This window comes from Panthera uncia, chromosome B4 (assembly GCF_023721935.1).
Source record: "Panthera uncia isolate 11264 chromosome B4, Puncia_PCG_1.0, whole genome shotgun sequence".
Classification (NCBI taxonomy): Eukaryota; Metazoa; Chordata; class Mammalia; order Carnivora; family Felidae; genus Panthera; species Panthera uncia.
This window is the reverse complement of record NC_064809.1, coordinates 40,127,167-40,257,537: the sequence shown is the minus strand read 5'-3', so window position 1 is coordinate 40,257,537 and position 130,371 is coordinate 40,127,167. Positions and strand designations below refer to the sequence as shown.

Here is a 130,371-nt window from a genome sequence, read left to right as displayed (position 1 = left end):
TCAACACACACACACACACACACACACACACACACACCAAAAACCAAAGTTTTGGTATGTTGTGTTTTTTTTTTTTTGAAGTTTACTTGTCTACTGAGAGAGAGAGAGAGAGAGAGAGAGAGAGAGAATGAGCAGGGGAGGGTCAGAGAGAGGGAGAGGGAGAGAGGGAGAGAATCCCAAGCAGGCTCTGCACTGTCAGCACAAAGCCTGATGTGGAGTCGTGAACCATGGGATCATGACCTGAGCCAAAACTAAGAGTCAGACGCTTAACCAACTGAGCCACCCAGCCGCCCCTGTTGTGTTTTTATTTGCGTTTGTGTCTAAGTATTTTCTAATTGCACTCGTGATTTCTTTTTTGATCTATTTGTTGTTTAATGGTGTATTGCTTAATTTCCATAATTTTGTGAATTTTTCAGTTTTCCTTTTGTTATTAATTTCTAACTTCATCTCATTATAGTCAGAAAAGATAATTTGTATGATATCTACCTTTTAAAATCTATTGAGACTGGGGCACCTGGGTGACTCAGTTCGTTGAGCATCCGACTTCAGCTCAGGTCATGATCTCACAGTCTGTGAGTTTGAGCCCCACGTCAGGCTCTGTGCTGACAGCTCAGAGCCTGGAGCCTGCTTCGGATTCTGGGTATTCCTCTTTCTCTGCCCCTCCCCCACCTACACTCTGTCTCTGTCTCTGTCTCTGTCTCTCTCAAAAATAAATAAACATTAAAAAAATTTTTAAAAATCTATTGAGACTTAATGCGTAACCTAATATATGGTCTATCCTGGAGAATGCTCCATGTACACTTGAGAAGAATGTGTATGCTATTGTTATTGGGTAGGGTGTTCTATACATATCTGTTAGTTCTAGTTGGTTTATTGTGTTGTGTAAATCTCTGCTTCCTTACTCTCTGGTTGTTCTACCCATTACTGTCAGTGGGATTTTGAAGTCTCCAACTATCATTGTAGAACGGTCTATTTCTCCCTTCAGTTCTGTCAGTTTTTGCTTCTTATATTTTGATCGTCTGTCATTAGGTGTATAAATGTTTATAATTGTCATATCTTCTTGAAATATTGAACTTTTTATTAATATATATTAAACTTTGTCTTTTGTAACCTTTTTTTGGCTAAAAGTCTGTTTTGTCTGATGTTAGCATAGCCATTCTTGTTCTCTTTTGGTTACTTATTTGCATGAAATATCTTTTTCCATTCTTTCACTTTCAATCTGTTTGTGTGTTTGGATCTCAAGTGATTCTGTTATAGACAACATTGAGTAGGATCATGTATTTTCATCCATTCTGCCAATCTCTGTCTTTTCATTGGAGACTTTAATCCATTTACTTTTAAAGTAATTACTCATAAGGAGGGGTTTCTTTTGTCATTGCCCTATATGCTTTCTATATGCCTTATAGCTTTTTTGTACCTTATTTCCTGAATTTTTCTTTTTTTGTGCTTAGTTGATTAAAAAAAATTTTTTTTTAATGTTCATTTATTTCCAAGAGAGAGAGACAGACAGAGCACAGTGGGGAGAGGAGCAGAGAGAGAGGGAGACACAGAATCAGAAGCAGGCTCCGGGATCTGAGCTGTCAGCAAAGAGCCTGATGCAGGGCTTGAACCCACAAACCACAAGATCATGACCTGAGCCAAAGTCGGATGCTTAACCAACTGAGCCACCCGTGCGCCCATATGCTTAGTTGATTTTTATACAGTGAAATATTTAGTGAAATGATGAAATACTGTGGTGAAATGAAGCTTGTATTTAACATCCTAAAGTTATAACACTTTGGTTTGAACTTATACCATTTTAAATAGCACACAAAAACTCTACTCCTTTACAGCTCATCTCCGTCCCCTTTCAGTTGTTGTTGTCACTTTTTATACATTGTGTACCCCAAAACATAAACTAATCTTTATTTTAAGTTTATTTATTTATTTTGGGGCTCGGACTCATGAGCCATAGTCAGATGCTTAACCGACTAAGCCACCCAGGTGCCCCTAAACTAGTAATTTTTTTAACTGCATTAGTTTCTTATATTATGAAGAAAACAATATTTATTTATTTATTTATTTATTTATTTATTTATTTATTTATGTTTTCATTTATTTTTGAGACAGAGACAGAGCATGAGCAGGGGAGGGGCAGAGAGAGAGGGAGACACAGAATCTGAAGCAGGCTCCAGGCTCTGAGATGTCAGCACAGAGCCTGATGCGGGGCTCAAACTCATGGACTGTGAGATCATGACCTGAGCTGAAGTCAGATGCTTAACCGACTGAGCCACCCAGGTGCCCCTAGAAAACAATATTTAAAGTCACAAACCAGAAGTTAAAGTAATACTAGCCTTTCCACTAATAGTTGCTTTTTTCTTTAAATGTATTGATCTCTTAAATTAAAACAAAAAGTGAAGCTATGGACCACTCTTATAATACTAACTTTTATAATTGCCCATGTATTTACCCTTATTGAGATCTTCATTTCTCTACACAGCTTTGAGTTTCTGTCTAGTGTCCTTTCATTTCACCTTGCTGGACTCCCTGTCTTTCAGGGCAGGTCTAGTGGTCATGAAGCCCCTCAGCTTTTGTTTACCTAGGAATGTCTTAATTTCTCTCTTACTTTTGAAGGATAGTTTTGTTGGATATAGTATTCTTTGTTGATTTTTTTTTTCTTTTAGTACTTTGAAGGTATTGGCCCATTGCCTTCTGGCCTCCAAAGTTTCTGATGAGAAATCTGCTGATAATTTCATTGAGCACCCCCTTTATGGGATGATTTGCTTCTCTCTCACTGCTTTCAAGATTCTTTTTGTTTTTGCTTTTTAAAAGTTTGATTATATGTGTCCTGGTATGGGTCTCTTTGAATTTATCTTACTTGGAGTTCACTGAGCTTCTTGGATGCTGATATTTATGTCTTTCATCAAATTTGGGAAGTTTTCAGCCATTATTTCCTTAAATATTCTTTCTTCCCCTTTCTCTCTCCCCCTTGGCCTTCTGGACCGCTTTGATGCATATGTTGATCCTCTTGTTGTTGTCCTACAGGACATCATTTTTTCCCCCTATTCCTCAGACCTGATAATTTCTATTGCTTTATCTTCAAGTTCATGGATTCTTTTTTCTGCCTACTCAGATCTGCCTTTGAATCCCTCTAGTGACATTTTCATTTCAGTTATTGTACTTTTCAGCTCCAGAATTTCTTCATGGTTTCTTTTCAAGTTTTCTATCTCTTTGTTGAAATTTCCATTTTATTCAACACTATGTTTTCTTGACTTTCTCCACATCTTCCATTAGTTCTTTGAGCATTTTATCTTCCATTATGTCTTTTTCAGAGATATTTTCTGTTGATCAATTTTTTTGGAATGGGCTATACTTTGCTGTGTCTTTATATGTCTTGTGATTTTTTTTTGGTTGAACATTGGACATATGAATCTAATAATGTGGTTAACTCTGGAAATCAGATTCTCTCCTTTCCTCAGGGTCTTTTTTTTTTTATTGTTGTTAGCTTTCTCTGCACTGAGTATCAGCCTGAGATATAAACTTAAAGTTTTCTCAGATCTTTTCTGAGCCTTTCCCTGGGCATACATTGTCACTTTCCAGTTTTCCCCAAATATGCAGTTGTTTTTAAATGTGCTAGTTGTTAGTGTCTGGCTCCTGAAAGGGGAAAAAAGTGAAAAATTAAGGCAGGAAGGGCACTAGCCTTTTAAGTCCCCTTGACAAAATTTCATCCACAGAGGTAGCACCTTGCAACAACTGGGGGAGTTGCACAAACAGAGCCTCCTGCCTCTTTATCTGCACCTCTCTGACCAGAAGCAGCAGTTAGCTATCAGAGCATAGATTGCTGATATTTATAAGATGGTGTCTTTTTTGCCTGGCCCATCTCCCCCAAGCTGTGTGCAACCTGCTCCAAGAACATGTGCACAGCTGCCTGTCATGTGGCTGGGGACAGGGAATGGATAGTTGCTACTGTGATAGTAGCTGAAATTGACCAAAATTAACCATAATTTACCATCCAAGTCTTTCCCTGGAAGTTGAAGGCCTTCAACAGACTCCAAAACAGCTACATGAGACAGATTCTGCCAGTGCAGATGTTGTCTAGGAGAGGAGCCAGGTTTCTGGTGCTTCCTATGCTACCATCTCCCTAGAATCCCTCCAATAATCTTCACTTTTTTAACATTAACATTTGATTAACTTAAACTGAACAGTCTAAATTCCATGAACAATTTCACTTACAACTATAGCCCACTGAATGTTTTAAATATTTTAAATTACATATCTAAATCTCAAATATCTGGTTTTCTTTTTGAGTGCTTAGATGCATGACTGGATAAGCGTATTGACCCTACAAGAAAAAACTTCCTAAATACTTAAATGGTTTTTGTAAGTCTAATAAATGTTTAGGCATAGTGAATCATAAGTTCCCTCAAACATGGTAATTCTGTTTATAGTAACGCCTTTTACATGCTTGAACTTAGAATCACTAATCGAAAATCAGTACACGTTTTTTTTTATTTCAGATTTTTATTATCACTTACAAATTGTATTTTCTCCTCTGATTCTTTCCATTTATTTGTTTGTTTGTTTTTTATTTATTTATTTTGAAGTATAATTGACATACAACATTATTAGGTATTTCAGGTGTACAACATAGGATTCAACCTTTGTATATATTATGGAATGATCACTTCAATAAATCTCCTTACCATCTGTCGCCATATAAAATTAATACAATATTATTCATTATATTTCTTATGTTTTACATCATGTCCCAATGACTTAGTTTAAAACTGAAAGTTTGTACTTCTTGGCCCCCTTCACCCATTTTGTTCTCCCCCCCAACCCTCTCCCCACTGGCCACCACCCATCTGTTCTCTGTAACAATGAGTCTGGGTTTTGTTTTGTTCTGTTAGTTTTGTTTTTTAGATTCTACATATCAATTCCACGTTTTTAATAAAATAATGAGGCTAATCTTATAACACTACTATGTTAAATTCTTTTAAGCATTACCAAAGCTTTAAAAAATTTTTTTTAAATGTTTTTATTTATTTTTGAGACAGAGAGAGACAGAGCATGAGCAGGGGAGGGGCAGAGAAAGAGGGAGACATAGAATCGGAAGCAGGCTCCAGGCTCTGATCTGTCAGCACAGAGCCTGATGCGGGGCTCGAACTCACAGACTGTGAGATCATGACCTGAGCCGAGGTTGGACGTTCAACCGACTGAGCCACCCAGGTGCCCCAAGCATTACCAAAGCTTTAAATACAAAATATACATAGATTTTTCCCAATGATTCAAACTTATTTGAAACTTAGCATGAGTTTGATTTGCTGCATCACTTTTGATTTTTAAGAAAATTTTTTTTAATGTTTATTTTTGAGAGAGAGAGAGAGAGAGACAGAACATGAGTTAGGGAGGGGCAGAGAGAGAGGGAGACACAGAATCCAAAGCAGGCTCCAGGCTCTCAGCTGTCAGCACAGAGCCCGACGTGGGGTTCGAACTCTCGAGCTGTGAGATGGTGACCTGAGCCAAAGTCCACTGCCCAACCGACTGAGCCACCCAGGAGCCCCACTTTTGATTTGTATCAGTGAAGGTTTGTCCTGAGAAGAAAAACCACTATGGGTGACATGGAATAAGGAACTGGTGACGGATCTATGGATGTCTGTTACCTCTGCATCTGTGGTGGGCCTGAAATCGTCACAGGTCAGTGGGGAAGAAATACTGGATGTGAAGTTGGGGAGGGCAAGGGCCAAGTGGAATCTGTATCTGTCCCTCACCACCCCAACCCTGATGGTCTGGGATGTCTGCACAGGGACCTGGTGATGCATACATGGAGTTAGAACCTGAAAGAAGTTAAATGGAAGAGATCTGACAGGAGCTGGAGGCCCTGTGGGACTGGCTGCTACCCATGCCCACAAAGTGAACCAGAAGAGTAGCAACGAGATACATAAGCTGCAGCAGTCCTAGCACTCCAAGCTGACCTTTACAGCATCATGGCTGCTGCTTCAATTCTGCCTTTCTGCCTTTCCGACCTCATGCACGGTTGTCTTGTGGCCAATTCTAACCTTGAGTCATCCAAAAAATATGGCTTCATCATAGCTAAGCTGACATAGCACAAAGCCACCTTGTTAGTTCCAAACCTTCTTGGAGTTCAAAGGACATCTCTCCACTTAAGGCAGCAGTTTTCCTATCTCCCGTGGATGATGTATGACCATGATCTGTGATTACTATCTCAAGATGGCTAAAGTTGTCTATTTGCCAGAGACTTGAGGTTAGGATGCCAGACCTAGGGCTTGCAAACGATCTAGGTGAGTCTTCTCGACTTAAATGTTTTCAACTCCATTTATAAATGTAATATTTTTGATTTTGTCTAAGCTCATACTCTTCGGATGGGCTTAGATTTGCTTCCTGTCTTCTGTATCCAAACTGCACCCTCACTAGAGTACATGGCAGTGTGGGATCCCCACTCAAGCTGCAGCTACTCTTGGTAACTCTTCCCTTTGGCCTAAGTAAATATTGATCCTTTCCTTATTCTTGTCTGAGTGGGTCACTACTATAGAGATGTTTGAATGACATCCCATCTGCATAACCTACAGGGCTGGGTTCATAACCTGGAAATCATACTAAGGACTTCAAGCACTGGGTTCGGATCCTTCGGAGCCCCAGGAGTGACTCCAGGCAGGACATGGAGAGCAGAAGTGTGTGCACTATGTATATCCAGGACCAGGATCTTCATCGGGGTCACCTCTAGGGAAGGGACTGAAGTCAGCAAGAACCACACACAGACTTTGCATTAAAAAGAACAACAAGGTCCCCTGCAAGACATTGGGTGTGGGTAGAAGGGCTTTGTCGACCAACTGTATAACCAGGAGCTCAAGTTTTGGCTCAGTGCCTGGGGAACTGCTCTTGAGTCCTACTGAGCCAAGAAAAGATGCTTGTTGCCCCATCTGTCTGGGCTTTGAGTGCCACCTTGTGGTGGAATAGTGATTCTGATCTTCAGAGGGTCCCATGCCCTCACAGGAACCCAATCTTCTGGCCCCAAGGCCATTACTATTAAAACACAAGGGCGGAGGTGTCAGTCATTTGACATCTCCCCCAAAGCTTTTCTGTGTCTGCGGTGCAGGCTGGGTTTCAGTGAGTCCTAGGGATTTGGGGAAGCCCCTAAGTGAAGTCAACTGATAAGAGGGGAGGGACTTAGTTCCAAAGACTCCAGTCTGTAGTTGTTAAGGATTCTGTCTTTAATAAAATTCCAAAGAATGTGCCAGAGTATTATGTGATCTTAAAAGCCCCTGTACTTTCCAGCCTATTTTAGCCCAGGCTGCAGACCAGTGGCTCTTAGCTCTTTTGGGGTCAAGGGGGCTCCTCTGAGGATCTGAAGAAAGAGGTGGATCTTCCTTCAGAAAATGCACAAGCATACAATATTGTGAATAGAATTTCAGGGAGTTAGTGAACCCTTTGGGATCCAGGAATGCCTACGGTTTGTAAAACCTCTACTCTAGACGGCTGCCTCTGTTAGTATTTCAGAGGCTTTATGCCCTCAAATGATGTGCTGTCCTTCAGAGATTAACAATGTCCACGTAAGGATGAGACATCTGGAGACAGAGAAAGGACATGGTAAAATTTCTTCTCACAAGAGAAGTAACATCATTAGCTTCAAGATGTATAAGGAGCTGTCTTGTGTTGAGAAACAGATGTTCCTTTTGTGAAAATGTCTGAGAAAGACAAGTGACAGAAATAGATGATTTACATAATGAGGTAAAAGGCAAACCACTTTCTGGAAGGGTTTCCTAAGGCAATTCTTTTTTTTTTTTTTCCTTCTAATGTTTATTTAATTATTTTGAGAGGCTCCTGGGTGGCTCAGTCAGTTGTGTCCAACTTCGACTCAGGTCATTATCTCCCAGTTCAGGGTTCAAGTCCTGCGTCGGGCTCTGTGGTGACAGCCCAGGGCCAGGAGCCCGCTTCAGATTCTGTGTCTCCCTCTCTCCCTGCTCTTCCCCTACTCTCTTCCTCTCTCTCTCAAAAAGAAATAAACATTAAGAAATTAATTATTTTGAGAGAGAGACAGAGAGAGAGACAGAGAGAGAGAGAGAGAGAGGGGGACCACGTAGGGGAGGGGCAGAGAGAAAGGGAGAGAGAGAATCCTAAGCAGGCTCCACACTGTCAGCACGGAGCCCCACGTGGGACTTGAACTCACGAACCATGAGATCGTGACCTGAGCCAACATCAAGAGGGGGATGCTTAACCGACTGAGCCACACAGGTGCCCTGGAAAAGAGGATTTTAGAGTTGGCAGGAACTTCAGGCATCTGTTATTCTGATCCCTTTATTCTCAGACAAGCAACATGAGGACCAGAGATATAAAATGTCATTCATTCATTTATTCATTCATTCAAGCTTATTAATCACTTCCTGTGTGTCAGGAATTGGACTTTGCATGAGGAATAAAAGAGGAAAAACACTGAGGATAATCTACTGGGTTAGAGAGGTATATAGGTAAATGGCCATAATCCAATAAGATTAATCATTTTAATGGAGGCTATTCAAAAAGCAGAGGAAGCTTACCAAAACAACAACAACAACAACAACAACAACAAATCCAACACATCTGCTACAGTAAGATGACTTTACAGAGGAGGTAGCATTTGAATTTACAACTCGATGGATGAATGGAGGTTTGCTAGGTGGCCTAGCTGTGTTTGTTCCAAGCTTCAGCAATGGTATCCAGGTTGGTCAATGCAATATGGTGCCAGGCCAAGGGAGGAGGGAGGCCTAAAATCCAGCCTGCACTCCACTGAGAGGAAAAGACGTCTTTTTTTATTTTGCACAAAGGCACAGTATGGGCCTCCAGTTCTGCGATGCAGGCGAAGGCATAGAAATGTAGAAGAGCAGGCGTGTCTTGAGAACGATTAGTTCTGCGAAGCATTGGCTCAGCATTGCTAGTGTAAAAGTATAGAGTGAGAGGTGATGAGACCTGACAGGTAACGAGGGCTTTGTCCAGGACCATAGCTTGGAGTAGGACCGCTGGGAATGAGACCTGGGCGTCTTCCTTCCAGACCATTGACCTTTCTGCAGCACCAAATTGTCTCTGCTTAGACTGTGAGCTCTGGGCTGGGTGCTGGTGAACACACAGTGAGGAAGACACACAGGCCTTGACTGCGGGGTTTGCAATCCGGGAAGAGGGCAAGATCTTCGAAGAATAGGAACAGTGAAATGTGATAAGGAGCAAACAGGAGAAGAAGGAGCACAGGACACAGACTCAGGACCCAGAAGCGCTTTGCCTCAGGCCACAGACCAGGCCCTGAGGAGGATTCAAGGTCAGGGCTGTCTGACTTCAAAGCCTTAAAAATGCCCACGCTCTTTAACTCAGCAACTCCAGTGCTAGGAATCTATCCTAAGGAGACAAATGAAGATGTGTTCAACATATAAGGATGTTCTGTGAAAATTTTTTTATAACAACAAAACATTAACAAAAGGACAAAATCTAAATGTCCAACAATAAGAGATTGGGTAAGTGTATTGTATTAAAAACGATAGACTATCAGGGCCTCTGGGTGGCTCAGTCGGTTGAGTGTCCAACTCTTGATTTCAGCTCAGGTCATGATCCCAGGGTCATGGGATCAAGTGTCGCATTGGGCTCACACTGAGCATGGAGACTGCTTAGGATTCTCTCTTTCTCCCTTTCTACCCTTCTCCCCTCCTCATGTGCGCTCTTTCTCTGTAATTAAAATATTAATAATAATAAGTAATAGAATATAAAATAGCTATTAAAATTATGTTTTAAAAACTATATTAATAAGGAAAACGGCTCAGTACTTTATTGAATGAAATGAGCAGATTTAGCTACATACTGCATGATATTGTTTTTATAAAAGAGACTGAGGAATTTATACCTGGTAGGGCAGAGTAGTGATTAACTTAAAGAGATGTGATGATGGGTGACTTTTATTTTATATATATTTTGCTAACCTGAATCTTCCGAGTTTTTCCTAAAATGAATATGTCTCACTTATGCAACAACAACACATAAAGTTATAACAGAGTATTTTACAAAGAGTTTCGATCTCCTCCCTGGTAAGATGGGGGTATCTGTTAGGATTAGATACGATAAAGCATTTAACATTCAGCACAGGGCTTGGCATACAGTTATGCGTCATTAAATGTTAACCACTACAGCATTAACTACCACTGCTACTCAAATTACTAGTCCTGTTATGGCAATAGAACTACCCCCACACCAAGACTATCACTACAACTACTGCTGCTGGTTCTGATTCAGGGCCAGGACTTGAAAGGACTGGCTGGAGCTGTGATTTTGGTTTTCAGGACACAGTCCAAGTAAGAGGCTTTGCTTCAGTAGCAAATTTGGGATGCGAGGCAGAGTCAGAGACTAGAAAATGAAGTAGAGACTCAGTTCTCAGTCCAGCTCCCGGCCTTGGTGATGTCAAGTTCAGTGCCAGAGTGCTGGGTTGGAGCTGCAGGTGTGCTAGGTGAAGGCCTGGGCGTGGGAGGAGGGGCTGCAGAGGCTGGGGGCTCCTTGGAGAGCCTCACTGAGCCTATGATTGTCATGAAGGCCCAGTCATGCTTGCCTTTGTCCGTACTGCTCGAACACACAGCAACTGAGAATCCTGCTCTCTCGTGAGCCCACCCGGTAGAGCTCTTGCCTACCAAAACAGATCCCCTTTGATACTTTGTACCACTTCCCCCCAAGCTGTTACCCAGCTAGGGGTTCTCTTTCCAAAGCCAGGCCTTATCCAATCTTAGCACTGCTTCCCAAGTCTGCAACGGTTGGTGGTGGTCTCTGGACCATGTTCCTCTTCCAAAATTGTCTCCCACTATGAAGTATCAGACTGCCCCACAGCATCTTAGCCTATGCCAGCTAAATCCAACCACTTCTGGCTATTTAATTGATTTGTTAGCAGTAGGATCCCTACAACTTAATGCCCCAATGATGATGATTATGCATTCTTTGTCTTTGATAGCATTTTCTTTCTTTTTTTCAATGTTTATTTATTTTTGAGATATATATATAGAGAGAAAAAGTATGAGTGGGAGAGGGGCAGAGAGAGAGAGAGAGAGAGGGATACACAGAATCGGAAGCAGGATCCAGGCTCTGAGCTATCAGCACAGAGCCCCACGTGGGGCTCGAACCCACGAATCGTGAGATCATGATCTGAGCCGAAGTCGAATGCTTATCCAACTGAGCCACCCTGATGCCACTTTGATAGCATTTTCTGAGAACACATGCAGTGTGGCAGGATGCAGAGGCATCTGAAAAGAGCTTGATTTTTTGTTTGTTTTAAAGAAGTTGACGCTTATTTTGAGGTGTAATGCATGTGCAATAAAACACATAACTATTAAGTGTGCAGTTTGATGAATCTTGACAGTTACATACACACATATTATACCATTCTAATCAAGTTATGGAATATTTCCATTGCCCTGGGAAGTTTTTGTGTGCCCGTTTCCAGCGTGCCTCCCCCACCCCATGAAATACAACCATTGTTCTAATTTTTATCACCATAGATTAGTTTCGCTGTTTCTAGAATTTCATGTAAACGGAATTGTTATTTTTGTTTAACTTCTTTTTTTAAATATATATTTTTTAATTTTTTAATTTACTTTGAGACAGAGAGAGAGACAGCAAGTGAGCAGGGGAGGGGCAGAGAGAGAGAGGGAGAACGAGAATCCCAAGCAGGCTCCTCGCTCTCAGCACAGAGCCTGATGTGGGGCTCCAACTCACGAATAGTGAGTTCATGACCTGAGCTGAAACCACCAGTCGGACGCTTAATCGACTGAGCCACCCAGGCGCCCCTTGTCTTAACTTCTTTTGCCCAACATGACGTTTCTGAGATTCGTCCCGTGTTGCTGCCTATACCCATTTCTTTTTGTTAAGTGTATTCTACCATGTGAGTATATGACAATTTGTTTATCCGTTCACTTGTTGGTGGAAATGTGGGTGGTTTTCAGTTTTTGGCTAATCGTGTCGAAGCTCCTGCGAACATTCCTGTCAAAGTGTTTGGGACACATGTTATTATTTTTCTTAAATAAATACTTAGGAGTGGAATTGCTTGGCCATAGGGTAGGTGTATAGTTAGCCTTCTAAGAGACTCCCAGAGAGTTTGCCAAAGTAGTTGTAACATTTCAGACTTGCACCAGTGATTTATGAGCTTTCCAGTTCTTCTATGCTAGGGTTTGTGGTTGTCAGCCTTTACGATTTTAGCCAGGCTGTTTTATTAACCATGTGTTTTTATTTATTTTTAGCCATGTGTTTTTCATTTTTTTATTTTTTAACATTGATTGAGAGAGAAAGAGAGTGGGGGAGGGACAGACACAAACATACACACACACACACACACACACACACGCACAGAATCCGAAGCAGGCTCGTCTTTGAACTGTCAGCACAAAGCCTGATGTGGGCTTGAACCCACGAACTGTGAGACCATGACCTGAGCTGAAGTGGGATGCTTAATGGACTGAGCCACCCATGGCTCCCCTAGCCATGTGTTTCATTAATGCAGCACTGCCCTTAGACAGAAGCAAGGCTGTCCAGGGTCCCCATCTCAGGGGGCCCTGTGCTTTGGATTGCCTTTCTCATGAATTTTAAGTCCCCCTCCTGTGCCTTGGACCAGTGAGCCTGGCAGTGCCATCTTGGGGGGGGGGCGGGGATGCCTCCAGACTAGACCTGGTCCTGTATGGATCCCTGCCACCAGAACAGTGCTGATACACTGGTTTAGAGTGACTGTCGAATTGGATATGTTCAGGCCTCTGGGACATTAATATGGCTCACTGCCAACCTTTGGGGCTTGAGTGTTTTGTGTGGGCCTGTGGGTAGTCTCTCCTCTGTTCACATTGCTACCATGGTGCTGCTTCCATTCTATAATGCTCAAAAGGGCAGAGGCATGGGCAGGCATCCTACCCTAGGTCACCCCCCACCCCCCGTACTCCAAGGAAAGTCAACCCAACCCCTCTGTAGGCTCTGAACTATGGGGTCCTCTCTTGCCTGCGGCCAATATGGACATGTGTGCTTTTGGCTCAGTCTTTTTTTTTTTTTTTTAACAGTTTTGAGATATAATTCACTATCATACAGTTCACCTATTTGAACTGTGCGAGTCAATGGTGTTTAGCATATTCCCAGAGTTGTGCAACCATCACTATAATTTTAGAGCATTTTTGTCACCCCCCCCTCAGAGAGACTGGGTGGCCATTAGCAGTCACTCCCTATTTTCCCCATCTCCCCAGCCCTAGGCAACCATTAATCTACTTTCTGTCTCTATGGCTTTGCCTATTGTGGGTATTTCATACAAATGGAGTCATATGATATGTGGTCCTTTGTGACTGGCTTCTCTGATTCAGTGTAATGCTTCTGAGGTTTATCCATGTTGTACCATACCATATATTAGTACTCCATTCCTTTTCATTGCCAAACAATGTCCCATTGTATGACTATACCACATAAAATTAAAAAAAAAAGTTTTTTGAGATATATTAATATACCATACAATTCACTTATTTGGCATGTATAATTCAGTAGGTTTTACTACATTCACAGTGTATGCAACCATCACGGCAGTCAGTTTTAGAACATTTTCATTATTGCGCCCCCAAAAATGCCCACACTCCTTAACCATCTCCCCTCATTTTCCCTCAAACCCTCCCAGCCCTAAGCCATAGCCAGTCTACTTCCTGTTTCTATGGATTTGCTTACTCTCAATATTTCATATGCATGGAATCTTACAATATGTAGTCCTGTAACTGTAGTCCTCTTTGACTCAGCATCATGTTTTCTTGGTTTATTCATATTGTACTTCATTCTTTCGTATTGCTAAGTAATATTCCATTGCCTGGCTAAACCACATTTTATTTACTTATGTATCAGTTGATGGACATTTAGATTGCTTCATCTTTTGGGCTGTTATGAGTAATGCTGTTATCAACATTCGTGTCCAGTTGTACAACTTTTTTGTGCATGGACATATGTTTTTATTTCTCTTGGGTGTAGACCTAGAAGCAGGATTATTGGGTCATGTGGTAATTTTATGTTTAACCTTTTTAAGAGCTGTTAGACTGTTTTCCAGAGTAACTGCATTTTACATTCTCACTAGCAGTACACATGAACACTAGTTAGTATCTGCCTTTTTATTTAAAAAAAAAAATTTTTTTTAACGTTTATTTTTCAGACAGAGACACAGCATGAACGGGGGAGGGGCAGAGAGAGAGGGAAACACAGAATCTGAAGCCATCAGCCCAGAGCCTGACGCGGGGCTCGAACCCGCGGACCGCGAGATCATGACCTGAGCAAAGTCGGACGCTTAACCGACTGAGCCACCCAGGCGCCCCAGTATCTGCCTTTTTAAAAAACGTTTCATTTAAGTAATCTCTACAGCCCACATGGGGCTTGAACTCACAACCCTGAGATTAAAAGTCACAGGTTCTTCTGACAGAGCCAGCCAGGTACCCCTATTACCTGTCTTTTTAAAATTATAGCCATTCTAGCCGGTGGTATCTCACTGTGTTTTTTTTTTTTTTTAATGTTTATGTATTTTTGAGAAACAGAGAGACTGAGCAGGCGAGGGGCAGAGAGAGGAAGACACAGAATCCGAAGCAGGCTCCAGGCTCTGAGCTGTCAGCACAGAGCCCGACATGGGGCTTAGACTCACAGACCACGAGATCATCACCTGAGCTGAAGTCGGATGCCCAACTGACTGAGCCACCCAGGTGCCCCTCCTTTACCCATTTTTGAACTGGGTTGTTTACTTTTTTTTTTTTTTAATTGTGTCATAGGAATCCTTCATGTATTCTAAATACATAAAGATGTATGATAAAGATGTATCAGATGTATGATTTTCAAATGTACGCTCCCATTCTGTGCGTCGTCTTTTCACTTTCTTGATGGTGTCTTTTGAAGCACAAAGTTTTTAATCTGTTTTTATTTTTTTAAAGTTTTTAATTTTGATGAAGTCCAGTTTATGCTTTTTTCTTTTGTTACTTGTGGTTTTATTGTCATGTCTAAAAAAACCATTGCCTAATCAAAAGGGTTAAAATAGATTATACCCATATTCCTTCTCAGAGTTTTATAGTTTTATCTCTTGCATTTAGGTATTTTATCCAGTTTGAGTTAATTTAAAAAATATTTTTTAGCATTTATTTATTTTTGAGAGACAGAGAGAGACAGAGCACGAGCAGGGGAGGGGCAGAGAGGGAGACACAGAATCTGAAGCAGGCTCCGGCTCTGAGTGGTCAGAGCCTGCCCAATGCGGGGCTGAGGTCACATACCGTGAGATCATGACCTGAGCTGAAGTTGGAGGCTCAGCTGACTGAGCCACCCAGACACCCCACCCACTTTGAGTTAATTTTTATACACAGAGTGAGATGGGGTCAAACTCCATTCTTTTGCATGTAGATATCCAGGTGTCCCAGCACCATTTGTTGAAAAGACTATTTTTTTCCCATTTGAATTATTTTGGGACCCATGTCTGTCCTGTTAGTCTTAGACTATGCTTGATGAGGGATGGACAGTTCTCATGTGATTGGTTCCTTGGAGCATCACGCCGTAGTTTAGGAGTGAGCTAAGGATTTAAAAACATTTTTTAAATGTTTATTTATTTATTTTGAGAAAGAGAGGCAGAGAGAGAGGGAGAGAGAGAATCCCAAGCAGGCCCTGCATTGTCAGCGCAGAGCCCGATGTGGGTCTTGAACCCACAAACCATGAGATCATGACGTGAGCCGAAACCAAGAGTTGGATGGTTAACTGACTGAGCCACCCAGGCTCTTCAGTCAGCTAAGGATTTGAAGGAGCTTGCTGATTTGGGGGCTCTCTTCTTGTTCCTTCTTTTCTGAGATTGCCTTCAATTTCCAGCTCAACTGACGGTGCCAAAGTCAGACTCATTAACAAGAGTGCCAATTTCTCTTGAGCTCTATCCACCCACCTCCCCCATGCACATCATAAAAACCTCCAAAGTCAGATAAATATGGAACTCAGTATGTTTTCCTTTTTAAAAAATTTTTTTAAATGTTTATCTTTTTTTTGAGACAGAGACAGACAGAGCGTGAGCGGGAGAGGAGCAGAGAGAGAGAGGGAGACACAGAATCTGAAACAGTCTCCAGGCTCTGAGCTGTCAGCACAGAGCCTGACGTGGGGCTCGAACTCAGACTGCAAGATCATGACCTGAGCCGAAGTCGGACGCTCAACCGACGGAGCCACCCAGGTGCCCCTGTTTTCCTTTTTTTTTAAGCGCTAAATCTCTTTCAGTTTCTATCCTTTTGGTCACTCTCTGACGTCTTCAAACAACTGTTTTTTATATTTTGTTATAAACACATATACAGTAGTCCTCCCTTATCTGTTGGGGATGTCTGAGAACACAGTGCTGAACCTATATATATACTACGTTTTTCTCTATACATACATACCTATAATAAAGTTTAGTTTATAAATTAAGCACAGTAAGAGATTAATAGCAATCACTAATAGTAAAATAGAACAATTATAACAATCTACTGTAATAAAAGATGTGAACATGGTCTCTTTATTTCTTTCTCGCTCTCTCCCATCCCCGCTCACAACACAAAATGTGTTGTGATGATGTGAGATGATGAAATGCCTCCAGGATGTGATGAAGTGACATGAATGGCATAAGCACTGCAATGTAGCGTTAGGCTACCTTCTGAGCATACATCAAAAAAGGATCATCTATTTTCGGACTGTGGTTGACCACAGGTAATGAAACCACAGAGACTGAAACTGTGGATAAGGGAGGGACTACTGTATATATATATTCCAATACAAGCTTCTCTGACATTATCAGAACAGTTTGATCTTTAATCTCGTTGTCAGATTTCAGCTAGTCTGTGTAGAAGAGTATTGAAGGACCTGTGGTTTTCTGGGCTAGGAAGTTCAAGATTTTGGCAGAGCCTAAATCTTAAAGGGAAATCAGCTCATTCACTCATCCTTCTAACACTCAGTAGGTTCACTAAAGCATGTGTTAGATATTAGGCGTTATGCTAGTAGGAGGAAATGTCTGACACCTGATTCCTATCTTTAAGTTTACGGCCTAGTGAACAGACATTGGTGTAGTGTTTAACAGTTTACACAGCACACATTCTGTCACATTTAATATCACTACAACTCTGTTATTCCCCCCCTCCCCGCCCCCACAGATATGGAAACTCTTTGACCACAACCTCCAGTTCTTACTAAATCACTCCCACTATGCCTGGTCTGCACTCAGGACCCCCAGTGTACTGTCTCTCCACTTGATTTTCAGCCATTAGCTCCTTCCACTTTGACTTCCCTGTCCATCTGAGATCCTACAGGCTACCACTATTTCTGTTGCTCTTTTGTTGATATTATAAAATCCTCTGTCTCTCTGACCTTTAATCACATCTGTGTGGGATACACCCCAATCCTGGATGGACTTCTGTATGCATATAACCGGGTCTCTCTGAGTACCCCTGGGCAGTCTCACATGTCAGCATAGATTGGTACTTCAAGTTTATGGTCACCAACTGTACCCTCAACACTGCCTGGTGATACTGCTCCGTCCTTGTAACTAACATGCCCTTCCCCTCCAGGCAATGGCTACTCACGCTCCCTCCATTCAACCTTCCAAGCCCTATCTCATCCTCCTGTTGTCAACAGCTGACCATCTTTACCAAAAAACTAAACACCACCAAATTTACAGACACACACACATTTACACATATCCTCATTCCCTGTCCTCCTCTACATTGGACGAAGTTCCCTCCTCCTATCAATTCCTCCACATGCACTCTGAACCCCACTTCTTGCAGCCTGGTCAGAAATCTTATGATATTGATTATTCCCTCCCTCTTGATATTTCAACATCTTCTCCACACTAACTCCTTCTCCAAACCTTGTAAGTATGCCCAAATTTTTCCCCATCCTAAAAAAATACCTTCCACTCAATGTTGTTAATATATCAGTACTCCCCAGCTTGATCTGTAGACTCAACACAATCTCAACTGGAATCCCAGCAAGTTATTTTGTGTATATTGACAAACCAATCTAAAGTTTAGAAAGACCCAGAAGAGCCAACTCTGGATTGGAGAAGGATAAAGTCAAAAGACTGACACTACCAGTTTCAAGACTTACCACAAAGCTTCAGTACTCAAGACAGTATGAGATGGTGAAAGAATAAACAGAAAGATAAATGGAACAGAATAGAAAGCCAAAAGTAGACCCACACAAATAGAATCAACTGATCTTTGGCAAAGGAACAAAGGCAATCAATGGAGAAAAGATAGTCTTTTCAACAAATGTAACAATAGACATGCAAAAAAAAAAAAAAAAAGTCTACAACAGACCTTCTACTTTTCACAAAAATTAACTTAAAATGGATCATAGACCTAGATGTAAAATGCAAAACTATAAAACTTCTAGAAGATAATATAACAGAAAATCTAGGAGACCTTGAGCTTGGCAAAGACTTTTTCATTTATTTATTTTTTAAAGTTTATTTATTTTATTTTATTTTATTTTATTTTATTTTATTTTATTTATTTTTAACCTTTTATTTATTTTTGAGACAGGGAGAGACAGAGCATGAACAGGGGAGGGTCAGAGAGAGGGAGACACAGAATCTGAAACAGGCTCCAGGCTCTGAGCTGTCAGCACAGAGCCCGACGCGGGGCTCGAACCCACGGACCGCGAGATCATGACCTGAGCTGAAGTCGGCCGCTTAACCGACTGAGCCACCCAGGCGCCCCTAAAGTTTATTTATTTTTGAAAGAGAGAGAGAGAGGACAGAGAGAGAAAGAGCTCAAGCAAGTGGGGGAGGGGCAGAGAGAAGGAGAGAGAGAATCCCAAGCAGGCTTTGCGTTATCAGTTCGGAGCCCCACATCGGGGGCTCATGAACTCATGAGATCATGACCTGAGCCGAGATCGAGAATCAGACACTAAACTGACTGAGCCACCCAGGTGCCCCTTGGCAATGACTTTTTAAATACAATAGCAAAAGTAGTATCTGTGAAAGAAAAAAATTGATAAATAAGACTCCATTAAAATGAAAAACTTCTGTTCTGTGAAAGACATTATTAAGAGAATGAGAAGACAAGCCACAGACTGGGGAAATATTGGCAAGATGCAAGACTAATAAAGAACTCATGTTAAAAATATACAAAGAGCTCTTCAAACTCAACAATATGAAAATAAGCAACTCAACTTATTTTTTTTTTTAAAGTAATCTCTACACCCCACATGGGGCTCGAACTCATGACCTCAAGATCAAGAGTCGCATGTTCCACCAACTGAGCCAGACCGGTGCCCCAGCAATACAATTTAAAATGGACCCCCCAAATGGGCAAAAAGCTCTGAACAGATACCTCACCAAAGAAGATATACAGACGGCAAATAAGCATAGGAAAGATGCTCCATATTATATGTCATTAGGGAATTGCAAATTAAAACAAGATACTACTTCACATCAATTAAAATGGCTAAAATCCCAAACACCAATAGCTGGTAAGTGTACGGAACAACTGGAGCTCTCGTTCACTGCTGATGGAAAGACAAAATGGCATAACCAATTTGGAAGACAGTTTGGTAATTTCTTGCAAAGCTAAACATAGTCTTATCATATGACCTGGCGATTGCATACTTTGGTATTTATCCAAATGAGTTGAAATCTTACGTCTGCACAAAAACCTGCACATGTATGTTTTAGCAGTTGTATTCATAATTGCCCAAACTTAGAAGTAACCAAGACATTCTTCTAGAGTGTCTTCTAGACACTCATTCTAAATAACTGTGGCACATCTAGATCATGGAATAGTATTCTGCAATAAAAAAATGAACTATTGAGCTCACCCTTGCAAAAACATGAAATAACCTTAATGCATATTGCTAAGTGAAGGAGGCCAGTTTGAGAAGGCTACATATTGTGTGTTTCCAGCTATGACATTCTAGAAAATGCAAAACTATAGAGACAGTGAAAAGGTTGGGGGTTGCCAGGGGCTTGGAGAGAGGGAGGGATGAATAGATGAATCATAGGGGATTTTTAGGGCAGTGAAACTACTTTGTATGATACTATAATGAGGGATATACAACATTACACATTTGCCAAAACCCATAGAACCACACAACACCGAGTGAACTCTAATGTAAACTATGAACTTTGGTTAGTAATGATGTATCAATTTGGCTCGTTAGTTGTAATAAATGTACTATAAGATGTTACTGCAAGATGTTGATAGTAGGGGAAGCTGTGTGTGGAGGAATAGAAAGAATATATGGACCCTCTTTGTACTTTCTGTGCAGTTTTTCTGTGAACGTAAGCTTTAAGAAATAAAGTTAATTAAATGAAGTGAAAGCAAAACAAAACAAATACTACCTTCCTTCAATTCCATGTCCCCCTCCAGCTATGGTCATTTCCGTCCTCCCATCATGGCCACTCTTCTTAAAAGAGTTTGTCTATGGGGTGCCTGGGTGGCTCAGTCGGTTGGGCGGCCAACTTCGGCTCAGGTCATGATCTCGTGGTCCGTGAGTTCAAGCCCCGCGTCGGGCTCTGTGCTGACAGCTCAGAGCCTGGAGCCTGTTTCGGATTCTGTGTCTCCCTCTCTCTGACCCTCTCCCGAGTTCATGCTCTGTCTCTCCCTGTCTCAAAAATAAATAAACGTTAAAAAAAAATTAAAAAAAAGAGTTTGTCTGAGGACTACAGAAGATAATAATTACATGAACTGAATGCTTATTATGTGTTAAACATTTTACGAAGATGGCTGCATTCACTTCTCGCAACAGTCCTCTGTTATAGATTTGGACCCTGAGGTGTAAAATGTTTGAGTAACTTGACCAACTTCACATCGTTAGTAAAGGGTGGAATCAGTGCTTGAGGACAGGCTGCTGGGCCTTAGAGATTAGAGGTACTGCTCTTTTTTTTTTTTTTTAACGTTTTATTTATTTTTGAGAGAGAGAGAGTGCTTGTGTACGCATGAGTGGGGGAGGGGCAGAGAGAGAGAGAGGGGGGGATAGAAGATCCAAAGTGGGCTCTGCACTGAACAGTAGTGAGACTGATGCAGGGCTCGAACTCCTGAATCACGAGAACCTGAGCCGAAGTTGGATGCTCAACTGACTGAGCCACCCAGATGCTCCTAAATTAATGCATCTATGTGCCCCTCTCCAATCATAATCAAACTTTCTTTTTCCTAGAGCAATGGCTGCGTGGTCTTTGGCGATGATCATATTAGTTTCACCACTTATGTATGCATCCCTGAACAATGTAGTTTAGTTTTTTAAACTTTACGAATGAAATCACACTGTATGTTTTCTTTTCTGTCTTGCTTCTTACTGTCAACAAAATATGACATTCATATTTATTGTCATGTTTCACAAAGTGCATCCATTTTCAGTACAACATTGCACTGTGTGACTAAACCATTATTTATGACGATGAACATTGGGTTTATTTCCAGTTTTTGGAACTGGAATTATAAGCACTGATTCTGTTGACCCTATCATGCAGGAATCCTTGAAATAATATGCATACATCTCTCTTTGTATATACCTAAGAGTGGACTTGCTGGGCCATGCCAAACTCACTTCCAAAACGATTGAACCAATTTCCACTTCTTGGGCATTATATGGGAGTTCTGGTTGCTCCACACACTTATCAATATTTAACACTATGTACTTTCAGAGTTCTGAATTTTTGCCAATCTGGAGGGTGTGGTTTTATTTGTACTTCTCTGGTGTCTAATGAAGCTGAGCATCTTTTTATGGGTTTATTAGCCATTTGGATTTCCTTTTTGGTGAAGTGAGGGTTTAAGTTTTTGCCATCTCTATGTCTGGATTCTTACTGTCTCTTCTAGTAATTCATTATGATTGCCATCTCCCTGGTGTTTTTTCCATGATTTATGAAAAGTATCCATTATTTTTAGTTGCTTTCAGCCAGAGGTTTAGACTGAAAGAGCTAGTCCGTTATTACTGGAAACTGGAAGTTTTCTATTGGTTTCCTTTAAAAAATTATTATTATTATTTTAAAAAAAATTTAATGTTTATTTTTGAGAGAGAGAGAGAGAGAGACAGAGCATGAGCAGGGAAGGGACAGAGAGAGAGGGAGACACAGAATCTGAAGTAGGCTCCAGGCTCTGAGCTGTTGGCACAGAGCCCAATGTGGGCTCCAAAAATTATTATTTTTTAAAATGTATATTTATTTTTGAGAGACAGAAGGAGGGAGGGGCAGAGAGAAAGGGAGAGAAAGAACCCAAGCAGGCTCCGTGCTGTTAGGAACCGTGAGATCATGACCTGAGCCCAAATCAAAAGTCAGATGCTTAACCAACTGAGCCACCCAGGTGTCCCTAAAAGTTTATTTTTAATGAAATATTTCTGGCATATAAAAAAGTATAGGTAATAATATAAATAGTCACACATGTAACCATGGGTCTGCTTAAAAAGTAAAACGTTGGATGTAAAATTAAGGCCCTTTGTATATCCCTTTCCCCCTTTTCCCTAGAAGAAGTTAATAACCTGAATTTGATTTCATCATTTCCTTGCATATTTTAATAATTTTTCTAGAAATATGTTCGTAATCTTCTTTGGTATTTTGCTTTTTTCTTAATTTCATGTAAATGGTATTTAACTGTATGTATCTTTTTAGCAGCTGATTTTATTTTGACACCTCTCTACACACACACACACACACACACACACACACACATATCATGTGCCATGTATCAACATGGGTAAATTTCCAATATATATGTATATGTGTATATATATATATACACAATAGTAAGAACGAAAGAACTAAAGCTATATGTATCAAAATGAGTAATTTACTATTTTTACTATGGTATTATATTTATATTACATTATATAAATAAACCCCAATGTACATATCCATTCTATTGATGGATGTGGTTTTCACTTTTTCAACTATTAGAAAACAATACCCGAGTCAACTTTGTTGTTTATGTTCCCTTGTGCATGTGAACAAGAGTTTCTCTAGACTAGATATCTAGTTACCTAGATATGAAATGTGCATCATCTGTAAGAATATGTATCTTCTGTTTAGCAAGATATGACCAAATTTTGCTTCAAAATGATTTAAATTTATTTTGCCATTAGTTATGCATGAAAGCGCTGGTTGCTCCAAATTGTCACCAATTCTTGCTTTCATCAGATTTCTTAATTGTTGCTAAGTCTGTATGTTTGTATTTCATGACCTAGTAAGGTTGAGCATCTTTTTTTTAAAGTTTTGATTTAAATTCCACTTAGTTAACATACAGTGTAATATTAGTTTTGGGTGTACAATGTAGTGATTCAACGCTTCCATACAACACTTGGTGCTCACCATGACAAGTGCACTCCTTACTCCCCATCACCTATTTCACCCAAGCCCCACCCACCTCCCCACCAATAACTATTAGTTTGTTCTCTATAGTTAAGAGTCTGTGGTTGAATGTCTTTTTAAATTATTTTTTTGGCATTGGTTTTCTTCATTAATGAGTTGCCTGTTCATATTCTTTGCCTATTTTTCTGTCAGATCATTTGTCTTTTTCTTACTAATTTTTTTTTAACATTCTGGATGGTAATTCTTAGTCAGTTATATGAATTGTACATATCTTCGCCCAGTCTGTCCTGTGTTTATATGGTCTTTCAGTGCACAGAATTTTTATATTTTCATGTAATCAAGTTTATTACTCCTTCATAATTTTCTAGTTTGATAAATGATATTGCCACCCATTCAGTTGCTAAAGCCTGAAACCTGGGAGTCATCCTTGTCTCTTTTTTTTTTCTGTCTTACTTCCCACATCCAATCAGTTAGCAAGTCTAATTATTCTACTTTCCAAATATCTCTAGAATCCATCTTTTATTCCCACTGCCACCAGCTTGCCCAGGTGACCATCATCTTGTGGGCTCCTCCTGATCTCTCCACACACCTCCTCTCTTGGTACCCCTGAATCCATTCTCCCTACTGTAGTCAGAGTAGTATTTTATTTTTTTATTATTTTTTTAAATGTGTATTTATTTTTGAGAGACAGAGACAGAGTGTGAGCAACGGAGGGGCAGAGAGAGAGAGGGAGACAGAATCTGAAGCAGGCTCCAGGCTGCTTCAGGAACAGCTTTATTGCCATAAATTTGATAACTTAGATAAAATGAACTGATTCCTTGAAAGACACAAACTTCTAAAATTCACTCATGGGAAAATAGATAACCCAAAAGAAATTGAATTTGTAGCTAAAAACTTTCTAATTAATAGAACTCCAGGCTGAGATTAACTCATTGATAAATTATACCAAACAGTTAAGGAAGAAATCTGTTCCAGAAAATAGAAGAGGGAACACTTCCTACCCAATAAAACTACCATTGCCATAATACCCAAACCAGACAAAGGTGTTATGGGAAAAGAAAACTACCACTACCAATTCCTCATGAACATAAGTGTATAATTCCTCAACAATATCAGCAAATCAAATCCAGTAATATATAAAAAAGATACTACAGCATGACCAAATAAAATTTACAAGAATGCAAGTTTGATTAAATGTTAAAAAATCAATGAAACACATCATATTAACAGATAAGGTAGGAAAAACCACATGACCACCTCAATAGATGCTGAAAAAGCATTTGACAAAATTCAACATTCATTCATGATAAAAGCTTTCAGCAAAGAATAGAGGGGCTGATTCAAAGAATAAGCTATTCCTTAGCCTAATGAAGAATATCTGTGAATAACATAGAGATAACACTAAACCTAATGGTGACAGATTGAGTGAAGATTGGGAACAAGACAGGATGTCATCTCTCACCATTCCTGTGACATCATAAGAAATATATGCTTGGTTTCTGCCCTTAGTTCCTGACACAGAACTCCCCAAAACCCTTGTAATTTCCTGATAGGAGAGGTTTTAAATTTTATTTCTATTTATAGATTCATGCAAAAATTCAGGTTTTATTTTTACTTATTTTTACATTGGTGGAAGCTGATGTCAGGAACTTATAAGAAAACAATAACTTTTGTTTTCTACCCCTTGGCTGAACAAATATACACACAGGGTGGCATTATCATTAAGCAAGACTTGCTTTTTTTTACATTTCATACATGAATGCAATGTTATCCTTTCTTGAACAAAACTCATCAAAATGCCCAGATTACTACGGAAGCCATCTTTGGAGGAAGTGTTTAATAAACCTATTTTCTTTAAATAAATCCTCCAGTAGGAAATGGGAGAATTCATTACCTTTTCCTAGAAGGAAGGCTTTGAAAGTTATTATTTGTTAAATTTATGCGTTCAGCTCACCAACATTTCCTTATTGGAAACATCAATATTTCCACATCACCGTTTCCCAATGATTTTAAAATCTCAAAATTCTGTCTTCTTTGGCTTGCTTCTCTCTTGATTCCACGCGGGCTTCATTAATGGTTCGCTTCATATCATTACCTTCATTTTCATAAATTTTCTTTAGAACATTCATCAATCCCTTGCTAGGATCTGTTTCAGTGTCCCGGGAGGGCTTTTCTTTCTCTTCTCATTCTTTTTCAACCTGAATCAGGTAGTGCAACCGCGTGTTTTCTGCTTTCTTTCTACATAGGAACTGTATCTGTCTTGACTTTTTTGAACTGCCTTCCGCAGAGATGGATTTCAAGAGATTGTTCACCATCCTAGAGTACCTCTTCCCATTTAGATTCCTTACCAAAAGATCAAATAATCTCTCTGGGAAATGCACCTGCACATTCTCAGTGGGGACTTGGACTCCAGTTAAGGTAATGAAGATTTTCACAAACTCATCTGACTGATCCCATCTACAATTACTGATTTTCACTGTATATCCCGTTGTAATGGGAGGAACCACAGCAGCTGGTTTTTCATCGTCAAGAAATTCTGCTTTTCCCTGTGATTTCTGCTGCATCTTATTCTTGATTTCTGCCTCAAGCATGGATTTTTCAGCTACAAGGTCATCATGTACCCTTTTACTGGTGGCCTTTTCCAGCAGCACCTTCACCTCTTCTAGATCTTTCTGTAGCTCTTCCAAAGCTGAAGTCATGGTGCAGCTGTGTCAGACGAGGCGAGAGCTGCAGCCACACGGGGGAGAGAACAGGAAACGCCACCAGGCGCGCACTCACCCAGAGGCAGACCCGCCGGCAGGAGTCGCAGCGCCCTTAGCCTGTGCGCACACCCGACCTACCGGCCTCCTGCACTTGCTGCCTCTCAAGTATGTTTCGTGTTAAAGTTGTGACTCTTGGTGTGTTCCTTCATAGCTTCAGGGTAGGAACTGGTTACTAGAAAGATTAAGCCACGATTAGAAGCTTGGAACTTTCAGCCTTACCCACCCTTACTCTAGGGCGGGGCGGGGGAGGGTAGAGATAGAGTTAATAACCCATTCTGCTTACATGATGAAGCCTCCATAAAAATCTCTAAACTATGGGGTTCAGAGAGCTTCCAGGTTGGTGAATGCATCCATGGGCACCCCAAGCTCCCAAGGTCTGGACTCTTCCAGACCTTGCCCTAGGTACCTCTTTATCTGGTTGCTCACTTGTATCCTTTATAATATCCTTTGTAATAAACCTGTTACTAGTTAGTAAGGTATTTCCTTGAGTTCCATTAAGGTGTTATAGCAAATTATTGTAGTTGAAGGGGGGGGGTGTCTTGGGAGCCCCTGATTTGTGGACAAGTTGGACAGAAGTGTATGTAACCTACTAGCTCTGTGTAGTTAGTGTCAAAATTGAGTTAAATTGTAGGACATTAAGTCAGTATCTGCAGAGAATTGGAGAATTTCTTGGTGTGGAAAACCCATACATTTCACCAGTGTTGTGAGTAGAAACAGATCCTACTAACTGGTGTCAGACAAGTGGGATTTGCTAAAACAGCCACGGTTCACAGAAACTTATGGTTTGGGAAGAGAAAGTAAGAAAAGGCAGGGAATAAGGAAGCTTTGATCCCTGGACGGCCACTTAGTCCCTCATGGTCTGAAACTACAGCTGTGCTGAGATCAGTTATGATCCAGAAATGGTGCTGGATTTGATTCTCAAGGAGTTGGCTTATTAGATATGTAAAGAAATGCAAAATAATGAGAAGCATGCTAAATGTACAGTCCCCTGGTTATTATCTGTAAGAGCCAAAGTGAAAGTAAAAGAAAGCGGTGGGTCAGACCTTGATGGTGGATCACGAGCTTTAGCCACTAGTCCCAAAGTCTGAGCTTTAGCCTCTAGCCTCAAAGCAGCCTACAAGGGGAAAATTATGCTCTAAGGCCTCTGCTTACCATGAAGGTTGTCAAGATGGGGGGAAGACAAAATCAAGACACTACTGAAGCCAGAAGCATAGTGTGAAGGAGTTGTCTTATTTTGTAGATTGCTATCATTGGTTCCCTGAAGAACTTTTACTGAAATGGATTGTGAAAGTAATTAATTTGGGGGCTGTGTCCTTGGTTTTGAATGCTGCAGAGTGGAAGAGCATGTTTGGATTGATACAGGACTTACAGCTCATCCTTGAAAAATAGAAGGTGGAGATACATGATCCAGGAATCCACAAGAGATTATTCAAGAGGCAACAGCCAGCATGGTGGACTGGACAGAAACCACTGGAAGGCGTGTTTATCCTGAGAAGATGGACTACCCAAAGTCCCCTATAAATGCCAAGTGGAACACCCCAGATGAAGCAGCTATGTTTCATACACAAGCCATGTGGGATTGGCTTTGTGATGGCCAGGATGTTCACCTGCTGAATATGACATTACCTTTGATATATGGAGGTATGTCCTTGACACAGGAGCCAAGTGCACTGGGAATTCACAACCTGTTGGTGAAGTTTAACAGTAGCTAAGATTGGAGTAGGCGGATATGCAGGTGCGGTAATTGATGGAATTGAAAGTCAGGATGGAAATTGATGGTGGTTCCAAAATGCATGGCCAGTATCCTGTTTGAAAAGCTGCTGTGTTAAGACTGTCAGATGGAAAGACTGGTAGAAGGTCGTCTCTCAATGGGTTGAACTGCGTGCTGTTGTCTAGCTGTGATGAAGTATTGAACATTGGTTAAAAACCCCTGTGTTTGGGTTTTTATGGACTCATGGGCAGTAGCCAACAGCCTGGCCATGTGGTCAAGGTAGCTGGGCAAGCAAAAACTGGACTATTAAGGGGCTGCCTGAATAGGGTGAAGCCATGTGGAAATCACTCTGGGGATTTAAGGAACACATTAAAGCAGGGCATGTTGATGCCCATTGGACAAACTTCCTTCCAGATTTACAAGGTGATGGAAACCACCAGGTAGACCTTTTGGTGCACTCCCTTGAGGTGGCCACCTAGTTTTATGAAATGGGTGGACACGTGGGTGCTGAAGCAATACAGAGGTGGGCTGAATCTAGACATACTCCTCTCGCACTTTTTGAGGCACAAAATGCTAACAAGAGAGAGAAAGACTGCAGATGGCGCTGGGAAAGATGCCCCCGGGAGGATGGCCCTGCACACAGCTGACATGCGGACTACATTGGACCAGTGCTGGTAGGTCCGGGGGACGATAAGTGGGTTCTAAGAGGAATAGACAGGCTGGACTGGGCTTTGCATTCTTGGTAGTAGACCCAAACACTTAAAATGCTATTAAAGGACTGGTACAGAAGACATTGTACCAATTTGGGCCACTGAGTAACATTTCTTCAGACCAAGGGATGCACATTATAGCCCATAGTGTCCAACAGTAGGCAAAGAGATATCACATCAAATGAACAAATCATTGCATATCATCCTGAGAGTAACTCAGGCAGATGGTTGTGTAACTAAATCTTGATCAAATTCTTAGAAAGTTTCCCTGGTTATAACTGACAATATAATGGCGGAATGCACAAATACATATCACCCTTGTTTTTGTGGATAGAAAGCTAAATATGGATAGTTTTGTGGATAGATAAATATGTGGATAGAAAGCTAAGCAAAATAGGGAAAAATAACGAGCCTTGAAGGGATTAAAGTAACGGGCATCACCTGGTGGGTTCGAGTTCCCCTGGAGAATGGCCACACCCTGAGACAAGGAAGGCTGTGGGAGGTCTTGTGGCATAGTCAGACTAAGTTACATCTAGATGTGACTGCCTCTCATTTAACCCCAGTATAGGGAGACCCAACATTTTTGGGTAGAAAGTTTTGTTGTTGTTGTTTTTTAATGTTTGTTTATTTATTTATTTTTGAGAGAGTCAGAGAAAGAGTGCGTGCATGCTGGGGAGGGGAAGAGAGAGAGGGAGACGGAGAATCCCAAGCTGTTAGCGCAAAGCCCAACGCAGGGATCAAACACACCAACTGAGAGATCATGACCTGAGCTGAAACCGAGAGTTGGTCGCTCAACTGAATGAGCCATCCTGGCGCCCCAAGAAAATAAATGTTTTACAGATTGGAAAGGAAGAAATAAAACTATCTTTGTTTGACAATGACATAGTTGTCTGTATAAAAATCCCAAAGGAGCTACAAGAATATTCCTAGAATAAGTAAGTTTAGCAAGTTTGTAGGATACAAGGCCAGTATACAGAAGTCAATCATATTTCCATATATCAGCAATAGACAATTAGACTTTGAAATTAAAAAAATATGATTTATAATAGTCCTCCCCCCCAACACACACTTAAGTACTTAAGTAAAAATATAATAAAGTACGGGCAGGATCTGTCTACTGAAAACTACAGAACACTAATAAAATAAATCAACAAAGATGTAAATAAATGGAGAGATATACTGTGTACGTGGATTGGAAAATTCAATATTGTATGGATGTTACTTCTCCCCAGTTTGATTTATAGAGTCAATGCATCCTCAATCAAAATCACAGCAGGCCTCTTTTTTAAATTTTTAAATTTTTTTTTTTTTAGAAATTGGCAATGGATTCTAAAATTTATACAGAAAAGAAAAGGAACTGAAAGGAACTAAAAAAAGAATGCTAGCTGGAGAAATTACACTACCCAATTTCAAGACTTATTAGGAAACTACGGTCATCAAGACAGTGCGGTATCAGCAAAAGGGTAGACGCATAGGCCAGAGGTACCAACAGAGAGCTCAGAAATAAATCCACACAAATATCATCAACTGATTTTTGACAAAGGTACAAAGACAACTTAATGCAGAAAGAACAGTCTTTTCAACAAGTGGTGCGGGAGCAAGTGGACATTTGTATGTAAAAAAAAAATTACACACATACCACAACACATTACACCAAAAGTAATGGCTCATAAGCTTAAATTTAAATAGTGAAATGGCAAAATATCTAGAAGAAAACACAAGACAAACTCTGGGTGGACCTTGGGCTTGGTGATCAGATTTCAGATACTACATCAAAAATGCAATCCATGGGGACACCTGGCTGGCTCAGTCAGTGGAGTATGCGAAGCTTGATCTTGGGGTTGTAGGTTTGAGCACCATGTTCGGTGTATAGATTACTTTAAAAAATGCAACCCATAAAAGTAAAAAAATTGACAAAGTGGACCATATCAGAATTGAAAAACTTTGCTCTGTGACAGATATGTTAAGAGAATAAACAGGCGAACCACAGGCTAGGAGAAAATATTTGCGGATCTCATATCTGATAACAGACTTGCATCCAGAATACATAAAGAATTCTTAAGGGTGATAAGAAAAACAACTGACCCAATTTAAAAATGGGCAAAAGATGTAAAAAGGCTCTTCAACAAATAAGATATATGGGTGGCAAGTAAGCATATGAAAAGATGGTCAACATTTGTCATAGAGAAACGCAGTTAGAATCACAATGAGGTGCCAGTGTTCACCTTCCAGAATTGCTAAAAATCACCACCACCACCACCCCATGGGATGGAACAACGGAACTCTCACTGCAGGAAGAAATACCAAAGGGTATACTATAGGCATGCGGAAGGGCGGTTTGACAGTTTCTAATCATGAGAAAACATCAGACAAACCCAAAGTGAAGGACATCCTGTAAAGTAACAGATTAGTACTCTTCAAAACTGACAAGGAAAAAATGAGGGAAGAAAACAAGGAAAGAAATGGTTTTTCAGAGAAGACTACAGGGTCATGACCACTAAATAGAATGTAGTAACTTGGATTGGATCCTGGACCAGTAAAAGGACATTAGGGAAAACCTAGTGCAATCTGAATGAAGTCTATAGCTTAATTAGTATTAACAATGTTAATTTCTTAGTTTTAATTAACAAATCATGAGTATGTAAGATATTAAAATAAAGGAAGCTGGGTGAAGGGATAACAAAACTCTCTGCAAAGTTACTATCTTTGCAACTTTTCTGTAGTTCTATAATTATTCCAAAGTAAATAATTTTATAAGAAAAGAAACCCCACGGTGAGAAATATACTCATTAAAGTGGCTGATATCTTTTTTAAGTTTATGTATTGTGAGAAAGAGAAAGTGGGAGCAGGGGATGGGCAGAGAGAGAGGGGGGCCAGAGGATCTGAAGTGGGGTCTGTCCTGACAGCACAGGGACTCAAATTCACGAACCGTGAGACCATGACCTGAGCCGAAGTCAGACGCTAAACCGACTGAGCCACCCAGATGTCCTAAAGTGGCTAATATAAAGGTGAATGACAATCCCAAGTTTGGGTAAATATGTGAAGCAACGGAACGCTCATGGATTGCAGGGGGGGATTGTAAATTGCATCATTTTAGAAGTGTTTTAGCTGTATTAACTAAAACTATACATATTTCTACCTTATGATTTAGCAATTTTACGTCTAAGTATACACTGAAGAAAAATGAGTGTCTCTAAAAAGACATGTACAAGAATATTTGTAATAACTTTATTCACAATTGCTGAAAATTTGAAACAAGACAAGTCAAAAAGAACCAAGAGAATGGATAAATTTAGGTGTATTTATATAGTGGAATACTACAATGAGACAATTTAAAAAAGAAACCAAGCACCTGATGCTAGCAACAACAAGGATACATCTCAAAAACAGGATATTGATTAAAAGAAGTCAGACACAAAATGGTTAATATGACATGATTCCATTTATATGTAGTTCAAGCATAGGAAAGACTAATGGCTCCGGGTAAGTCATTAAATTAAATAGTGAATATCTCTGGAGATATCCTGTATCTCAAATGTATTATATGTCTCCCAGAATAGTAACTGAGACCCAAGCAGTAAGGATTACTGAGGGGGGAGGGATGTGATGTCTTCTTCTAGGGTACTAAAAATGTTCTGGATTTTCTGGGATGGCAACATGAGTCTGTACATATGTAATAGTTCTTCAGGTTATACACTTAAGATCAGTACAGTCTATGTACTTTACCTTATGTATCTTATGACTTAATAAAATGTGAAATAAAAAAGAATAACAGGCACCTGGGTGGCTCAGGATCCTGGGTGGATCATGCAGGTCATGATCTCACAGTCATGAGACTGAGACCTCTGTCGGGCTCTGCACTAGGGAGGGAGCCTGCTTCAGATTCTCCCTCTCCCTCTCTGCCCCTCCCCCGCTTGCTGGCACATGGCTGTCTTTCAAAATAAATAAACATAAAAAAAAAGGTAAAAAAAAATCTTTAAAAAATACGATAAAATTAAATTTAAGATTCAGTTCTTCCATTGCACTAATCCCATGTCAAGCATTCATTAGCCAGATGTGACTGGCACCTACCATATTGGACAACACAATTAATGATTTTTATCATTACAGAAGGTTCTGTTGGACAATGCTGATAGAGCTTTTATAAATGGACTAATCCAAAGGGAGGCTTTAGGCCTTGAGTGTAAAAATAATTGCCTTTTTGAGGTCTTATTGCTCTGGAATGGCTTCTGCGTGAATCACCCTATTTTACTGGACAAGTCCCTTTATCAAACAGGTGTTTTTTGGTTTAAAAAAAATTTTTTTTTTTACATTTATTTTTGAGAGACAGAGAGAGAGCACAAGCGAGGGATGGGCAGAGAGAGAAGGAGACACGGAATCAGAAGCAGGCTCCAGGCTCTGAGCTGTGAGCACAGAGCCAGACGTGAGGCTCGATCTCACAAACCATGAGATCATGACCTGAGCCGAAGTCGGACGCCCAACCAACTGAGCCACCCAGGCGCCCCTCAAACAGGTGTTTTGAAGGTCAGTTCATAAGTTGAGGATATCAGAGGTATGTTACTTGTAACAAGTAAATCTTTTCATGATAAGCACATAAAAATGAACAGATGCCTAGAAAAAAGATCTAACATGAATGGCACGGCTCTGTGCTGAGCAGCAGCATGGGTGGGGGACGTGTTGACACTGGGGTGGGGGAAGGTGAAAGGTTGGCCATCCTAGATATTAAACTAAATTAACTCTAAGGTATAATTCCTTAAGGATGAACTGTTATGTCAGAAATATAAATATAATTATAAAGCAATGAAGAACATAAAATAGACTAATAGTACAGGCCCAGCTCATTTATGAGAATCTGAATAAAATATTAGCAAACAGGATCCCAAAGGTACATTAAAAGAAAACAACAAGATCAAGTGTGGGTTATTCCAGAAAAGTAAAGATAGTTTAGCATTAGGAAACTGACTTATGCAATTCATCAGATTGATAGATTTAAGGAGAAAAGTGGTGTAATCATCTCTGCAGAATTTTAAATGACATTTGTTTTCCTCTTGTAAAAATTCAATATCCATTGTTAATTTAAAACCAGTGAAATACGGATGGGTACTTCCTTAGTATAATAAAATAAACACATCTATTGAAACTTCTGCTGAAAGGGGACATTTTCATTAAAATCAGGATCAAGACAATGATGTTCATTAATGCCATTACTATTTAACACTGTTCTAAAGGTACTAGGCAATGTATTTAGACAAGATTAAAATGTATTAGAAGTATAAAAATTAGACAGCAGAGATTAATTTCATATTATTTATTATAGGTGATAGTGTAAGAGAATCAAATGAAAAACTATTATAGATGAGAAGAGAATTGAGTAGGTAGCTGGGTTAAAAAAAAAAAAAAACAAACTAAGAAAAGATCTCATTTCCATGACACTTACACAGATAAAACACCTAGGAATGAACTTAACAAGAAATACTCAAGATCTATATTTTTAAAAAAATTGAACATTAAAACACTACTGAGGGATACAAAAGGAATCGATACACAGAAAGTTACCATGTTCGGGGTGCCTAGTTGGCTCAGTCGGTTGGGCATCTGACTGCAGCTCAGGTCATGATCTCATGGTTCGTGAGTTCCAGCTCCACATCAGGCTCTGGGCTGACAGCTCAGAGCCTGGAGCCTGCTTCAGATTCTGTGTCTCCCTCTCTCTCTGCCCCATCCCCACTCACACTCTGTCCCTCTCTGTCTCAAAAACAAATAAATGTTAAAAAAAAAAAAAAGTTACCATGTTTTTGAAAGGAAGACTAGTACCAGGAAAATGTTAGTTCTGAGTAATCTAGAAGTTTGGTAAGGCTCAATACAAATACCAATAGAAGTTTTTTGGGGGAGGGTTACTAAATAAGCTGATCTTAAAGTTCATTCGGAAAAAGAAATAAGAAAATATAATCAGGAACATTCTAAAAAAGGAGATTAAAAGGAGCTCTGATATATATTAAAATATAAAGCTAAAAAATGGAAAGACTGTGGAAGTAGCAAATTAAAAAGATCAGAAGAGGAGACTTGAAAATCCAGAAGTAAACTCAAGTTCTTACACAAACCTGGTTTACGATAATGGTAGTGTTTCCAGTTAGTGAAGAAAAAAAAAAATCATTGTTCAATAGGTGATTTGGGGGATAGCAAGATTACATTTGAAAATTGCCCAACAGAAAAATAGTAAGAGAGATGAACAGACAGTGGAAAGTAGTTTACAAATGACTCTAATGTAATGAAAATGTTCACTCACAATGAAATGAAAATTGTCAGTCACAATAAGAAATGCATATAAGAGGTGCCTGCGTGGCTCAATTGGTTAAGCATCGGACTCTTTTTAAAAAAAATTTTTTTTCAACGTTTATTTATTTTTGAGACAAAGAGAGACAGAGCATGAACAGGGGAGGGGCAGAGACAGAGGGAGACACAGAATCTGAAACAGGCTGCAGGCTCTGAGCGGTCAGCACAGAGCCCGACGCGGGGCTCGAACTCACGGGCTGTGAGATCATGACCTGAGCCGAAGTCCCGAAGTCACATGCTTAACTGACCAAGCCACCCAGGCGCCCCAGCATTGGACTCTTAATCTCAACTCTTGATCTCAGCCCAGCTCATGGTCTCACAGTTCATGAGTTTGAGCCCTGAGCTGGGCTCTGCCTTTGCTGGCAGCACGGAGCCTGCCTGGGATTCTGTCTCTCCTCTCTGCCCCTCCTCCTCTCTCTCTCTCTCTCTCTCTCTCTCACTCTCAAAATAAACTTTAAAAAAAGATGCAAACAAAAATTACACTGAGCTAACATTTTTCACCTTGATGACCTCAAATGTTTGATAACACACCAAAGTTGGTGTTTGCACATGGAAATGGACACTCTTAAAAATAGCTGATGTTCTGTCTCTATGGACGGCAATTTGGTAATATTTATCAAAATAAAATATATCTGCCTGTGATCCCCAATTTTTTTGACACCAAATTTTATTTCTAGCATTTTTTGAAAGCAATATTCCCACATGTGCAAAATGACATAGTTTACTATTGTAGAATTGTTTTTTTCATTTTTTTTTACATTTACTTATTTTTGAGAGAGAGAGAGAGAGAGAGAGAGAGAGAGAAAGACAGAGCTCAAGTGGGGGAGGGGCAGAGAGAGAAGGAGACACAGAATCTGAAGCAGGCTCCAGGCTCTGAGCTGTCAGCACAGAGCCTGACTCGGGGCTGGAACTCAGGAACCGTGAGATCACGACCTGAGTGGAAGTCGGATGCTTAACCTGCTTCCCAGGCACCCAGAATTGTTCTTAATAGTAAAGATTGGAAGTGAATTAAAAAGCCTCAAAGAAGTCTAGTTAAATGGAGCAGCCATATAATGGGATACTATGCAGATGCAGATATAAAAATTAAGGAGGAAGCTTTTTGATACTGATATGTAATTATGGCCAAGCTAATTTGATACATGAAAAAGGCTGGGGAAGGATATACAGAGAATGTGCTACCATTTGTGGAAAAAGGAGGAAGGGAATATATGTGTACATATTTGTAAATTACCTCTGGAAAAGCATCAGAAACAGTAACATTGTTTGCTTCCAGGGAGGGCAAGTTGGTGATTGAGGGTCAGGAGTGGAAGAGACATTTCACCATTTACTTTTTGATACTTTGTGAATTTTGAGCCATGTGAATAAATTACCTACCCCAAGAAAGGAAATAAATAAAGTTAAAATTAAAAAAGAAAAAGAAAACTTAACTTACTCTGGTTTACACAAAAAAGAATGCCTCATGAACCATGTTCTTTTCTTTTCTTCCAACACCTCCATCCTCAGAGGATTCGCTTTTTAACTCCATGACCTTTCCTTCATGACAGCAAGATGGCTGCCCCAAGCAAGATAGCAAGATAGGCATCATGTTCTCACACAAACATTCCCCAAACACGAAAGGAGGGACAAGGGAAGCCAAAAACTTATGATGTTTTTTGTCCTGGGAAGAAGACTTCACTATACATGTCATTGGTCAGAAGTGGATCTCATGCCCATCCTAAACCTGGCAAAAGGTAATGGGCTTACTGGCTCTTGTGATTGGGGAAGGGGCCTCCCTTCCTAATATCATGGACTCTCTGCCCTAGTACAGAAATAAGGGTCTGTTTCTAGGAAAGGTATGGAAGTCTGTTGCGTATGTTGCAGAAAGAATTCATCACAGCTGTCAATATGAACCACTCCATCTTTTGGAAAAAAAAAACTTAATTACCCAAGGACAACATAGATAAGCATGGGCAGTGTTATAGGGTGAATTATGTCCTCTGAAATGCATACGTTGAAGTCCTAGGCCCTAGTACCTGAGAATGTGACTGTATTTGGAGATTGTCTTTAAAGGCATAATTAAATTGGGGGCACCTGGGAGGCTCAGTTGGTTGAGCATCCGACTCTTGATTTCAGCTCAGGTCATGATCCCAGGATCAAACTCTGTGTCGGGCTCTACACTGAGCTCAGTGTAGAGCGCGGAGCCTGCTTGGGATTCTTTCTCTCTCTGTTTCTCTCAAATTAAAAAAAAAGAAAAAGAAAAGAAAGAGAGAGAGATAATTAAAGTGAAGTCATTAGGGTGGGCCCTAATCCAATCAGACTGGTGTCTGTAAGAAGAGGAGATTAGGATGCAGACCATACAAAAGCCAGAACCATGTGAGGACTCAGGGAGAAGACAGCTATCCCGCTAGCCAAGGACAGAGACCTCAGAAGCAACCAGTCCTGCTGACGCCTTGATCTTGGACTTTTAGCCTCCAGAACTGTGAGAGAATAACGTCCTGTTCTTTAAGCCATCCAGTCTGCTGGGCTTTGTTATGGCAGCTCTAACAAATTAACACGGGCTGATATAGTCCTAAATTTGAATGGTGTCACCTAGGACTGGGCCTCAGCACCATTTCTTTAAAAGATGTTTCCTCCTTTTATTTTGTTGAAAACTGTATATATATATATATATTTTTTTTTTTTAAATCTAAATACCTTGAACGATTATTAAGGATTCATGTTGTCTGGCTCTGGCATACTGGCCGAGCGGGGCATTAACTCGTGAAGATATAGCTCATGATGACTTACTTGTCAAGAAAGGAATTTGGATCTAATGTTTTCATGGTCAACCTTAAATAACCCATCCACTCAGTCGGATCAGATGGTCCCTGTAGCCACACCATCTTGATGAGCCCCAGCAACAGTGTTCTCAACATCAGACCTAGACGGTGGCCTTTTATGGAAGGATCTGTCCGCTGGCAGCTGCTTTCCTCCCAATCGTTCAAGTTCAGGTTGTCTCTACCAGGCGGTGAGGTAGACAAATTCTGGGCCCAGACGTTTTCTAATAATAGAGCTTGAGGAGATTTAAAGTTCTATTTGAGAAAAATTAAATAAGGCAAAAGAGAATAAACAAGGAAAAATCATGAGTGTGCCTTGCGAGTGGAAGGAGGCTGGCCCAGATCTCTTCCCCAACAGAATGGGAAGAATATTTCACATTTTAGGGCTAATGTGCGTATCTTTCCCTTTGGCCTTGTGGAAAGAACACTCTTTCACTTTGCGTTGTGGCTGCGGGTAGGAGAGTTGGCTGAGATTGAATATGCCTGCAGAACACGAAGCAGGTCTGATTATTTGAGAAAACCAGCCCATTTTTAAACCCCTGTTCGGAGAAACTCTGTAGGGGTATGGTGTGTGAAGTTTTTACCTGAGAGGCCTCTACGGCCTAATGGGGTGCAAATCCAGCTTTGCCATTTGCAGCTGAATTAGGCAAGTCATTTACCCTGTCTGTGACTCAGTTTCCCCAATAGTTAAATGGGAATAGTAATACTATCTATCTCAGAGAGATGTTGTGAGGGTAACATATGTTAATATTATAAGGCATTTATTTACTTATTCATGTTTATTTATCTATTTTGGGAGAAAGAGAGAGATCCTTCGCGTGTGTTGGGGAGGGGCAGAGAGAGGGAGAGAGAATCCCAAGCAGGCTCCGCACTGACAGCAGACGTGGGACTTGATCTCATGAACCGTGAGATCATGACCTGAACTGACATTGAGGGTCAGACGCTTAACCAACTGAGCCACTCAGGCACCTCTATTGTAAAGCATTTAGAACACCATCTGGCACCTTGTCAGGGATGGCCGGCTAATACAGTTATCACCTGAATTACAGACACCAGCCTCTCATTGAAATACCTTTGTAGGATTATATTTTAATGTTTTGACCTTTGCCTTTGACATTGCCCCAATGCAATAGTGTTTCTATGTAAACCCCAAGAAAATGAGTGACCTAGGTCTCGATCTCCTCTTTATTTGCATGTGGTTACAATTTATAAATACACTTGCTGTTTTCCTCTCCCTCCAAAACTCTCCCTTCTACCTAGTAACTGTATCCAAACCCCCAGTTTTTAGTGACTCCCTTTCTAGGAGGAGAGGGGAGGGGTGGTCCTCCATGTAACTCCATCTTCTACAGGGTCTACTTCAGTCCATGTGAAGTGTGGGCTCTCAAAGGGCCTCTGAAGCTTGGGGATGAGCACCACGAATCTGCTGGAGGTCCCGCTGATGTCCTTGCAAGTGGCCATGTGGCTGTCCTCCTTCTGTGCCCTGCTTAGGGTGCAGAATGCCGTGGTGGGCAGCAGTTAGCATCGTTTGCCCTGTCCGTGCCCGAAGCCAGGCCAGTGCAGCCCCGGCGGGCAGGAGGGTCTGCAGTGAAGTCTCAGGCCTGCACAGGAGGCGGTGAGAGTCTTGTGGCACGTACATACCCAGCCAGTGCCCGGCCCTGCTCTCAGAGATGCGTCTCAGGCCCGGCCCCTCAGGGTCTGCCTCTCAGGGGCCCTATCCAGGCCCTCTGTCAGTCCTGTGTGGTAGGGCAGCCGCAGGGAGAAGATGCTCTTGCACCTCCCTTCTCCTGGCTTTTCCCAGACACCAAGAGGCATGGGGGACAAATTGGGTCCTTGGCCCTGTTAGAGGGCATGGCACCCCAGTGTCTCTGTTTCAGCCAGGTGCCAAGCTTTGCCATCCTCCTGGTAGGGTGTAGAGAGCCCGGGGGGGCCTGGGGCACCCTCTTCAGGGGTGGGGTATGGAGGTTCTGGGGGAGCAGGGGGGTCTCCAGGGCCCCGTGCTCCCCCCAGTACTGGCCCGTTGTAGATGTAGATGTTGCCAGTGACAGTCACAGACCCGCCGGTGACATGAATGCCGTTGGTACCTGTGGGAAGGGAAGCAGAGTGAGAGGGGCCGACGGCTAGCTGTTGGAGTCTCTGTTTTGCTCTGCTTCTGTCTGGCTCACTTTCTCCTCTTGCACACCATCCTCCCACCCCACCCTTCCATGCCCCCTCTTCTCCCTCCTGCCTGCCCCATGCTCACCATGGGCCACCTGGCCTTGCTCTGGGAGCTCAGCCTCCAGCTCCCTGGCCTGGCTTAGAGGACTCTGCTGCTGTAGCACCTCTTCCTCCAAGCCTGGGGTCGCTGGGAGCCTGGCCGAGGCCGGGGCCAAGTCTCCAGAGAAGGGCAGAAGTGGCTTTACCAGGTCAGGGAAATGTGGATTGACCCTTGGAGGTTCCCAACTTCCATCAGCAGTATTTGATTCCTCTCCCTGCAGGAGAGAGGCAGAGAACCAACCAATGACATGGGCCTCAGACTCCATCGTTCTTTAATTCCCACACCCCACCCCATGCTTAGGCAGCTCATTGTTCTCTCTTCCACTTCTTGCTCCCTGCCACAGGGCCTTTGCACTTGATGTCCCTCTTCCTGGGGCACTTTCCCCCAGATATTCTGATGGCCGGCTCCCTCATTTCTTCAGCTCTCTGCTCAAATATCTGTTTATCAGAGAGGCCCTCTCTGTCCACTCTAAGATAACATACCCCCATCCTTTGCCACTGTCATTCACTGTCCTACTACCACGCTTTATTTACCAATTATCACTACCTGATAAATGTTTGTCTAACTTTATTCTTGCTCCGCTGGCATGTAACTCCAGGAGGGTAGGTACTTTGTTTTGCCCACTGCTATATCCATGGTGCCCAGAATGGTATCTGGCACATGGTATACGCAATCAGTTATTAGCTGAATGAACACTGAAGCCTGCACACTCTTATCCTGCCTACCCCACCTGTTCATGTATCCCCGTCTACCCCTCCTTGTGGCCTTCTCAGCCTCCCCCATTACCTCTGGACGCCTCTTGAGCAGGGATCCTGCAATGGAAAATTAAAAGGGTGTGGAGCCTCCGGTATGGCTTTCACCCTTCCCCCACACCACGATGTTGCTCCCCACCCTGGGGTCACAGAAGGAACACGCTATCTTTGCCCTTATCTCCAGCCTCAGAATGGGGGTGCTGGATGGAGATGATGTCCATGCTGAGGGCAGGCACTGGGAGTCTTAAGGGTGTGGAGGGACAGAAGGGTTAGCCCTGGGGAAGCTGACTGTTCCCTCCAAACCCCCTTCCCCATCAGGTGGGGACGGACAGCCGGCCAGGCCTGCGTCCCTGCCAGCATCCAGCTCCTTCCTACCCAGCTTCCTGCAGAGAGAGGGGTGGCTCTTCCAGGAGCAGGCCAGGACCGTGGTGAGGAACAGGAGAGAGGCCAGCGGCAGCAGGATGGCCAGCACCAGCACGGTTCCTGCCAGGACAGCAGACGGGACAGCCGTGACGACCCCAGGAAGGGTAGAAGGGGAGGGAAGCTAAGGAACAGCTTTCTGGTCCTCTGGACAACTCAGAGAAAAGGGGCGGCAGCAGCTTTTCCCTTCTAGACCCACTGCAGTTCCTAAAGGCAGAATTGGAGAAACTTCCCTTGGGTTACAGAGAAGGGGAACTAAGTTGGACTGGGGCAGGCCCTCCTGACTGCCGGGGGAAACTCAAGCGAGGGTGGAGATCTCTGGAGGGCATGGATGGTGGCCACCATGTAGAGACCAAGGACGGGGGCAGTCTTGTGGGTGAGGACAGGAGTGTGGGCACTTGGTTTTCCAGGGTTGGAAGTGGTGGTGGAAGGCAGTACAGGGAAGGTGGGACTTGGGTTTGTAAGCAGACTCGGGCCACAGGGTAGAGCCACATTTCTGTGGACGTGACCATCTTAGAGAGAGGCTGCTATAGGAGCTGAGATTGCCCCTCTGTCTCTGTGGGGGTGTTTACAGGGGTGGGGGAGTGGGGCTTGCAAAGTCTCCACCCCCTGGCTCAAGGCAGGCTCCAGGAGGGGAGGGAAGGGAGGCTGGGAGCTGGGATTCTCAGGTCTTGGTGTGTAGCAGTGGATAATTTCTGTCTTTCACAGAAGAGTCTAGAGCACCCATCAGTTGTACCTGGGGAAGGTCAGGAAGACTTGGACATTTGTATACTGGGAGCTGGCCCTTTCTGATCCACCTAAACCTAGGGCCTGAGGGAGCACAGAATGGGAGGTGTGGGAAAAAACTGGACCTGGCGTCTGAGATGTCTGTGTCCCGGCCCAGTTGGGTGACTTTTTAAGCCATTCTACCTCTTGGAGCATCAGTCTCCTCAAAGATACAATGAGGGGGGTTTGGTACCTACTGTCTAAATTTCCAGCCCTAGGGGCGCCTGGGTGGCTCAGTTGGTTAAGTGTCTGACTTTGACTCAGGTCATGATCTCGGTCCGTGAGTTCAAGCCCCGCATCAGGCTCTGTGCTGACAGCTCAGAGCCTGGAGCCTGCTTCCGATTCTGTGTCTCCCTTTCTCTCTGCCCCTCCCTGGCTCGTGCGCTCTCTCTCTCTCTCTCTCTCTCTCAAAAATAAGTAAACATTAAAAAAATTTAAAAAAATAAAATAAAATTCCAGCTCTAAAGTGCCAGGTATATTTGATACATGGTTAAAAAGTACTAAGAGGACAAGGAAAAAGATGATATAGCTGAATGAAAAATCAAGTGACAAAATATTCAAATGACTCCACTTTTAGAAAACCAATTCTATATATAGACATCCATTGAAAAATGTCTGGCAGGATATATTAAAAAATGTTAAGAGTGGATATGCTAAGTGATGGTCCTGTGAGTGGTTTTTAGTTTTACTTCTCTGAATTTTCTTTTTTAAAAAAATTTTTAGTGTTTATTTATTTTTTGAGAGAGAGCACGTGTGCAAGTGGGGAGGAGCAGAGAGAGAGGGAGAGAGAAATCCCAAGCAGGGATGAGGGGCTCGAACTCACAAACTGTGAGATCATGGCTTGAGCCGAAGAGTCAGACGCTTAACTGACCGAGCCAGCCCAGTGCCCCTGTTTCTCTGAATTTTCTAATTTTCTATGGTGTGCGTGCATTATGGTACATGCTCTGGAGTAAGAAAGAACTGAGTACAGGTCTTTTTAATACCAGATACCAGTGAGTGATCTGGGCCAAGTCCCATAACCTCTCAGCCTCAGTTTCCTCCTGTCCTCAGTGAGGATAATAATAGAACTACCGTTGACCCTTGAACAATGTGGGGGTTGGGGGCGCTGACCCCCGTGTAGTCGAAAATCCACGTCTAACTTTTGACTCCCCCCAAACCTTAACTACAAATAGTCTACTGTTGACCAGAAATCTTACCAATAACACAGTTTGATTCATGCATCTTTTATATGTTATGTATTATATACTGTGTTCTCGTGATAAAGTAAGCTAGACAAAAGAAAATGTTATTAAGGAACTCATAAGGAAGAGAAAATACATGTATAGTAATGTTCCGTATTGATTGAAAAAAAAAAGCCACATATAAGCGACCCGCTCAGTTGAAACCCATGTTGTTAAGGGTCAGCTGTACTTTACAGGGTCATTAAAAAGATTACATGAGCTAGTGATTGTCAAGTGCTGGCAGAGTGCCTGATGCCCTAGCTCTCAATAAATGAAAGCCATAATTATAAATATTTGGTAATTTTTTAAAAGTTAATAAACTCTCTCCCTGCTAATCATGTTTACAGTTATTAGAAATACCCCTTAATCATCTGTTAGGCTAGGAAACCAGCAATGTCACAGAAAAGAAACAAACAAAACAGAGTCAAATGTGGGATGAACTCTCTAATAATGAAAGTGTGTAATCTAGTAAAGAGATTTTTGGTCTGGTAAGTGGGTTATATGATGGTGGCATGTCCAAGACGAGGACAGTAATGTCAGTTACAATTACATCTCAGGGTAGGAGTGTTCCTTGGCATAATAGTACATGTAACTTACAAGTTATGTGTATAATACATAACTTAAAAAGAATGTGTAGATCAAGCTTGCCTAGGGATACTCCAATTTTTCCTTAGGGAACTTTTCTGCTTGCCCCAATTCTGAGAGAAAAGGATTAATCTTTTCCCCATCTTTTTAGCTGGGAGAAATGAAGGCATTTTCCCAGATTCCCCCCATGTGCCCCTGGGCCCCAGACTCCTCACCTGGCATCTCAGGGGACTCGAGTGGGTTTCTGCAGCTGGTGTCAGACTGGGCAGTGCCTGGAACTGCCTCTACCAGACCCTGTTCCTCACACCTGTGAAGGAAAGGGAAGCCCAATTCAAGCGGGCACAGGGCTGGAAGTGGAGGCTAGCCCATGCATGCGAGCATAAGGGTGGTCAGCAGCTGAGACTTCTGGGATGGTGGGAGTACGGGGTGGGGGTGCACTCACCTCGTGTGGGGCTGGCAGCGGGCCCTGGGGGAGGAGGTATTCTGGAAGTGCCCTGCCTTACAGGGAACACAGTTTCTCTTAGCCTCCCCGACTTCATCTGGCAAGAGAAAAGCAAGGCCAGCCAGGGTGAGTGGGCAAGGGGCGTCTCTCCACGCTGTGAGTTTCCTTTATTCCCACTGAATGGCCCTCCCTGCCCGTAGCACCTTTCCTGATCTTCCTCTGGCCCGAGCCTCCCTGAGCTGAGAGAAGCCTCCTTCTGAGGCCCCGAATCTGTCCCCTGTCCCCGTTCCATTTCTCTGCAGACCCCTTCTGTGGGCCTTTAGCCCAGGGAGGGAGAGGAGGCTCTTTATGTCAAAGAGAACTACCTGGGGGCTCCCTACAGATGAAGTACACGCTCCTGGCCCCATTCAAGATCACTGGCACCCAGTCTCCTCCCCGCCTTCTGCCCACGGTGGCCTCTGACCTTTGAGCTCCACCTCGGTGCCAGGTGGGCAGTTGGAGAGTGGCTCGCAGTGCACACACTCGGTGTCCCAGTGCACGCAGAACATTCCGGGCTGGCAGCGGCACTGGGTTTTCTGTTTGCTGGTGCAAGGCACAGTCTCCTCGAAGCCCAGCACTGGTGGAGAGACAGACAGGGGAGCTCGGTGGAGGGGCTGCGCTCCAGGAGATCCCAGCCTCCCCGGGTACACGGCCACTCACTCTGGTCACAGGGGCGGCACATCTGGCAGAAGGAGAGATGGTTCCAGTGCTCGTTGTAGGAATTCTCGGGGCACATGGCACACACTGTGTTCTGGCCGCGGCTGCATTCCACTGAGACACGTGTGCCTAGGATGTGAGCGAAGCGATCCGGGTGTCAGGGGAGCAGGGCTCCCACCCTCACCTCTGCTGCCTGCCTGCCGTGTGACCCTGCCCTCTTGGGGGCCACGTCCGACGGATGGCCGGCTGCTTTCCTGATGCAGGAGAAATGCCTCTCCTTTCCAGGGGAGATGGTGTCTGTCTCCCCTCCGAGGCGGTAAAGGTGGGCTGGAGTGCCCTGTAACCCACCTCCCGTCCCAGGCGTCCTGTGGCCCTCGGGTCTCACCTGGGGGGCAGCGGGAGCAGCAGACCCGATGCTTGGGCTCGTAGTACTCCTTTTCCCGGTCCTGGCACGTTTGGTTCTCCGTGTGGTATGGGGGCGCCTTCAAGGGGAGATGGAGGTGGGGGGAGAATTGTCCAGGGGGCACCTGGGGAGGGCAGAGGGACTAGAGGGAGGGCTGCCCAGACCCCGCTTCCCCTCCGAGTCTGCCCTCACCCACCTGCGCCGGCCCCTCCCTCATCAGTGGGGCCTGGGATGCTGCCAGGAGACTGCAGAGGCCCAGGACAAGTGGCCCCCAGGCCAGGCCGCAGGGGGAGGCGGCCCACGGCAGGCGCATGGCGGCCAGTCGGCCAGTCGGCCAGATGGGTGGAGGCCTGGGGGGTAGGTGGGAGGCCTGCACGTCCCGGGCAGTGGTGGCAGCGACCTCCCCCCCGAGCCCAGGGTCTGGGACAAGGCTCGGGCTGACGTGCCCCTGGGGCCGAGCGCCCGGGCCTGGCCTGGCCTCCAGGGCTCCAAGAGCCGGGCTCAGGAAGTGGGAGTGGAGCAAGCCGGCCTCGGGGCGGGGACAGGGAGCGCTGGGAGCAGAGGCAGCTGTCGCAATCGGGGAAGAGGAACAGGCTTGGCCGCCCCGATGCAGGGCGGGAGGGGGCGGCCGGGAAAGCACGTGAGGGCAGCAGGGCCGGAACCGGGCCTCCTCCCTTCTTCGGAAGCCTGGCCGGGAGGAGAGGACCGCTAGGTGGGAATGGGCCACAGAGCCAGTGGACAGTGCCCAGATGGGCCTCCGAGAGCAGGGCAGAGCTGACTCGGAACAGAGGGAGAGCCGGAGCTGGGTCCAGCTGGGTGCCAGATCTCAAAGTGGAAGGGCCTGTGAACGGCAGACACGGAGAGTGCAGACACCCGCCGAGGCCCACGGCCAGCCAGCTGCAGCATCTGGGAACCAGAAGTCCCAGTTGGCATCCATCTGGACTCCTGGGGGTTCCTGCCTTGTTGTGTGACTTTTAAAGATAAGCTGCAGAGGAATAACAAGCCAGCCAGCCCTTCCGTCCCCTGATCCACCCCAGTGCACGCATTAGTGGGCACAGGTCACCCACAAGACACTACAGAAAGTGCTGTGGCCTCTGCTCCCTTGTCCTTTGATGACGGAGGACCACGTAGACCAAATTCCCCATGAATAGGGGCGGCTGCACCGGAGCTGGGTAGCCACAGTCTTCAGTCCCAGTTTCCTCACCCAGGAAGGAGCCTCTGAATCCTTCTGAACTGGAGGAAGCTGAGACACCACCAGTCCAGCCGCTTTGCCTTAATCATGAGAAGATGGAGGCTGAGGGTGCCACATAGAGAGAGACCAGGATTCCGGGGGGCTTGGTCTAGTCCCTGCCCGCTTTCTTCCCACCATTTCCCGGCAACCCGTTAACAACAGCCCCTGCCATGCCCCCTTATGCCAGGCTCTCTGGTCTTCAAGTTGCTGTGCTCCTGGCGAATTTCCACCTGTCCTTGAGGCTCGCACGGGCTCTGGGATACACCCCCACCCCAGGCTGCACAGATCCCACGCAGACAGCGGTCTGGGCTTATTCTTTCCCGCCTCACCAGGCTGTGAGCTGTGCAATGGCCTAGACTGCATCTTTAGGACTGGGTCTCAGTGCTTGGCCGAGTCTGGCCCATACCAAGTACATGTTTATGGAATAAACGATGATGCCTTGTCCACATCACATAGCCAGTCTGCGGCAGGACTAGCCTAGACTCCAGAGTTCCCGATTTCTGGGTCCCAAGCTCATTCCTGCCTGAGTTTAGATATTTCACTCTCCTCTCCTGGTGCAGACCTCAGACCTGTACTCTGCAGGCAAATGTTTATGTGGACGGTCCCAGGCAGCCCGGAAGGGGAAGAAATACCAGAGGAGCACACCCTGCTCAGGGCTGCCACTCTTTCAAAGTCCAGGGAATTGGGGGCTGAGACTGGACTCACCACTGAGCTCTTCAATGCATACAGGTATGTGCATGCAGTGGCCTTAGATTCCTTTTCCTTTTTTTTATGGAAATTAACACACCACACACACACACACACACACACACGAGGAGAAAATAATACTGTGAACTCCAGCTTCAGCTCATGGCCAGTCCTATTTCTTCCACACAGCCCTCCTCCATTCTTCTGATCTCCTTTTAATTATTTTGAAGCAAATCCCAGACATATATCATTTCGTTTGAAAATATTATAGGATTTTATCGAAAAGAGAGATCTCTCTCTCTCTCTTTTATTATTGAGGTATAACTTATAAACAGTGAAATGCTTGAAGGACACTGATCTGATGGATACAGATCAATGAGTTTTCACTTTTGTAGGTTCTTATGTATCTCCCCCAGAACATTTCCTGCACTTCAAAAGGCTCCTGCTTCACAGGTAAGCCCTATCTCAGATCTTTTTTAACCACAGCTGGCTGAACTGTATCCTTTCTGCTGCCAATCTCATGCTGTCACTTCAGCCTTCAAGGAGTCTCTGGGTCCTAAAGAAAGAGCCTTCAGATCTGGACTTTAATCCTGGTCCCGACACTTCCCCTCTCTGGGCCTCTTTTTTTTTTTTTTTTTTTTTTTGTATTTGCCAGTCAACTGCTGGTTTGCTTACAGATCTGTCCTCCCCTCTTCCTCTGCTGTTTTGTATCACTGCTGGGAACTACATTTCCCAGACTCCTTTTTCCTCGGGCTTCTGGGTAGTTTCAGCCAATAGGAAGACAGGTGAGTGAAGGACAGGTAGGTGGGAGGAGGAAAGAAGCCAGGCTATTTCTCTGTCTCTCTTTGCTTTCGGACATCGGATATCACCTGTGTTTGCCTGTGTTTCTTCCTTCCCTCCTTTCATAATCCCATCTCCTGTCAGGCAGTCCCCACTATTTACTTCCTGCCAAATAACTCAGGAGGCCTCTGGGTCTATGATGCTTAATTACCCCGCTGTCCTTCCAGCCCTAGAGATGTAGCTGCTTCCTGCTTCGCTGTTTTCTGGGTTGCCTCGCTGTCCCCCGTTGGCTTCTCATCTCTTTCATCACCCGTGTACCAATTTCTTGGGTTAACTTTCTTCCATTTGGAAGACTTAAGAGTGTTTGCTGTTTCTTTTTTTTTCTTTTTTTTTTTTTTAAACGTTTTTTATTTATTTTTGGGACAGAGAGAGACAGAGCATGAACGGGGGAGAAGCAGAGAGAGAGGGAGACACAGAATCGGAAACAGGCTCCAGGCTCCGAGCCATCAGCCCAGAGCCTGACGCGGGGCTCGAACTCACGGACCGCGAGATCGTGACCTGGCTGAAGTCGGACGCTTAACCGACTGCGCCACCCAGGCGCCCCGAGTGTTTGCTGTTTCTAAGCTGGACCACAATTGATAAGTCTTAGCAATAAATGGTTATTATGCCTACCCAATCTTCTCCAGGAGGGTGAAGGAAACTCACAGGGGGATCCATGAATTCTTTGTGGGCAGGGCGTTGTCTTGGTTTCTTTTTCTTTGTGTTCTTTGCCAGCTTCCTTGAAGCTCATTTCCATTGGGCAGCACCAGGGCTGGACTGAGTACCCCACAGATTCCCAGAATGTTTGGCCTTCTTCCGAGAGGACTGCTGAGAGACCTTCCTTCCCAGAGGTCTATGAAGAATCCAAAAAGGGTGCCTGGTGGGAATGGATTCTTCTGGATACTCTTTCCCACACAGTTCTTAGCCAACTGGTGCTCTCAGAAAGGGTCTGGTAAATACGGAGAGATGTGTCATGGGTGAGGGGGTCATCCTTCTCCGGAGACTTTGCATTTTCATTGGGGACCATCCCTTTAAATAAACCCAAAGAATTATCCAAATGTCAGTTGTGCTGAGGTGGAGAAATCCTGCCTTGACCCAAAGGAATAAACTTCTAATGGTGAACTTCTAAGCCTCCTGCCAGGTGACTTGTGTAGGAGTGGTATGGAGGAGTTTTCTGGTCATTCCCACCATATAAGCGCAGATAGAAAGCCCACTGTTTTCCACAGTGGGCAGCCCAGTGTTGAAAGGCTCATTAATTCCAAGTAGTAAGAATAAAGAGCTGCATTTAATTGAGTGACTCATTTTTTACCCTAGAAATGGAAAAAATGAAGGAAATTTAGGCAAATTAGTAGATGACAAATTAATGAGTTATCAGAGGAAATTAGGATGTTCAATGGAGATGCTTTCTCATAGCACATCACTCTCTGCTGAAGGTAAATCTTGAGTATTAAGATGCTCATTCTGCCATCTTCTGCAGATTGGGTCAACAAATAGTGACCACTAGACAGTGGGACGACCAAGATGAATAAGCCTAGAGCTTGTTCTCAGAGAACTCATAGTATGATCTGTGTATACGCACACGCACACATGCACATACTAGGCTAGTAATCATATACAGTGGTAAGTGCAGCCATAGATTCTCAACAAGACTCTTTCTGGCAGTGTGGAAGAGAAAGTGATTATTTCCATCATCTGTTCCCCAGAGAGCAAGAGGCAGTAAGCCCCTTTGAACTCATGACCTTCATCCCATCGCAGACTCCCTATTTCACTTCTCTCCCTGTAGCCTTTGCACATTTATGGCCACATAGGGTTAGGGCATGGCTAGTGCCAGGAGGGAAGGAACAGCTCCGGTCTGGGAGAGCATTTTCCAATGCTGGGGAAGCTTCCAAAACAAGGACCACATGGCTGTGGGACCCCACAGAGCAAGAGTCCACTTCTCTGGAAGTCAGGGGAGCAGCACTGAGCATGGAAAGGAGAAACTCAGCTCTCCATCTGGCCCCACTCCTAACTCCTCACTCCTCTGGGCCTCAGTTCTTTCTTGTGTTAAGCAAGGGTTAATGCACAGTCAACTGGAAAGGGCTTTTGGGACCATCTGGGACCCTCACTCTCCCTTCCCCCTGCCATTTCACTTTTCAGATCAGAACGCAGGAGCCCAGAGAGGTATAGTGCCTTTTCCAAAGTCACATAGTTTAAAGGCAAAAATGGAAGTCACAGAATACCTATAATATGGTCCCGTTTATGAAAAAAAGTATAAATGTAAAGAAATGCATATAATTCTATAAAAGCGCACAAAAGATACAGATGGATATACTGATTACAACAGCCCTCCTTGGCCTGAGGGGTGGGTAGGGAATGGGACAAAGGGAAGCTTTTGCTGTTCTGTATATTTCTGTCTTGTTGGAAAGTCGCATTGTGGCAAAAATGTATTTGGGCATTATTTCTGCACTTTCAAAGATAATACTTAAAATGGAGCCGTGACAGAAGTGCAGATTTCTGTGTTTCTCACAACAAACTTGCTCTGGTCCATTCCAGATCTAGAACGACGCCTTCCCTGAGCATGGGCTGCCCCCCACCCACTGCCCCGGTACACTGACAGGCACTTCTGGGGACACCATGTCCACGTGCTCCGGCTCAGCCCAGACCCGTCCTTGTGATTCTTCTCACAGAGCCCTTGAGATGAGAACTATTTGCTGTGCTGCTTTGAGCCCGTCGTTGGATTTCAGACACCAGCTAGCAAACAGAAAAGGCAGGGAGGTGCCTCTCCTAACCTTTGAGATCAAACAGGCAGGGTGCTGTGTACTCCATTTGTTTAAGAACCTGGCTCCAGGGAGAATAGGGGTTCTAAGGCTGTCTGGGTCCTGTGGGAATGTGGGGTCAGTGTAGAGAGCTTTCCACAGAGCTGGTGAGATAAGCCGGGACCCAGATTGCTGATGAGCCCATGAACTCTGCGTTTGAAGCTCCTAGGTTTCAAAACCAGGTGCAGGGGGGCTCCAGTTCCCCATGAGTCTGCAGCTGGTTTGTCATGGGAAATAAATGGCAAACGTCCTAAGTAGACATCCCTGCAGGAAAAGAATTCTGATTTTGTGTTTCTGTCGGCTGCTGTTTCGTTCTGTGCCCTCAGAAAACTGGCTTCTCTTTATGGAGGGTCGGTTTCTTCATCTGGAAAATGAAGGAAAAACCCGCCTTTCCCTTCCCAGGAGGGCAGCAGGCGTCAAGGGGAGTGATGGGACCGGGTTTGGAATCCTGGCTGACAGCAGCTCTCACTTTAAGAGGCCACAGGAGACCTTCTGCCCTAAGAGGAAGCCGCAGGGCCCAGCTGCACCCTGAGTTTGGAGTACCCTGCTTCCCTCTTACTTGTCTGGCACACCCCTTGGTGTTCCTCAAGACCCAGCTGAGATGTTACCTTCTCCAGGAAGCCTTCCTGAGTCTCCTCAGGGTGAGTGCCTCTGCCTGCCACCCCGAGGCTCCCTCAGCACTTACTTCTTATCTCTGCCACTAGAGTCCTTATCTTATGTAGCATGACTGCCTTCTTCTGCCACTCTCCATCAGTGCTCAGGCTGGGCCTGTGTCTGCACATCCCAGGCCGGCTTCCCCCGGGTGCCTCCGGTGAGGGTCCGCTGTGGCCGACCTCCTACCATCAGGCGCGGGGCCTGGCCTGTGTGGTTGGGGCTCCTGTACCTCCTTGGGCTGTCTCTGGGCCCTCTCTCTGACCCTTCCCTTTCTGTGTGCTGACTGCTTAGGCTTCACTCTTTATCCTCTTGCTGGATTAAGTTCGGAGCAGAGATATTGGAGGAAAAACACAGCCCCTACCAGCGAGCCTTTCCCTCTTCCCAGGGCTGGTGTCCACTTTGGGCCATGCCCACCTTCCTCCTTCCCGACACCCGGTGCTGCCTACATCCCTCCCTATTCGCTCAGGGCCCACTGTCCCTAGAGCTCCTCAGGCTCCAGGTCTGTGCCCAGGTGCCCTGCCTGGCCCCTGTGCTGCCTCTCGGTGACCACATTCCTGCAGCCCCGTGACCACAACAGGGGACATTACACATTCCTGGCCTGGCAGCCAATGGTGTAAAAAAGAACAGAATGTCCCAGGGCCCCGCCCAATCTCCAGCCTCACCTGGGCCCCTCCCTGGCCTGGACGAGGTAAGGGGTGGTAGTGAGGAGTCAGGAGGGAGAAGGATGGACCAGGAGGGAGAGGCAGAGGGGCGCTCTGTGCCCCAGTGCCCAGTGGGGCCAGGAGGTGTCCCCACTTTACTGAGTAGATACCCCTTCTTCTTCTATAAGACCTGGGGGTGAAGCTGACCTGTGGGTGCCTTTGGAAGGAGTGCCCAGAGAGGGGACCCAGCTCCTGGAAGCCCACTGGGGCTTCATCCCCTCAGTCTCCTGGCTCCACCCCCTTCACCCTCCTCTCTCAGCCTCTCCTCCAGCCCTCCCTCCCAGGCCTTCATCCTGTCTTCTTCCATCCATCTCCCTTTTTCTGCCTTCCCTGTTCTGGTCTCCCCTGCCTTAGTCTCCCTCATCCTGGCTGGTTCTTTTTTCTTTGTTTTGCCCTCCTGGCTTTGTGTTCAGGATCTCTCTCCTTGTCTGAGATCTCTGGCCCTCCCCCTGCCCTTTTGTCTCAGATCTCCTTGCCTGTCAGCCCCCAGGGCCGTTAATCTTCTAGGTGGGGGGCGGGGAGCACCCACCTCCTCCAGTCCCACACTTCCGGGGCACCTGCCCTCAGGAGCCCTCCTCCCTTTGGAGAACTCTCAGCTCAGACTCCTCCTTTGCCCCTCCCCCTGCCCTGCTCACCTTTAATTGAGATGCTAATGAGGCTTCTGTCGCTTCCATCCCAGCCTGGCGGGCGGGCTCCCTGGCTGGGCCGCTGCACCTGTCAGGCGAGGGGGAGGAGAGGCTCGGCTGCCAGATTCAACTGGAAAGGAACCAGTCCCAGTCCAGCCACAACCTGGGAGCTGGGAGCAGGAGGCCGTCCAGACCTCCTGGAGCCCTGCAGTCCCTGGGACGGACACAGCCCAGGGCCAGGGCCAGAGGCGGAGGAGAGAGCCCACTCAGACAGAGAGGGAGCAAGGCAGGGAGGAAGAGGAAGAGAGGCAGGACCAGAGAGCCTGGCACACAGACAGGAGACAGGCAAGGAAGACGAGAGCTGAGAAAGAGACCCAAAGAGAAGCAGAAAGCAGAGAGATTGAGAGAGAGAGAGAGAGAGAGAGAGAGAGAGAGAAGAGCTGGGACACAGAGGTCCTGGAGGAAGGAGACTAAAGATAGACTGACTAAGCAGGGCAGACTGACAGCTGAGGAGACAGAAAGGGAGGTGCTGGGACAGAACTCCGAAGGGTGCTTCTCAGGCAAGCCCAGCTACAGGTCTCCTGGCCCAGACTCCAGCAGGTCAGCCGGCTCCTGGGACGGTGGAGGGAGGGAGGGAGGGGTAGAAAAGAGTGGGCTCAGGGCGGGATGCGGGCCTGGCCAGGAGCAGCCTTGCTCTGGGTCAAGGAGTGAGGCACCAGAGCCTAGAAGTCAGCCCTGACCCTGGCCCTCCATGACCCCCCAAGGCTCATGAAAGGAGAGCAGCATGCGGAGCAGGGGCTGGGCCCCGACCCTGTGGCACCCCCGCAGCCCAAAGAGGAGGAGGAGGCCCTGATCGAGTTCCACCGCTCCTACCGAGACCTCTTCCAGTTCTTCTGCAACAACACCACCATCCACGGTGCCATCCGCCTGGTGTGCTCCCAGCACAACCGCATGAAGACGGCCTTCTGGGCTGTGCTCTGGCTCTGTGCCTTCGGCATGATGTACTGGCAGTTCGGCCAGCTGTTCGGGGAGTACTTCAGCTACCCCGTCAGCCTCAACATCAACCTCAACTCGGACAAGCTCGTCTTCCCCGCCGTCACCATCTGCACCCTCAATCCCTACAGGTCAGTCGACCCCTCTGTCACTTCCCCGGCGCCTGGAAGTGGGGGACAGAGGGCGCCGAGGCCGACCGGCAGACCCGGGAGTAGGAGGGGATACTCCTGTCCCTAGGTAGACCTCCCTTTGGGCAAGATAGGGAGCCCCCGACTCGATGGGCTCTGCCCATCCGAGCGGCTCTGCCAACGGGGGCCCTCCAAGTGCCCACAGCTTATCCAGAGTGTGGTTGTTGGACTTCCCTTCCTCCTCCCACAAGTGGGAGGGCGAACAGATGAAGTGAGATGCGGATAGCTCCAAAGAGCAGGGTAGAGATCATTCCCATCCCTTCCCTGGAGCAAGAGGAGGGCGAAGAACAAGGCCTCCTCCACCTCGAGAGAAGAATCTAATGGACAGGTGAAGCTGTTGGCAGGTGCTGTGGGGGTGGGTGGTGAAAGCTGGCGGGGCTGGGCCCTGGTATGTTGGTCTCAGTATAGAAGGGAGTTTGTTTTGGGGAAATCAAGGTGGAGGCTGGTGGCAAAGGGTTGGAGAGCCTTGAGGCTGGGGGTAGAGTCAGAGGGAAACCAGGACAGGACAGAAAGCAGCCCTCCCCTCCCCCAAGACCCAGTTGACTCCTGCTGGGCTGTGTACTTCACCTGCCCAGGTGCCTGACTTTTAAGTGCTCGGGTGTGTCCTGAAGGTTTGGGTTTCATCGTTGCTCTTTGCCAGTTTTTCTTCTAGAAGCCAGAGGGGATGGTAACCATGGAGAAGAAAGGAGGGCACAGCTAGGTGTTTATCCACACCTCTTATTTGTATTTACTCAGTCATGCAACACGTGGGGGATACCTGGAGCATATGCCCAACACTGCTAGGCACCTGGCAAATGGGTTCATTAATAATTCATTCAGTCTTCACTGAAGGCCAGGCACTTTGCTAGGTTCTGGGGACAGAAAGATAAAATACGGTGGAAGAAACAGGCGACACAGATAACAGCAGGACAGTGTGGCTTCGAGAGTCAGTCTCTGCCCTTAGGGAGTGTAAGATTTGTGAGTGCCTACAGGTGTGATTGCATGAGTGTGCATGTGTGTGTGTATGTGTGTGTGTGTGTGTGAGCAAACATTGGGTATAGGTATGATTATGGAGGATGGAGATTGGTCACATATTAAGGATGAAGGCCCCCCATGTGTTCCATGGTGTCCAAAGGTGTATCACGGACTAAAAAGGGTTGGGACGTCCCATGCTGCAGGGAAAACCCTGCCGGCCGTTTTCATGGATTAGCCTCCATATGCTGTCCAGGCGAAGGGCACGTTTCCTAAGAAGCTGCTTCATGCACCAGCCACTGCTAAGTACTCTGTGGCACCCCTAATTCTTCCAGAAACCCCACGAGGCGGGGACTATTGTAATCCCTGTTTTGCATTGGAGGAAACCGAGGCAAAGGCAGACAAGTCACAAGGTCACACAGACAGTGACGGAGCTGTGGTTCACCCTCGGATCACAAATCCCTCCTTTTCTTGATATCCAAGGTGTGGGACACGGAATCAGCGAAGTGTGTAATCAGATGTGTACATCTCATTTCCCAGCTCTCCTTTTCTGGCTCAGCCTCATTTCTCTTCCTTGGTGCCTGTGAGCTTGGCTCCTCTCCTTCCTGACCCTCTGCTGCTTCGCTACCCTGATCTTTCCCCTACTTATTTCTCTTCACCCCCTTGGGCCATGGTGGAGGGCACTGAGTCAGCAGGGAGGGGAAGGCGGGCAGGCAGGAAGGACTAAAGGCTGGGTAGTAGGCTCTCAGTAAATGTTTGTGCTTGAAAGACATGGGTGGGAGATGGAGAGCAAAGGGCTACATCTGTTGAGGCCTGCTGAGGGCAAGGTCATGGACAGTCTACGAAAAAGCCCCAAGGGATGAAACCAGAGCCCCTGCTCCTGAGGCCTGCAGGCTGGGAGACAGGTGTCCACACAGAAAGAAATCCCTCCTGCCTAACTAGCGTCCACAGGGCTTAGAGGGGAGAGAGCCCTTGGGGAGGGAGGGGAGTCAGGGAAGGCACAGGAAACCGTGTCGAACACCTGCTACATGCTCACCCTTTGCTGGGTCCTTTATAAGGACTATCTCATTTCATCTTGACAAGTCCATGGCGGTGGACATAGTTATTATTTCCATTTGAAAGTGGAGGCAAAATAATTTGAGCAAGGTCACACAGCAAATAATAAAGAAATAGCAACAATAATAGTGAACACTTCTTCAAAAATTTTTTTAATGTTTATTTATTTTTGAGAGAGGGAGAGAGACAGGGCACAAGCAGGGAGGGGCAGGGAGAGAGGGAAACACAGAATCTGAAGTAGGCTCCAGGCTCTGAGCTGTCAGCACAGAGCCCGACGGGGGGCTTGATCTCACGAACCTCGAGATCATGACCTGAGCCGAAGTCAGATGCTTAATTGACTGAGCCACCCAGGCGCCCCAAGAACACTTCTATAGTACCTAATGTGCACCAGATATGTTACATTTTATATGAAATTATTTAATTCTCACAACAGACTTCTGAAGTAGGTACGAGTATTATTCCCATTTTATAGAAGAGGAGACTGAGGCCCAGAGAGGTTAAATAACCTGTCCAAGTTCACACAGGTAGCAGGTGGTGAAACTGGGATTCAAAAGTCACCCACCCACCCCACCAAGCAGCCAGTGCATTTCTGGTTAGCAGCTGAGTCACAAACCAAGTGTGTTTGATATCAAAGCCCTTTATCACCTCTACACTTTAAGAAGGTGCCACAGGGTTGCCAGCTGCTGGTGGGGGCTTATGGGTGAGACAGATGAGGGGTACTTGTCATGAATGGAGGAGAGAGGGATGCAGGGCTCTTGGCTCCTATTCCAGGAGAGAGGCAGGGGTGGGTAGACAGGTTAACACAGCCTGGTGGGTGGTGACCTGAGGGTGAATCACAGGTGCTGGCTTTCGGCAGGTGCAGGGGACAGGCCAGATGAATGATTCCTACTGAAGCAGCAGGGAGGAGGTGGAAATCTGTGGACAGGATAGATGAACTGGTGAGATAACAGGAATGAGGCAAAGTCAGACCAGGGATGCCCAGAGCTGGTGGGCACGGCCGGATGTCCACAGCCCGCAGAGGTGGAGGGGTTCTGGGTTGCTTGGGAACTTCTGAGAGAGGCTGCAGGGGCCACAGTAAGCAAGAAAGCGCGAAGAATCCACTGTGAAGGGTCAGCCACTGCAGTTGCTTTCTTTGTGGCCAAAAAAGGGCTTTATTCATCCAGGAGAGAGGGCCAGTCTTAACCACATCCACAGAAAACAGAGCCCAAGAACATATTTTTCATCTAGTCCTGGGAGGGACTGAGGTTGGGCTTAAGGAAGAGCTCAAGATCCTGAAACATCACAGGAGGTGATGGAATCCCTTCCCAAGATGGCAGAGCAGAGGCATGGCACAGGAGTGGGGAGAGGAGAGGGGCAATTCCCTAAAGAGGGAAGCTGTGGACCTTTTTTTTTTTTTTTTTTAATTTGAGAGAGAGAGAGAGAGAGAGTGTGTGTGAATGGGGCAGAGGGGAGAGGCAGAGAGAGAGAGAGAGAGAGAGAGAGAGAGAATCTTAAGCAGGCTCTATGCTCAGCATGGAGTCCGACATGGGTCTCTCTCCCAGGACTCTGGGATCATGACCTGAGCCAAAACCAAGGGTCAGACGTTCAACTTCCTGAGCCACCCAGGCACCCCTGAGCCTAACTCTGCAAAGTAGGGCTAGCAGTTCACTCTGTGATGGCAGGCCTGGCAGGGACAGAAAGCCAGGACTCTCAGAACTGCCCCCCTTGGCCCCCAGTGCTGGGCTCCTTCTCCTGTCGGGACCCTCCCTACCTCTGTAGCAGCCGTTGTTAGAAAGTTCTTTCTCAGGGCACCTGGGTGGCTCAGTCGGTTAAGTGTCTGACTCAAATTTGGCTCAGGTCATGGTCTCACGGTTCACGGGTTCGAGCCCCACATTGGGCTGCACGCTCATGGCGCAGATCCTGCTTGGGATTCTCTCTCTTCTCCTCCCCACCTCGCTCTGTCTGTCTCTCTCTCAAAGTAAATAAATAAATAAAAACTTTAAAAAAGAGAGAAAGTTCTTCCTTAGGTAAAGCTGCAGCTGACCTCGTTATAACTTCTAGCTTCTGCTCCTGGTTCTGTGTCTTTGACACAACCCTAAAGATATCTCCTTCCTCACCCACCGGCCACCAGCCCATGGTAGCAGCATCTTCAAGGTAGCTTGCAAAATTCACCACCGAATTCAGATCCTCCTAACAAGCTTGTTAGATAAGGAAGGAGATACCCGCCCCCTCCCCCCTCCCAGTCAGATGCGAAAACTGAGGCTCTGAGAACCTGCAGGCTTTGCAAAGGTCACCCAGCTGTTATGTGGAGGGGTCCGAATTGGAATCTGGTCTTAAGTTCTACTTTTTTAAGACCACAAAGTCACGTGGCAGCTAAGTGGCAGATAAGTGGCAGTCCTCCTGTGTCTCCTCCGCCTGCTCTTCTCCAATAACAGCGCTGATACGAAGACAATAGCAGTAGTTGTACAGTGTCTACTCGGCCAGGTATTTTTCTCAGTACTTTTCCTGTATCAAATCATTTCACCCCCACAATAACCCTTTGCCACAAGGACTCTTTAAAAGAAATAGATTTATTTAAGTAATCTCTACACCAGCATGGGGCTTGAACTCTCAACTCCAAGATCAAGAATCACACACTCCTCTGGCTGAGTCAGCCCGGCGCCCTGGCAAGGACTATTAATAGTCCCATTTTACAGATGATGAAGCAGAGGAACAGAGCTAAGTAACTTCTCCAAGGCAAGCCATCAATTTTTTAAAAAATGTTTATTTTATTTTTGAGTGAGAGTGTGCGTGTGCAAGTGGGGGAGGGGCAGAGAGAGAGGGAGACAGAAAATCCCAAGCAGGCTCTGAGTGGTCAGTGCAGAACCCGATGCGGGGCTCAAACTTACCAACGGTGGGATCATGACCTGAGCCAAAGTCAGATGCTTAACCTACTGAGCCATCTAGGTGCCCCTCCAAGGTAAACCATCCAAACGGTGGGCAAGGCTTAGATAATACACCTGGAAAGCTGATTAAAACTTAGTCCCTGCAACTTTTCTTTGGATGAAATGGTTTCTAGAGCTCTTACCACCCTGGCTGTTCATCCTTGGAACAAGCATTAGTTTGTGAACATCTGTTGGTCTAAAATGTTGCAGCCATGGGGCGCCTGGGTGGCTCAGTCGGTTAAGCGTCCGACTTCAGCTCAGGTCACGATCTCACGGTCCGGGAGTTCGAGCCCTGCGTCGGGCTCTGGGCTGATGGCTCAGAGCCTGGAGCCTGCTTCTGATTCTGTGTCTCCCTCTCTCTCTGCCCCTTCCCCATTCATGTTCTGTCTCTCTCTGTCTCAAAAATAAATAAACATTAAAAAAAATAATAAATAAAAAATAAAATGTTGCAGCCAGGACGGAACTGAACATGTAATCTGAGACTCAGAACTGACCCTAGAGAGGCTGACTCTGTCTTCAGGAAGGCTCCGGGCTGAGGGGCTGCTTGAGGGCACCCAGAGCTCACAGAGGCCCCAGGGAGGAAGTTGGAGGTGCTGAGATGTGGAGGAGAATGGGGCTGAGGGAGGGGCCAAAGAAAGGGAGGTCAAGGTTGTCCCTGGAGGAAGGAGGGTGCTGGGTAGGTCCCCAGATGCACCCTGGCAGGGGAGGAAGCTAGTGAGTTTCCAGTGCCCAGTTCTGCCAAGTGCTTCTGGAAGGCTGGCTGAGAACGCTCCACTACGGTCCTCTGGGGGCACGGGGCAGTGGGGGGGTGGGGGTGGGGTGGTGGTGGTGATGAAAGCCTGGGCAAATCCAAGGCTGCTTTGTGAGAAGGGCTCTTTTGTGAGAGGGGGCCACCGAGGGGAAAGGGGGAGGGAAGAGATACACATAGGAAGATAGCAGGGGTATCAGTCCTTAAATCTCTCAGTATCCCTGCTCATGCTAGTCTGTCTTGGGCAGAGAAGAGGGGATGCTGTGGCGGGGGGTTGGGTGGGGGGGTGACGGCCCGCTGCAGGGAAAGGAGATTTTGCTGCCCATTCTCAAGTGCCTCTGAGCCCGGAGGCAGAAGTAGTAGAAAAAAGCAGGGACCATGAAGTCGGACAGGCCTGGGTTCAAATCTTGACTCCGGTACTTCCTAGCTGAGTGGCCCTGGAGAAGTTGCCCAGTTGATGGTCCTCAGTTTCCTCAACTGTAAAATGGAGTAGTAATGCCTGCCTGATTGAATTGGCAGGGCTCCGATGTCGGGCTGTCGGCCAGCGCAGATGAGAGTGGGGGTAGTGACCGGGACTCGTGCAGGAAGTCAAGGTTAGGGCTAGACTGTCTTGCTGCAGCTCCAAGTGTGTATTCTTTATCCGCTCTCCAGCCCTGGTCTCCTCTTGCCAGGGCCCTCCTGCTTGCAGGATAAGATCTGATGGCATTAGTGGGGTTTACTCAGTGGTCAGTTTTCTTAGTTCTAGGTGTCAGCTGAAAGGGAGGGAGAGATTTCTTTTCTGAAGGGGTGATATGGGAATATCTCTTCCTTAAGGGCTCCCCACCAAAAGGAAAGTAGGCCTTGGGAGGGAGGGTGTTTTGTATGGAGCCCAGCCTCTTCTGGAGGTGGGGGTTGCGGTCTCATCAGAGGCCTCTCGGGAAGAGGCAGGAAGGAGCTGAATCTGAGGGAGACCACTGAGGGGAGACCTGGCTTACAGACAGCTTGGGGCTCTGTGGGGAGGAGCCTTGTGGCTACAGAAGGTGACAGACAGCTGAGTTTCTGATGAGGATGAGGCAGGTGTACAAGGCAGAAGGGGGGCACAGGGCGACTTGAGACGGCTTAGAGGGGTGTGCCAAGGGAGGCTCAGCCAGAGATGTGGTGGCTCAGGTGGAAATGACACCAGCCATGGTGGGAGACCTGGATTCTTCCTGTGTGACCAAGTTGAGTTTCTTGGGCTTTGGGCCCCCATCCATGTCTTCCTGAGATTCAATGGCCTCTTCATTTTGTGCCACTGAATACTTTCTCATTTAACCCTGTAAGAGCTTCATGTGGTATGCAGATCTAGTGTTATGCCCATTTTACAGATGGGGAAACTGAGGCCTGGATTCAGGAAGGTTGAGTTCCTCACCAACATTCCCCAGCTAGAAGTGTGTGGCTGGAATGCCAGGCCCCGCATCCAGTCAACTCTGGCTCTGGTGTTCTTTCTGGGGCACCTTGTCCATCTGCTAAAATAGCCAGAGCTAGCAGGGACAGAGCAAAGGACAGTGTGATGGATATAGTGCTTTCTGACCTGGTTCCTGGCTGTGTGACCTTGAACAAGTCACCTGCTTCAGGTTTTTCACCTGTAAAAAGTATTAGCTAACAGTGGCAGATAGTTTTCTGAATTACACTGAAGATTAAGTGAGTGTTCATTCGAATACCACAGGGCCAACCTCATAGTAAGTGCTCAATAAATCCGAGCTATCACTGCCATTCTTTTCATTACCAACCACAAGCAAGTCTCTTGGAATGTCAAACACACACCTTGGTTGGACCTGGGCTACATTTTCTGAGGGCATGAGGGGTATCTGGAGCTGATGCCTAACGGCCTAGCCAGCTAGACTTTATGAAGGAAAGAGAAACAGAGCCAAGTGGAGTAGACAGTAGGGTATGGCCTAGAGACTGGTTAATGTAGCTGCACTTTAGGGCCCCTGGGGTTCTTGTAAAACAACCTTGTTTGGGCCCCACCAACATTCCCAGTGAACACCAATCTCTGGCAGGGCCCCCCTAAACACAGGTATGTGACTTTTTCTTTAGTTGAGGTATAATTTACTTATGATAAAATGCACAAATCTTTTTTTTTAAATGTTTATTTTTGAGAGAGAGAGAGAGAGAGCAAGCGGGGGAGAGGCAGAGAGCAAGGGAGACACAGAATCTGAGGCAGGCTCCAGGCTCTGAGCTATCAGCACAGAGCCTGATGCAGGGCTCGAACTCACAAACCGTGAGATCATGACCTGAGCTGAAGTCAGACGCTTAACTGACTGAGCCAACCAGGCCCCCCTAAAATGCACAAATCTGAAGCCCTCACTGAAGTTTGCTAATCAAGGTACTGAACATTTCCATTACACAATGGCCCTCTGAAGCCCATTCCTCTCTCTCTCCCACGGCCATTCTCTGACTCCTGTCACCATCAATTAGTTTGACTTGTTCTCAGACTTCACATCAAGGGAATCACACAATGTGAATTTTTTTTTAATGTGTCTGGCTCAACGTACTCATTTTACTGAACTTAATATTTCTCAAATTCTCTCATGCTTTTTGCCTGTATCAGCCCCCCCCTTTAAAAAATTTTTTTTAATGTTTATTATTTTTAAGAGAAAGAGAGAAAAACAGAGCACAAGAGGGGAAGGGGCAGAGAGAAAGGGAGACATAGAATCTGAAGCAGGTTCCAGGCTCTGAGCTGTCAGCACAGAGCCTGATGTGGGGCTTGACCTCATGAACTGTGAGATCATGACCTGAGCCAAAGTCAGACGCTTAACTGACTGAGCCACCCAGGCTCATTTGGGTTGTTTCAAGCTTTGTGGCAATTATGAATAAATGTGCTTATGAACATTCACGTACAAGTCTTCATGTTTTCCTTGTGCTTGAGTAAATAGCGGGGAGTGGAATCGGGTAAAATATCCAGAAGTGAAATTGCTGGGTCATAAGGGAGATGTATGTTTAACTTTATGAGAAGCTGCCAGATGACCCACCAAATCGACTGTGCCGTTTGACTCTCCCACCAGCTGCAACCCCAGCTGCTCTCCATTCTCACCAGTTGACACTGTCCAAGTCTTTTACTTGTTTGGCCCTTCTAACGGATGTTAAATGGTGGCCTCATTATCTGTTTTTAGAAGTTTGCCTTTTTTAATTGTATTTTTTTGTTGTTGAAGTAGAGTTGATGTGTAATATTCTATTAGTTTCAGGTATGCACCACAGTGAATTGATCATTATGGTTTTTTTTTTTTTTTTTTTAACGTTTATTTATTTTTGAGACAGAGAGAGACAGCATGAATGGGGGAGGGGCAGAGAGAGAGGGAGACACAGAATCCGAAGCAGGCTCCAGGCTCTGAGCTGTTAGCCCAGAGCCTGATGCGGGGCTCGAACTCACGGACCGCGAGATCGTGACCTGAGCTGAAGTCGGACGCTTAACCGACTGAGCCACCCAGGCGCCCCGATCATTATGGTTTTAATTTGCATTTTCCTGAAGGCTAATTATGTTGAACACCTTTTCCTGTGTTTAGTGACTGTCTATCTTTTGGTGCATTTAAAAAAAAATTTTTTTTGCATTTATTTATTTTTGAGAGACAGCGTGAGCGAGGGAGGGGCAGAGAGAGAGGGAGACACAGCATCTGAAGCAGGCTCCAGGCTCTGAGCAAGAGCCCAACACAGGACTCAAACCCACGAACCTTGAGATCATGGCCTGAGCCGAAGTCCAAAGCTTAACCGACTGAGCCACCCAGGTGCTCCCTTATTTTGGAGAGAGAGCAGGGGCAGAGGAAGAATAGAGAATCCCAAGCAGACTCCATGCTCCAAGCAGAGGGGAGGGCTGGGGGGAGGGCCCACATGGGCCTGACTCAGGGCTTGATCCCATGACCCTGGGATCATGACCTGAGCCGAAACTAATACACAGCTGCTCAACCCTGACTGAGCCACCAGGAGCCCCTAAACAACCTGTCTTTTTATTGCCAATTTGTAAAAAGTCTTTATATTTCACAATAAATTCTTCCTTAGATACTTATTGCAAAAAATACTGCCTACCTCAAGGTCATGAAGATATCTTTGATGTTTTCCTCTAGAATCTTTCTGGTTCTGAATTTTATGTTTAGGTCTGTGATTCAGACTGACTTAATTTTTGTGTAGAAACTGAGGTGGAGGTTGAGTTTCTTTTTTTTGTTTTTGTTTTTTTTTTCCTTTCTCAATAGAGCATACTCTGTTTTAAAAAAAAAAGATTTTCCCCATTGAATTGAATTGGTGTTTTGGTCAAAACTCAGTTGACTGTATACGTGTGAGTATATATCTGGACTTTATTCTGTTCCATCGATCTACTGTCTGTCCTTACATAAGCACTACACTGTTTTGATGACTGTGGCCTTATAGTGAGTTTGAAGTCAGGTAGAACTAAGTACTTCAATTTTGCTCTTTTCCAAAATTGTTTTGAGGGGCACCTGGCTGGCTCAGTCAGAAGAACATGTGACTCTTGATCTCAGGGTCATCAGTTCAAGCCCCATGTTGGGTGTAGAGATTACTTAAAAATAAACTTACAAACAAAATTGCTTTGACCACTCTACATTCTTCACATTTCCACATACGTCTTAAATCAGCCCATCAGTTTCTTCAAAATGTCTGCTGAAATGTTGATAGGGATTGTGTTGAATCGAAAGACCAATTTGGGATACATCTTAACTATACAGAGTTCCAGACCCAGGAACTCATGTAACTCTCTATTTTGGTTTTTGAGTTCTCTCAGCATGATTTTCGGTGTAAAACTCTTGCCTCTTTCATTAAATTCATTCCTGGTATTTGATGTTGTTTATGCTATTTAATATGGTGGTTTTTGTGATGTAATTTTCCATTTTTTCGTTGTTATTATGTAGAAATACAATTAATTTTTGTACAATGGTTTTGTACGCTACAACCTTGTTGAATGTATTAGTTCTAGGTGTGTTTGTTTTGTTTTGGTAGATTCTATCCCTACGGCGCTGCTACTATGGACTTTCATGACGGAGCGGGTAACAATGCCTGTGCTGAGAAGGAATGTGATGATTTATACTGGACAGTGTTTAACTTATGGTGTTTGGGCCCCACCCATCTCATTAAAACTGAGTCTTTGATGGGGAGGGGCCGTGTGCAGCATCTGTAGTTTTAAAGTTCCTGGGGAAATTCTAGAAGTGCAGTTAAGCGCCCCTAATTTAGAAGGTGCCAGGCGGCAGACAGAGCCAAAGGCCACCCTTGCCGGAGGAGGCCAGGGTGGGTTGACCTGCTCGCTGGGTCTGAGGGAGCTTGTGGGCGAAGGCCGCGGCCACACCCTCTCCCGTCTTGGAAAAGGGCAGACGAGTTCCGGGTTCCCTTCGCGGCCAGGGCGAGTGGGAGGAGAGGGCCTCACCGACAGGAGCCTCCGCCTCTCTCTTCTGATAAACAGGCCGTAATAAATGCCGTCACCGCCGGGGCTCATAGTCGCCTCCACTAACCCCGTGGAACACCAGTCTACACCCTCACGTCCCCATCCCTCCGAGAGAGCCTTGGAGACACCAGAGTTATTCCCTGCAGGCTTTTCCAGGATGGACCGACCTCACCGGTTTCTGGCGAGGAAACCGAGGCCCTGAAGGGCCAGGGACTAGCGCGAAGCCGCCCCCCAAATCCGACCCTCTTCCCATCGCCCCTTCCAGGTACACGCAAATTAAAGAGGAGCTGGAGGAGCTGGACCGCATCACAGAGCAGACGCTCTACGACCTGTACAAATACAACTCCTCCAGCACCCTGGGGACCCACCCCCGCGGTCGTCGCGACTTGCGGGAGCCCTGGCCGCACCCCCTGCAGCGCCTGTGGGCCCCGGCCCCGCCCCCCGGGGCCCGCGGAGTCCGCAGCGCCGCCTCCAGCGTGCGGGACAATAACCCCCAAGTGAACAGGAAGGACTGGAAGGTCGGCTTCCAGTTGGTAAGCCCCGCCCCCGGAGGCCCCGCCCCCGGCCTTCGGGTCCCGCCCCTCCTGGTTGCCCGGACCCTCCGGTTCTGCCCACTCCCCGACAGCACTCCCTTTCCGGACCCCGCCTTTGTTGCCTAGCGACAGGAGGCGGGACCTCGTCGGCCTGCTGGCAAAATACATAACTAAATAACATCTCTCTGAACGCCAGCTTGTGGGGGTCTACTCGCTGGGGCCTCTGTGGGAGGGTTTAAACGTCTGGAAGTCAAATCTGTGGCGGAAGAAGCACCTTTCTGAATCGTCAGCCCCCCACTTGTCGGGACTCGCTTGGGACCCTCCCGTATGGCAGGGAACTGGGGCTCTGCCTGCCTGAGATAGAGAATAAGGAATCAGTAAAATGAGAGACTTAAAAAAATTGTTTTAATAAAAAATAAAAGGGAGAGTAAGTGGAAGCGGGAGAGGAGCAGAGGGAAGAAGAGAGGCCCCCTTTGGGGAGAGTGGACCGCACAACCGGGAGACCTGAGTTCCGGTCCTAGCTCAGTCGCTAGGGCAAGCCTCTGGATTCCTCCGTCTTCCCATCAGTAAAGTGGGGAGATGAATCCTTGCTCCACCGTCTTGCAGAGGCTGTAGAAATGACCCACACTTGGAACCACAGCTCCTGGTCTCCTTGGCCAACTGCTCCCTTAAGCCTAGGCTCTCCTGGTCCACTCTCTTCCGGGCTTCAACTTCTGCCTTCTGTTCTTCTGCACTCTTGGCTCCCCACCCCAGTCCTCAGGACCTCAGACCACTCATTCTTTGACGTTAGCCTGCCCTGCCGCCTGTCCCCCGCTGCTGATCCTCTGATGCTCTCTGTGTTTAGTGCAACCGGAACAAATCGGACTGCTTTTACCAGACGTACTCGTCAGGGGTGGATGCAGTGAGGGAGTGGTACCGTTTCCACTACATCAACATTCTTTCTCGACTGCGGGACACTTCTCCATCCTCGGAGGACATGCTGGACAACTTCATCTTTGCCTGCCGCTTCAACCAGGCCTCCTGCAATCAGGCGTGAGTCCCTCCTGCCTGGCTCTGTGCTCTCCACGGAGTCTTCTTTCTGAAGTCAGCCTGAGGCTCAGATGGGCAGCACCCAGGAAAGGCCTTTGGGCTAAATATATGCCTGCAGGGAGGAGGGGACGCACTGACCTCAGGTCTAAACTTCTGCCCCATGGATTATCCTGCAGGGCTGGGTCTGAGTGAGGCAGCCTAATATGCTGCCCTGGGAAGGCTGTAGTTGAGGTCTGGCTTTGAGAATCCAATGGCTGGAAGCATGGTTCTCCATGCTAGTGACAGGCCCCTCTGTCACTAGCACCAAACTCACAGGTGCCCGGAAGGTCATCTTCTCAGATGAGGTGGACAGCAGTGGTTTGGAGGAAATAGCATGGGTTGAATGAAGGAGGTGACCTGAGTCACTGCTCTGGCTCTGTAACTTTCCGGCCAGGTGACTCTGGGCATTTCACATCCCTCTTCAGAAACTGTTTCTTTGTAAAATGCGGGGAAAATGAGATTCATTCATTGTGTATTCCGACAAATACTTTTTACTGTCTGGGCTGTGTGCCAGTCATTTAGGCATTTTAGGCATTTGGGACACATCAAACAGGGCAATGTATATAATCCGTGCCCTTCTGGCACTTTTACTCAAGTGATGAAGATGTTGATAACACCCGTCTCCATGTTCATGAGATACGCGGGAGGGCATTTTGTAAACTGCAGTGAAAAATGGGTCTCTGTTGCTCTTGAACGGAACAGGTGAATGTGACTTGCCCTAGGCCACCAGGCCAGCCCTAGCGAGTTAAGGATCCTTCCCACTCAACTGCACTGCCCGCCAGGCATTCCCTCTGCTATAGATCCAGTCACAATGTCCTTGCAAAGAGGTCATGGCAGCTGGGCAGTTCTCTGAGGCTGTAGCCTCTGGCCCCTCCTACCCCACCCTTCCCCTCCTACTTCTCCTTGGTTTTCACCTTTTCGGGCAGGGTGCTGATGCAGCCTCTCCACTCTCTAGGGGCCCTTCCCGCCCCCATCGCTGCAGAATGGCAGCAGGGCCAGGTGTCACCTGCTTCTGCCCCACCCTCACCTTGTGCACACACTCTGGTCAGCATAGGATTTTGTTGTTGTTTCCAATCTTCTTGTTTGTTTGAAGACAGGAGCTACCTGCTGGGAAATGAGACAGTAGCAGGGCCTGGGCCCCAGTCATCTCACCCTGCCACTGGGTGTCTCTAATTGTCACCTTCCCACCAGTCCTCTTGCTCTGCCAGCCCCATGCTCCTACCTCCCCATCAACGGAAAGTCCGTAGTTCATCTCAGTCTTGACGGTTAGGTCACTTCCTTAGCTCAGAGCCTCATCATTTCTCACCTGGGTTATTATAGTCCCTTCACCTCCCAGTATCTTTCTGCCGCCAAAGCCTCTCATTATTCTGCAACTCTTCCAGTTAGTCCTGCTCAAAATCCTCCACTGTCTCTTGTGGCCTCCAGAACCGAGGTGAAGCTCCTTATCGTGGCTTTCTCATCCCTCTCCTCCCCATGTCATCCTTTCTCCTTCTCTCTGTAATCTTTTCTCCAGTGACAGCTTGATTGAGATACAGTTCCCACACCACAAAAGTCATCCTTTACATGTATACCATTCAGTGATTTTTTAGCATATTCACAGAATTGTGCAAGCCCTACCTAATTTTAGGACATTTTCCTCACCCCCAAAAGAAACCCTACACCTCCTAGCGGTCACTCCCGATTCCCTCCCCTCCTCCCAGCCCTGGAAACCAGGAATCTAGTGTCCATCTACGTGGATTGCCTATCGCGGGCGCTTTGTAGAAATGGAATCCTACACTATGCAGCCTTTGTTCCTGACTTCTTTCACTTAGCATCATGTTTTCAAGGCTCATCCATGTTGCAACATGTGCCAGAACTTCATTCTTTTTATGGTTAGATAATATTCCATTGTGTGGATATCCCACCTTTGATTTATCTGTTCCTCAGTTGATAGACATTTGGGTTGTTTCCACTTCTTGGCTATTACGAGTAATGTTGTTAAGAATATTCCCGTACCAGTTTTTGTAGGGATGTATGTTTTTATTTCTCTTACGTATATACCTGGGAGTGGAGTTCCTAGGTCATGTGATAATTCTATATTTTGAGCAACTCTCAGACGGTTTTCCAAGTGGCCGTGCTATTTTACATTCCCCGGGCAGTATATGAGGGTTCTAAATTCTCCCCACCCTCCGCTTGTTACTTTTTTTTTTTTTTTTAATGTTTATTCATTTTTGAAAGACAGAGACAGAGCACAAGCAGGGGTGGGGCGGAGAGAAAGGGGGACACAGAATCCGAAGCAGGCTCCAGGCTCCGAGCTGTCAGCACCAGAGCCCGACGCGGGGCTCAAACTCACGAACTGCGAGATCATGACCTGAGCCGAAGTTGGACGCTCAGCCAACTGAGCCACCCAGGCGCCCCTACTGTCTGTTTCACTTTAGCCACCTTAACGGATGCCTGTAACCTTAAGAGCAAATGTATACAGCTCTTACTAAGTGCTAGGCACCTTCCAAGTGTAATTTCAACCTCACAGCACCCCTGTGAGGCAAGTCCTGTTCTTATCCCCATTTTACAGATGAGGAAACTACAGCATGGAGAGATTAAGTAACGTGATTGGTCCCACAGCTAATACTTGTTAAAGCTAGGGTTCAAATATGGGTAGTTTAGTTCTGGAGTCTGTGCTCTTAACCCTCACGTTATATTGCTTCTCATATATTCTCCTATGGATATATAAATGACCATGTCTCGTTTCCCCTCTTTTTTCCTAAGCTCTGTTTTTAAGATCCATCCATGTTGTTCCATCTAATCGGTTGATTCCACCTGCTGCATACTGTCCATGGTGTGTGTCCATCACATCGTACCTGGCTGTCCCCTCTCCGCCTGAGCAGGGCTTACAGGCCCTTCAGGACTGGCCTCTGTTCACTTCTGTAGCCTTTTCTTTCCTCCCTCCCTGAATCCTGCCTTAGCTCTGGAAATGCTGGCTTCCTAGCACTTCCTAGAATGTGCACCAGTATTTCATATTTCTAGGCCTTTGTTCTTCAAGGCCAGTGGAATATTCCAGATCATCCAGTTCCAGCCTCCTTGTTTTACAGATGAGAGTAAGCTTAGAAAAAATGACTTGCTCAAGGCCATCCCACCAGAACCCTCTCCCTCTCATATCTGTCCTGGGATCTGACCTTCCTCCGCTTAGCTCTGTGTTCACCACTGCTCTCACTGTCTCCCCAAACTCTGTTCCCTTCCATTTCTCCACTTCATTCATTCGACCACTGTTTATTAATGATCTTCTGTAGGGCCTGTAGGTCAAGAACTATTCAATTAACCCAGAGATGATACAGAGATGAAGGAGATGTGACCCTTGTCCTCAAGGAGAACACAGTCCAAATGGGGAACTAAGATTTAGATTCACGAGAAGCTAGGGACACTGCCAAAGTCTTCGTAATGCAACAGAGTGACACAAGAGAGGTCACAAGGCCAGTGAGGTCAGGTGGCCTGGTGGGGAGGAGACTGCATTAGAAGGTAGATGACCTGTGTTTGAGTCTCAAGTTTGTCATCACGGTGTGACCTTGGGCAGCTACTTGACCTCTCTGAGCCCTAGCTTCCTCTTCTGTGACGTGGGGATGATGCCCTCACAGGCTGTTGGTTGGAGTGGCTGAGGGAACATGGGGAAAGCTTCTAGCACATAGTATGTGATCAGGAAACAAAGGTCACTGAAAGTCCCGCTCTCTCTGACCCCCCCCCCCCCCCAACTTTCTTTTTTGACTCTACTTTTTCTCTCTCCCGGATAGGAATTACTCCCACTTTCACCACCCGATATATGGGAACTGCTACACTTTCAATGGCAAGAACAACTCTAACCTCTGGATGTCTTCCATGCCTGGGATCAAAAATGGTGAGCAAGCCCTCATTTCCACAATCCCTGTGCCTCAGCACTTCTCACGGCCCTGCCCACCCACAGTTACCCACCTTGTGCTCATGTCCTAGACATGCTGTGTGCCTCTGGGCCTCCCCACAACGTGCCCGTCTGCATCCTGGAAGGAGTCCTCTCTGTTCTTTGTCCCCCATGGGTACCACAAAGTCCTTTCCAGGTGTTATAGGAATCTTGTCCCAGTTCTTCCTGCCCACCCCTGAATCCAGCCCAGGGGCTGCCAAATCCCTATGTAGGTCTTCTTGGCCTTGCCCTCTGTGGAGCATTAGAAACTAGGCGCGTGGAAGGGGCTTTCCATCCCCCAACACTCCTCCAGGACCTCCCCGACTCCACTCCCTCTGCACCCCTAGGTCTGTCCCTGACGCTGCGCACAGAGCAGAATGACTTCATCCCGCTGCTGTCCACAGTGACGGGGGCCAGGGTAATGGTGCATGGGCAGGATGAGCCTGCCTTCATGGACGATGGCGGCTTTAACTTGAGACCTGGTGTGGAGACCTCCATCAGTATGAGGAAGGCAAGAGAGGGCCGGGAAGATAGCAGGGGAGGTGACTCACCAGCCAGAAGACTATAGAGGGAGATCGTGTGGGGTTGGTCTGAGGCAGGTGGCCATCTTCAGAAGCAGAGTTAGGGGCGAGGGGCTGGCAGAAGGAGGGACCTGAGGAGGAACCTTGGGTGCGTGTGCTGAGAAGGGTTCAGGATGTGCTTAGGGTTCCGGGGGTGCTCTGGAGCCAGTGTCCTTGAAAGTAGCACCCAGATGGGCGTTGGGGGCTGCTGGGGCGTGTTTTGAAATTGTGAGGCAGACAGGAGAGGCTGGAAGGTGTGAGATACAAATGGCCTGGACCCAAGGGAAGGTGGAGAATTCAGGAAGAGGTCTGGGCCACTTGCTCTGACTTCCGACCTCTGATTTGTTTGTGTGTGGGGGTTTACAGGAAGCCCTGGACAGACTTGGGGGCGACTATGGTGACTGTACCAAGAATGGCAGTGAAGTCCCCGTGGAGAACCTTTATCTTACCAAGTATACACAGCAGGTGAGACCAGCCTGTTTCTATGGCAACCATCTCCCAGGCCTGCCCTGTTGGTCAGTCCAAGTTGGAGGGGTGTGTGTGTGTGTGTGTGTGTGTGTGTGAGCGAACGGGACAGGTGGAGAGAGGGGTACAAGTATGGTGAAGAGCATTGTTTGTCCTCCCCTTTCCTGCCTCTTTTGGGCTGTGTGTGGGGAGAGCAGACCTGAACCCCCTTTCCTGTCACTCCTGTGTCCCCCAGGTGTGTATCCACTCCTGCTTCCAGGACAGCATGATCAAGGAGTGTGGCTGTGCCTACATCTTCTATCCGTTGCCCAAGAACGCGGAGTTCTGTGACTACAGGAAGCATAATTCCTGGGGTGAGACCACAGGGAGCCCCTGGCCGGCCCCTCTGCCCCAGGACTCTCACAGACTTCCTTCTCAGACCCTCTGTGACCCTCATTCTCCCTCTGTCCTGCGCTCCAGCCCCTCCATTTCCTGTCACTCCATCTCTCCCTTCTATCCCCTTCCTCCCTCGGGCTTCTCTCTCTGGGTTTTGGCTTCTGTGTGTTTATAGAGAAAGGCCCCATTTAAAAATAACCTGCAGCAGAAGGAATGAGGAGCACGTGAAGAAAACCTTTCTCACTCCACACTCTGCCTGTAGCTTCCCTGTCTCACTCTTCTGGTGCCGGGCGAGGCACAGGACAGCTCACCAGGTGCAGGAAGAAAATACTAGAAGTTGGATGTATCTATCTCATTCCCTAACATCTTCCATTTTATATATGTTTTATAATGTACTTAATGGATCAATTCTATAGTAGCAAGTTTGTAATTTATAAATCAAATACATATGTTGGAGTTACTTAAGACCTTTTTACCTACAGGTGGGCACAATCAAAAAAAGTTTGGAGAGCACTGAGATCTCCTTTTTTTTTTTTTAATTTTTTTTTAATGTTATTTTTGAGACAGAGAGAGACACAGCATGAGCAGGGAAGGGGCAGAGAGAGAGGGAGACACAGAATGTGAAGCAGGCTCCAGGCTCTGAGCTGTCAGCACAAAGCCCAACGCGGGGCTCGAACTCACGAACTGTGAGATCATGACCTGAGCCAAAGTCAGATGCTTAACTGACTGAGCCACCCACGCACCCCTGAGATCTCCTTTTTAATCCTGGATTAGGAGTAGACAGATCCCTGTTCCTTTCCACTATAGCAGAGTTATGCCCCATGGAGGCTCTGTGGTAGGAAGCTGAGAGAAAGGAAGTCCCAAACAAGAAACTGGAAAGTAGAGGGTTAGAAATCCTGGTGCACAGGCTCTCAACTGGCGCCTGTGACCTGAGGGTCCTCCTGTCTGGCTCCCTTGGGCCCAGCTCTCCCTCTGCTGGTGGCCACTGCTGGAGGAGATGAGCCTCCACACCTCTGAGGGGACGGGACAGACCCCAGGGGTTATAATGTCTGCCTCTCTTGGTTCTGTCCCTGTGGATATTCCTGCCTCCTCCCTTCCCTGGGTCTGCTCCACACAGCTCTCTCCCCTGCCCTGCATTTGGTTCCCATGTCTCCCACCTTATGTCAGAGCACATCAGAGCTGGAGGGACACTCAGGGGCCCAGGGGGAAGTCATGATGTCATGTCTGAGGACGAGGAGGATGCGCAGAGCAGGGACTCCCTGCCCCCTGCTCCCCGCTGCCCCCAAACAATGATTTCTAAGTGCTTGTGAGTTTGAGGATCTGTGAGAGGAAAAATAACAATGCTGATGGCTGAGAAGCCGTGCGGATGGGGACAGGAACAGTCTCCCAAGGACTGTTTACTCCCCGGGGGAAGGGACCCAGCTGCTCCCCATGCTTCACCGTTCCAGACCCCCAGCCCTCGTAGATGGAGGGATTTGGGTCAGAAATGGAGAAGGACTTCTGGACCAGGCAACTAAAAGTAGCAAGAATGACACAATAGAACATACTTAGAACTTGGCGAATAGGGGAGAAGGGAGATCCATAGACTCATTCTCCCCACCCTTTTTTTTTTTTTTTTTAAATTTTTTTTTTCAACGTTTTTTATTTATTTTTGGGATAGAGAGAGACAGAGCATGAACGGGGGAGGGGCAGAGAGAGAGGGAGACACAGAATCGGAAACAGGCTCCAGGCTCCGAGCCATCAGCCCAGAGCCCGACGCGGGGCTCGAACTCACGGACCGCGAGATCGTGACCTGGCTGAAGTCGGACGCTTAACCGACTGCGCCACCCAGGCGCCCCTCCCCACCCTTTTTTTTTAAGGTAGCAACTCAATTGAGATAATTTCTATCCCAAGTAATTCACCCATTTGATTTTAGTATACTTTTAGTCTTCAGTATAATCATGGAGCTGTATAGTAGTGGCCGGTCAACTTTAGAACATTTCCATCACTCCACAAAGAAACTTCTTACGCATCAGCACTCTCTGAGCTTCCCATCCTCTGCACCCACAGCCCCCCACCTCACCCCCAGAAACTACTAATCTACTTTCTGTCTCTACAGATTTGCCTGTCCTGGGCATTTCATATAAATAGAATCATCTGTGGTCCTTTGTGACTGGCTTCTTGTATTTAGCACAGTATTTTCTTCTTCTTTTCTTTTTTCTTTTTTTAGCACACCATTTTCAAAGTTCATCCAGCTCGTAGCATCTGTCAGTACTTTGTTTTTATGGCTGAATAATGTTCCATTGTACAGATTCGTCACGTGTGTTTATCCATTCATCAGTGGATGGACATTTGGGTTGTTTCTATTTCCTGTTTCCATTTTGTGTGTGAACATATGTTTTCAGTTCTCTTGGTATATACCTAGGAGTGGAGTTTCTGGGTCATATCATAACTCTGTGCTCAACATTTTGAGGAACTGCCAGACTCTTCCAAAGTGGCCACACCATTTTATGTTCCTAGGAGCAATAGAGGAGCATTCTAGTTTCTTCACATCCTCACCAATACTTACTTACTTACTTATTTATTTTTAATAGCCATCCTGGTGGGTGTGAAGTGCATCTCATTGTGGTTTAATCTCATGATTCTTCCATAACAATTGTTCCCAGTTTTCCTTTTGACTTTTATTTTAGAGAGAGAAAGAGAGAGAGAGAGAAAGAGTGTGAGGGAGAGAGTATGAGTAGGGGAGAGGGGCAGAGGGAGAGAGAGAGGGAGAATCCTAAACAGGGTTCAGTCCCATGACCCCGAGCCATCAATCAGTGAGCTAGATGTTCAGGTGACTGAGCCACCCAGGCACCCCTCTTTTTGAATTTTAGAATTTTGTCCATATCCTACTCATCTTTACATAAATGAGTCCTGGGTTGTTTTTTGTTTTTTTTTCTTATGTAGCTTCATTTTTTCAACATTTTCGGTGTTGCCACTCAGGAGACATCACTGATGTAGCATTAGCTACTTGTGATGTGGGAACCCACATATCTTGGGAGACCTCTTGGGTTCGGGGTGCAGAAGATTGAGATGCCCTAGGGAAATGGGCATCTCTCTGCACCCACAGGTTACTGTTACTATAAGCTCCAGGATGCCTTTTCCTCAGACCGCCTGGGGTGTTTCACCAAGTGCCGGAAGCCGTGCAGGTGAGTGTCCCCTTCCCCTGGGGCACAGGTTGGGCAGCTAGCCACTTGACTGGGTGGGAGAATGCCACCCCCATCACTGAGCTCCTTTCTCCATCCCCAGTGTGACCAGCTACCAGCTCTCTGCTGGTTACTCACGATGGCCCTCAGTGACATCCCAGGTAATGTGGGGAAGGGGAGGGATACGAGGGAGAGTGTGTGTGTGTGTGTGTGTGTGTGTGTGTAACACTGTGGTCTTTTCTGGGTGTATGTATGTGTATGGATGTGTTTGATCTCACCCCCCACCCTGTAAGCCTGAAGAATATGGGGTGACCCCATTGACACCCCCATTCTTTTCTAGGACTGGATCTTCCAGATGCTATCCCGACAGAACAATTATACTATCAACAACAAAAGGTCAGTCCTACCCTGATCCAGCTGAGGGGGACGAATTCTTGGGAGGGAAAACTGATCTGGGAAGAGAGGAGGGTGTTTGTAAGGGTCTGAGAAGTGAACCCATTGCCATTTCTCCCTCCCTTCTCCCTGACTCCAAAGAAATGGGGTCGCCAAACTCAACATCTTCTTCAAGGAGCTGAACTACAAAACCAATTCTGAGTCTCCCTCTGTCACGGTATGTCCTTGCAGTTCTCTTGGAGATCTTGGCGGGTGTCTGTCAGAGAAAACAAGGGGGTGCCTCTGTGGGGCCAGAAGGTCTGGGCCTTGAGGGCAGGGGACCAAGAAGGGGGGGGGGGGGCGAAGGTGAGGTTGCAGAGGTTGGAAGAAGGGGAGCTTGGTTGGGGAATGAAGTCTTTGGGTGTGGTGGTGGGGGGGGAAGGATGCGCCAGATGGGTATGACTAGGACAGAAGGGGTCCAGGGGAACACCAGGAGGCTGAAAGGGGTGAGGGAGGACCTCAGGGAGGGAGAGATGGGGCTTTTCTTCTAGAGCCCACCCAGGGCCCTCTGCCCCAGTGGTCAATGTGCCTTTCTCCCTCACAGATGGCCACTCTCCTGTCCAACTTGGGCAGCCAGTGGAGCCTGTGGTTCGGCTCCTCGGTGCTGTCTGTGGTGGAGATGGCTGAACTCATCTTTGACCTCCTGGTCATCACGTTCCTCATGCTGCTCCGGAGGTTCCGAAGCCGATACTGGTCTCCAGGCCGAGGGGGCAGGGGTGCCCAGGAAGTGGCCTCCACTCCAGCTTCCTCCCTCCCGTCCCATTTCTGCCCCCACTCCACATCCCTACCAGGCCCTGCTACCTCCCCGGCCTTGATGGCCCCTCCGCCTGCCTATGCCACTCTGGGTCCCTGCCCATCTCCCTCCAACTTGGTGGAGGCCAGCTCCTCTGCCTATACTCTGGGGGAGCCTTGAGAGGGAAGGAAAGTGCCCTCCCCCCACAAGGCAGGCGCTTCCCCTGGTGGGAGGGGAGCAGGCTTGGCAGGATTAAAGAATGTCTTGGGACTTCCTCTCAGAGCTGCCTAACTGCCTTTGGTGTGGGGGAGGGAAGCAGGGTGGATAAGGGGCTACAGAAATTGCCCAGGAAATGGGGGCCAGGGAACCTGCCCATAATTGCCCTGGCTTCTGTCCTGTGCCCTCTGGTCCTGCCTCTAGAAGACTCTGATTTCCCTACCCAAGTGCAAACAAGTCTCCTTTTCCCTGGGATCAGCCAAGCCAAACTTGGAGCTTAGACAAGGAACCTTCCTAGGAAACCACTGGTGACCGGAAACAAAACACAAGCAAGGGCACACAAAGGCATACACAGGTTTCCTACCCAAAGATGACTGAAGCCAACCCCGGGCCTGGCCACACTGCTTTCCAGTGACACAGACATTTGATCCTCTTCTTGAACTTGAGTGGGGAACCCCACCCAAAAGCCCCCTTTGTTCATTCTTGGGCAATTCCCCTTCCTAGGGCAGGGGCCGGAGCAGACCAATGTAGTCAAGGCTTAGCCATTCCTGGTTGGCTCCAGGCCTTTTCCAGCCTCATCTAGCCTGTGCCCCCACGGAGCTGTACCCCAATGCCTCTGTGTCTTTCATACCTCTACATATTTGCTCAAGCTATTTCCTCGGCCTGGTAGCTTTCCACACCATCTGGAGAACTCCTGTGTATCCCTTAGAACCCTACTCAGACACCTCTACTTCTGTGAAGCCTTCTGCCCTTTCTTGTCTGCCCCAGATGTGCTCACTTCCCTCTCCCCTGGCCTCCCATAGCACAGCATAACGTTTCTTGGGGTGCTGATGTTGCATCATACCTTCTTGTTCACTTGTGTCTGCCTCCCCAGCTAGACTGTGAGCTCCTTGTGGTCAGGGAATGAATCTTGTTCATTTATGTATCCTCAGGGTCTAGCCCAGTGTCCCACTTGGAGCAAGTAGGCAGGTGCTCAACACCTGTATGTTGCATAAGGAATGTCTGGAGGGCTGTATGGGGGTAGGGAGTGGATGCAAGTCCCTGGGCCCCAGACTTCCACACCCCTTGGCTTCACTATGGAAGGGTCCATTCTTCAGGGGCATTGGCAGAGACAAACTTTGCTGCCAGCTCCTCCATGGGCGTTGCTGAGCACGTGCTAGGTGCCCATCACCAGGTTAGGGTGCAAGAGCAAAGTCATGGTGCTGCTCTCCTTGGGAGACCTACTGGGCAGTGCTTGGGATGACTTACCGTCGTCCACTGTCTGGACTTTCTTGTCCTCCCCAACTTTACTTACTGTCATCAGTAATCCTCCTCTGTGATAACTGAGTGCCACCTTCCATGCAGCTGTAAGATAAAGCCCTCACCTGCCCACCTCCCCATCAACTGTCCGGTAGTGGGGGTGGTGTGGGAGGATGAGACTCAGGCCAGTTTCTTCTGGAACTTCAAAGCCTGCTATGCTGTATTCTCTCATCATTGCAGAGAGAGCAGCAGCAGCAGCAATCCCCCCCGCCACGCCGCTTTTAATAAAGGATAAACTGAGGGGTGTGTGAGTTGAACCCCAGTTTTGGGAACCCTGGTTCCTTTCTCTAGCATCAGACCTGGCATCCGGAAGTTACTATTCCTCATTATCTTTGGGGACACTTCCCTTGCTGCCTTGGTCTTACCCCTCTCAGTTACAATCTCCCTGTCCTGGGGGCCGTGGGAACCTTGGGGAAAGAGGGGGAGATGGTGAAGGAAGTGGAGAGGTAAGAAAGGTTGTGACCAGGAACTGACGTGAGGACTTCTGACTTCCCTTTCCTGGACTCAAACTGATGGGGGGAAATGGTGGTGTCACAACCACCATTGGTGTCCAATGGTGTCCTCGTCTGAGCCCTCTTGTCTGCTTTCTGCCGCAGCCCAGCCTGGGCCTTGCCCCTCCAAAGGCCCAGCCCCTCTCCTCTGGCAGACTTCATTTATGGATGATGGCAATCAGTTCCTCTACCCCCACCACCCACCCCTACTAACCATGCTGGAGTTTCCTTATCTCCATGCCCTATCTGTACGTACCTGTGGATCCCGTAGTTTAGGAGTTAGAATTGGTGTCAGAGAAGAAAGGCTTTAGGTTGCCTCCTTTTCCGTCTAGGGCAGGTTAGCAGGTGAAGTGACTTGCCCAAGTTCATGATTCTTACAGACCCAGCTTGGAGCCAGGTCTCCTGCTATGACCCACCATGTCTCCGTGCCACACATGGAGTCGGATGGCAGGGCTGGGGCTAGAACCCACATCACCTTGACTTGGAATCCAGTGCCTTTGCAATCACTCTGTGCTGCTGTGGGGGTGTGTGCAACATGTGATGGGGAGGGGTCTCTGCTCTTCTGTCTTCATCCATTGCTCTACAAGCCATAACGGCCAATTCCATCATCCCCTAGTCGCCCCTCTGCTATTTCCCCATCTCTCCATTCTCTCCCTCCATTGTTTCTTTTTTGCCCTGGAAGAATTATGGCTACATTCTCACCTCCTCCATGAGATTAGTTAGCCTTTCATAATCCTTTTTTTTTTTAAGTTTTTATTTATTTTTGTAGTAATCTCTATACCCAAGGTAGGACTTGAACTCCTGACCTGGAGATCAAGATTTGCATCCTCTTCCTACCGAGCCAGCCAGGCACCCAGCCCTTCATATTCTTACAAGCATCCATCCCTCACCATTTGTTTCAACATTTATTTATTTTTGAGAGACAGAGAAAGACAGAGAGCGAGCAGGGGAGGGGCAGAGAGAGAGAGGAAGACACAGAATCTGAAGCAGGCTCCAGGCTCTGAGCTGTCAGCACAGAGGCCAACACAGGGCCATCGGGGCTCTAACTCACAAGCCATGAGATCATGACCTGAGCCGAAGTCAGTTGCTGCACCGACTGAGCCACCCACGTTCCCCAAACCAGAATTTATTGAACAAATTAATATATTTTTCAAAATTTAAAGTAAATACACATTTATCCTAAACAATTAAAGAAACTCTCTTTTTGCACCAGGCTACATATAATGGCTTTGACAATTGACACAGACTATTAAAAATTCCTTGTAACACTAAAAATTAGGACATTAAAGTTATTAATTGTGAATACTGTTAATTGTGCAACTCTTTTTTTTTATTAAAAATTTTTTGTGTTTATTTTTGAGGGAGAGACAGAGAGCTAGCAGGGGAGAGGCAGAGAGAGAGGGAGACACAGAATGTGAAGCAGGCTCCAGGCTCTGAGCTGTCAGCACAGAGCCCAACATGGGGCTCGAACTCACAAACCGTGAAATCATGACCTGAGCTGAAATCAGTGTTTGACGGACTGAGCCACTCAGGCGCGACGAATTGTGCAACTCTTAACATTGCTACCACTTACTGAATGCTTCATATATGGTAAGCACTTTTTTCTTCAGAAGCTGGAGGATGGGGTGGAGTGAAGTCAGCCGGAGAGAGGTGGGAGGCATCTGAGCTCCACTGTCATCTACAGATGCCCTACTCTTGGGATCAAAGAGGGGAGGCCAGGGAGAGCCAGGGAGTGTGGAATCTAAGGTGTGGGGTCAGCTGGAAGATCAAGGGGAGAGGGAACCAGGAGCTCTGATTCCAAGTCACAAAGACCTAGGACCTCACCCTCCAGTCTCCCTGCGTTTCTAGCAACCTCAGTAGATGGAGGACCTTGGGCCTGGATGGTGTATAGTGAAGGTCATTGTGCCTATAGGATATTTGGGTGAACGTTGTAGCCTTGTTGTGGCATTCATCTGGGAGAGACCCTGCACAAATGGGGGTGGCATGAAATACCCAGAGTCAGAGTGTGGTGTCTGACTCAAGGGGATGGATAGAAAAGTGGCAGTGTGTCTATCATAGCAAAATGGGCCCTTGGACTGAAGTTGGGGCTCCGGGGTTTCAGCTGGCGGTGCAGAGAACATGCCTTGTGTGTCCCCAGGCCTCGGTTTTCTCTGAGACTTCGCCTCAGGTCATGATCTCACCGTTTGTGAGTTTGAGCCCTGTGTCGGGCTCTGTGCTGACAGCTCGGAGCCTGGAGTCTGCTTCGGATTCTGTGTCTCCCTCTCTCTCTGCCTCTCCCCCACTAGCTCTCTGTCTCTCTCTCAAAATTAAACATAAAAAAATTTTAAATAAAAAAAAGAATCACACGATTAATCTATAAAACAAGGTGCTGCAGCAGATTATGTCTAAGGTCAATTTGGATTGATGTATCAGAGTATTTGGGAAAGGGGGCACTGAGAATATACTGGTAATACCTGATCCAGGTATCTGTGATTTTCACGAATCTCATCAAGCCTCATGACAGCATTTTTCCCATGTAGGTGGGCTAGGCATTGTTACTGTCAATAAAGGAGGCTTGGTGGAGATTTTGCGTTCGTTTTTTTTTTTTTTTTTTGCGGCAGAGCCACATCAGCGCCTGGAGGGTCCCAGCCCCGCAGACAGTGAATGAGCACCAGATTGGGGGTGGGGGTGGGTGGGGTGGGTGGGTATCAGGGCCCCAGTGAGGGCAGAAAACTAGGGTTTGGGTTTACTCCAAGTTTGAGTTTGGGTCGGAGGGGTAAATTCCCAAGAAAGCAAGAGATTTGGGGTGTCGGTGGAGAACTCTGGGGCTAAGGGAAGAGTTCTTAAGGAACACCGAGTACCTGTCATGGATCAGATGCTTACCTGTCCTGTCTCAGTCATTCCTTACAGTAACCCCATGAGCTAGGTGCTCTCTCTCCATTTCACAAACTGGAAAACAGACCCACAGAGTGTTGGTTATTTGTCCCAGACCACCCAGCTCAAAGGCAGAGGATTCTGAACTGAAACCCAGTGAATTTGACTCCAAAGCCCTGAATCGTTCCAGTGTTGTTCACGTGGGGAAGGCCGGGTGACTGGGTGAGGAGGGAGGGGCTTATCGCGCCGTGCGGGGGGGGGAGGGGGTCGGGAGGGGTCCGATTGGTGGGTTGCGGGCACCAGGCTGCTGGATCCGGGACTCTGGCGCCTCTGACTGAGCTACGAAGGGTTAAAGACCTTCGCCCCCTCCTCCCGCCTCCTCCTGTCTCCTCCCCCAGGCTCTTCCTGTCCCGAAGTTGCAACACCCCATCTGCCACTCTCCCTTCCCTTCTACCTCCACTCTCCTTTCTGCTTTAGTTTTCTCCCAGTTCTCTGGACTCGGGCTCCGGCTCTGGCCTTCGGGGTGTGAGGTCCCTGGGATCAGGCGGTGACCTTCACCCCAACCCTATCCCGCTCAGCTTCCCTCCCCGGGGCGCGGGCTCTTCTTGGGACCTCCCGACCCCGCGCATCCCGGACTCCGGTCGCCGCCGCCGCCGCCGCCACTGCCTGAGCCCTGATGGGGGAGTGAGAAGCCACAACTGGCCGGACATGGGCCTCCCCACCGTGCCTGGCCTGCTGCAGCCACTGGTAAGACCCGGGACGAGGGCCTAGTGGGCTGGGGGCGGGGGAGGGGGGAGGTGGGGGAAGGGCGCCGCCCCGCCGGAGTGGGCCCTCGCCCCGGGCCCCGACCTTCGGCCGGCGTGGCCCAGCTTCAAACTCGGCCAGAGTTCGGGTTTCCCATTCTGAGGTCTGCTCTGAGTCGGAGGCAAGGCCGAGGGTGAAAGGGAACCCGAGGACAGCCAAGGAAATTTGCTGGGCTTTGGGGTGGCCGGGAATGTGGGGGCAGGTGATCCCAGGAGGCGGGGCGCATTTCGGAAGGGTAAGGAAAGGAGTGGAAGAAGGACGTTTCGTCCTCTCGGAGTCCAGATGATTCAGAGTTCTGTCCTCGGGTCAGCTGGCCAGCCGGTGTGTGTGGGGTGGGAGAGGTGAGGCTGCCCGTGGGCCCTGGCTGAACAAACCTTGGCAGGGTGTAGGAGTTGGATGCTAGTGAAGGGGGAAACTGAGTCCGGGAATGGAGATGGGCTGGTGGGTAAGTTTGGGATGCTGTGTGTGTGTGCCCGTGTGGAGAGGGGGTATTTGGGAGTGGAGTGGGAACCGGATAGGGACAGGGCAGTGGAGAGCCCCCCAGGGCCAGGACGCCCACCTGCTGGCATTCCCCACTCTCTGCTTCTGGCTCAGCTTCTAGGCTGGTGCCCTCCGTTGGACTGACTCTAGACAGCTGCCAGCGCCTCCACCTGGTCCCCGACCCTGTGGCCAGCCTTCAGCCCCCTCCCCACAGACCCAAACAACAATCTCTTCGTTTCTTCTTCCACAGATCAGTTTGGGGAAGTTAGTAGAAAGTTGTTTTCGTCACTGGAAAATGTCCCTTTCTTGTGCCTCAGCCTTGTTTCAATGTATGCTCCATCTCCCTGCATGTCCTGGAGTCAGCCTGTGCGATACCGGGAGCCCCCCACCTAGTAGGGCGGATTTTCCTGGCCTGTGGTTGGCCAGTTTCTCCTGGGTCCCTGCCTGTCTCTGGCCCCCATCTTCCCCACTGTCCTCTCCTCTGGGTCTTGTCCTGTCTCTCCTAATCATTTCTTCCTTTTCTGTCAGTTTCCCTAGAAGTCTCCTTTCTGAACCTTTTTCTCTCTGGTGCCTCCCTCTCCCTCTCTTTTCTGCTGGGAGTCCACATCTCCAGACCGCGATTCCCCGTGCAGCACCTCTCTCTCAACCTGAGTTCTTACTGTTTTTCTGACTGTCTCACCTCCTGTCTCCCCAGCCTGTCTCTTGACTTCTCTCAAGCCTGTCCTTCTCCCAGGCTCCCTCAGCCCCCATCCGACTGCCTTGTCTTCTCTTCTCTCTTTGGGGGTACATCACTTGGATTCAAATCCTGGCTCCCTCACAGACTAGCTGCCCGAACTTGAGCAGGCTATGTAACCTTTCATGTCTTAGTTTCTTTATCTCTAAAATGGATATAACGATCACTACTTTCTAATGGTGTTTTGAAGATTAAATAGATTGACACACAGTTGACCCTTGAACAAACATGGGTTTGAACTGTGCACGTCCACTTATATGTGGATTTCTTTCCCATTAAATACAGTACTGTAAACATATTTTCTTTTTCTAATTTTCTTACTAACATTTCCTTTTCTCTAGCTTACTTTCTTGTAAGGACGCAGCATATAATACACGTAACACACAAAGTATGTGTTCATCAATTGTTGATGTTATCGGTAAGGCTTCCAGTAAACAGTAGGCTATTAAGTTTTGGGGGGAGTCAAAAGTTATACATGGATCTGTGATTAAGTGGGGGGGTGCCGATGCTCCTAATCTCTGCATTGTTCAAGGGTCTACTGCGTGTTAGATCTTCAAAATATTAAGTGCTGGGTCTGTGCTAGACATTATTTTAAGTGCTGGGGTGACAGCAGTGAACGAAATCTCTGCCCCCATGGAGTCTACATTCTAGTAGAAGAATAAGGTCTAGCAAATAGAAAGCACTCAGTAAGCGTTAGATTTGTTTTGTTAGTATAGTAGGGATTACTCGGTGGCTCCTGTGCTTGGAAGACAGAGGAGGCCTGAAGAGATAAAGGGAAGTGCCTGGTGGCAGGGGCGGAAGATGGCAGGTGGGAGGTTGGCTGTGAAGGGACCCAAATTCAGCTTGGAGCTGGAGGGGAAAGAGAAGGAATGAAAGGCCTGAGCTGTTTTCAACTGCTCACCAGTCACTGGGCAATACCCAATGCACCAGAGTATACGTGTGGGTGTGTGTGTGGGAGGTAGTGGAGAAGAATACAGGAGAGAGTGTGGCAAAGCTCCTAGGATTTTGCTGTTCTCAAAGAGCTTGCAGTCTGGGAGCCAAGATGGCTTACAGCAAAAAAATGAGCTCAGAACAGTCTGGGGAGAATATCCACAAAAGCGTTTTGATGTGGTGCCCTGGGACACGGATGGGAGGCAGGGCCAGGGAAGGGAATGAGCATCATCCAGCTGCTTTTTCTTGCTTAGCTGGCCTCATGTCTGGTGTCTCTGCCCCAGGAACCCCTCCTGCATAGACTGCAGAGCCTACAATGAATGGATTGTCTCTGACCTGGCTGAGAGCTTGATAGCATGAGTGGCGTGAATTCACTAGGTCCCTAGCAGCTATATGGGACCTGGTGCCCATGTGATGCTCCCTAACTCTATGGAATGACTCGAGGAACAGGCATTGGTAAGATGGAATGAGGAAGGGAAAGCCTCATAGAAAAGTGGATTTGGAGTTGAGATTCAAAGTCACTGACTGGCAGCGTGGCTAGAAAGAAGGGAGACTGGTTTGAGGGAGAGTAGGGGAATGGAGAGGTGGGATATTGTGTTGGGGATGGTGGTGGCAGGAAGCTGAACACCTTGACTGGAGATGGAAGGACCATGTTGAGGAACAAGAAGATGTGAGAATGAGAAAATTGGAGGGAGTGGGGGCGGGGATGAAGAGAGACTTTGAATGTAGTCCCAAGTAGAGGAATTCGAGGAATTCATTCATTCATTCATTCATTCAGAAGCAGTTCTCTGAAAGACCCATGGCAGCTGGGAGTGTGTTCAGAATAGCAGTGAGGTACCTCTGCAAGTACTCACACAGGGAAGGAGTGACTTGTGTGGAACTGATGTTCAAGGTCAGATTCTGGAGAAGAAGATTCCCACACATGTGGGTGCAAGTTGAAGCATGAACACAGATAAAGTGCGTAGGATGGATTGGAGCAGGAAAGAGGCTGGTGGCTGGGCCATCAGCTGGAAGACAGTTGCAGTAATGCGAGCGTGAGGCAACCCATGGTTATGGACAGGACTGAGAGATCACGGAAGACGGACTGGCGAGATGAACTGACAGGCTGGATGGCCGCAGGATCGGGACGGGGGACCTTGAGGAGAGAAGGGTGGCAAAGCTCTCACACTGTGGGTGCTGAGAAGTTGGTGGTGTGACATTTGTCTAGACCAAGAGGTTGATGAACTGGGTTTGGGGCATGTTGAGGGTCCGGGAACAGCTAAATGAAGTGCGTACCTAACAGACTAGAGCAGGGCTTCTCAAACTCTTATCTGCCTTCGGATCATTCACCAGTGATACTCAAAAGGGAGTGTGCGTGTGTGTGCATGTGTGTGGGAAGGGGTGGGCATAGTTTGACCACTCTCCCCTGGCGATGAGTATGTTCCTTCATGGGAGCCCTGACTCTTCTATTTCCCTCTCTGGGAATCACTGGCTTTGACTGGAGTGGAAGACAGATGAGTCGTTAGATTGGCCAATCAATGATTATTCTGCTCCTTTGGTTTTGGGGGCTGAGAAGATACCCAGGACCATAAGACACTATCTCTGACCACACACACTCTTTCTGATCGCTCATCTCATAAGAGTTTATGGTCCTTTCGGGGAGATCATATCTACACGCTCAGGATAATTATAGTATAATAAGATCCCAAAGTAGATATAGTTAATTCCTGTTATTGGACTTCACAGGGGGCTGGGCATCTAATGAGCTCAAGAGGAGGAAGTGGCATTAATGGAGGGCTTCAGCAGAGGGAGGTGGGATCTCAACCGAGCTCTTGGAGGAGAAGCTGTCATAAGCTCCCCGAAGATTGACATTAAAAGAACAAACACATTTTAATTTTGTGAACAAATTAATGCAGGGGAAGGGCACAGCTAGGTCATGAGGTGCCGGGTCAGGGTTAGACCACAGGGTCGCTCTGCTCTCATCCTCTCCGCCCCTTCTGCAGCCCTGGTACAGGAAGTCTCACTTTAAAGTCTCCCCAAGCGGAAGTTGTGGGGGAGTTGGAGGGGTGCTGGGCCACCCCCTCAACTGTCTCTCCCCAGGCACCTCCCAGCTTCCTGCCCTTCCCCTGCTCCAGGCGACAGGTGCAGGCTGGCTAGGGTCTTTGCTCTCAGAGCTCACCTCCTAATTCAGCTGCAAGGTGCAGCTGCTAAGAAGGACACGCTCCCCAGAGCCAGCTGGTGCCGACTGGTGGGGGCCTGAGGCCCTGGCTAGGAGGGGTCAAGAGCAGACTGGCTGGGGCACTTCTGGGGACTATGAAAGACCTGGGAAATAGTGCTGGCTGGCTGTCTTACATCCCTTCTTGCCTGCCTCCTTACTCCTGGAAGTGGGCGTTCAGGGCTCTGGAGTTTTTCCTGTGCTGCCAGTAGACTTGCAGGGAGGGGCTGTGGAGACTCAGAACTGGCCTTATTTCCTAAGGATTGTTTGGGGACCCCAGGGAGGTCCCCAAACCCAATCCAACTGGCCAGAATCAGTCAGGCTGTGGGAATGCAGTGAACCCCGGGTGGGAGGGCAGCCTTAGTTTACTTCCTTTTGGAACTGGGGGGTGTCAGGGGCCTCCTGGGAGAATCCAGGGAAAGGGCTGGTCGGTTGGGGACTGGTTGGATGGGGAGGAGGAGCCCGGGTGGGGCCTGGTCTAAAGGAAGGATGCTGAGGGGCGGAGAAAGAGCTGAGTGGCCCCTCAGTGGGGGTGGGTAGTGACCCGCTGGGAGGAAGCCAGGGGTTGAGGAGACTTCCCTTTGGGATGGATTGGGAGAGGGGGCCATTTCCCGAAATATGCGGGCCAAGTGGGACAGGGGTCTGTTGCCGACTCTTTTGAAGGGGAGGGTGGCGGGGGGAGGAAGTGTGCTCCGAGTGGGGGTTGGAAGGAGAGCCTGGCCCACAGGACAAAGGGCTCAGATGAGGTTCTCATTGCTGGCTGGTCCCTTCAGCCTTCGTGCTGACTCATGACCCTTGAGGAGCTGGGGAAGCTGCTGGTTCTATCTCCCTTCCCCTAGATGCCCTCCCTCCCTGGCCTGAGTCACTGGGCGGAGTTGCTGGGAAAAGATTTCTCTTTCCCGGATCTGACTTAACCCCCAAAGTGCTGGAGACGCAGGGGGATGCTAGGCTTGAGAAAGCCTCTCTCCCTCCCTCCCTCCGTCCTTCCTTGGAAGCTTACTCCTCACAGGCCTGTGGTCCCTGAAAGGCTCCCCACCAATGCTGTGGGGGGTGGGGGGGGGCAAAACTGGAGCCCCCAGTTTTTCTTCCTGACTTTGTCTCTGCCAGTTGGCTTTGCTCCTGCAGGAGGGGGCCCTGCATGGAATTTCAAGTGCCAGTAACCTTGGGTCCTGAGAGCTCTTCGGGGAAAGGAACCACAATTTCAGGATTGGGAAGTTCTTCCCATAACCACCCTGAATTATTCCTGTGGCCCTGGACGCCCCAGTCTTGTTCAGGGGAGACGGCATGGTCCAGTGGCTCAGGGAGGGGACTGCTCTCTGAGTAGGGGAGCGCAGCCGTGCCTTGGCCGCTGCTCTGTTTCTCAGTGTGGCTTCTGATTGTGGCTGAGGCTCCAGCTTCCAGGCTGCAGTGTCTCCCAGAGGGTGACTCAGGGCAAGCACGACCTGCCTGGCTGCCTACCGGTCTATGGGCTGCTGTGCTGTCCTGTCTCGGACTGGGGTTTCTGTGATCAGATTAGTCTGTTTTTCTCCAATTTTAACACACTTTGAGGACATCCTCTTATCCTTACATAAAGCAGCTCTTATAGCAGAGGGAAAAAAAAGAAAATCAAGACCCAGGGAAAGCCAGAAAGAGGCTGATTAAGAGATCAAGGAAAAAAGTCTAGGCTGGAGCTCAACACTGACTCCTGGCTTTGCTGTCCCTGGCTCTGAAGCCAGAACTGGGCAAGTGATTCAGCTGCTGAGGGCTTGCCCTGAGGCTGTAAAAGGTGCCTCTCAGAATGCCCCTGTGTGCAAAGGGCATCAGGACTCCGGCCCATCCTCAGCTCCTGACTTGATGGTCACCTGAGCCCGATCACCAGCCTCTGGATACATACATGTTGTATGTAACCTACATGCCTTTTTCCAATCCTGCCTGGACCTAAACTTTGTCAATCTCCTACCTCATTCCCACCCTGAAGCTTTCCCTTTTACTGCCCTCCCCGTTTGCCCTGGCCAACCTGGGGTATTTGTGCAGATTTAGTGGTGGAAGGGGATGCAGCATGAGGTCTGAGGGCAGAATCCTGAGTGAGGTTTTGATACAGATTTATGAAGAAACTCTTCCTTTTGCCCACTCCCTACAAATGGTGCCCACAGAAACATCACTTACTTCCACTCCAATCTGATTTTATTTATTTTTAAAGTTTTATTTATTTATTTGTTTATTTATTTGTTTATTTTGAAAGAGAGAGAGAGAGAGAGCGCAAATAGGGGAGGGGCAGAGAGAGAGGAAGAGAGAATCCCAGCTAAGCGGGCTCCATTGCTGTCAGTGCAAAGCAGATATGGGGCATGAACCGTGAGATCATGAGCCGAAACCAAGAGTCTAGTTGGACGCTTTTAACCAACTGAGCCACCCAGGTGCCCCCTCCAATCTGATTTTATAAACATACCCTTTCTACTGGAATTACGCAATCCAGGAAAGTGCACAGATCCTAACTGCTCACCTCTGTGGATGTTTACAAAGTGAATACACTGTGAACATAGCACCCAGAAGGAGGAACACCACTTTAATATCCTTAAGGCTCCTTGTTGGAAGTAAGGGCCTCAATTGAGGTAACCAGTTCCCAATCAAAAAAAAAAACATTCCTTAAACACCCGCCCTGTGTCCAGCACTGTTAACTGCTATGGGGAAATAAGGATAAAATACAGTCCAGGCCTGGGGTCTGCTAGTCTTAACTCGGAGGGACAAAAAAATTAGTACACAGAACAACTAGAGAAGAATTAAGCACTAGATCACATGGGGCCAGCTGTCTAAGCTTAGAGGAAGGATATCCAGTGTGAGCAGGAATGGCCCGGGGGCAATGTTCCACTGAGAAAGGACTTGAGCTGGGAAGGCTTTGAACTTGCTACCTCTAGGGTTCCCACCCTCCCTCTCCTGATAGGATCTCCTCTGTCTGATTCTTCCCCAGGTGCTTCTGGCTCTGTTGGTGGAAATATACCCATTAAGGGTTACTGGACTGGTCCCTCACCTCAGGGACCGGGAGAAGAGAGCTATTCCGTGTCCCCAAGGAAAATATATTCACCCTCAAGATAATTCCATTTGCTGTACGAAGTGCCACAAAGGTAGGAGAAAGTGGGAACAGTGAATCACCTCAGTTACAGGGTCCTGCTTCTTCCTTTGCTTTTTTCCAGATATTCTAGAACTTGGGGATCTCTGACCTCCAGGCTCCTAACTTTGCTGCCTCTTCTGGGCTGGGATTTTCTCCCTTCTTTCCTCTCTTACAGACTTCAGAGGGGTGGCCCTGGCTATTCTCTCTAGCATAGGGCTCCTTCCTTGAGCTCCCACTGCAACCTAACTGATCCCCCATCACAGGGACCTACCTGTACAATGACTGTGCCGGCCCAGGGCTGGACACGGACTGCAGAGAATGTGAAAACGGCACATTTACTGCTTCAGAGAACTACCTCAGACAGTGCCTTAGCTGCTCCAAATGCCGAAAAGGTGAGTCTCAGGAGGTGGCGAGGGCTCTAAATGGAACGTCAGGCGGATGTGTTAGAGCAGTGGGCTCGCCTGTCTGTGTGTGAGGGCAAACACAGGAATGTGCATGCATAATTGAGTGCAGGGGTGTGGGCGTGTGTACAGAGAAAGACACACACGGTGGGGGGGGGGGGGGGTTGTGCTCACACCCTGTCTCCTTCCCCCTCCAGAAATGTACCAGGTGGAGATATCTCCTTGCACAGTGTACCGGGACACCGTGTGTGGCTGCAGGAAGAACCAGTACCGGTATTACTGGAGTGAAACCCATTTCCAGTGCCTAAACTGCAGCCTCTGCCTCAACGGCACGGTGCAGATCTCCTGTGAGCACAGCTCTCCATAGCCCGGCCCCACTCCCCGCCCCAGGGTGGGCCCTGTCTCAGGAGAAAGGCCTCTGCCTTTCTGTACCCCAGCCCCCTGACCCCACACTTCCTCTCCTTCCCATTCCCGAAGTCTGTGGGACCATTCTGGCCATCTGCCCCCTGCCCCTCCTAGCTTTCCCTGTGGTCCTTGGTGCAGGGTGCCCCTCCTCTAGCTGGATTGTATCTCTCCCCACAGGCAAGGAGACACAGAATACTGTATGCACCTGCCACGCGGGGTTCTTTCTAAGAGGGAATGAATGCGTCTCTTGTGTTAAGTGAGTATCTCCCTGGCTGCTGGGCACTGGATCGGGTGAGGGAGCTTGGGGTGGGGCGGCGAATGGGGTGACTGCAGGTGAGAGCCACCAGCAGGGCAAGAGAAACAGCCCAGGATGCTCTGGTTCTTACTGACTGGTTGACTCTTGGTGTCAAAACACCAGACAGTCCTTCTTCCTGCCCTCCCGACCCCCCGCCAGAATTGTTCCTAAAATCTGAAGAAGTCTTTGGGAATAGAGGCTCATACTCCACGGACTTGCAGTTCTTTGAACTTCGACATTTGGATTTTGGGGTGACAGGGTCTACTACATATAGTTCATGGATTCTAGGATGCACATTTTCATGTCTCTGAAATCAGACTGCATCTTACAATTGATGATGTATCATGGTTTAACTGGCAGCTCTGTGTGTGTTTGTAGTATGTAAACGATGGTGCTTTTTAGTGATGGCATCTTTGAGGCAGTATGGTATTTCTTCCCCAGTCTCTGTTCAGGCCTCCTCACGTCTTTTGGCTCCACAGGGTCTGTTCTTGCATACTTGCTTGCAAAGAAGGAACTCTGAGGGCTCTACAAGTTCAAATCTCAGCCTAGCCACTTATGTGTGACCTTGGGCAAGTTACTTAACATCTCTGAACCTTAGTTTTCTTACCTTTAAAGTAAGGATAATGACATCCACTTGGCAAAGCTGTACAGCTATAAAGTAATACCAAACTATTTGTTTTCTTTTTCTACTAAGTGTCTTTTCTCCTTCAAAGAGCTTTTACATTCATTCCATGTGGTTCTCACTGTGAGTTTGTGAGGTCGCCTCTTCCTGCGGAGCATTGACCTTCCCAAGTTCCTTCTAGCCCCCCATGGAGTTCTCATTACTCCTGCTGCCCAGTGACAGCTTCCAGCGGGGGAAAGATGTTCTTGTTCTAGAGTGTTCTCTGGCTGCCCCCCAAAATAAGTCTTTTTAAAATTTTCACATGCATGTTTGACCCCTCTTTCCACAAAGTCAGGGATTGTCACTAGCAATGTCATCTCAAGAAAAAGCTCTCCAACCTCTCTTTGCCATGGGATTCTCACAACAGTTCAGTGACAGCCACCATTTATGGAGTGCTTCCTATATGCCAGGCATAATGATCTCACTTCTCAATTCTGACAGGTGGGTAAGAGTCTTACTTTACTGATGAGCAAACTGAGGCTTACAGGTTAAATGACTTGCTTGGAGTCACAGTGCCAGCCAACGAATGGACTGGAATTCACACCCTGCCCCTTACTGCTTTGAATTAGTTCTTTCTACACAGCCTCTTTGAGATGACTTCCAATTCTAAAAGGAAATGATTTTGTGATTGGCTTGCGTTTCATTCCTCTGAGTCAGGAGAGGTTTAATTTCCATTATTTCAAGAGATAGCTAAAATGTTTGGAAAGCAAAGAAATTTCCAACAGTGTGGAGTTTTCTTCTTTTTCCTTTTTCCCCTGTCTTCCTCTTGTGGGAGGGCCCCTACGTACCTGTGTGATCTCTTCTTTCAGCTGTAAGAAAAACACAGAGTGTACGAAGTTGTGCGTACCCATCGTGGAAACTGTTAAGGACCCTCAGGACCCAGGTGAGGAGAAATAACCCGCTTCCCATGCTCACCTGCCCTCTCCTAATCCTCGCCCCTCCACCTACCCAGCCAGCCCTGCCCTTCCTGCTTCCCTTCTCCTCTCACCACAATCTGCCTCGCCTCCAGGCACCACAGTGCTGCTGCCTCTCGTGATCTTCTTCGGCATTTGCGTTTTATCCTTCTCCATTGGTTTAATGTGCCGCTACCAACGGCGGAAGTCCAAGCTCTTCTCCATTGGTGAGTGGGGCCCTTGGGAGGGGAAAGCTTACTGCTGGGGGATGTGGGAGGGGGTTGAGTGGGTGAGAGGGATCAGCATGGAGGGAAATGAGGAGTGTCCCCTTAGCTTGCTGCTGAGGACCCCGTTGGCAGGAGGTGGCCCTGATGGCTTGGTGAGAGGTCACAATGCATCAGTAGGTCTCTTGTCCCTGGGGCCACTTTGGCCCTGAAGCATGTCACCACAAGTCCCCAGGGCCAGCCCCGGTATGGGCGCCAGGGCTGAGAGAGGAAGTGAAATTTGTGACGCTTGGTTTCTTTTTTCTCAGTTTGTGGGAAATCAACACCTACAAAAGAGGTAAGATGAAACCAGGAACCTACCCCCAGTCTTTCCCGCTGATTGTCCATTACAATCTTGTAATACCTAAATGACCCTCGGTCACCCCTAATTCCAACCCGCCTCCAGAAATAAAGAAGGTTCGGGCTGTTTGTCCTCTCCTCCACTAACGCTGTGCCTTCTCTCTTTCAGGGAGAGCCTCAGCCCCTGGCCACAGGTCCAGGCTTCAGTCCCATCCCCAGCCCCACCTTCACCCCCAGCCCCACCTTCACCCCCAGCCCCACCTTCACTCCCAGCCCCACCTTCACTCATAGTGACTGGGCTAATTTGAGGGCTGCATCCGTCTCCAGAGAGATGGCTCCACCCTACCAGGGGGCTGGCCCCATCCTCTCCGCGGCTCCAGCCTCCAGCCCCATCTCCACCCCAGTTCAGAAGTGGGAGGACAGCACCCACACTCAACGCCTAGAAGGTGAGCTCCTTGCAGGGGCAGGTGGGTGGAGCTCCTGGAGGGCGCGTGCGCGCGAGGGGACGGGCGGGGCCACCTCCGCGGCCAGAGGCTAACGGCCGGGCTTCCTCGCAGCGGATCCCGCTGACCCGGCGACGCTGTACGCGGTGGTGGACGGCGTGCCCCCGTCGCGCTGGAAGGAGTTCGTGCGGCGGCTGGGGCTGAGCGAGCACGAGATCGAGCGGCTGGAGCTGCAGAACGGGCGCTGCCTGCGCGAGGCGCACTACAGCATGCTGGCGGCCTGGCGGCGACGCACGCCACGACGCGAAGCCACGCTGGAGCTGCTGGGCCGCGTGCTCCGCGAAATGGACCTGCTTGGCTGCCTGGAGGACATCGAGGAGGCGCTGTGCGCCCCCGCCTCCCTGTCGCCCGCGCCCCGCCTCCTCCGGTGAGGCCACGCCCCGCCCCGTGAGGGGCCTGCTCTGAGGACCGCTGCCTACAGGCGGGGCGGCCCAGAAGGACGGTGCGAGGTGCCCTCCGGATCCCCTCTTTCTGGACAAGGGACACGAAGGGGCAGGCAGGAGCTGGCAGCCACCTACTTGGTGCTACTCCCTCAGTGTACACAGAATTTTCTCCGTTTTCGGAACACTGCCGGAGGGTCAGCCTTGTGTGTGTGACAGATGTGTGCGTGTGATCCTGAGAGAGGCTGAGTGTGCCAGGAGCCCCAGCTTGCGGTTGTAGAGATGAGGGGCGCCATGCCTCATCACCCACTTTGGGTTTGGAAAACCCAGCAACGCAGCTTCGGGGCCTCTGGGTGATCCCTGGGCCGTGGTCACAGTAGATAAGCAATCTTTTTTATCAATTATGTTACACTAATAGAAACTGGGCACGCCTCTGCCCCCTGCCTGGACAAGCACAGGGTGAGCTGACCTGTCCGAAGGCAGGGGCAGGCACAGAACAATGGGGCGGCCAGCTGGAGCTGGAGCTGTGGACTTTTGTAAATACACTAAAACTCTGGAATTAAAGCTCTGCTCCTGGACGGGGTGGTCCTTCTGAGTGGTGGGTGTGGGAGGCTGGGGCAGAGACTGCGATCCTGATGGCGGTGGGCTGGGAAAAGCCCTGAGCTTGGGCCAGGTACCCCACCACCATGATCCCAACTGACAAAGGAGCAGCCTGTGCTCACTCTCTGACCCCTTCCTCATCAGGTTCTCTTTCTTCCCACCCTTATCTAGTAATGACCAGGCGGTCATTTTTATGTACAACTTTATGTGGGGCTCTGGTATGTCTATGATACAAAAATGTACAGCACTTGATCCCAAAGCCCTCAGAGCAGGAAGGGCATGGTGCCCAGGCCAGGCTTCTTATTGGGAAGTGTGGTCCTTGAGGTAGAGTCCAGGGGTGGGGTGGTGACCAGCACTCGTGGGGAGAGATTTCCTCCGGGAGAAATGCCAAAGGTCCTGAGTGTTCCTCACACCTCTCTGAAAAGAAAGGAGGTGGGTGTTAGGCAAAGTCAGATGTGGGGTGAAGAGTGAGGCTAAGTACCCTTCCTTGCCATGGCCCCTGCTCCAGTATTACCCTCCTTCTATACTCTGTCCCCACTGACATCTTTGGTACCCCTCTCACTCCATACTGGCTTCTCCACCCCCTCCCAAGCCACTTTCCCTTCAGCACTTACGATGTGGACAGGGGGGTGTCCAGCTGAATGATGTGGGGCCCACGCATTCTCCGCAGTTGGACCCGGGTCAGCTTCTGAGGCCTGTTGTTCCTCCGAGGCTCGGGGATGCCCTCAATCCTCTGGCTGGCCAGTTCTTCCCGGATCTCTCTGAGCATGTCCTCAGCCCGGAGAGGGCGAGGGGAGCGGGTGCAGTCAGGTCTCAGGAAGAGGGGCCCTTCTTCTTCATCCCCTGAGGACTCCCAGGGGCTTTCCCCAGCAGAGTCAGTGTGGGTTGGGGATGCGGGGAGCTGTCCCCGAAGTTGGGCCCTATGCAGCGTTTCTGCTACCACATTCCCATCTACTGAGGTCCCGTCTTCTTCTTCAGACCAGGTTGGTGGATCTCGCCTGGGAAGGCTGCTTCCTCTTCGGATACCGTCCCCTGGCAGTTCAGGGGCGCTTTGGCGTTGGGGGGCTTGGGGGTTGGGAGGTTGAGGGCGCAAAGGAACATCTCGGAGGTCCAGGGTGGAGAAGGTGAGACGAGGGTCACGCCGAAGGGCCTGTGGGCGTAGACGGCTCACAGAATGGGGCCCCTTGGGGGAGCCTGGGATCAGGGTCCCATAGCCAGAGTCTGAAGTATCATCTGGTACCAACAGAGGCTCTTCATCCACGTCTTCTGTCACCACCAGCTGGGGGATGACGGTTGAGAACTCTGGAGTCCTACAATTTATAGGAAGAGTAAATGGTCAGAGTCGGGTGCTGAGGGGTCAAGTTCAAGTCCAGGAATTTTCCCTTGATCTTCCTATCCAGAAACAGCCCCTCCTCCAAACTTACTTCGGTACCACCTTTACACTGCATGATTATTTTCTCATCTTGCTGGCTAGACTGTAAGCTCCTCTAAGGTATTTTAGCCACAGCAACTGGCCCAGGACCTTGTACCAAGCAGGTGCTCAGCTATCTGCTGAAGGGTTCCTGAGCTCCCCTGAGGCAATCCCCCAATGATGGATCTTTCTTCTCCTTAACCATGCTGCTGAACAGATGTGTTCCTGTGAACGAACCTCTCGCCCTCTCTGGGGATTTGGACTCACTGGATCCTTGCAGCTGCGACATTCTGCAAATCCCATACTGGCTCTCACTCTCCATCCCTGGCCTGGGGAGCCTGCTCCTCAAGGAGCTTGCATCTCTTGTGTCTGTTTCTGTCACCCTGGCAACTGTTGACTAGTGCCAACCTGTTCCACTCTAACCGGTAGCCTGGGTTCCTCTATTTCCAATGTCCCCAGAAGCTGTGTTGCCACTTCTCTGCTGCGTGGGTTCCTCTCCCCTCTCTCCCTGCCTGCAGCCCCCCTACTTTGAGAGACTTGTGGTCCCTGTGGGTCTTACCTCCCCTCTGCGCTGCTCTGAGAGTCCTCCGGGGAAGGTGAGGAGGGCCTGGTGCATGGGGCCTCCCGGTCCTGGTCCCGATAGAGAGCTAGGAGCTCCCTCTTCTGTTGGACATACTCCTCTGTCTTCAGCTTTTGCAGGGTGATCTGGGGTGGGCATACTTTCATTAAGAGCTCTCATTTATTGAGACTTGCTGTATGTCACCCATGTGCTAAGTGCTTTACATACATATTATTTCATTTAATCTTCACAGATTATGACTATATTATGAAGGCTATGAGGCAGATATTATTTGTTACTCCTACTTTACTAGGGAAAAATGGAGACTCGGTATAAGTAACTGCCAAGGTCATGGGGCAAAAGAGAGTGGGATGGCGCCAGGAATTGAACCCTCCAACTGGCTCTGGGGGTGGGTGAGGTGAACAGAAGACCCCCTTTCCTGCTTGTGCGGTTCTTCCTGCTTCTTATGCCCCCTTGTTAAGCCCTCTATCCAATCTCTTTCCCCCTTCAGGAAGCCCTCCCTGATATATGGTGATGGTGGTATAAGTGTTCTAAATGGTGGTGGGCCCTCAAATTACTCCTTCTCCTGCTGCCATGGTGGGCAGGGTCAGGCTTTGTCCTCTGCTGTCCTTCAGAGATGAAAGCAAGACCGTCCCAAGAGGAATGGAGGAGGATACACTGTATTTTCTGTCTTCTTCCCTCAATATTTTCACACAGGTGCCCTCAGAACAAAATAGTGACATCTGAGAAGCACCTTACAGGGCACCTCCACATGCATGTGATCATTTGATACACACCATCACCCTGTAGGTTGGAAAGCATGGATATTAGCCCATTTTACAGATGAGAAAACAAGACTTAGAGAGACAAAGGGACTTGCTCAAGTCCCATGAGAAGAGAAGCAGAACTGGGACTGGGCCTTCTCTTTGAGTCCTGGTTCAGGAACTACATTGACTTTCAAGGGCAGCCTTAAAGGGCAGAGTTGCTAAAGGACATTTGCTTGGGGAGGGGGAGGGAAGGCAGCAGAACCCACAGACAGGTTGAAGGCACAGGCTGGTCAAAGGGAGGTCCTGGTGGCAGCTGCGGGCAGTGCTGGTATCAGTACTCACTGGTATGGCCATATCATTGTTAAAATATTGGAGTACTTCCATGCTGGTAAGCAAAGGGCTGCTGTCCAAGCCTCCTGCCTCCTTTCCCTAGGACTGGTAACCCCATCCTTCAAGATCCAGTGATAACATGTGGCACAGCAGGGGACCTCTAGCACACTCCCAAGCTCCCAAGATGCTCCACTCTAATTGGATGATGGCCATGCCATACTGGTGGTTAAATATTTTGATTATCTCTCCAGCTTAGGTATCTGAACCAGCAACTCTTGGACACCTGGACCTTCCCAAAGCCTCTCCAGAAACACAAGGGTAGCTGGTTCAGGACAATAGACATGTTGGAGAAATGGATGAACAGGGATAGGAAAATGACATCAGGTTTTTATTGCAAGTTTCCTTTCTCTGGCTCTCCAGTCCCTCAGTCCTGTGAGTGACAAAGCAGTGCAAAGATTCTTAGCAGTCTCATAAGACTAGTCAGTTGGCCAAAGCAAGGGATGATGGTACCTGGGTGCAGAGAACCAGCACAACAGGGCCAGGTCCTGTGACCTCCTCCCTCATCTCCAACGTGGGACGGAACAAGAAGCAAGGATGCTGGGTGGGGTTGTTCTTGGGGCCAGGGTGGAGTGGAGCAGCCTGCTTGTTGGGCTGAGATGACCTGCCCTTGGCTCCACATGACCCAAGTTCAATGGAGTGTTTGGGAAGTCCAGGATAGGATGGTGTGGGGAAGGAAAGAACTGGGAGGAAGGGGTGGGGTTCGTAAGGAACATCTAATACAAGTATCTCCACTAACATGCCCCTGGCAGTTGCCCCTGGCCCAACCCTAGGAAAAAGCAGGGAGGGAGGGGACCTGAGGCATCAGGGAATGGGGCTGTTTGAAGTCCCCCCCCAGACACCCCAAAGCTTCTCCAGCAACCCTGGGAGGATCTTCTCAGCTTGGGTAAGAGGAGAATCAAGTTGGGAAGGGAAGAGGAAATCGGTGCCTGAGCCAAAATGTGGCTCCTCTACAAAGCTGAGAAGAGGAAGGGAGGGCTCCCCCAGCATGATTCTTCTTTCTTTGCCCTGGTGGAAGACATAAGCCTTGAGAGGAAACACCTCTTCTCCCCACTGCCTCTGGGGTTGCTCCTAGATTCATCTGCTCCTCCCAAAGTTCCCCAAGTGGACTAACACAGATCTCTCAAAGTGCCCACAAACTCTGAGCAGCTGTGAGGCCTTTCCCTAGTCAGCACCTAGCCCCGCCCAGGCGCCACTGATCACCTCCTTCTTCTAATGATAATTACAAACATTTATGGAGCGCCCATTAAGTGCTGGGCCTCGTGCCAAGCAGCAACAATAATTGTCCCATCTCTCCTACATGATTGTGCCCACTATCACTGCAATTCCCCAGATGGGGACTGGGCTTGGAGAGATGACATAACCCCTGCAAGAACACAGATAACAGGTGAGAGCTGGGCTCTGGCTATTACCTTAGCAGCCTGCTTCAGCCTCCTGCCATTCATTTTTTGACCTCTGTCTCTGACAGCTTTTTCTGTTCCTGTCACTGGTTCCTTTTTCCTCTTCCCAGTCCCTAATCATGGGCATTTCCCAGGATTTAGTCTGTCTTCCCTAGAGAAGCTAATTTTTTTTTTTTTTCCCCTAAAAGTTTAAGCTGCCCTGGCTAGAGCTGCAGGGAATAAATCTACATCTACATTTCTGTGAGGGGGAGAAAGCAACAGTCCCACCCTTGGGTGGTTGCTCTATCAAGGGGACCAATAGATATTCCACTGCCTTTATCAGTTTACAAAGGCTGATAGCAGTAGAGAGCAGTTTTCTTTAAGAATTCAGCGTGAAACAATAGCAGGACAAACTAATTTCAGTTTCAGTGTTCTTTGTTTTGCTAAGGAAGGCCAGGGAGCTTGTGCACTGCTTGGTTATGTATCAGAAGTGACCTCCTTTCCTCTGTTAGCCAGGAGTGAGACTGCCCGAGGTAAATTAGTTTGAATAAAATCCCAATAGTTTGTAGTGGTCCCTTGGGGGTTCTAAAGGGAGGCGGGAGGGGGGTGTCATTTGGGGACTGAGAACCAAAGGAAGAAGACAGAATTCTGACAGTGGGGTGGTGAAGGAAAGGGCCTCCTGTGAGGGCCCCCCACCTGGTGCCTTAGGGAACCCTGTGGCTTGTTTTAGGTATTCAAGGAAGTGGCAGTCCTACAGGGTCCTACAGGGTTGTAAGACACAAGATCTTGAGGTTCCGTCTTTAATTCTTATTTCATGCCTTTTTTTTAATGGCAAAATCCTCATATTTACTTTCTATTCTCCTAATTCATGGTTTTTAATACACTATTTAAACAGAGACTAAGTTCTGGATTTTCTTTTCTTAAATAAGCTCTCCACATTATGATATGATAGTATAGATAAGATTTCAGGAAGAATGCTTAAAATTATTTAAAGAGCAAGACTATTTTCACACATTTTCAAAAGTTCCAGAAACCTTAACTACCTAATGTGCCAAGGACAAATCATTACTATCTATTCATTAAAGCAAGCCCTATGAGAACCACTAATTTGATTTTAACTGTAAAAATAATGAGGTTGCATTCTTTAGAAACAGTCTACATTAAGATTTCTTGCTTTGTTCAAAATGCCCTTTTTTTTTGGTAATTGAAGTATAATTGACATAACATTATATCACCTTCAGGTGTGCAGTGTAATGATTCAACATTTGTATAATGAAATAATCACCTTGGTAAGTCTAGTTAACATCTGTCACCATACGTTTCACAAAAAAATTTTTTTTCTCTTGTGTTAACTAACAACTTTTAAGATCTACTCTCTTAGCAATTTTCATAGTTCATCCCTTGTCCCCACCTGAACCCCAGGGCTGTGTTCTATACTTCCCAGAGTCCCTAAGGTATGTCCACTTGCCTAGCCCCCACCGAATCACTTTCAAAGTGCTTCTGTTTAAAACTTACTACTGCTCTAGACCCACCCCTCCCAGGAAGCAACAACCAACCCAACAGGTTTCTCTCTTTGTATTGATTTCATTTCACACAGAGGGGGCTGCCAAAGCTGTCTTTCAAAGGGGAAATCATCCTTTGTCCTCCCTAATCTGTGACCTGCATTCGGGTGCATTTACCTAGAGCTGGTAGCATGCTGCCTTGCTTAATCAGAATGACTTCTTGGGGCACCTGGGTGGCTCAATTGGTTAAGTGTCCAACTTCGGCTCAGGTCATGATCTCACGGTTGGTGAGTTCGAGCCCTGCCATCAGGCTTTATGCTGACAGTGTGGAGCCTGGAGCCTGCTTCAGATTCTGTGTCTCCTTCTCTCTCTGCCCCTCCCCTGCTTGTGCTCTGTCTCTCCTTGTCTATCAAAAATAAATAAAAATGTAAAAAAAATATTTAAAAAAAGAATGATTTTTTGGGCTCCTCTCTATGAGGCAAGGACTGCCATTATTTATGTCCATTTTGCAGGTGAAGAAATGGAAACTCAGCAGACCACATAACTCACCTAAGGCCACCCAGCTAGGAAGAGGTAGAACTGGTGTCTGAACCTGGAGTTTCTTGCATTCAATATAGGTTTTTATTTATTTATTTATTTATTTATTTATTTTTAATTTTTTTAACGCTTATTTTTGAGACAGAGACAGAGCATGAACGGGGGAGGGGCAGAGAGAGAGGGAGACACAGAATCCGAAGCAGGCTCCAGGCTCTGAGCCATCAGCCCAGAGCCCGACGCGGGGCTCGAACTCATGGACCACGAGATCGTCACCTGAGCTGAAGTCGGACGCTTAACCGACTGAGCCACCCAGGCGCCCCTCAATATAGGTTTTTAATCACAGTCTCCCAAAGGCTTCTCTTCCTTCTCTAGCTCCTTTCTCTAACCTGCCCCCCTCCAACTTTTCCCCCTTTTTTGCAACATGTCCCTAAGAATATGACACTAAACCTCAATATTTCACACTCAAACTAGTACAGTAAATCTCCTGCCACCAATCTCTCTTGCCTCCAGCCCACCTATCACACTGCCAGCTATCAATTCAAGATGAACACACTGATTTCACCGTGGCATTCCCTTGCTCAAGAATCTATGGTGGCTCTCTCTTGTCAACCCAATTCAATTCAACCTTGTCCCGTCTGCCCTCTTCTGTAGCTTTTGGGGTCCTGTAAAACCTGGCCTCTCCTCACTTGTTCACATAAACCCTTGGCTCAGACTTAGACAGATGTGGTCACTGTCCCCAAAATAATCCAACCCAGTTTCTCCCTTGATTCTTTTGTTCCTGGTCTTCCCTGTCCTTAAAAGGCCAATTCAAATCTTTACTTTTTGGCCATTCTGCTCCTATGGTGGGTTGAATAGAGGCTCCAGAAAGATATGTCTAGGTCCTCACCCCCAGAACCTGTAAATGTGACCTTACTTGGAAGAGGGGTCTTTGCAGATGTGTAAAGATCTTCAGTTAAGGATCTCAAGATGAGATTATCCTGGATTTAGGGTGTCTGTATAAGAGACAGGAAAGGGAGATTTGTACACAGAGACAGACCGAGAGGAAGGCCACATGAAGACAGAGGCAGAGACCGGAGTGAGGCAGTCATGAGCTAAGGAACACCAGAAGCTACCAGAAGCTGCAAGAGGCGACCAACATCTGGCCTCCAGAACGGTGAGACAATGTTTCTGTTGCTTTAAGCCATTAAGTTTATGGTAACTAGTACAGCTCCATTTGGATCTTTTGAATTCCTCTAGCTTTTATCGCATGAATCTGCCCTGTTAAACACCTTCTCTCGATCCTTGTCATCGATAGGACAAAGTTCAAGTTCCTTAGCATAGCACCCAGTAGTAGACATGAGCTGGTAGTACCTACCCCCTGGCCTCTCTGCCACTATGCCTGCTCTGTCCTGGTAATATCAACTATGAGGCCAGTGGTTTTCTCAACACACACACAGTTTCATGTTTCCCACATTTGCACAATCTGCTTCTCCATCTGGAATAACTTTCCTTCCCATCCTTGTTCTCCTCACGAACTCCTAGATATCCCCCCAAACAGGGCTCAGACAATAGCCTCTCTGTGAAAGTATCTCAGCAGACCTCCCTCTGCAATGTCCCCTTTCCCAACCAACACACCAGACAGAATGAATTACTCCCTTCTTGGTCATAGTTCCATTCTGTGCTTTCTATTATCTGTACACTAATATAATTTGTACACTAATGGAACATAGTTCCATTCTATGTTTCCATTATTTGTACACTAATTTGTCCAGCTAGGCTGCAGTGCATATTCCGGGGGGAGGGGGGGAGTGGTGTTTTATTCTCTTCTGATTCCCTAGCACCCAGCAAGTGCTCCGTTAATGTTGAACGGAAGATGAAGTTCAGAAGATCGTGGTTTCAGGGTACAAAAGCCTTTAGGGGACTCTGTCTTGGGCTCTCCCAGTGACTGGCACAGTAGCTGGCCAAAGGCTTTCTTTCATGCTCTTGTCAAGGCTGTGTCTCCCTCCTGAGGGCCCGAACCAGACTGAACCTGCATCCACCTCAGCCTCTTTCTCTTCCTCCCTCCCTCTTGTGCTCCCTTTTCTGACCTCCGAGGGCCCCTCCCCGCTCTCTACTCCTGGCTTTCACATACCTGGGCCTCCTGGGTCTTCTCTAGCCACCGGGCACGGTCTGCAGCATTAGGACAGTGCACAACGAGGGCACTGGAGACACACTGGAATTCAGTGAGATGGATCACCAGGAAGCTGTCTGGGTAGAGGAGGTGAAGGTCTGCTCAAGGGCTAGACCATATTTGATCCCCATCCTGACTGCGCCTTCCCCTTGCCAAGAGGAAAGGAGAAGGAAAGTGTCCCCTCAGGAGAGACATACTAGGGTCTCGGAGTGGTCGGCACACAAGCTTCTCCAGCATGAGTGGGGGACGGATAACCTTGGCTTTGTCTGCCTTGCGTTGGGGCTTGGTCACCAGCAGCACATCAGAGAAGAGGAACAGGTGCACATCCAGCTGGGAGGCAGGTGTCAGAGAGAGACAAGGGTCAGCTGGAGCAGGGGAAGGGTGGCACATGGACTGGGGCTCCTGCATGGTGTGCGTGCATGGGTACACATGTGCACAAGGGACAGAACTGTGGAACGCTAGAGCTGGAAGGGGTGTCACTTTGGTCCCATCTCTTGTCTTACAGGCTGATTCAGGGGCATACAGACAAGCAGAGCTTAGCCACAGCACGTCCCCTTCTCAACACACAAACATCTCTTTGCCCAATTCCAGCTTTTCTGACTCTTATCCTGTGTCCTGGCACCCCTCCCTTCTCTTCAGTCTACCTGCCGTCTTCTCCAGTCTTCCAGGTAGCCCCTCACCTTCCCTTCTCGCCCCTCCTTCACTCGCACGGGTCCCTCCAGCAGCAGCTGCCTGGTGTGCTCGGGAGCGACCCCCACCACGGGCGACATCAGGTCCAGGGTGCAGAATGGACGCAGGTTCTGAGGGACACAGCGCGGAGAGGATCACTGCCTCCCCCTCCCCCTCCCAGCCACCATGGGTCTTTGTTCTATCACCAGCACCTTCTCCCCTCATCCTCGCCTTCTTGGAGGGAGAGGAAGCAGCCAGTAATTCCTTTTCACTCTTTAGAACTCTGACCCTCAGCCCCTCCTCATGGTGAAGGAATGGTGGGCACGGGCCCTCTGTGCCACCTCTGCCCCTTAGCCTCCAGGCCTCTGCTTCATCTTTTTTCCCAGGGACCTTGTTTTGCTGAGCCCCCTTCCCCCTGCCCTCCCTCACCTTCTCCACCTCCTCACTGGATGGCTCCAGCACTTCGTAGGGCCCAATGCGTTGGGCTGCAGCCACCAAGCTCTCCTGCTCTTCCCCTTGGCGCACCTGTTTATTGACGTATCGCAGGAATGACTCCACAGCGGCAATCTAGGTGACGGGCGGGATGTGGAAGAAGGAACAGCTCATCTCCTTACCCCGTACATCTCACCCCACCAAAGACAACCCAGGCGGCCGGTCGGTGCCACACTGGCACGTACATATGAGGAAAGAGACCCTTAAGAGCCTTAAGAGTTCCTGGAAATCAGTTCCCACACACCAGCCCCCAGCGCCCAAGGCACGGCCCTGCCAGGCCACATACCATGGCGCTCAGGCCCTCCCGGGCACGTGCCTCAGGGCTCCTCTTAAGCACAGCCTGGAGCAGCAGCGGGTACTTGGTGATGCGCTGGTGGGGCTTGATGAGCAGGTCGCCCAGCATCTGCCTCCCCGAGCGCTTGTGCTTCTCACACCACTGCCAGCAGAGGAGGGCAGGGGGTCAGGAGTCTGAAGGCCCCATGCCGCCCTATTCTAGCGCCGGACTCAGCTTTGGACCCAGCTGGAGATGCTGGATGATCTGGTTGTTTCAGGTCCCCCCCGGCCCCCTTCCCAGGCACCCTCTCTCCCACCTGCACAAAGGAATGGAAGAGAGGATTGTTGTCTTGCTGTTCCCGGGCGTAAGCCATGGTCTGCTTCACTTGTAGGCAGTATTGGACATAGGGCTGGAACCGCTGGCTGAACTGAGGGGACAGATAGGGGCAGGCAGGGGGAAGGTCATGAAATACAGGCTCCAGCTGCAGAACACGGGGAGCACGGAGGAGAGAGCCTCCCACCGACCCTCAGTCCAGTTGGTGCCAATCCCTACCGTCCATGACGCTCTCCCCCATGACTGCCAGCCCCTCCCTCTGGGTTCCAGGGAGAAACTGAGATGCCAGGAGGCTGACCCATGGCCACTCTCTGAGCTCCCATGCACAGCCCCTACTGTACCCTGCTTCTCTGGACGGACTCTCCTGTCATCAATAATTCAGCTGGAATGTTTTTAGGACACAGCAGGTCTCGTTTCACACAGAGGTGGGTAGTGACCTGAGGCTTGCCCAGAAGCCCTATTCCTATGGAAGGGGGTGCCAATGGCTCCCAGGAGACTGTCTCCCCACCTCTGTCCCCTATTCTGGCTCTGCAAGGCCCACATTTTCTTGATTGGGTAACACCGTGGAAGAAAGTCCGACCCCAGGCCCCTTGCTTTCTTTCTTTTTTTTTTTTTTTTTAATTTTTTTAATGTTTTATTTATTCTTGAAAGAGAGACAGAGCATGAGTGAGGGAGGGGCACAGCAAGAGAAGGACACAGAATCTGAAGCAGACTCCAGGCTCTGAGCTGTCAGCACAGAGCCCGACATGGGGCTCAAACTCACAAGCTGTGAGATCATGACCTGAGCCGAAGTCGGACGCACAACCGACTGAGCCACCCAGGTGCCCCAGGGCTCTTGCTTTCTTATTACATTTCTCCATGCTCTGGGTGCCCTGTGGCCTTTTACACCCCCTTGCCCCACCTCCCCACCCCCCAGCCAGTTGCCCAGGGGATGCCTTGCTTCGGCCCCATTCTTCTCGCAGCTGTTTGTCAGAGGCTTTCTGGCCAAGAAGTAAGATTGTATAGTTAAGAGATTCATTGGAACCCTTCTCTGAGATAGCTGCATTTCATTTCAAAAGAGTCACCAAAAGACCAAAGAACTTTTGGGACAGAGGTCGTATCGGTGGAATGAATGGCAGGAGGTGAGGTGATATTCTGGGGGTGGGGGTGTGCCCTCAGACTCCCCCAACTCCCAGAAGGGTTTGAGTGGCACAGGCTGATCCTGCAGACAGGATCTCTCTGGGCTCTCCCAGGCCCGCCCCAGCCACACGTGGCCCTTCGCCATGCCTCACCGTCAAGAAGCCGTCTTGTAGACTGACAGGGTCCAGAGGCTGGCCTGAGGCTCGAGCCTCCCCCAGGGTGGGCCCCAGCACCTCCTCCCAAAATCTCTTGTGGACTCGAATCAGGCTGGGGACATTTCCAAACAGGGTCTCAGCTGATACCTGGAGGAGGGAGCAGAGCTTAGCCACAAGCCTTGGCAGGTCACTGTTAGGCAGCACTGGCCGTGGACAGGCAAGGAACCATAAGCTTGGATGAAACTTGCGGGGGAGCTGAGAGATGGAAGGGGCTGGAGTTTTCCCTTCTATTTCTCTGGCACATTGGCGCAGCTGTGCTGAGCACCGGAAAAGAGCAGAGGCCAGCCTGCTTGGGGTCGAGAGCAGGAAGGGGACCAGGGAGGGCAGAGGGTGTCCTAGAAAACAGAGAATTTGGACAGCAGCCTGTGGGGCTCTCTGCAAGCCCACTCCCACTCTGTGGGCTCAGGGCTTGGGGTGTGGAGGGTCCTCTAGAGTACCCACTCACCTCGGTCAGGAGCCCCACTCGCTGCAAGTTCAGCAGACCGGCGGCCAGGAGCTGGATGCAGGGAAAGATGAGGGTCTCAGTACCTGACCTCTACCTTTGGGACCCCAGCCTAGTCCTCTGAAGTGTCTCTACCTCCAGATTTACCACTGCTAACCTTCTTCCTAAGATCCCGGGGAGGTCTCCAATGGGGGGGATCTCTCAGCTGCCTGTCCCCCACCCCTACGTTCCTCCCACCCCTTGCCATGGTCCTCCCTTCTTGGCCTGGGGAAATGGGGAACAATGCAAGGGAGATGGGTAAGTGGCTGAGGTGAGGGCCTGGGCTGGAGCTGGGGGCAGCTCACGTCAGTCATGATCTTGAGCTTCCGCACATAGATCAGCTCGGTGGTCAGCAGCTCCCACAGTGCTTCCTGTTGGTGGCAAAGCTCCCGGCTCATCTCCTGGGGTAGGGACAGTGCTGGCTCAGTTGGTGGAATAATGACAAGAACAGCAGCTGTCATCTGTTCAATGCTACTAGATCTACTTCATAGATGACCTTTTAATCCTCAAGTGTGTAGATGATGTTATCCCCATTTGACAGATGAACCAACTGAGGCTGAGAGAGGTTTACAGTCTCGAGCAAGGTCTCACTAGTCAGTGGCAGAACCAGGAGTTGAACCCAGAACAAGATGTGTCCAAATGCTTTCCCCACGTGACCCCACTTCTCAAGGCCTTTCTCTCTTCCAGGGCAGAGGGGAGGTGTATGTGTGCGTCTGTGACACCACAGGGACCAACACTGTGTTCCAGGCCTACCTTGTGCCCAGGCACCAGCTCCTTCCAGGACTTCTCAATGACCAGGCAACTGTCAGTGCCCTCTCCTATCTCCCAGTGCTGACGGTCCTCAGGGGGCAGGCGGGGCATCCCAAACATGCTGAATGTATGCAGCCTCATCTCCAGTTGTTGGGCCTTGGGGACTTCCTGGGAGAGCCAAGAAGGGGACCAGTCCTGGCCATGTCCTGTGCACCCAGACCCCTGGTCTGGGGAGGGCTGCATGTGCGTGTGTGTGTGCGTGTGTGTGTGTGTCTGAGAATGGGAGGTAGCAAGCAGCACTGTCTGTGAGTGGGGACACGGAGGCCTGGGGGACAGGGGTTGACCCCGGCTGGGATTACAGGTGAAAGGGCATCGCTGAAACACGGATGGAGATGTACCTTAGTCTCCAGAAAGGTGCCTGACAGAGGAGTCTGACCTAGGCTCTTTGACCAGAAAGATACTTTGTAGGGCCCTTCTGAGGCAGAACCCTTTAGAGGGACCTTTGGGTGGAGACCAGACAGGACTAGAGAACCAGTGGTCTCAGGCAACATTTTGACATTTGCCTCTAAAATGAACATTTTTATGAGGCAGCATGGTTTGGAGATGCATCCTTGAGAGGGTCTCTGGACAGAACCGGATCCAGCTTCTTGGAGGAGCTGGCCATGCTCTTGGCCCTGACCATCTGTGGAGGACACTATGGCTTGGCTATGAGCATGGGAATGGGAGAAGAGGGGCCCCTCACCTTGAGTTTGGGGGAGTGTGGTGGGCCAGCCCCCAAATGGCCTCCATGCCTTTTCTCATGCTCTGGCTCTCGCAACTTCAGGGGAGACAGGCCTCGGACCTGGCCGGAACCCTTGGCAAAGGGGACGTAGTCTTGGAAGCGTCGGCGACTGGGATCCTGGAGGAGGAGGAGTAGGGTAAGTTCTTAGAGGGGCCTCCCTTTTCCCAGAAGTCCCAGAGTGGTAGTGGGGGCTTGACTCCAGACGGTGTCCCTCACCGCTGCAGGCAGGGCGGGCTCACCTCTCCCCTCAAACCAGTTTGATGTGAGCCACTCCCGCCCTGAGTCACAGCACCTGCTGCCAGGGAGGCCAAGTGGAGCTGGGCAGGGGCATGCCAGCTTGGCTCCCCTAGTGGGCCCAGGGGCACAAGTGGGGGGCCTACTGTAGAGCAGGCACACAGGCACCTACACGCCTGGGCTCTAGTGTGTGTGTCCCCCAGCATCTGCCCACTCACAGGCGTGCTTCCTGTACCATGGGCTTGCGTTGCACAGTGCATTCTGGGTCCCTCGCAGCTTCCCTCGCATGTGGGGATGAGGGAGCACGCATGTGCGGCCTCCCCCCCCCCCCCCCCCCCCCCCAGGGGCATGCAGCCTGTGTCCTTTCCAGTTGGGAGTGGCTGCCCTTCTACATGAGAGATTGAGACCAAACGCCGGCCACACACGTCCTCCCCCCCCCCCCCCCCGGGGGGCAGGCCTGGTCACATTCCTTGATCTGCCTGTGGCCTGACTAACACTGCGTACTTCCTAGTCTCCCTTCCTGCCCTCAGCCTGGGAGAGTCCCTAGCCGTCCTCCTTGTCTCCCAGGGCAAAATCCTCTTCCAGTAAGACAGGGGATACCCCAGCTGGAAGCAGAACTGTTCTCAAGGTGACGGGGTAGCTTGGAGGCTGAGGGAAACACTGCTTGGCCTCCACACCCCTTTTCTTGGTCAGCATTTGAGGCAGGCCAGGAGGGCGGAGCAGTGGTGAATCCCAGGCAGGCCTCCGCACCCCTCCCGCTTGCAGAGTAGGGACATCCAGAACCTTTGCTCTTCCTTCAGTGCTGACTCAGAGGGAGCAGGTCTCAGGGAGCCCACAGGCTCCTCCCAGGTAGAGGCGGGAGTCTGGGAGGTACCAACCCCAAGGGTTGATACATGCCACTCTCCACCGCCCCCCACCCCTCACCTCCATGCCTCAGACCTGTCTAACAGCACCTCTTCTGAGGACCTGGCTTCTCCTGGCTCTCTGCCTCACCTGCCGCATCTGCCTGGGATGGGTGTGGAGTCCTGGGAGTCTGGCCCAACCCTGCCCTCCTCTCCCTCACAAGCCAGGAAAGAAGGTAGGGGTGAGGGACAGGAATAGAGCAGCCCATGAACCTGCAAGAGAGACCTGAAAGCCTTGGTATCCTCCCTCTGCCCCACCCAGGTCACTTTGGGGGCAGCCTGGACTCACCAGCACAGGCCCTCCTCGGGGATAGAGACTGCCAGCAGGATTCTGGGTGGTGGCCCGATGCCGGCCCCCATAAGTCTCAATGCGGGAGGCCACAAGTCCTTGGAGGGGACCATCATCTGGAAGAGCAAAGGTCTGCATCTTTTCTCTCCTGGGTCACCTCGGAAGGGTCATAGCTTCAATGTCCAGGAGAAAAGGGTCCCCTGAGGCTGCACAGAGAAAATAGAGAAATGAAAGGGCCAGCCTTGATCAGTGGGTGGCTCCAGGTTGGAGACCAAGGGACAGAAGAAGGAAAGATGATGGAGTGGGGGAGGAAGGAACAAGAGCTTGTCACTTATTGTGGGGGCATAACTGCCTATCTGTGACACGGTGGAGTTGGGTAGGACCCCACATGCTGGGTGGAAGCCCCCTTGAAGCTATGCCTCCTTCCTCACGTGTATGCACATTTGGGGTACAGGCTCCCTCGTCTGCCTCAAAGGATGCTTGTAGTCCTGAGTAGCTGGGAGCAAGAGCCATAGGCAGGTCCCCAGGCTTCCTGGATGCCCCCTTCCAGTGGGGGTATTTCTTTTGCACCTAGCCATCCACCCCCAGCCCAGGGAAGAGCTGCAGGGAGAACACGGGGTGGGGGGCACTGGACACTGAACCACCTGCCTACTGTTTTTGTACAGCCCGAAAGCTAAGAATGCTTTTCATGTGTTTGAATGGTCGGGAAGAAAAATCAAAAGAAGAATAATATTCCAGGACACATGAAAAGTGTACAAAACTCAAATCTCAAGGTCCCTAAGTAAAGTTTTAGTGGAACACAGCCACATTTACTCCCTTCCAACTGTCTACCACTGCTTTATTGCTAGTTGTGACAGAGAGAGTTCCTATAGGCTTCAAGTCTGAAATACTTACTCTCTGGCCCTTTATTCAAAGTTTGCCTACCCCTGACTGGACCCTCCTGGCAGACAGGGAGGTGAGGGAAGACAGCTAGCAGGCCGCTGGGCTTACAGACAGAGGCAAGGGCAGGAGGGTATGTTTGGTGCTCCCCAACCTCTGGGAACACCTCCAGAGAGCCGAGCCCGGAGCCAGGTGGGGGGATCCATCTCTTCCCCATAAACCTGGATAGAGGACCTACCCTTTGAGTGGGCAGGGCCTGGAAGGCAGAGGCCTTCTAGGTAGCTGCTTGTGCCCCTCCAGATGGGCCTGAGGCCCCTGCTCAGCTCCTTACTTTTCTCCGGTTTATGAGCAAGGGAGGAAAACGTTCATTGTCCCCCAGGTCCCCTCCCAACAATCATCTCTTCAAGGGCTGCCTGTCTCTCTCTCTCCCTCTTCCTACCCCCGGACCTTTTCGAGATCTGACGTGGGCTTCCCTTCCCTTCTCGCCCCCGCGCCGCCAGCCTCGCCCCCCCCCCCCCCCCCCCCGCCCCCAGACCGTCCCGCCCCCGTCCGTCCGGCTCGCAGCCGCTCACCTGTGCCCGCAGGTGTCCCGGCGCCCGCCGCCCGCGCCGCCGGCCCCCCGCCCGCGGGGCTCCCGGTCGCCGACGGCTGCTCCGGCAATGCCAGCCCCGCAGCCAGGCCTGGGTCTGGGACCGAGCGGCCCGCGGGACCCGGGCAGCACAGGGCCGGGCCGGGAGGGAAGGTGGAGGGAGAGGGGCGGGGACGCGGGCTGGCACCGCCCTCTCACCGCGGGCTCCGGACCGGCTGTGCCGCGAGGGCACCCGTGGGGCCCCGGGGACGGAGGGTGTCGTGCCAGGGACGCAGCCACCTCTCCCCGGGCCAGGAGAGCTCACTGCGCAGCCCCCCCTCCCCTCCCTCCTTCGCAACCGAACTCACCAGCTACCCGGACTGTGCGCAACCTGGAACCGCGCGCCACCCTCCGGCCCTGCTCTCCCGGCCAGACCCCTGCGAGGCGCCAGAGTAATGAGGCATAAATGCGAGGCTGGGCGTCGCGGCAGGTGGTGAGGGTAAGGACCCAGTGATCTTTGGTGTCCACCTGGCTTTCAGGTGCAGCGAGTGGCCGGCTATCCCCTCCTCCCCCAGCCTTGTCTTCCTCCTTTAACTAGGCAGGGGAGTGGGACTGCCAGTAGAAGGGGTACAGGGGCCCGTGTTCTCTGGCAGAGTCCAAAGTGTGACCCTTATCTCTCACATGCCTGCCCTGGCCATCGGGTCGAAAGCTGTCTCTGGACTTTGCCTTTGCTCCTGGGATGGCACTTGGTGCCCCTCTGAGGCCGGACCCGGCGCTTCTCCCACCACCCAGGACTAGGGGCGGGTGGACAGGGGTATCAGATGGGGACACCCTCACACTTCACTGGCACACAGGCACATCCCAGGTTTCACAAGGACCATCCTGGCACCTGCAGCGGCTGCTGACATGGTCACTGTTCCAGCAAGGGCTCTGGCTGGACATTACACGAAAGGACCACATTTTTACATCCCCAAATCGTGACCCATCACCCGGCTGAAGCACTGGATATTGGATATTAGAAGTGTCCACGGATGCGGGGTCGTTATAATCTTACAATCATGAAGCCAAAGAGCCTGTAGTGGTGGCGGCTGGGCAGTCTTCCTCCCACAGATCAGCTACGCAGCGATGGATACGACTCCTTCCATTTGTAGAACATTCTGAAATTCATGAAACATTTTCAAAAGTATAATTTCATTACATCACTAGGGGAAAGGGTCTCCATTCTTCTCTCCCTTCTGACATATTTTTTTTTAACGTTTATTTATTTTTGAGACAGAGAGAGACAGAGCATGAACGGGGGAGGGTCAGAGAGAGGGAGACACAGAATCTGAAACAGGCTCCAGGCTCTGAGCAGTCAGCACAGAGCCTGACACGGGGCTCAAACCCACAGACCGCGAGATCGTGACCTGAGCCGAAGTCGGACGCTTAACCGACTGAGCCACCCAGGTGCCCCTCTTCTGACATATTAAACACATAAGTGATTGGAAGTGTTCTAGTCCTTACTCCAATGATTCCGTTTTGTTTGGGAGAGGAGTCTTTTTCATTCCATGGCTTCTAATTTCATCCACCCTCCTTATATTTGCTCCTTCAATATTCTCTTTTTTCTGAGCATGCTGTTACGGGATTGCTCTGTTGTTTTGGAAGAGTACCTCTAGCTCCCTGCGTCCTACCTCCTGTTTCCTGCCTCCCAGTTGATCAAGATTAGTTTTAGGGAGAGGAGCTGAGTAGGGCAGGAACTGTAGTGGAAAGAAGCCCCGTTCTTTTCCATTCACACCGTGTGTGTGTGTGTGTGTGTGTGAGAGAGAGAGAGAGAGACAGAGACAGAGACAGAGAAAGACACAGAGAGACAGAAAGAGACAGAGATTCAGGGATGCCAAGAGTAGCCATGAGGGAAAGACAGCTAATAAACCAGGAGATGGTGATTACTGGCAGTATTAAATGACACCCCAGAGAGAGCTGGTGCCTAGGGCCCCTGGCTTCTCCTCCCAAAATCTCCCAGAAGGAGGTGGAAGGAGGAGTAAGAGGGAAAGGGAAATGGAGAGAACACCAGAGACAGGTCTGGACTTACAGGGCCCTGGGGTGAGCTAGCTAGACTGGCTCAGTGGACACAAGGAGAGTTAACCCTTTCACTGCCCTCAAGTCAGTGATCCAATCTCCACCCGCCACTGCCTTGGGGCCTGTCTTCAGCCTCTCTGGGAGGAGAGGTTCCCAGGGAAAGCTGGAGTCTAAAAGCGGGAGGTGTGGCTGGGCACAAGCTGTGAGCTGGGAGGCGGGACTCCTCTGATCTAGCCATTCTATTCCGGCCTTGTCAGATCCTCGCCCTCACAACACCTATTTCCCCTTGGGAGGTTCCCCTGTGGAGAGCCCCCTTCAGACAGGCTGAGGGGGAACTGGGCTCAGGGAGCTGAATGAAGCCCAGAGACTTGGTGGGGGGGGGGGGTTGCAGGGTTGGCCTCTACTGTGGGGCACTGGGGAGCACTTGGCCCTTGGTCCAGAGAGGGGCACTGGATGCTTGTCTTTCCTCTTGGTAGGCCCAGACTTTCTTCACATCTCTAGCTTGAGTCCTATCCCTCCTCTGACCCTGAGTTTCTCCCTTAGTGTGGATACCCTCTGTCAGGGTATCTGCCAGCCTCACCCCACAGCTGATGAGAAGGTGTCTGTGTGTCCAAGACCAGAGCTTTGAGGATTCAGAGCATGAGGGTAATCTTCTGGGGGCGGCATGTGGGGCTCCATGTCCCTTCTCCCTGCCTCCACAGGCGGGAAGGTCAGGGAGACTCCCTTGAGCTCAGAGCTCTGCCCAGCCCACACCTCTCGGGGCAGGGCAGGGCGGGAGCCATCTGGGTTAATGAGGTGCTAGCAGGTGCATCCTCATTAGTCCAGGGTCAGGGAGAGGAGGGGAACCTGAGGGCTTGAGCTGGGAGGTGCCGGGGCATGTGAGGCAGCTGAAACCAGGAGGCCAGGCCACTGGGCACAGCTGCCAGTGCCGCAGACCAGGACTGATGCCCTCCTCCCCTTTCCTGCTTCCCTTCTCCCTCCCTCCCAGCCTTCCTTCCACACTTACTGACAGTGTTCGTCTGTGCAAGAAGGTACTGGGAGTGTATAGAGCAATATATTCCCAGTATGAGGATTAGTCCTATTCCTAGTGCAAGAGACAGTCCCTGGCCTCCAGGCGGCTACAGATAAGGGAGAGACGGATGGATGGTGAACAGAACACTGATCTATACGTCATACATATAACGAATGAGCCAAGAGCCACGGGAGCTCTTTGGGGGGACTAATAGCTACATGAAGGAGCCAGGGAAGCTGCATAGAGGAGGTGAGCTTTGTACTGGGACTTTAAGGATGAGTAGGAGTTTGCAGCGCAGAAAAGGAGGAAAGGGCATTTCTGGAGGAGGGAACAGCGTCGACAAAGACCCAGAGAAGTGGAGAAGCATGTTTAAAAGAAAGGGGGAGGAGCACCTGGGTGGTTCCATCAGTGAAGCTCCTTCAACTCAGGTCATGATCTCACGGTCCTGATCTCATGGTCCTGAGTTCGAGCCCTGCATTGGGCTTATTGGGCTCATGGGGCTTGCAATGCCTGATGTGGGGCTCAAACTCATGACCATGAGATCATGACCTGAGCTGAAATCAAGAGCCAGATGCTTAACCCACTGGGCCACCCAGGCGCCCCTAACAGATACCACTCTTATTCTGCCCAATACTGTCACTATTGGATATGCCCATGTCCCTCACTAGACTCCAAGCTCATTGAGAGCTGGCCCCAGCCTAGGGCCTGGCACAGGACTGGCATCCAGTATCTGTGGGGTTGAACTGCATTGATTCTCTAGAGGATCCAGATGGAATCGAGTTGTGGGTAGACTCGCCTACTGTCATCTCTCTACCTCTGCTCAAAGGAACCACCTTTGTTTTTTAAATAACTGGGATTCTGTCCTAACTTCAGTTTGGCATCCCTGCTCCATGACTGTAGCTTCAGCATTTCCTCGCTGCTTCTTCTAAAGGTTTCTGTCTCATTAGGACAAACATACCATGTAAGTTTCACCTTGCACATCACTCCTGATGGGTTAGTACTGGCCGCCCTAGCATATTATGCCAAGAAGGATTCTGTGGATGATGAGGACTCAGAAGAAAGAGCCCTATGATGGCTTAGCAACATTTGCCATGTGAGGAGGCACGGCTCCCTCTGCCTTCTGTTTATCAGATACTTTTCTTACATGAAGCCCAGACTGGGGCACTGTGAGAGTCTGGAGCCTTTCCCTCTGGTGGAAGCCGAGGGAGGAGAGGGAGCAGAAGAGGAGCTGAGGGCTCCAAAGGTATGTTTATCTTCTTGAAGTTTCCTAGAGCAGTCAAGGGTCTGTGCTCTTAGTGTGCCCTCTCCTGCGCTTGACGTGATCAGTCCCCAGAGCTGGCTGTGGACTCTTAGCAAGACCAATAGGGCCTCGTGGCTCGGGATGCCCAGCAGGTTCCTCAGCAGGTGAACCTAAGGCAATGGCCCTGAGTTCCCCATGTGTGGGAATGTTCCCAATTCCTCTCTCCTCCTAGGCAGCCGAGGCTTCAAGAATGACAACAATGTATCAACATGTAGAGATATTTTATTTCTCCTCTATCTTTGCTGCATTGCACCTGGGGGCCATGGTCTCCTCTAGTGGCATCCCCCCGAAATGCTATGAGATTTGACTTGGCTTCTGGGGCCAGGAGTGGACAGGCCCCCAAGCCCCGCCCTTTTCCACTTGAATAGGACCCATGTGGTCTTGCAATCCAACAGTCCTCCTCATGCAAGAACACTGGCTAATGACCTTGACAGATAGCCCCATTATCAGTCTCTACCTGATAACCTCCAGTAATGCTGCTTCTAGATTCTGTGCCTTTGTTCAAGTGGTTTTGATTAGTGGAGGTGTGCTCACTTCCTCCAAGCCCCCTTCCTCCCAGGAATCACCTGATTTCCTCCCTCAGGTCTATACTGACAGTGGGTCTCCACCTCTTCGGCCCAGGGTAACTCAAAAGTACTTGTAATTGTGAAATTTAAGGCTCTCATTGGTCTTTGCAAATGCTCTCCACGTTAGAACAGCCTGGCTCCCTGCCATAGTCATTTTCTAGCTCTGTGACCCTCATTGCTTCGTCCAAGGTTACAGCCAGTCCTTGCTCTTGGACCGTATATTTTGAGGCTTATTTGCCCAGGATGGCTGACTGTCTCGTCCCATATCATTATTTTACATGTTGCCCAGTCCAGGAAGATGGGCAGATATTTTACTCTTTGAGTAGAGGCCAGCACCACAGTCCTAAATCATTAGTTCTAATTTAAGTTGACAACCTGATTTTCAGGAAGTTCTTTCTCATCTCTGACCCAAATACCTCCAGCTCAAGCTGAAGATAATTTCCTCATACTTTGGGAACTATCCTTCTCTGTATCATGAACCCCTTTTTGGATAATTGAGCCACAATCTGGGTCATCTCAGAGACCATCCTTTAGAGACCTTAATTCTCAGTTTGGGTTCGTGTGGACAGGCACATAGGTCTGAGGCACCTAGGTCTGGTGCCAGGCACTGTGCTGGATGCCCAGTGTAGTTGATTGATCAACATTCTCTTACTACAACCCAGTGGAAACAGGTACTACTGGTATTATCCCATTTGATAGATGCAAGGTTGAGTCTTGGAGGTAAAGTAACTTGGCTAAGGTCACAAAGCCAGCACACAGAACACTTGGGATCCAATCCCCACATCTAACAAGGCTTTAGAGCCGGGAATCGGTCCAACCACTAGCCTCCGAACAGGAGATCTTTGTGAGCATTTAGGACAGATACCTTCCTCTGACCTGGCTCCCATTTTACATTGGTCCCCACCCTAGTCTTGCATTAATCCTTTCTATCTGCCTAAATGACCTTCGGTCATAGCCCTACACCTGCCTTAATGGTCTTTGTTCCCTGTCAGTGTCTTTGTTCAAAGGCAAGCCCTTCACAAAGGCTTCTGGGGCAAGAGGACTTGACTTTTCTAGGTCTCCATCCTTATATGTAAAATGAGGATAATAATATTAAATTTTAGGATCATTATAATAATAACAGCTAACATTTTAATAAAGCAATTACTATAAGCAGGCATAATTAAGCACTTGACATGTTTCACTTTATTTAATCTTTACAAAAACTCTATAAGTTAGATATTATCCTCCTAGGACACATGAAGAAACAGGCTAAGAGAGGTTATGTAACACACTTCAGATGACTAAGTTAGCAAGAAGAAAAGCCAGGATTTGCTCTCATGTTTTTGCCTCACACCGAAGCTGGCACTTTTAGCCCCTGTCCTATGGGAAAATAAATGGGCTGCTCTGTGTATGTAGCTTGCCATGTGACAAGATAAACAAGGAAAATGGACTGTCTTGTTTCAACCCTGAAGGTCACCTCAGCATTCAAAGGAACAGAAATCTAACCCCCGAAGCCTTGAGAAGTAACCTTGGTCTTTGCTAAAGGCTGTTGACCTGGAGCCTAGGGTCTTGCAGCCTACCACATGGCAACAATTCCTTAAAAAAAGGTCTTTGCACATCATTCCCTGTCCCCCAAAGATCCCTTCTCATCTGTTCAAACCTCTCCCCCGCCCCAGCTCCATTCCTTTTCCTTTATAAAGCCATCCATTGTCACCTTCCCTTGTGCAGCTCGGTCCACCCTTCTGCTCAATAAAACCAAAGATTTTTCTGAAAACCTACCATTCTCAAAAGGGGGTAGTAAACCCATATACAAATTGAATAGGATTGTCCTTGGCATGCTGGGCACTGAATGCGTGTCCAGGGGAGGTGGAAGGAAACCCTAAGTGGCTGAGGACACAATGAAAAGGGGATTTAGAAATTGACTTTCTTCCTAGGTCCCTCATTCCACCCCTTTTCTTTCCCCTCCTTCGGTACCTGGGGGAGTGGAGAGGAAATAGAATTATCCCACTCTCCTTACTCATCATTTGACTCAATGTTGCATGTTGTGCAAGACCCAGATGAACCCCCCACCCGACCTTCCCCACCTCTCCAGTCCACAGTACCCTTTCCTACCTTTGATTCCTGTTGCTTTCATTCCCTTACCATTTGTCTTGGTTTCAGGGTCATCAACCTTTCCACGGTGGTGTCTCATCTCCTAAACTAGGCTGTAAGTTCCTTGAAAGTAGGACCTTGCCTCTCTGTTGAGCGCAGCAACGTGCTGGGCACACACAGTGATGGAACTTGAAAAAGATATTGTCAAAGATTTGCTAGGGAGGTGGCTGTGAAATACTGGTTAAAAGAGATCTCTGAAGTTTGCATCGTGGCTCCATCACTGTGGATTGTCCCTGGGTTTTTATGCCTCTGTGGCTCTCTGTCATCTGAGAGCACATTGCCACACTCCCTCTGGGCTTGGCCTGGTGATTTGCTTTGGCCAATAGAGTGGCAGAAGTGACGACTTACTGGTTTCCAGTCTTGGGCCTCAAAAGGCTTTGTGTGCTTTCATTCTCTCGGACCCTTCCCACCATCATGAGAATAAGCTCAGGGTAGCTTTCTGGAAGACGAGAGACCATGCAGAGGAGACCCAAGTCATCTCAGCTGAGGCTGGTCAGGCAGAATACATTGACCCATGGCCACAAATGCATGAGTGAGCCCAGCTGAGGTGAGCCTTGCCTGGCCCAAATCAGCAGAACCTCCTAGCTGACCAATAGACTCACTCGCAAAAGTAATTATTATTAGCCTGTTAGTAGAGGTTTTGTGGATGTTTGTTATGCAGCATCAATGTGGCAATAGCAAGCTGACACAACCACTTACTGGCTCTGTGACCTGGGGCAAGCTATTTAATCTCCATGTGCCTCAACTTCCTTATCTGTAAGATGGGGATGCAGCAGAGTTTTCCCTTCCATGGATTGCTTCAGATGAAGAGCTGCATTACTTACTCAAGTGTCTGCCCCTTCCCCTGGGGCAGCCTATGTCTGATAACCGGCTGATGTGGAAGTATAAAGTTCTGGCCCCCTTGTTCCGATTTGGGACAACCTCCCTGGCCATCCCAGCTCCAGAGGTGTCTGTGGGATCAACTAAGGCTTTTGTTGCAATTGTGTCATTGCCCTACCTCTCCCTCTGCCCAGTCCTGCTTCATTTGCCCTCTGCAAGGGTTGAAGCCAAGAGTGCTTCCAATAAACTTCATCTATTCATAGCTTCATCTTAGAGGCTGATTTCCCGGAGCTCACCAATGACAGAGTCTGCAAGTGACCACATAGTAAGTTCTGGCCAATGGGTGAAAGCAAAACATGGCAGTTTTCTGAGATGTTCTTAAGACTGCTGTCTTCAAACTTTGTACTCGTTACCACTACCAAAACAATTTTGGACAACTATATACATCCTTGCATAGTTTTTAGGTCTAAACTTTTTCCTTATGTTAAAAATTTTTTGGGGCGCCTTGGTGGCTTGGTCGGTTAAGCGTCTGACTTCGGCTCAGGTCATGATCTCACAGTCCGTGAGTTCGAGCCCCGCGTTGGGCTCTGTGCTGACAGCTCAGAGCCTGGAGCCTGTTTCGGATTCTGTGTTTCCCTCGCTCTCTGCCCCTCCCCTGTTCATGCTCTGTCTCTCTCTGTCTCAAAAATAAATAAATGTTAAAAAAAAATTAAAAAAAATTTTTTTAATGTTTTTATTCATTTTTGAGAGACAAAGAGATATAGAGTGCTAACAGGGGAGGGGCAGAGAGAGAGAGAGGGAGACACAGAATCTGAAGCAGGCTCCAGGCTCTGAGCTGTCAGCACAGAGCCTGGCACAGGGCTTGAAAACACGAACTGTGAGATCATGACCTGAGCTGAAGTTGGACGCTTAACCAACTGAGCCACCCAGGCGTCCCTTCCTTATAGTTTTAAATGTAATTTTTAGCATATTATATTAACATTAAAAAATTCTTCATTTTTTACTTAACTTACTTAGAGAATTCTAAAATCAAAAAATTTTTTAATGTTTATTTTATTTTTGAGAAAGAGAGAGAAACAGAGCATGAGCAGGGGAGGGGCAGAGAGAGAGAGAGAGAGAGAGAGAGAATCCAAAGCAGGCTCCAGGCTCTGAGGTGTCAGCACAGAGCCCCATGTGGGGCTCGAACCCACGAACCATGAGATCATGACCTGAGCCGAAGTCAGATGCTTAACTGACTGAGCCACCCAGGCACCCCCTAAAATTTTTTAAAAGTTGCAAAATGATATGATAACTTCTTGTATACGCTTTCCTTGGATTCATCAATTATCAACATTTTGCCCTGTTTGCTCTCTGCCATACTCTACACATCGTTAGAATCATTAGTACAAACTTGATCAAAGCAGAAATATATTTCAAATACACATTACACTTAACAATTTGTTGGACTTGTACTTCCCCAGAGGGATGTCCAGAGCTTTCCCTGACCTTAAATTTTTTCAGAGAGGCAGCCTCATGCAGTTTAGCTCATGAATGTAGTCAGCAGCCTGGATTAGAAGCCTGGTTCTGTCACTTATTAGCTGTCTGGCCTTGGGTAAGTTATTGAATCTCTCTGTGCTTCAATATCTCCATAATAGTAATACCTATCTCATATGGTTGTGAGAAGGACCCAGTGAGTTAATATCATAAGGTGCTTAGAACTTTACCGGATACATTGTAAGTGCAATTTATGTTTATGATATAGATAAAATGCACCAATGGACAAATAATTATTTATTGCTAGAATAATTAGAGTTAAGAACAGATTAACATGAAGAAGAAAATATGTATTACCAGTAAATTGGAAGCTTACAAAAATAGTGATTGTTGTTGAATACGTTATTTATAGGAGATCACATCACAGATGTTATTAAATTAATCTAACAAAAACATGGTAGGAATAAAGGGTCCCAGAAGTGACTGATAATTTATAGCAAGCAGGAGACATGTACGCAAATTAAAAAAAAGAAAAGAAAAGAAAAAGAATATGACTTTTCATTATCCAATAATTTGGGGGGCAAAAGTTAATGAAAATTTTTTTTGTACAAGTCAGTAAATGTTTACAAAAATATGAAACACTAGGGGCGCCTGGGTGGTTCAGTCGATTAAGAGCCCAATTTCAGCTCAGGTCATGATCTGACGGTTCGATGAGTTCTAGCCCCACGTCAGGTTCTGTGCTGACAGCTTAGAGCCTGGAGCCTGCTTCAGATTCTGTGTCTCCCTTTCTCTGCCCCTCCCCTGCTCATTCTCTGTCCCTCTCTCTCTCAAAAATAAATAAACATTAAAAAATATTTTAAAAATATGTGGAACACTTAAAGTGCCTCTGATACATGTTCTTTTTCTTTAAAGCTGTCATGTTCATCTGTTGAAAGTAAATGTGAAACTTTTCACTTCCTCCTCCTTGAAGTCATGCAAATGTGCAAAGGAGAACAGACCCAGACAGGATGGCTGAGGACGCTGGCCACACTCTTTCTAACTGCTGACTGCACATTGAGGGCACTGAGTAAGCTTCCTAGTGGGTCGACATTGCCCAGATCCTTTTTGGGAATCACGAATAGTTTTCAGATGGATAGATAAGGCATGGAGCTCTGTCATGAGTTTGTCACCTGCATGATATGATACCTTTAGTATTTCATTTCTTTGTGTCCAAGGGATTCTCCCTCGGGACATGGGCATTCTTGAACAATTTGGGGGGCATGGAAATTAACACCACCTTTCTGCTGCTCCACTCTATGCTATATCTGAATCCAGAACATCCCAACATGAACCATAATATCTTCCTTCTTTTTCTTTAAGTAGGTTCCACACCCAGCATGGAGCCCAATGCTGGGCTTGAACTCACGACTCTGAGATCAAGACCTGAACTGAAGTCAAGGGTGGGATGCTTAACTGACTGAGTCATCCAGGTACCCCATAATATCTTTCTTCTTTTAATGTTTATTAATTTTTGAGAGAGAGAGAGAGAGAGAGAGAGAGAGCGGGGGAGGGGCGGAGAGAGAGGGGGACAAGAGAATCTGAAACGGGCTCTGCACTGAAAGCAGCAAGCCCAATGTGGGGCCTGAAACATGTGAGACCTATCACAGGTTTGTGGTGATTTGATTACAGGGAGTCTCACCCTATTTCGGCATTTTTTTTGTTTGGGGCCACAAAACTTTTACACTCTAAGCATTAGATCTTAAATTCAGGAGGGATGACAGCCTCAGGCTGAAGTGTTTGACACCTTTTTCCTCTTTTAGACAAAATTATTTTTAGCAGTAACCCTGAAATGAAGTAATTACATTTCATGCCTGCTCTTACTAGACAAAAGGGGTCCAACTTGGAATCTGCCCTCCTTTTCAGTTTGAATTTTTAAACACAAATAAAAAATCCAAGGAAACAGGTAAAATAACTCAATTTATTCCTTTTGTCTTTACATCCTTAGTGCTGTCATTGTTTCCTTTGAATCTCCTGTTTAAACCAGAGATAAGTAGTGTGCCCAGATGGATGGGCTGACCTAGCATGAAGGGCCATCCCACTGGAAAGGGGCATGCGTGGCTGAATTGGAAGTCGAGGGGACCACCGTGTAACTGGAGTTTCCGGAATGAAATTCTCTGTAGAAGATAATGTTTCTTCTTATTTTTTGCAAGTTTATTTATTTATTTTGAGAGAGAGAGGGAGGGAGAGAGAGAGTGCGGGAGTACAGTGGGGGAGGGGCAGAGAGAGAGAGGGAGAGAGAATCTTAAGCAGGCTTCACGCCCAGCATGGAGCCTGATGTGGGCCTCGATCTCACAAACCGTGAGCCAAAATCAAGAGTTGGATACTTAAGCAACTGAGCCACCCACATGCCCTGAATATAATGTTTCTTAAAGATATGCTATGAAAATATGCTAATATCTATTATTGAAAGCCAATGGCAACCACAGCATTAGTTTAGATTTATTTGTTTATTATTATTTTTTTAATGTTTATTTATTTTTGAGAGAGACAGAGACAGAATGTGAGTGGGTTAGGGGCAGAGAGAGAAGGTGACACAGAATCCGAAGCAGGCTCCAGGCTCTGAGCTGTCAGCACAGAGCCCGACGTGGGGCTCAAACTCACGAGCTGTGGGATCATGACCTGAGCCGAAGTCAGATGCTCAACCAACTGAGCCACCCAGGCGCCCCTAGATTTAGAACTTAGACCAACAAGATATATTTTCGGGAAGGAATATTTTGTTACTGATGTCATCTAGAATTGCTGGTTGAGGTGATAATAAAGAGCAGCTGGCTTTTGGTTGATTACTGTTTTAAAATTCTCGATAGACAGTGCACCCCTTTGCCTCCCCTTGGTGGCAGGGTGACAGTTTCCACTACCCTGCTTTTGTGAGCAGTTGATGAGAGGTCTACCTTTCGTTTATAAAGTGGCAAAACAGTGCCTCATGCCAACAGGCAGGTGGGACAAGAGAATTGGCAGAGGCCTTGACTGTAGACAGAAATATCTCAGGAAGAAGGTGACAGAATATGAGCTGGTGGAAACGAATTGCCCTTCCAATGGTGCTGAGTACCTGTTGGCAGATTTAATGACCTCTGTTTTACACAGCTGCCAACACAAGCCCTTGGCCCCCTTTTCCTTGTCTCTGTCTCTATCCTGCAATCCCGATGCAGATACTGCCCTCCTTGACCATGAGGCAGAGGGACTGACCTGTAGGGCTGGCAGAGTGGGAAGCAGCCTGGGACCCCAGGACTCCATTAAGAGCCCTCATATCTCCAGACTTTACTCAAGTGAGAGATAAATGAGATTCCATGCTTTCTGGGGTTTCTAGCACTTCCAGGGGTCAGGAAAGGCCCTGACATTTAAGGGACCTAATATTTAAAGGATGAATGGGTGTTTTTGGAGTAAAAAAGAAGAGTGAAGAGAATTTCCAGGAGTAGGAAGTTCATGTAGGAAAGTCAGGAGCCTAGAGACAGCATGGCGAATTTAAGGAATGGAAAGGAGCTCAAGGTGGGGAAACTCAAAGTTCAAGGGGATTTGGGGGGTCTTGAGAAGGAACTCCGGAAGAATGGCAAATGATTTGTCTGTGTTTGTTAGCCTCACCTAACATCCCAGTTGGGGAGCTCTGCTGTTCTAGGAGGTTCTCAGAGGCCAAACCGAGAAATCCAGGGCCCTGCCCTCCCAGGGTTGCCCCAGGCAACTTCTATTAGTAAAGAATCCTGTTTATTACCATGTGACTCACAGGCACCTGTGGTTTCCATGGTTGCCACCCACAATGAAGCATAAGTCCATTCCTAGAGGGTGGGGTTTGCTGGTGGGGCTGTTCTCTCCCTTGTCTGGTTCAGCACCCCAGCAGAGCTGCCCAGCATATAGTAGAGGAGATCGGTGGGGGGACTCTTGGGGGTGAGTTTCTTTGGGAGGGGATGAGAGAGAGGCTGGGGCACGGGGCTGAGTGGGGTTAAGGAACTGAGTGGGGTTACCGTGTGTAATGGAGAACTGTGCAGCCCCTACTCTCTCCAAATACAGGAGGATCCCAGGAGATGGAGAGACAGGGAACCTTGGGACACGGAAGGGTTAGAGCAGGATTTGGGAGACCTGGCCGACTTCTTCACCAGGGACAAGCAGGGTTTGTTCCCCATTGTGGTGGTAGGAATGATAGGCCAAGTATACAAATGCAAAGCCAGGGGGATTGGGCTGTTTGACAACTGGTGGGGTTGTACAGGAAGGAACCAGAAGAAGAGGAAGCTAAAATATAGACAGCATTTTAAAAATTCATTAACTAATTAATTTTTAAAGTTTATTTATTTTGAGAGAGAGAGAGGATCCCAAGCAGGTTCTGCACTGTCCATCACGGGGCTCGATCCCACGAACTGTGAGATCATGACCTAAGCAGAAATCAAGAGTCGGACGCTTAACTGATTGAGCCACCCAGGCACCCCATATGGCATTTAGGAAAAATGATTTCATCTCATACATTTGCACAGTCTCAGGTTACAAAGCATTTGAGCATCCATTGTCTCATTTGCTTTTCACAGAAGCCCTGGGGAGAAATCAGAACAAAAAAATACCAATGTACTCTAAACTGGGGAGACTGGGGCTTATAGAAGTTATTTAACATACCCAAGGTCAAAACCAGGACTAGAATCTAGCCCTCCTTGCTCCCTGTCCAGTTCTTTGTATTAAATCTGTGTTTCTTAAACTTTGGTACCCATAGGCCATTTTAATGGATGTCTGGTACATAAAAAGTTCCTAAATTTAAAAAAATATTTATTTTGAGAGAGAGAGACCGCACAAGCAGGAGAGAGGCAAAGAGAGAGACATAGAATGAGAAGCAGGCTCCAGGATCTGAGCCCCCAGAGCCCAACGCGAGGCTCAAACCCACGAACTATATCACAATCTGAGCCGAAGTCAGATGCTTAACCGACTGAGCCACGAGGCACCCCATTTTGATAAATTTTAAAAATTATCACAATTTTTAAAATAGTGTAATAAAACATGTAAAAGTAACAACAATGGCTTTGTTTTAAATCAATGAGAATGATATGTTTGTAATCTTCACTAAGGTATTTGTATTCAGCTCGATATCAGATAGTTTGAGCCATACCTTGGATCCTATAACCAGCAGGGCTGTTTTGTTTTGTTTTTTTTTTTTAAAACGTTTCTACTAAGTTAAGAAAATTGAAGGAATGGCATTAAGTGCTTCATCAGCCAGTCCTGGGTAAGCCGATTAAACTTGGACTCAGAACTGTGGAGAGCATTCTTAGTGACAATTGTTTGCAAACTACCAGGACCTAGGTCTATAAGCACATGACGCACAAAAGTTGGAATATTAACTATTGTAACCTAGGAGGTGGGGGCAAATGGATTTCTTATCCAATCCTCAGCTTTGTTCAGCTTTGGAAAGCACTTCTTGTTATGACGTAGAAGTTCAAGTGTGTGTGTGTGTGTGTGCGTGCGTGTGCGTGTGTGTGTGTGTGTGTGTGTGTGTGTGGTAAAATACATAACACAGACCTTTCCGTTTCATCAAAGTGGTTTTAAATATGCCCAATAACGTGGTTTTTTTATTTCTTTCTTAAATAAATCAAATATGGGACGCCTTGGTGGGTCAGTCAGTTAAGCGTCTGACTTTGGCTCAGGTCATGATCTCGCAGTTTGTGAGTTTGAGCCCCACGTCGGGCTCTGTGCTGACCGCTCAGAGCCTGGAGCCTACTTCAGATTCTGTGTCTCCCTCTCTCTCTGCACACCCCCTCCCGGCTCATGCTCTGTGTCTTTCTGTCTCTCAAAAATGAATAAATGTAAAAAAATGTAAATAAATGTAAAAAAAATTTTTTAAAAAATCAAATGTTAGAAAATAGTAACATTTTTGTTACTTTGTAACAAAGTTGTTACTTAACAACTTTGATGCTGCCATAGTTCTAGTTTTGAGAAATCCCCATATTGTATTCCCAACATTAAAATTGTGAAATTTCACTCAGAACCTGAGTTCTGAGTTTCTGACATATTGCTAAGGTATGTGAGTAGACCATTTGCAGTTGGAGAGATGTTCTTTGTTGACATTATCAACGTCATGAAGTGTCACCGCGCATTTCAAAAACTCATATAGTGAAAAGGAAGAAGTAGAACTATCTTTGTTTATCTTTATAGTAAAACTACTATATATAAAAAGACATGATCTTTTATCTAGAAGACCCTAAAGAATTTACAAAACACCGATTAGAACTAATAAATAAGTTCAGCAAAGTTGCAGGATACAGGATCAATATACAAAAAACAATTGTGTTCATACACTAGCAATAAACAATTTGAAAATGAAGTTAAGAAAATTCCATTTATAATAGCATCAAAAATAATAAAATCCTGGGGCACCTGGGTAGGTTGGTCCTGGGTAGCGACCAACTCTTGATCTCGGCTCAGGTCATGATCTCATGGTTTCATGGGTTTGAGCCCCACATCGGGCTCTGTGCTGACCATGTATGGAAACTGCTTGAGATTCTCTCTCTCTCTCTCTCTCTCTCTCTCTCTCTCTCTCTCCCCACTCTGCCCCTCCCCTGGTCTCTCATTCTCTCTGTCTCTCTTAAAAAAATACTTAGGGATAAACTTAACCAAAAAAGTACAAGACTTGTACACTCTGAATCATTGTTAAAATAAGTTAGAGATGGTCTACGTAAATCTAACCACATCCTGTGTTCAGTGTCTGGAGAGTTTAGTATTGTTAAGATGGCAATACTTGCCAAATTGATCTCCAGACTCAGTGCAATCCCTGTCAAAACTGCTTTTTTTTTTTCCAGAAATGGGCAAGCTGATCCTAAATTTCAAATAAAGCAAGGGACCAAGAATAACCTGTAAAACAGTCTTAAGACAGGACAAAGCGGAAAGACTCACACTTCTCAATTTCAAAATTTGCTACAAAGTTACAGTAATGAAAATAGTGTGGTACTGGTGTAAGGAGACCTATAGACCTATGGAGTAGAATTGAGAGTCTAAAAACAAACTCATATACTTACGGTCAGTTGATTTTTGACAAAGGTGCCAAGACAGCTCAATGGGGAAATTTTTTTTTCAACAAATGATGCTGGGACAAGTGGACATCCACATGCAAAAGAATGAATTTGGACTTCTATCTTATGTCATCTACAAATCTTAACTCAAAATAGTTCAAAGATCTAAATAAAAGAACAGAAAGTAGACAACTTTTAGAAGGAAACACAGGTGAAACTCCACATGGTTTCAGATTAGGCAATGATTTCCTAGAACACCAAAAGCACAAATAAAGAAAAAAATATATCAATGCGACTTTATCAAAATTAAAACTTTTTGTGGGTTTAGGGTGCCTGGGTGGCTCAGTTGGTTGACCGTCTCTCAGTTTTGGCTCAGGTCATAATCCCAGGGTCGTGGGATCAAGCTCCATGTTGGGCTCTGAGCTGAGCATGAAGCCTGCTTAAGATTCTCTCTCTCAATCTCTCTCTCTCTCTCTCCCCCTCCGCTCCTCCCCCACCCTAAAATTAAAAAAAAAAAATGTGTGTGTGTCAAAGGACACTAACAAGAAAGTGAAAAGACAATAGAATTAGAGCAAATATATGCAAATCATATATCTGATAAGGGTCTAGTATCCAGAATATATAAAAAACTCTTACAGCTCAGCAATAAAAAGAAAACCCAGGTAAAAAATGGGCAAGAGATTTGAATAAGCATTTCTCCAAAGATATACAAGAGGCCAATAAACACATGAAAAAATGCTCAATGTCATTAGTTATTAGGAAAATGCAAATCAAAACCTCGAGACACCACCTCACACCCACTAGAATAGTTATAATAATAATAGTAATTACAAAAAGGAAAATAACAAGTGCTAGTGAGAAGGTAGAGGAATCGGAACCCTCTTACACTGCTATTGGGAATGTAAATTGGTTCAGCAGCTGTGGAAAACAGTTTGGCAATTCTTCAAAAGTTTATAGAATCACAGTACGACCCTGTGATTCCATTCCTGGGTATACGCCTAGAAGAACTGATAACACGTTCACACAAAAACTCGTACATGAATGTTTAGAGCAGCATTACTCACAATAGCCAAAGAAGTAGAACCAATACACTGTTCGTCAGGTGATTAATAGACAAAATGTGATATAGCCATGTGATGGAATATTATGCAGCCATACAAAGGATTGCAGTATTGAGGCCAGCTACAACATGGGAGAACCTGGAAAACATGATGCTAAGAGAAAGAAGCCAACCCTAAAAGACCACGTACCGTGTGGTTCCATTGATAGAAAATGTCCAGAATAGGCAAATCCTTAGAGACAGAAAGTAGATCAGCAGTTGCCAAGGGATGGGGGAAGGAAGGAATTTGGACTAACTGCTGATAGGTGTGGGGTTTCTTTTTGAGATGATAGAGACGTTTGGAATCAGTAATGCTGGTTACATAACATAGTAAATATGCTAAAACCTCTGCGGTATATCCCGTAAAATGGTGAATTTTATGTTACATGAATCATATCTCAATGAAAATGTTAAAACAAAACAAAGCCAATCCATGTGACCACCTTTGCCCTCTAGAGTCAGAGGATCTGCTAGGCGTTGGGAGGAGGAAGCAGTTTCTGGGACGTGCTGCCTATTTCTACGTGAACGTGTTGGAAAACAATGTAACCTTGGTGACTGCAATTTGAATCACGGTGAAAATATTTTCTACTTCCTTCAACACTGAATTGGATTCAGGAGGCATATCGAAGGCTGTCAGCGGTTCTCTGTGAATTGAAGTGTTCAAACTAGCATTCGTGTGATGCAAACAATAATCACCTTTATTGAGCACTTTCTGTCTGCTAGACATTGTCCTGAGCACTTCGGATGTATTTCTTCACTAACCTTTACCAGAACTGTATGAAACAGGAATTATTATTATGATTACTATCGTAACCATTCCCCCTTTTTAGAGGAAAGAACCCGAAGCACGGAGGAGTATAACTTCTTTCATTACGATTTCAACTTCCTGCCTTCTTGCTCCCGAAGTCAGTGCTCCGTCTGTACTAATGCCAATGTGCCTCTTTCATTCACAAAGTGATCTCTGGTAACACAAAATAATTTTTCTCTTGTGGCAGGGAAGTTTAGAGGTAAGGAGAACAAAAATTCATGGACTGTTTTGCCACCATACATCTCGTCTCTATTCTAAAAGCGATGTCACAGTCCGCGTGTCAGGATTTTAGCCAACTCCGCAGAGACATGAATACTATTGTGCATTCAGGATGGTGACTGCTCTTGTACCCCATTTGCCAGTTATGTGATACCCAACAGTAGTATTTGCTAAAGCTGCTTTCTCTGAGCATTTATGTCATTAACTTCACAACTGGTTTGTCTGTCTTCTCTGTTGTGTGACTTGTACCTGTATTTGCTCTGAGGAGTGAGGACAACTTGGAGTGATGTGCTATATTTTAGGTGCCTTTTTCTGCCTTTGGCGCAAAATTAAAATTTTATTCTGGGAAGTGCTAGTGTGTGCTTATTTTGAAAAAAAAATCATTAGGCTCTAAGTTTTGATGACTTTGAGCCATGATTTGACATTTCACAGCTTGATAAAGCTTTGGGGACAAGGGGTGAATAGTCAATAAAACCTAGTTTCCAGATAATCTTTGTGGTAGCTCCTATCTGCAGTTTCTTTTTTGCTTATTGTGCAAAATAATCACTCTGACATTTTCCTTTGTCTCAGTACATGTAGACATATTATATTCCCACTGAAATCCTGCTCACTGTTTATGGATGATATTGTTCTGAGTTGTCAGGTCTATATTACTATCTTCATTGCTACTTTTATGACTCCAGAAAGAACTTTGAACCATTAATGACTTTTTTTTTGTAATTTGGGGATAAAACATAGCACAACAGTCTGAACACATAAAGTACTTTTAAAACCTAAGCAAAAACATGCATGAACTGGTCCCTTCAATGAAAGCAGTCCTGAAATCTTTAGAAATGTAATAATTGTTAACATGAGAGATCTGTGACAGCCATAATCAATGCTGTATTTCAAATCTGTGAAAGATAGGGAACAAAATTGTTTATCACGTTTTCCCCTGAAACTGCCAGTCTACAGTTGATAAAACTGCCCTTGGAAACATTTCACTGCTCCAAGAGATTTTATTTTATTTTTTATTTTATTTATTTATTTATTTATTTAATATGAAATTTATTGTCAAATTGGTTTCCATACAACACCCAGTGCTCATCCCAAAAGGTGCCCTCCTCTATACCCATCACCCACCCCCCCCTCCCTCCCACCCCCCATCAACCCTCAGTTTGTTCTCAGGTTTTTTTTTTTTTTAATTTTTTTTTTTAATGTTTATTTTTGAGACAGAGAGAGACAGAGCATGAACGGGGGAGGGTCAGAGAGAGAGGAGACTCAGAATCGGAAGCAGGCTCCAGGCTCTGAGCTGTCAGCACAGA

General features: G+C 47.7%; 4 protein-coding genes, 3 long non-coding RNA genes and 1 pseudogene across 12 annotated transcripts in view; 4 read left to right on the top strand and 4 right to left on the bottom strand.

Annotated features, from left to right (window-relative positions):
• The window catches only part of LOC125918776 (uncharacterized), a 27,880-nt gene extending 8,655 nt beyond the window's left edge, over positions 1–19,225 (top strand). For 2 of the 4 annotated variants that reach the window (XR_007456581.1, XR_007456583.1), the window contains exons 3-4: positions 16,009–16,689; positions 19,172–19,225. This is a non-coding gene — a long non-coding RNA (uncharacterized LOC125918776). Of the gene's footprint in view, positions 1–9,686; positions 14,691–16,008; positions 16,690–19,171 lie in introns of those variants that run through there. The other 2 variants (XR_007456584.1, XR_007456582.1) reach the window with 2 other exon arrangements.
• A 6,062-nt stretch (positions 19,226–25,287) lies between these two features.
• On the bottom strand, positions 25,288–26,072 carry LOC125919793 (calcyclin-binding protein-like; annotated as a pseudogene).
• Positions 26,073–38,754: 12,682 nt separating this feature from the next.
• LTBR (lymphotoxin beta receptor) lies at positions 38,755–45,611 on the bottom strand. Its single transcript, XM_049624958.1, is given in 12 exon segments — positions 38,755–39,424; positions 39,426–39,448; positions 39,450–39,667; positions 39,826–40,054; positions 40,627–40,652; positions 40,968–41,075; positions 43,798–43,889; positions 44,025–44,121; positions 44,488–44,640; positions 44,724–44,849; positions 45,106–45,202; positions 45,320–45,611. Coding segments are annotated over 12 exon segments (1,413 nt in total). The 5' UTR covers positions 45,437–45,611; the 3' UTR covers positions 38,755–39,297.
• A 5,451-nt stretch (positions 45,612–51,062) lies between these two features.
• On the top strand, positions 51,063–76,390 carry SCNN1A (sodium channel epithelial 1 subunit alpha). Of its 3 annotated transcripts, none has more exons than XM_049624957.1 (13): positions 51,063–51,296; positions 53,401–53,760; positions 65,142–65,409; positions 66,254–66,441; positions 70,239–70,342; positions 70,729–70,892; positions 71,308–71,406; positions 71,642–71,759; positions 74,870–74,948; positions 75,049–75,106; positions 75,286–75,341; positions 75,480–75,555; positions 75,922–76,390. In XM_049624957.1, exons 2-13 carry the CDS (start codon positions 53,405–53,407, stop codon positions 76,288–76,290), a joined length of 1,935 nt encoding a protein of 644 aa, XP_049480914.1. In that variant the 5' UTR covers positions 51,063–51,296; positions 53,401–53,404; the 3' UTR covers positions 76,291–76,390. The 3 variants fall into 3 exon arrangements, with proteins under 3 accessions (XP_049480914.1, XP_049480913.1, XP_049480912.1); XM_049624956.1 differs by lacking the exon at positions 51,063–51,296 and adding an exon at positions 52,278–52,731; XM_049624955.1 differs by lacking the exon at positions 51,063–51,296 and adding an exon at positions 52,278–53,236.
• A 4,983-nt stretch (positions 76,391–81,373) lies between these two features.
• TNFRSF1A (TNF receptor superfamily member 1A) lies at positions 81,374–93,874 on the top strand. The gene is made up of 10 exons (XM_049624953.1): positions 81,374–81,716; positions 89,055–89,208; positions 89,459–89,587; positions 89,794–89,943; positions 90,179–90,257; positions 91,767–91,840; positions 91,967–92,077; positions 92,383–92,411; positions 92,583–92,859; positions 92,971–93,874. The coding sequence occupies exons 1-10, from the start codon at positions 81,678–81,680 to the stop codon at positions 93,285–93,287; spliced, it is 1,359 nt and encodes a 452-aa protein (XP_049480910.1). The 5' UTR covers positions 81,374–81,677; the 3' UTR covers positions 93,288–93,874.
• LOC125918763 (uncharacterized) lies at positions 91,390–92,034 on the bottom strand. Its single transcript, XR_007456578.1, has 2 exons — positions 91,946–92,034; positions 91,390–91,766 (listed from the first exon to the last, which is right to left on the bottom strand). It is a non-coding gene; the product is annotated as an uncharacterized LOC125918763 (long non-coding RNA).
• Positions 93,875–94,506: 632 nt separating the features above from the next.
• On the bottom strand, positions 94,507–109,388 carry PLEKHG6 (pleckstrin homology and RhoGEF domain containing G6). Its single transcript, XM_049624954.1, has 14 exons — positions 109,127–109,388; positions 107,663–107,818; positions 106,924–107,088; positions 106,476–106,571; positions 106,135–106,185; positions 105,627–105,776; positions 104,339–104,449; positions 104,035–104,184; positions 103,686–103,823; positions 103,268–103,387; positions 102,785–102,917; positions 102,549–102,664; positions 95,867–96,012; positions 94,507–95,206 (listed from the first exon to the last, which is right to left on the bottom strand). The coding sequence occupies exons 1-14, from the start codon at positions 109,262–109,264 to the stop codon at positions 94,507–94,509; spliced, it is 2,370 nt and encodes a 789-aa protein (XP_049480911.1). The 5' UTR covers positions 109,265–109,388.
• A 14,317-nt stretch (positions 109,389–123,705) lies between these two features.
• On the top strand, positions 123,706–129,557 carry LOC125918760 (uncharacterized). Its single transcript, XR_007456577.1, has 2 exons — positions 123,706–123,846; positions 128,497–129,557. It is a non-coding gene; the product is annotated as an uncharacterized LOC125918760 (long non-coding RNA).
• Positions 129,558–130,371: the final 814 nt, after the last annotated feature.

Coding starts and splice junctions, on each gene's coding strand:
- TNFRSF1A (XM_049624953.1), top strand. CDS start 81,678: ATGGGCCTCCCCACCGTGCCTGGCCTGCTGCAGCCACTG. Junction 89,588..89,793: donor CTGCTCCAAATGCCGAAAAG/GTGAGTCTCAGG, acceptor TTCCCCCTCCAG/AAATGTACCAGGTGGAGATA. Junction 92,412..92,582: donor AATCAACACCTACAAAAGAG/GTAAGATGAAAC, acceptor TCTCTCTTTCAG/GGAGAGCCTCAGCCCCTGGC.
- PLEKHG6 (XM_049624954.1), bottom strand. CDS start 109,264: ATGCAGACCTTTGCTCTTCCAGATGATGGTCCCCTCCAAGGACTTGTG. Junction 104,185..104,338: donor TCTTCCATTCCTTTGTGCAG/GTGGGAGAGAGG, acceptor CTCTGCTGGCAG/TGGTGTGAGAAGCACAAGCG. Junction 102,918..103,267: donor AGGAGGGGCGAGAAGGGAAG/GTGAGGGGCTAC, acceptor CCTGCCTCCCAG/CTGGATGTGCACCTGTTCCT.
- SCNN1A (XM_049624957.1), top strand. CDS start 53,405: ATGAAAGGAGAGCAGCATGCGGAGCAGGGGCTGGGCCCCGACCCTGTG. Junction 71,407..71,641: donor TTACCAAGTATACACAGCAG/GTGAGACCAGCC, acceptor TGTGTCCCCCAG/GTGTGTATCCACTCCTGCTT. Junction 75,107..75,285: donor GGCCCTCAGTGACATCCCAG/GTAATGTGGGGA, acceptor ATTCTTTTCTAG/GACTGGATCTTCCAGATGCT.